This window comes from Humulus lupulus, chromosome 5 (assembly GCF_963169125.1).
Source record: "Humulus lupulus chromosome 5, drHumLupu1.1, whole genome shotgun sequence".
In the NCBI taxonomy this organism is placed as follows: Eukaryota; Viridiplantae; Streptophyta; class Magnoliopsida; order Rosales; family Cannabaceae; genus Humulus; species Humulus lupulus.
The window spans coordinates 206991950-207136128 of NC_084797.1; the positions used below are offsets into that span (position 1 = coordinate 206991950).

At 36.0% G+C, this 144179-nt stretch overlaps 5 protein-coding genes across 6 annotated transcripts; 1 reads left to right on the top strand and 4 right to left on the bottom strand.

The window, feature by feature from the left end:
* Window positions 1-75306: 75306 nt before the first annotated feature.
* Window positions 75307-78882, bottom strand: LOC133778086 (polynucleotide 3'-phosphatase ZDP-like). Of its 2 annotated transcripts, none has more exons than XM_062217909.1 (7): window positions 78444-78882; window positions 78274-78324; window positions 77464-77548; window positions 77196-77325; window positions 76034-76110; window positions 75652-75733; window positions 75307-75505 (listed from the first exon to the last, which is right to left on the bottom strand). In XM_062217909.1, exons 4-7 carry the CDS (start codon window positions 77313-77315, stop codon window positions 75446-75448), a joined length of 339 nt encoding a protein of 112 aa, XP_062073893.1. In that variant the 5' UTR covers window positions 77316-77325; window positions 77464-77548; window positions 78274-78324; window positions 78444-78882; the 3' UTR covers window positions 75307-75445. The 2 variants fall into 2 exon arrangements, with proteins under 2 accessions (XP_062073893.1, XP_062073892.1); XM_062217908.1 differs by having other exon boundaries at window positions 78440-78882.
* A 25081-nt stretch (window positions 78883-103963) lies between these two features.
* LOC133779899 (uncharacterized mitochondrial protein AtMg00810-like) lies at window positions 103964-104875 on the top strand. Its single transcript, XM_062219797.1, has one exon. It carries the CDS (start codon window positions 103964-103966, stop codon window positions 104873-104875), a length of 912 nt encoding a protein of 303 aa, XP_062075781.1.
* Window positions 104876-107577: 2702 nt separating this feature from the next.
* Window positions 107578-109179, bottom strand: LOC133833939 (uncharacterized). Its single transcript, XM_062263520.1, has 2 exons — window positions 108594-109179; window positions 107578-107845 (listed from the first exon to the last, which is right to left on the bottom strand). Exons 1-2 carry the CDS (start codon window positions 108778-108780, stop codon window positions 107718-107720), a joined length of 315 nt encoding a protein of 104 aa, XP_062119504.1. The 5' UTR covers window positions 108781-109179; the 3' UTR covers window positions 107578-107717.
* Window positions 109180-111266: 2087 nt separating this feature from the next.
* On the bottom strand, window positions 111267-111734 carry LOC133779900 (protein FAR-RED ELONGATED HYPOCOTYL 3-like). The gene has a single exon (XM_062219798.1). It carries the CDS (start codon window positions 111732-111734, stop codon window positions 111267-111269), a length of 468 nt encoding a protein of 155 aa, XP_062075782.1.
* Window positions 111735-111847: 113 nt separating this feature from the next.
* On the bottom strand, window positions 111848-112594 carry LOC133779901 (protein FAR1-RELATED SEQUENCE 5-like). The gene has a single exon (XM_062219799.1). The coding sequence runs from the start codon at window positions 112592-112594 to the stop codon at window positions 111848-111850; it is 747 nt and encodes a 248-aa protein (XP_062075783.1).
* Window positions 112595-144179: the final 31585 nt, after the last annotated feature.

Sequence of the window (144179 nt, forward strand, 5' to 3'; positions counted from 1 at the left end):
AGGGCGCTATAGCGCTACCTGCAGGGAGGTTGGGCGGTTTGTGTTTCTGCCTTGAGCGCTGGGGCGCTAGAAGGGCAGCGCTGTAGCGCTCCCCTGTTTCCTCTTAACCCTGTTTTGGGTGTTTTTAAGGGCTTTTGGCTTGGGGTTTCAATCCTTAAGGCCCGGGATCGAATCTACTCACTGTGTGGGCGTGTTTTGAGGTCCCGAGAGTGGGGTTTAGGTTAAGACTCTGTCTTTGGTAATTTTCATTAATTGGAGATTGTTTTGGTTATGACTAGGTGACCGTTAAAGGATTAAGGATCGATCGTTCTCAGGGGTCGTTCTTACTCTTACTCTCACTCGAACCGGAGGTAAGAAAACTGCACCCTGTGTATATGTGACATGCATGGCTATCATTGATGCATGATGGTTGATTATTGAGTATGACATGCATGGCTATTCTTGATGCATGTTGGTTGACTGTTAAACGTGACATGCATGGCTGCTATTGATGCATGTTGGATTGTTAAGTATGATGCGTGTGATGCATGAGAAACATGTGATTAGGACATGCTTTGTATATTGGGTATGATATTGTTCAAAGCTTGAGTCTTTGTGGTTGTGCATAGTCCTAATTGTACTGGTATCTGTTAGTAAGCATGCTAAATACCTTGTTTGTGGATATTGGTCATGTGATATATGTGTAGTGGCATGGCTTACCTGTGTATGGCGCTGACTTATTAGTCAGAATCGACAATGGTGTCAAATCCGTCTGTGAAGCTGTGACTTATTAGTTGAGTTCACCACGGGCTGAGCACTAGTCGTGTTTTACCGACCCAAGGGTCAGAAATGGCAGTGTGTTGTGAGCGCCAGGCCGATTAAAGATTGGATCTAATCAAGGTCGGCATTGAATGACTCATATGGGGTATTAATGCTAGACCGACCGGAAGGTCAATGAGAACTATAAGCGCTTGCCTGGTTTACAACCAGATGACTATAGCCAAGGTATAGAACCCCGGTGACTGTTTGTCACATGGCTAAGGGACGTTGTCCATAGTTTCGACTCTAGAGTCGTGAGGAAGGTTATGTTGGTGACTAATCACCATGCACCTATCCTAACCAATCTTATAAAGGGAACACTTATCAGTTGAGCCATGGTGACCCTATCGTCACGTGGCTAGAGGGAGCGATGCTCATTATTGTGACTTTTGGCTACTGTCACCTATCTGGATGGATCATTGGTTCCAAATGGCTACTATGGTTATAGTTGATATTATATCATGTTATATTGTGTTTTCTTGCTGGACTTCGGCTCACGGGTGCTACGTGGTGCAGGTAAAGATAGGAGGAAGCTGGACCATCCTTGAGTTGAAGAGCTTAGGTGATGATGTGTACATATGCAGCTGCTCGTCCGCCACGGCCAAGGTTTAAAGTGGAACTAGGGTTGAACCCTGTTTTGCCGCTTAGAACGGCCTGTTGTAAATATTTTCTGTAATAAACTCTGAAACTTTATTTTCGGGATTCCAATGTATAAATTAAACGTTCTAGTGAAACGTTACATCTTAACCAAAGTTTTAATCCCTAAACCGCTAATCATACTTAGTTCACGATTTTGGCCAAATGACTCGGTTAGCGAGTTTAGCACTGTTTACAAGGCACACCGTAACGGTCCCTGGGGTTTGGGGCGTTACACCCAGAGTCGTCAGAAGAGTTACTCGAATCTGAGACGCAGGAATGTGGAGTTTCAGGTCGGCGATCATGTATTCCTCAGGGTTTCACCCCTGAGAGGAGTGAAACAATTCGGTGTTCGGGGCAAGCTGAGTCCCAGGTTTGTTGGCCCCTTTGAGGTTCTGGAATGAGTTGGTGAGGTAGCTTACAGGTTAGCGATGCCTCCAGCTCTATCAGGGGTTCACGACGTGTTTCATGTGTCCATGCTCCAGAAATATGTATCAGATACTACTCATGTGTTGAGCTATGAGAACTTGGAGTTGGATCAGGATTTATCATACGAGAAGAAGCCTGTTCAAATCCTTGATAGGAAGGACAAAGTCTTGTGGAGCAAAACCATCACCTTGGTTAAAGTGCTGTGGAGAAACAGCAAGGTTGAAGAGGCGACGGGGAGCTTGAGTTCGATATGCGGGAGCGGCATCCCGAGTTGTTCAGGTAATTTCGAGGACGAAATTCTTGTAAGGAGGGGATAATTGTAACACCCTAAGTTGCTAATAAGGTTTAGGACCTTGATTAGCGTGCCTGGAGGGCAATAAATGAATTGATATGATGATATATGAATTTAAATGAGTATGTGATTAGAATGCATGTTTAGGTAGTATAAATATGCATGTGGACCCCGGTTGCATGATAGGGGTAAATTAGTAATTTTAGCCCGTTGAGGGCATAAATGTGATAATTATGTTATGTGATTTGTACCACGTGGGTGTGGTGATATTAATGTGATGCACGTGCCGAGACGGTCCTAGCGAGCTAGATAACTCAAAAGTCACAACGGGATTTTATACCCGGCTCGGGAGGAGCCTAAGGGGTATTTTGGGGATTTTGTAATTTAGCTCCTGTGAGATAATGGTAACTGGTAATATGGTAACTTGTGTAACTGTTAGTAACCACTGAGAGTAACATATTTTGATGGAGAAATGGTAGAATTGTAATGGATAAAAAGTGACAAAAGAGCCCTTGAGGTTTAGTTAGGAAAGGGATATTAAAGGAAGGGTAAAATGGTCAATTGGCTAGGGATAGATAAGCTTGAGCTGAAGGGAAAGGGTGGTTCACGTATAATACTTGGTGATAGTGGTTTATGCTGAATTTTGAGACCTAGAAATAGAGCAAAAGAAAAGCAGAAGAAGGAAGCTGAATTTGAGTCTTGGAAGGAGAATCAAGGGGTTTGAAGTAATCAAGATCAAGCTTAGGCCAAGGTTATTCAGAGGTAAGAGTTAGAACTTTGCTTTGTTGAATTTAAGTTTGAATTTTCAGAGAATGAATGTGGAAATTCAAGGATAGTTATGGTTGGTTTTGTGGGAATTCAGCTTGTGGGATTATAATGCTTGACTTGGAGCTGGAAGCAAGGAAGCTAAAGGTTGGAATCTTCATTCAAGGTAAGGATTCTGTGTAATTGTAAAGTTTATTTCTGTTATGAATTAGGGAATTTGAAGTGTGGTTTGGGTTTAGATTTAAGCTTTTAATTTTCTGGTTTGAATTACTAAGGCATGAAACTCAAGAGTGGATTTTTGGGTGTGATTGAGTAATTGAGCTAGGTTATAATGTTTATAGGTTGTTGAAGGGTCTATTTGGGGTTTTGAATTGGTTTTGGGGCTTAGGTGTGAGTTTGGGATGATTTGGGAGTGTTTTGGCTCGGGGAAATGCAGGGGAAAAATCCAGATTTCTGGGTTCGCGAAGGAGCGCCGCAGCCCTGTTCTTGGGCGCCGCGGCGTGAGGCTGTTTCTGGGCAGGGGAGGCTCTCTGACTTGCTGGGCGCCGCGGCCCTCTAGGGCAGCGCCGCGACGCTAGGCCATTTTCAGAACATAGGATTTTGTAATTTTGAGCCTTTGCTCCGGGGGTTCGGAGGATGTCTTCGATGTATTGTTTTAGGGATTTGGAGGTTCCGAGAGTGTGGGATTGGTCTCGGGAAGTGGTTTTGGGATTGATTAGTATTAAAGGATGTTTTATGTGTGTTGTGACTAGATCTTTGGAGAGGCTCGTGTTAGAGGACCGTGCTCGCGGCTTTGGGGCATCGAAAGCTTGGGATACAGGTAAGAAAACTGAGCACCCGTAGAGCAGGGCTTGGGCCCATAGAATTGTTGCAGGGCGCGGCCCTAAATTGTATCATTGCTAGGATATAGCTTAATATGAATGATTGTACATTTGATTGTTATTTGAGAATGCTAAATATGGTAAAAGCAGAATGAACGGCGAAGGGCCGGGAACGGCGAAGGGCCGAGAACGGCAGTGGGGCCGGGAATACCACTTAGCACATGGAGTGCTCGTGGCTAGGGTGAGACCCTAGTGGATACATGGGATATCCTTATGGTGTAGACCAAGATCCCAGGCTTTGGTAACGCTTTTGGGACGGCATGGCCGTATATGTGTTAGATTATATGGACTGTCTGACTAGATTTGAGATATCTGCTGTAATGACTGTATATTATGCGTATGTTATGTACTGTTTGAGTTTTCTTGTTGGGCTTCGGCTCACGGGTGCTCTGTGTTGCAGGTAAGGGCAAAGAGAAGGTCAACCAGCCATGAGTACGGAGAGCGTGGGGGCTGCGCGTACATGTTCGGCCTGCCCAACTGCTTTGGTTGGGAATATTTTTGAGAAATGACTGTATAAACCCTAGTTTTGATGGTTAATTACTTATAAACTTGTTTTGAGTTGTAAATATTTTGTAAACTGAATTATGGGATCCCGAATGTTAAACTCTTGAACTTTTAATGAAATAGAATACTTTTTAAAGATTACAGCCTAGACTTTCACTTAATCACACTTTTATTTTAAAAACCTAGTTTAGCGAGTTGATTGCACATTTTAACCTCACTTAGTAACGTCTCTAAGGTAGTAGGGCGTTACATCAGCCGCCACGGTTGAGGTTTAGGCAGGGACGTGAGACCCAGAGATTGTCTATTTTGCCTTAGTATGGCTAGCAGTTGTTTATGTATTTTTTGGAAGTCTGTAATCCAACTTTCAAACTCTGTTTCTTTTGGAATCCCGTGTTTATAACTGTTTAATTTTATAAAATGAAACTTTTGAGACCAAAACCTTTTTAACCCTAGCTCATACATGTTTAGTGACACGTTTTTAAATTAATGACTTGATTAGCAAGTCTTGCACCTTAATAAATACACAGTGTAGCGGTCTTGTCTATCCAGGGCGTTACATATCATGTGCTACAAACACCTCCAAACAGCCCAAGATACATATATGCATATATAAATGAGCATAATTAAACTTTGCATATATATATCAATATGTATATAAAGAAAAGTTTATCAAACATAACTTTATTAAACCATCACAATGACATGTTTGTTTCTTCTATTAAACTTCAAAAAGATAATCGAAACTAAAAGCGCCATTTAACAATATCTCACAATTATTGGTGTACACCCTCTTCAAAATATTACTTATTCATTAAAATAAAAACTAAGCAAATAAAAATACAATTGATTTCATAGCTATGAAACAATTTCAATGCAAGCAATATATATATTAATTTTGTTAGTATTGGTATTTATCTAGTGATCATGAAACAAGATCTAAACCATATCATATTATAACAAACAAATCCTAGTAACTTGCCTGTTTCTATTCTTGAAAAGAGACTAACAATAGCTTTGCTAAGTAGCTTATCATTCCCTATGTGCATTACACATACATATATATATATATATAGATAATATTATATTTAAAGCGATTGTATATACAAGATCATCTAAACCACACCACACTACTACTAGTTGGATTTCTGTGAGAAAGAATTTATTTCAAATTTTGAAATAAAATACACTTTTTACTTATTGATACTGAATATAATTAATCACTACTATTGTTATTGCACAAGTAAATTTGGTTTGAAGTAAAGGACCTTTCTTCAATTTATCTTTCACTATTTAATGTCTCACTTATTAAATTATGCCATGAAAACAGACTTAACAAACGACCCACTACAGTATAAGTGAGACCTTCCAAACTATGGTAGGACCCATATCTCAATTAATGCTTACAAAGATGCCCATGCTCAAAAAATAAAAATTCACTACCAACCATACACCTGTCTACCTTTTATGTTATTTTTGACCCAAAAAAAATGAAAATTAACAAAAAGGTGCATAATTCCTTTATCCTTTAAAACTAGTCTCCATTATGAGAATGCCTTTTTCTCTTGGTGCAAAGAAGGAAAAAAAAACTGCATATGTATATGTATATGCCATAACCAACCGTAGCTAATAAATACTCATATCCAAAGAAAAATATAATAAATCCAAAATAGAGGAAGTCGAATATCAGCAACACATTTCATGCAAAACTATTAATATGTATATATAACATTAAATATCTTTCACTAGTAAATATAATACAATCAATTCTTTATGCTTAAATTTCAAAACTTGGAATATAAAACTAAAGAAGAAACATATGAGGAAAGAGCATGTGTATTATACCATATTCAGCCGATGGTACATAACATCATTACTGGGGTGGTCCAACAGGGATTATATATATAACTAAGGGTAAAGTTTGTTATAACTGGTCACATTCAAGAAAAAAATTGGGCAAGAAAAAGCGAGAATTTAACTAAAAAGATAACGATGGAAAGAAAACAGGGGATACCATCGTTTTTTGGATTCACAGCAAAGGCAAACACAATATCACCATTCATTGGTGTAAATATATATTATAATATTTCAAGTATATATTAAGTTATATATATACTTGAATTAGTAGATCTAGACATTGAGTAAAGCTACTAAAAAAATCAAATGCCCATAATATATAACGTGTTCATTCAACCAGTAAGGAGAAATACAAGAACCTAGATTAAAACAGTAGAAAAAATAACATGCGAATGAGAAAACAAAAGAACAAAAACAAGAGGGAAAACCCTAAACAAAGTCTTACCATGATAGAGAGTCAGCAAACAGCAGACCCTATAGCAGACCCAAGAGATATAATAAGAGATGATGAGAGGACGTAAGAGTAGTTTAAACCTGAAAAATAGATAATGATTTAAATAAATTAGACAAACTTAAACATTCAAAAATACCTAACAATGAGAAAGATGATTTATCAAAGATGTACTAGTAGAGAATGTGCTCGCCAACCAAATCGAAAAAAAGAAAAGAAAAGAGTCTATGAGAATGGAAGTGGGAGGGGAACAAAATATCTAATAATAAAAGGGGAACGTAGAGGATTATTCTTTTTTTCTTTCTGCAAAACCAAGAGTATGTGATGAAGGGAAAGGTGATTGTCTAAAGACCAAAAACAAAGTGCCTTTTCAGCTTAAGCGGACTCTCTGAAAAAATTGCCGCCTTTTTTAGTATCGAAAACATATTATAATACATTTCCATTTCCTTTACATTTTTTTTTAATTTTCGGCTCATTAAATTATTTATTATAATACTTTTTCAGTGGAGTTATAATGATGTGTTGTGGAAAAGGGTCATTGGTGTAGTGCCAGTCAGCATCGCTGTATCCTTCAAGGACAACGCGAAACTTATGATAATGCAATCCAATGTTCATTGTTCTCTTAAGGCACCTCATGACCCTTTTTATAGCAAGCCAATGCTCAATACTAGGTCTACTAGTAGTCCTGTATAGTAATCCCACAACATAGGCAATTTCGGGTCTAGTACAATCAATGGCATACCTAAGGCTGCTAATGATGCTTGCATACTCAGTTTGTCTTACACCATCACCAATGTTCTTAAAAAGTTTTACACTGGGATCATAAGGTGTACACGCAGGTTTACAGTTAAAGTAATTGTATTTCTGTAAGATCTTCTCATTGTAATAAGATTGATCCAAAGAAATTCCCTTTTCAGACCTAGTGATCTTTATAACAAGGATCACATTCGCTTCTCCTAGATCTTTCATGTCAAAGTTTTCACATAGCACAAATTTCACATCATTCACGACATGCAAGTTTGAACAAAAAATAAGCAAGTCATCCACATATAAACATATGATATTGCTAATGTCATTCTCAAATTTATAATAAATGCATTTGTCACTTTCATTCACTTTAAAACCATGTGAGATAACTAGATTGTCAAACTTTTCATGCCAATGCTTAGGTGCCTATTTCAAACCATACAGAGATTTATCTAATTTGCACACTTTATGTTCTTGACCAGGGTTCACAAATCCCTCAGGTTGGTCCATGTAAATCTCTTCTTCTAATTCACCATTTAAAAAAGTAGTTTTAACATCCATTTGGTGCACAACAAGATCATGTAATGAAGCTAAAGCAATAAGCACACAAATAGATGTTATTCTGGTGACAGGTGAATATGTGTCAAAGAAATCTACATTTTCTCTCTTTCTAAAACCTTTGGCAACAAGACGTGTCTTGTACTTATCAACAGTACCATCAAGTTTCAATTTCTTTTTCAGAATCCATTTACATCCTATTGTCTTACAACATGGTGGAAAATCAACTAAATGTCAGGTTTTGTTAGACTCAAGAGAGTCCATTGCATCATTAATGGCTTCTTGCCACAGGTCAGCATCTAATGATGTCAAAGCTTCTTGTAGGTTTGAAGGATCCTCCTTTAATATTTAGGCACAGAAATCAGAACCAAAGTCTTTAGAGACTCTAGCTCTTTTACTTCTTCTAGGTTCAATTTCATTACCCTCATGATGCTCAATGTCCCTAATCACAGGCATGTTACTAGATGATGCACCCCCACTATTTCTCAATTTAAATGGAAATCTATGTTAATAAAAATCTGCATCATTTGATTCCAAAATAACATGGTCTTTCAATTCAAAAAATCGATATACTTTACTGTTAACAACATAGCCAACAAACACACATTCATATGCTCTACTAGCTAATTTTATCCTTTTAGGAACATGAATTCTAACATATGCCAAGCAACCTCAAGTTTTAAAATAAGAGATATTTGGTTGTTTATTTTTCAAGATTTCATAAGGAGAAATTTGTCTTTTAGATTTTGGAATTCTATTAAGCACATAGCAAACAGTCAATAATATTTCTCCCCACCAATAAGAGGCAGCACTAGAATTAAGCAAAATAACAACAACAGATTCAATAAATGTTCTATTCTTCCTTTTAGCTTTGGCATTCATTCAGGTGAGTATGGTGCAGTTTTTTCATGTATAATTCTATGTGAGTTATAAAAATCAATAAACATGCTAGAATCATATTCGGTGCCTTTATCACTACGAAATCTTTTTATCTTTCTATTAAATTAATTTTCAATTTCAGTCACAAAAGATTTAAACCTATCAAGAGCATCGCTTTTATTTTTCATTAAGTACACATATGTAAAATCAGAACAGTCATCAATAAAAGAGATAAAATAATGTTTTCCATTTTTGGTCAACGTTCTATGAAGTTCACAAATATCATAATGATTTAAATCTAGAGGCTCAGTTTCTCTAGTCACATATTTATGCGATTTTTTTGTGATCTTAGCTTGGCTACAATAGTCACATTTTTCAAAGTCATTTAAAGCTAATTTAGGAATTAAGCCTAAACTAATCATTCTTAATTATGTGCTTGTTAGCGTGACAAAGTCTAGCATGCCAAGTATTAAAAGTACACAACATATAAGCAGAAGCATTCACTTTATTAACATCAACATTCAATTTAAACATTCCTTCAGTTGCAAACCCTTTCCCTACAAATATCCCATTCTTAGTCAAAGTAAAAAAATCAGCCCCTATAGTCTGTGTAAACCTTGCCTTGTTGCGAAGGTAGCCCGAGACCAGATTCTTTCTCACAGCCCCTATACTCTGGAGTGTGCATGACATCCTTAAGAATCACAGTTCTTCCAGAGGTAAACTTTAGTTCCACATCTCCAATACCAACAACAATCGTAGTGTGTGAATCTCCCAACAACACTTTCTTATCCTCAGTAGCAGCAGTATATGTCTTAAACATAGTCCGATCATAGCAAACATGGCGAGAAGTGCCACTGTCTACCCACCACACTTTTGATCCACCAATAAGGTTGATCTCAGATATCATAGTCGTGAAAGGCTCTTCAGTTGTCAGGTTAGCCTGCGGTGCAGAGCTTGGCCTGTTCTTGCACTTATGTGCCATAGGACCTGGTCTGTTGCAAACAAAGCACAGAAATGGTGCAGGTTCATTCTTCTTCTTCTTCTTCTTCTTCCTCTTCTTCTTCTTCTTCTTCTTCTTCTTCTTCTTCTTCTTCTTCTTCTTATTATTATTATTATTATTATTATTATTATTAGGGGGTTGCTGTTGCTGTCTATTTTGGTTCCTTTGATGGATCCAATTCTGATTATTGTTCCGAGGTTGATTGTTGCGGTTTGAGTTCTACTTTCGATTCTGAGTCTTAAAGTTTTTCCCATTGGGTTTCAGAATAGCAGTGGACTTTTTGTTAGCATTGTTGTTGCTGGACACAACAAGGGCTTCCTCTTTCTAGTCTTGTTTATGAGCTTCCTCCTCAATGCAAAGGCGAGTGATCAGACTTTCCAGTGAAAATTCTTTTGTTTTGTGCCTGAGAAATTTTTTTAAAATCTTTCCACGCAGGGGCAATTTATCTTTAATTACAGCAACTTGAAATTGTTCATCTAAAGACATACCTTGAGAAATGATTTCATGAGCGATTTTCTGAAGTTCATGAGATTGGGCTTCCACTGACATGTCATCGGTCATCTGGAATTTGAGGTAGCGACTGACAACGTACTTCTTGTTTCCAGCCTCCTCAGTGTCATACTTCTTTTGCAGTGCGTCCCAGTTTTCCTTATCAATTTTGTCAGAATTGTAATAATCATAAAGGTCATTAGATAAACCATTGAGAATGAAATTTTTTGCACAGAAAATCATTTTCGACCCAAGCCTCTAATGCCTTAGTTTGTTTCTCTATTTCATTATTCTCAGCATTTTCAGAAACAGTAGGTTTATCAGTAGTCAGAGCAGTGTTAACCTTTTTCATTGTCACAAAAAATAATATCTTCTGTTTCCATATTTTAAAATGGTTACCCTAAAAAAATTGTTTATTAATGTCAACAAAACTAGAGTTATCATCGGTAGTCATGGCAAAAACTAATTGTCTTAAAATTGTTGGAGATAGTTGCTGCAGAAATTAAAACAGGAACAGAACTACCGAATTAATAATCTGGGTTGAGTCGCGGACTAGGTTGCTCTCTTTAAGACGTTCACGGCACTGCCTACAATTGTGCAAGCAGACTATCAGCCCCGTCCTCCCCAGGATAAAACAACCCAGTCGAACATTGTATCGGACCCCCGCTGCACTGTAGAGAGTCGTCGAATACAACACCCTAAAAACTACTGCTTGGAATCGATCATGGAAATAGAACCAGTGTTTTTCTGATGTGAAAATGAGATGAATTTTACCCGATGAAATCCATCGCACTATCTTGAAGAAGTGGAAAAAAAATAACGGGAATAAAAAACATTAATTAAATCGTGAAAGAGGAAGTTGGATCCCTAGAAAAATTGAAGAGAAAAGGTCTTCTGTTTACCAAAGAAAAAAAAGTAATCACGTTTGTAGGATGTTTTTATTAAATAAAATAATAATTTAATAAATGATTTTTTCTCCAAAAAATAAGGTGCACACCACACCAACTAGCCAGCCCGGGTCGGTTGGACAGACGGCAGTGGCGCCGCGCGCGTGTGGTGTTCAGGTGAGCCATTGTGTAACTCCTCCCTCTTCCACAAAAGTGGGTACCCCTTGGGGCACAACCCAAGGCACAAGTCCACTATATATATACCCTTACAAATAAGTATTCTAAAGCAATGTGGGACTCTTCCTCTAGGGAGTCAATAAAGCACATTTTCTATTTTTAACAACTCATATATATATAAATTCCAAGAGGAGGCATAGTTAAGAATTTAAGCTGAGGTAGAAATTGCTCTAGCCCAAATTTCTCGCACACGTACCTTAGCCTGAGCTAGAGGTAGTTGGCCTAGTGTCTAGACCTGTGGTTGTCGACCTGAAGAAGCTCGCATAAATAGTAAGCAATGCCATTAAGTAGAAGGATTTTTCCATGTTAAGAAAGTATAGCGACAGTGATCCTCCATTCACTAAAAAATAACATGGCCACCATCAAGCTGAAGGGCTTTAAAATGCCTATGATCTGACCATATGATGACACTAGTAACTGACATGGCACTCTTTGCAAAGGCTTTCTCAAACCAAACCAAACCTAGTATTGTACTCTCGGGCTTGATGAGTTCATCTTAAGCTTCAAACAATATAAGAAAAAAATCCTATAAAAGTTTGAAAACTTCTTGATGAAAATGGAAAGTTCTATCTTCAAAACATGAAGCAAAGAAATGGAGAGAGCTTGACAAATTACATAGCATGCTTCCTTAGAGATTGAAAGTTGGACGAATGATCAAATTTGTGAAACCTGCATCGCCAAGAGAACTTCTTCAAGGGCGAGTTCCTATACCTCTTGGTCCAAGTCCTACTAAACACTTAGAGCATCTCTAATTGAGTGCTAAAAATGTGGTTCATTGTTATATTTTGCACATTTTAACAAAAATATCACTCCAATGGTGTTTTAAAAAGTGTGCCGAATTTGGCACATGCTAAAAGTTGTGACAAATTTGGCACAAGATATAACATGGGCCAAATTTGGCCCAACAATAAATGTTACTTTTTTTATTTACTATATTGCTACTAATTTATTAGTTAACAATTAATGACTAACCATATTACTTTTTTATTAACTTTTTTTATAATAAAAAATTAAAAATAAAATAATTTTTGTATATTATCAATTAATATTAAATGAATTGTTGACTTTTTCTTGTTAATTTGCATCTTGTGCATTAGAGCACAATTGCAAATATTGAGCCAAATATAGTTTTGACTCATTTTTTGTGCCAAATTTAACACAATTTTTATCTCTTGCATTGGAGATGGTCTTACACAACTTTGATGGATGAGATTAATGAGGAAGTTGCACTGGAACAGTACAAAGGCTCGCTAAGCCATGAAAAATTCAGATGAGAGAAGAGGTTAGAGCAAATGGAAGTGGAACAACTCCTATACCAAGGACAAGAAGTTACGCTTCTTACATGCCAACTCGAAGGGCAAGTCCTCAACCTTTTACCCCTCAAAGTTCAAAACCTTCACCCTTTTGGTGAAACCCCCAATAACAAACCTTAATATATATCCTTGAAAAAGGTTAGCTTGACAAACCACCACCAATTATGGTTGACTCTGAAAAAATGGATTAGATAATGTACTGTGGTTTTTATTAGGATCACAAGCACACCATGACTGACTACTACAAAAGCTCCATGCTGAAATTGAGAAGTTGGTGCAAGATGGGTGTTTGTGCATGCCCATGCTTTTATAAATTAGTTAATTTAATAATATGCATAAAAAAATTAATAAATTATAGATTGATATAAAATTCATGAAATAATAAAAAAAATTATATTTTCATTAGTTAGAAACAAATATTTAAAACATCTAAAACAACTTTTTTTAATCAAATAAAAATATTTAACATAAGTTACATAAAAAATAAAGTTTAAAATTCAATATTTAATAAAAACCGAGGGTATTTTGTTCATATTGAAAAATATGTTGTCCAAAATTTTGTTTAGATGACTATTTTTAATTATTTGGCAAAACACGGGAACCAAAAAATATGTTTTTCAAAATAAAGGATCCAAATGGGTAATATTACAAAATACATAGGCCAAAATGGTGTAAGTAATTAATCATTTATAAAAATATCTTATTTCTATAAATTGACAGCAATATTAACATTAATATAAATAAGAACCAACTATTGTTTAGCAAACCTATTTCAAACAAATCTAAAATACCTTAATAAATACTCATTTGGTACCCTGTATTCTATTAAAATAAAAAGTTAGTACCCTATATTTTCAATAATGCTCATCTAGTACCATATAATTTGAAATCGTATGAATTTAGTACCCTAGACGCAAATTTGATAAATAAATTTTATCAATATGACCAAACTGCCATCAATTATATGTGTTTCAAATTCAAATTTAATTATTTAATTGCATATATCTGAGGGCAGTTTGATTATATTGATAAACTTTTATTGATCAAATTTTAGTACAGGGTACCAAATAAATACAATTTCAAATTAAGGGTACTAGGGCGTCAAGTTTGTATTTCGATAAAAACAGAATGTACCAAATAGTTATTTACCTCACATTAATTTATTAACTCCACTAATGGAGTTAGGATTATTATATAGAGGTGGCCAATTTTTTTTAAATAAAAAAATTAGAGGGCAGTTGAGAGAAAGAGAAGAATATTTAAATTTGATTTCATATTTTTATCATTCTCTTGTACTCTTTTCTTATAAATTTCTAGGGTTATGATGTCGTCAAACATGAAGTTTTATAGCTTTATGATTTCTTCTTCATATCTATATTTGATTTCTCTAATTTGTACTTAACTTTTGTGAGTGATTGACCAACCATGTACATGATTTATTATTTTTATTCGAGATCTGATAATTGAATATGCTACAGTTAGAGAATCATATATAGATTATTATAGGATGAAAATACCTATATATTTGTGTGGTGTGAAGTCTATGTTCTTAATAAATTTCTTTTAGGTTGAAATTGTCACAAAAATGTAGGGAACTACTTATTAGATTCACTTTCTATATCTTGAGATAGAATAAAGATTCATCTTTTTGGTCATTCAACTAGTCGCGGGGATTAGTATGATGACTTATCAATTTTTCTTCCATCTCGATTGAGTTGGTCACGTAGGTTTGGTTGGTTACTTGGCATCGGGTTTTCACCATAGAAGCTTACAGACTTACTTTGGAACATGTATCTTGTAAAGACAAAACTTACTCCCATTTAGTGATTAGGAGGTGGATTGCAGACATGGATCATTATTCCATTGTTCCAGTCCTCAATACATAGCTAGGCTTCTAGGGAGTCATTACACTTATCTTCCTCAAATCTCGTTTGGATTCGACTCGAGAACCAAGATATGGTTGGCTAACCATCTTTTGTGGTGGTGAATCTCTTGGAGGAAAAGAAGCTCACACACTTCCTTGTCGCTGATCCCGACCTGGTGGAACTTCTCACGTATTTCTTAGGCATGTACCTTGAGAATGTGGGACCCCCCGATCTTCTGCCAAAGGTGGGTCTCGAGTTAGGGGAATTTCATGGTCGTTCCTTGGAAGGTCCCAAACTTTTGGGACCTCTTTAATGTTTCCATTAGTATTGTGATCATGAATCCATCTTTCCCAATCATCTCACATTGCTTATGTGTTCTTGCGAGGTTTTCTAGCTCTTTTGGTAGGTTAAGTGGCAACATGTGGGTTTTAGTGTGCCACCCTAGGCAATTAATCTCCTTTTGAATCAATGGAATCATATTTTTAGCTAGACTTCTACTAGGTGGAGATTCAGAGCTCCCATGCTCATAATCTCATTGTTCATAATTGTCATGCTTGTATCCCTCCACCATATGCTGTTTGTCTAATCTCTGGGCAGTTTCTGCTTCATCATAATCTACAAGTAGGTCACTTATTTTCTAGTCCCCCGATAAGGACTTATCATCTTCTGGTAGGGTTGTTAAGCGTTTAGTGACCATGTTGGTATGGTAGAAAAAAAACATAAGAAAATGATGGAATGCTTAATGCTTCTCGATGAAAGCACAAAACTATTGACGCAAGATACTGTCAACTAAAAATTGGAGAACAATGAAGCAATTTGTAGAAAATGAAATGAAGATTTTTAATGTGGATTAGTTGCTAATGAGATTTAGTCCATGAGTTTCTGTTATTAACAAAATGAATCAAGTATTATAACTTAGAAAGGTATTTCATGTGAGCTCTAGTACAAATTATGCAAAGTTCCTAGTCAATCAAAAGAAAAGTGTTGTCAATCACTTGAAGGTTTGTTCTACTTATAATGGAAGCAACCCAACCACTTATCTAAAAAGTGAGGGGAAGTTGCTATATTTTAGCATACTTGAATTTACATATTTAATTCAAATATTAAATTACTAAGAACAATTTAGTTCCTAAAAACATGAAACTTATTCAAATTTAAATACAAGAATCAGCTATATATCAATCTCGAAAACCCCTTTGAGAACTAATTTAGACTTGAGTTGTTATACCTCTCAAGAAGAACTTGCTAGGTCATATCTGCTTATTTATTCCAAACTCGTTATTCCATCCTTGCAGAAGTGTCAACTCGGTTAAAACTGCTCGGCCTAGTTTCAAGACAAGAACTCTCGACGAGCTATAAACTACTCCTTCATTAGTTTCACCAAATATCTACTCGACTTGATTGTTGAGCTATTACTCAATTCTAATACTCAAATTGTTAACTAAAAAATTAAGTGTAACATTACTTATTTGTTAAAATAAATTCTTAAAATATAGATAAAAATAAGGGTGTAATTAGATATTATTGAAACTACAAAAATATAAGTGGGTATTTAACCCAAATACAAGAAAGTAAACTAATATATCCTTTAAAATTATATAAACTAAAAAAAATGTGAGAAGCTTATAAGTCATATTTGCCTTATGGATGTTTTTCTTGTTTATTTATAAATATTTTGCATAACTATTTATTTAGATCTTTTTCAGTTCAAAAATATCAAAATATAGATTACTACTCATTAGTATAAAATATTCTCTAAACTCAGTTTTGATCCAAGTTAATTGTTATGATAAAATAAAACACAATTTTTTAAAAATATTAATATTACTTTAGATTAAAATTATATTTAATTTTTTTAATAAACTAATTTTCTAAACAATTTTTATAAAATGATTATATTATTACCTTGTTAAAATCAATTTGAATTGAAATTGAGTTTTTTTTTATGTGTATACAATAAAAGCTATGATAATATATTGTATATATATAAAAAAAACTTAATTATAATATCATAAAATATATATCTCTTCTATATAAAAAATGTGTAGATAACGAAAATTATTGGTTTTAACGGTTTTTTTATTTATTTTTGGTTAATTTTAATGGAATATTCTTATATTTAGCAGAAAATTTTTATATTTAACGGTAGATTGTAAACATGACTTAAACTTAAATAAAATTAAATAAATTAAAATAAGATATTTTACAATTATAATTATTTAAAAATAATAAAACCATATATTTAATAACTTAAATAAAATTTTATTAAACTTAAACTTAATATTATATATAAAAATACATAAGTGTTTATTTATTGTGTCAGTCGATATCCATGAGTTATTAGAAAATAAACATGGCACAAATTTGATATATACACTTATGTGAATATTAATATTATGTTTATTTAAGTTGTATGTTTAATATAATGAAACATAAAATAATAAACATATATAATATAAATATAATCATGTAAGGTTTGATTTTTTTTAAATAAACATAGACACAAAGTTATTTATTTAATTGTTTTGTTATTTATAATTGTACACAGAATAGTCAATATATAAACTTATGTGTGTTATACCCAGATTTCGAGCCATAGTAAATATGACCTCGAAAGCTGAGTTCGCAACAAATGGTCTCGTGAGGATTAGAGTGATCTAGGATTGTAAGTCGAGCCTGCAGAGTATGATGTATGATCTCGAATGCGGTGATCTCGAAATGACCTCGATCTCGAAAGGTAGCTCCGAGAACACCTTCATCTTCAGGAACTTCGGAGCATGATTCTTGAGCTCGATGTCCCATCTCGAAATAAACGTTAGCTCGGGAGATGTCAGTGGCTCGCACAATGACATGAGACCAGAAATGCTGGAGCCTTGAATATACGCTATAACCACCTTGAATATCTACAAGTATAATAACTATGAGATGTAGCCCTCATTAATTGATGTAAATCCCCAAGAATTGTGGGATATTATTTAATACGGTTATACGCCCCCTGATCTTTGGGGGACGTTTCCTTTAATATCTGATTATTGGCATTTAAAGCCATTTATTTGTATTCACAAAAGAGTAACTACCCAAAATATGTGGGATAGTATTCTGCACCCTTCTCTATAAATAGAGAAGGCATGCACCATTGTAGAGGACCGAAATTCTGATCCTTGAGAGAAAACTCTGGAAAATTCTTGCTAAAGAATTGTTCAGAGATAATCTTGAGATTAATAACAGAGACTCGTGGACTAGGCAGATTTAACTACTGAACCACGTAAAAAACCGTGTCTGATTCGTTTGTTTATTTTTGGCCATTGTCTTAAATTGTTTACGTGCTCTCTTCTTTTATCTGCTGACGAAAAACGGCATCAACAATGTGTATATTAGTATTTTGTTTATTAATTTAATTATTTTATTATAATGAAGCATAAAATAATATTCATGTTAACTATATAAAATAAAAGTCTCATGGAATTTGTTTATTATTATTTTTTTTAATAAACATATACACATATTAGTCTGTTTTATATTTGTTTATTTTATTATTACACTTAAAAAAAAACATTCCTGTTCATTATTAAATTGCATGAAAAATCGTGTCTTTTGAAGAGAGAGAGAGAGAGAGAGAGATAATTTCGGATTCTTAAATGAGAGTGATGATTTTGAACAATAAAAAACTTATTTTAACATTGAATAATATATTTGCACCATAATTATGCACAAAAATATTGCACCAACTAATGTAATGCTGTTTTTTTAAAATAGTAGGTCCGGGCTAAAATAAATTTGATTGGTTAAATGAAACACCTATGTCATTTTTTTTTGCCAAAGTGAACCCCATCTAATCGTAAAACGCCCCCTAATTCTATTCTTTATAAAACGTCACTCAACTCATAGTTAATAAAAAATATTACTTTAAGGAAATTCTCAGTGGAACCTTGGTAAAACATGCATGTTGGACCCAATAATTGAAAAATAAGATAATGTATCTTTATGCAATATTCAAAAATAAAAAGTTTAAGTCACACTAACGTAATTGAAAATAAAATTTATAACTATGTTCTTTTATTCTTGGCGCTCATATTGATCATTGTACGTTCATAAGACACCCCACGACATACATACCCAGACATTGGAACTCTCCACATCACAGCGTGTGCCAATGAGAAACCCTATTGTTTACATAAAAGGGAGGAAAGTAAGGGGGTGAAGCTAAAAGTCGAGTAAGGAAATACAACAATACAACAATATCAAAGAAAACATAATAAGAATATGTATCGTAAATCAGGGAAAAACATAACATCTTCATACTCGTAGTTTATAATCATAAACGTAATCATAGTTGTTATACCCAGATTTCGAGCCATGAGAAGTGTGACCTCGAAAGCTGGATGCATAGTGAATGAACTTGTAAAGTCTGGAATAGGTTCGAAGTCTAAACCTCGGGCCTGCAAAGCTGAGACGACTTCGGAGATGGTGGCCTCGAAATCCCCACGAGCTCGAAAGGTAGGCCCCGAGGTGCATCTGTTCTCAAGGGTGACCTCGGATCATGGGCTCCGAGCCTGACGCGCGTACGATCTCGAAGTCATGTGGCCTCGGGAGATGTTATTAGCTCGAAAGTTGATAAGAGACCTTGGAGAATAAGGCCTTGGTGATATAAGATAATAACTTCGAATATCCTAATGAATCATCAATAGCAAGACGCGGTCTACATTTATTGCTGAAAATCCCCTACAATTATGGGATATTATTTGATCAGTTCTACGCCCCTTGTCTTCAGGGGACGTTTCCTTTTATATCGAATTACAGGCATTTAAGGCCATTTAATTTATTTGCATAGAAAGAGTAACTACCCAAAATATGTGGGATATTATTCTGCAATCTTCTCTATAAATAGAGAGGCCATGCACCATTGTAAATGACCGAATTTTTGTAATCTGGAGAGAAAACTCTGAAGAATTCATCTTTGAAGAATTTTCAGAGATCATCTTGAGTTTAATAACAAAGACTCGTGGACTAGGCAGAATTAACTGATGCACCACGTAAAAAATCGCGTTTTGTATTATCATATTTTTATTGGCCATTACTAGTTATTGTTTACGTGCTCTCCTTTCACTGTTGACAAAAAACGGCGTCAACAACAGTCATACATCACAATCACACATCATAAACATACTATTTGTGATCATGGCACATCTATTGTCCATGTCACATCTTGAGGTAACCAGTATAACATAGGCTGGTAAGACCTCCTCTATGAGGTAAGCAGAATCTCAGGTCCTTGAATAACCTCGGCGCGTCCGCTCTTTAAGTTGCATCATATCCTTAGTAACTCCTTTGTTGCCCCGCGTTCAACACGTTAGCAACCTTTTCTTTTCATTCATCATATAAGCACGTGTATCACAGTTCACATCAAAACATAGACATTACACATTCCATAGCACTTGTTTTATTATAACATATCAAACATAGGATTTTATTTTTCATAACACTTGGCTTATCATGGCATATCAAATCATAGAACTTACGGGGCTAATTGGTTCGCGATTAGAAAACTGTATTTTTGAAAAGTGGGATTCTGAAATGAAAATCTGAATTTAGTGACTAAAACCATGTTTCTAAAAATATGATTGATTCATTGTCAGTAAACTGTTTTTGAGTTTTAAAAAACTGAATCTGTGATTGGTATTAAATTTGAAAATATAACAGAAACTGAATATGTAATTGGTCCAGCTGAATCTGAATATTATTTTAATTTTATATATTTTATGTACATAGGTTGTATAATATTAAATTTTGATTTATAAATATATTTAATTAAGTAAAATTTAACTATATTGATAAATTAAAATTTAATAATAGTGCATTGATTAAATTTCGTTATCTACACACTTTTATATAAAAGAGATATACAATCAGCCATCATCATAGATTTTTTTTTTCAAAAATAAAAATATTTAAGACTGTTGAAACATAAAACCATAAGGAAGATAAGTGAAAGATGAGAAGCAGGAGTACATGAGGCTAATCTTGGGATATTGTATATATAAATTCAAATCCACAAAAAATGCTAAAATGACGTTTTGAAATTTTGGCTTAAAATTTGAGTTTGGATTTGGATTTTATTTTTGAATACATTCAACCAATCACATATTTTTATGGGACCCACTATTTTTATGTTTTTGGATTTGTAAATTTGTATCCAAATCAGCTACCAATCAACCCCTACGCTTTCCATAGCACTTTGTTTCTTACAATATAACAAGTCATACATTTCATAGCGTAAAACATATAAAATTAAGAAAATTACATTTTATATGAGATTTTTAATAGAGTGTGCAAAAATATGGCTTTTTTTTTTTCAAAATAAAAGTTAATCTATGACTTTTTTTTTAAGAATTTTCACTTCTATGGGTTTATTTTCCTATATTTTTTTTTTATAAAAGTTGGTTTATGTCATAGTTTTACTTTTAATCAAGTTTTATTAATTTGGAATGGTATGTTTGTAATTTGATTATTATTTTTTTTAGCTTATTTATTTCTTCATATTATTTTTATATCAAATTTTTATTTGGTTGTTTTGCATTTTTTTTAATATTATGAATTGTGTTTATTTTTTATTTATTATAAACATTTTTTTTCCTTTTTTTAGATTGTACATTTCTTTTTTCAAATCCTGGGTAAGGTAACCAGTTACTTGATTGATCTTTGACAATTATGTAAAAATAAAATCCTAGAGCTAGGTTAAATAACATGTATTAAGAGGGGTAACTAGTTACCTTGAGAGGAGTAACCTTCTCCCATAAGAGGGGTGACAGGTTACTCATATTAAATATGAAAAAAACACATCAACTTTGAAGGAACAAAAAGTAAGAACACTTCATTAAAAAAGGAAGAAGAAGTAACTATGATTTTAGTAACATAGGTAACTAGTTACCATATGATTTTTTTTTTAAATTTGGATGTTTCCATCAGGGTAACTAGGTACTCATTCACGTTTTCATATCAGTTTTTTTTTTTCTTTTCAAATTTGAATGTTTACATCAGAGTAACTAGTTACCCATTCATGTTTTTTATATCTCATTTTTTCTTTCCAAATTTGGGTATTCCTATTAGGGTTACTATTTATCCATTCAAGTTTTCTTATCTATTTTTTCTTTCCAAATTTGGATGTTCCCACTAGGGTAACTGGTTACCCATTCTCATTTTTCATTAGATTTTTTTTTCTTCGGATTTGAATGTTCCCGTCAGGGTAACTAGTTACCCATTCGCGTTTTCATATCTATTTTTTTTTCTTTCTGAATTTGGGTGTTTCTACCAGGGTTACTAGTTACAGTAGTATTACAACAAATCTTTCATGCTCATAATTAAATAAAACCAAGTAATCCCAAACCTAATATGCCATAGTTGAAACCCTATATACCATAACAACTCCATGAATCACAATTTCCACATAGATTATCATCTTACCCTAAACTCATACCCTAACATGCTTCTTAATGATACATATACAATATAAACATCATATTTCTCTTATTCCAAATTTACATAACATACTCCAAATCAATAAGCATGCTCATCAAAATTCAAAGAAACATATGAAATCCTAAAACAAACCCTATGCTGAAACATGCATCAAAATATTCTTGTTTCCATAATTTAATTAAAAACCTAATCATGTTTCTAATCAAGATCTCATAACCACACATGTATTCATCATACCAATATTGCAACAACATACACTAGAACATATATCCATCAAAACTACAATGATCAAATCATCATCATACATCATAAACATGCTTTCTCAAATCAAGAAACACCATAAGAATAGAAAACAAGAATATGACAACATAAAAACAACAAAAGGGTTAGGATTCTCCATTACCTCATTGATAGTGAATCAAAAACACAAAACTATGATCAATCCCCTTGGACACCTAGGGATTTTTGAAACCCACAAAAAAGAAAAGAACAATGCTCTTAGAATTAAGAAGAAGAAGGATAGCTTATAGGATTCAAAGCACTAATACAAGATCACATACCTAAGGATTTTCGATAAACCCTACTCCTTTTCCTCTTCTTTCTTTCTTTCTTCTCTTCTCTTTTCTCTTCTTTTCTCCTTCTTCTCTCTAGATGGAAGACTAGGGTTTCAAAGCTGATAGGAAGAGGCTTAAGGACCTATTTATAGGTGATAGCTAGGTTAAGGAAAAAAATGAAAATTCGAAGTGAATTTTTCGTAACCCAAATATCCTGTAACTTGATACCAATTTCTAACCTAGTTATACCACGATTTTGGAAAAAATAATATTTCTAAAAGTTGTAGATAATTTAATTAGATTTCTAAAGGTACTAAATTTTCCTAAATCAAACATCTACAATGCAAGTTAGGACTGTTTTACTGAGGTTGGGTCCAAAGTTACGGGAACTCAAAATAAAAAAAATAAAAAACTCTCTTCTTACCATTTGTTTCCCATTTCTCACTAGCATGAACACAAGCCTCCTAGAACATTCCCTATTTATTTCTCCAATTTTTTTTTTTTTTTAATTAATAAAATAATTAAATGGAGAATAAAAATTACCATGCATGGAAACTAATGCATACACACCATGCATACCATGCACATGCGCACACACAAGTGTAGAAGTACATCTCTACTAACCATGCACCTTGGTGCACACAACCAAACCTCAAGAATTTACAAATAAAATAATTAAATAAAACAATTAACATAATTTCTACTAAGCAATTCAAGCAATTAAAAATAAATTTCTAACAATTAACAATTAATAATAAAATAAAGCACACAAATTAATAAAATAAAAAAAATTGGTGCACTACAATATACCTTCCTGAAAAAGGAATTTCGTTCCGAAATTCTTTCTTACCAAATAACTAAGAGTATCTTTCTCTCATGTCTTCCTCTAGCTCCCATGTTGCCTCTCTCTGTACTGTTCTTCCACAAGACCTTAACTAATGGAATCTTTTTGGATCTCAGTTCCTTGACTCCATTTTCGATGATAAACTCTAGTTGTTCATCATAACTTAGGTCCTACTTCAGCTCTAACAGTTCATAGCTCAAAACATGAGAGGGATCTGACACGTACTTACGCAACATCAAGATATGAAAGACGTTATGCGTTTCGGCTAGTGCTGGGAGCAATGCCAAATGGTATGCAACCTGCCCAACTCTATCCAAAATATCAAATGTACCTATAAATATCAAGCTCAATTTCCCTTTCTTCCCAAAACGAATAACACCCTTCATTGGCGAGACTCTCAAGAACACAAACTTGCCTTCTGAAAACTCAATGTCCCTTCTCTTAAGGTATGTGTAGCTCTTTTGCCTACTTTAAGTGGTAAGCATCCTTTTGTGAATTTTCTCAATCGCTTCACTTGCTTCCCTAACAGCCTCGGGGCCTAAAATTTGCTTCTCCCCAAACTCATCTCAGTGCAAGGGAGATCTACCCTTGCACCCTTAAAGCATCTCATAGGGTGTCGTCCCAATAGTGGACTGATAACTATTGTTAAAGGAGAACTTCATAAGGGGCAGGTATCGGCTCCAAGAGTCCGAAAAGTCCAAAGCACAACATCTAAACATACCCTCTAAAATCTGAATAGTCCTCTCAGACTGCCCATCGGTCTGGGGGTGAAAAGTGGTACTGAATTTCAACTTTGTACCCATATCTTTCTAAAATCCTTTCCAAAAGTTCGATGTAAACACTGACCCTCTGTCAGAGATAGTCGACTTTGGAACCACAAGAAGTCTCACTATCTTTCTAACATACAATTTTGTGTATTGATCCGCCGAGTAGGTGGTCTTAACTGGCAGGAAATGGGCGGACTTAGTGAGCCTATCTACTATTACCCATGCATAATCATGTTGTTTTGTTTTCCTAGGTAATCCTACCACAAAATCCATTGCTTTGTCTCCCCACTTCCATTCCGGAACGTAAAGTGGTTGAAGGAGTCTGGCTGGCCTTTGGTGTTTCGATTTCACTTGCTGACATGTCAAACATCTAGTAACAAACTCAGCAACATCTTTATTCATCCAAGCCACTAATACAATGGTTTAAGGTCTTGGTACATCTTTGTCGACCTTGGATGTAAGGAATAGGGCGTTGTATGCGCCTCTTTCATAATAATGGCCTTAATCTCATCATCATTAGGTACAAAGATCCTATCCTTATATCGCAGCAATCCTCCGTTAGACATAGTGAAGTCACCACTACCACTTTCCTGTACCAAAGTCTCTTGCTTCATTAGGGCTTCATCCACCTTTTGCCCTTCTTTTATTTGTTCCAATAGGGAGGACTGTAGAGTGAGTTTTGCTAGACATCATGTTACTAACTCAATACCAGCGTTAATAATTTCTTTCTGCAGAGGTGTCTCTATTGTACTTAGAGCTGAGACACTTCCATATCGTCGCCTACTCAATGCATCTTCCACCACATTGGCCTTGCCTAAGTGGTATAGAACTTTGCAATCATAGTACTCTACTAATTCTAACCACCTCCGTTGTCCCATATTCAACTCTTTCTGAGTGAAGAAGTACTTCAGACTTTTATGATCAGTGTATATCTCACACTTATCTCCATAAGTTGGTGCCTCCATATTTTCAATGCAAACACCACTGCTGCTAATTCAAGATCATGGGTGGGGTATCTCTGCTCGTAGAGTTGTCTCGAGGCATAGGCTATCGATTTCCCATTCTGCATCAACACACCCCCAATCTATTCTTAGATGCATCACAATTCACCACAAACTTCCCTCCCTCTAAGGGAACACAAGGGATCGGTGCAGAGATCAACTTATCTTTCATAGTTTGAGAGCTTTCCTCACACTTCTCAGTCCATGTGAACTTTTGGTGTTTACGAGTTAGGTTGGTCAAGGTTGTGGCAATCTTAGAGAAACCCTCGAAAAACTTACGATGGTAATCTGATAACCCTAAGAAGCTTCAAACCTCTAAGGCATTCTTGGGTTGGGGCCAGTCTCTAATGGACTCGATCTTTGCTGGATCCACCGCTATTCCATTCTTGGACACTATGCCCTAGGAAAGTCACTTGTTCCAGCAAAAATTCTCACTAAGAGAACTTAGCATAAAGTTGGTGCTCTCATAGTCTATTGAGTGTCAACATCAGGTGCTCCTCATCCTCCTCCTTAGTCTTTGAGTAGATAAGGATATCGTCTATAAACACCACTACGAATTTATCTAAGTAGTCCTTAAACACTCTGTTCATCATGTCTATGAATGCCGATGGGGCATTAGTGAGTCCAAAAGACATCACTAGGAACTCATAGTGCTTGTAGCGGGTTCTGAATGTTGTTTTAGGAATATCTCATTCCTTCACCTTTAGCGGATGATACCCAGATCACAGATCAATCTTTGAGAACACTGCTGCCCTTTGCAGTTGATCAAAAAGGTCATCTATCCCACGCAAAGAATATTTGTTCTTAATCCTGACCTTATTGAGTTCTCGGTAGTCGATGCACATTCTCATACTTCCGTCTTTCTTTTTCAGAAACAGAACTGGTGCTCCTCATGGCGAATGAATAGGTCGTACGAACCCTTTGTCCAACAATTCCAACTAGAGTGCCTTCAACTCTATAGGTGCCATTCGATAGGGTGATTTGGATATTGGTGCTGTTTTTGGTGCAAATTTGATCACAATTCAATTTCTTTGTCTGGGGGTAAACCAGGTAAGTCCTCGAGAAACACCTCCGGAAACTCACAAACAATGTGAACATTCTCTGGTTTTAGCTCTGTCTCTCTAGAATTATCCTCCACATTTTCCAAAAATGTTGAACACCCATGTTGTATCATGTTCCAAGCTTCTAGTGTCGATATGATAGATGTGCGAAATCCCATCTATTTTCCCTTAAAAGAAAAGAATTCTCCTTCGTCAGGTCTAAACTCCACTGTCTTTCTCTGACAGTCTATCGTTGCTGCATATTTGGCTAAGTAGTCCATGCCAAGTATAAAATCATAATCTAGTATGTCTAGCTCTATGAGGTCAGCTGGGCACTCACTAACCTCAACTGCTATAGTAGTTGATTGTAACCACGTAGTTGACGACATAATGTCTCTTGTGACAACCGTGTTATTGTTGGCTGCCTCTCCCTGGGTCAAAGCAAACACTCTAGCTGGAACTAGATTGTCATTGTTCCCTTATCCAGTTCCTACCCTCCACTGTGGGCAATCCTCTTTCAAGTGGCCTACTTGATCGAACTCGTAGCATTTGTTTGAGCTTGCCTGACATTCTCCTAAATGTCTGTATGAACACTTGGGACAAGTAGGGAACTTGGTCTTGCAATTATGGTGGCTTCCATGATTATGATTGTTGTTGTGGTTATTATGACCTTGGGCCTTTTGTTAGTGCCACTGTTTTGACCATATTGGGCCTCCTCATGTTCCTCTCTTGAAAGGCTTTACTCTTGTTAGTCTTTCTCCTTGCAGCACCTTCCTTCCATACACAGTTCTTTATGTACTCAACATCTAAAGATTTGTCCAGAATCTCAACATAGCTAACTAGCTCTGTACTGGTCATTTTGACATCTCTGGCAATCATAGGCTTGAATTCTCTTATGAATCTTTGAACTCTCATGACCTTTGTTGGGACTATCTCAGATGCAAACCTTGTCAGTCTGTCAAACTTCTAGGCATACTCTGTGACTAGAATAATACTTTGTCTCAGTGCCACAAACTCATTAACTCTAGTTGCTAGTACTATAGCATGTAGTACTTTTTGCTAAAAACTTGTACAAAGCTAGCCCGAGTCATGGTGTCTAAAGTTTTTGTCTACTTAACCACGTCCCACCAAATTCTAGCATCCATCTTTAGGATTATTAATTATCTTGTTGTCCTTGGGAATCCTTAGCTTGTACTAGTAGCCTTTGTCTTATTTTGTCATGTCACAACTCATTACTTGTCCTCATTGTTGCATCGGTTCGTAGCTTGTCATTATCCTCTATGTTGAACTACATTATCATGGATTTACTCGCATCTCCGCCTCCTTAATCTCCATTTACTCCATCAAGGTTTTGTTGTTGTTTGCTACCAAATGGTGTGGTGTGTCTACTTTGTATGCTCCTCTGCTGAAGACTCCTCAACAACTATGCGTATCTATCTAGTTAACAACATCACCTCGCAAGATAATGTCATGGAGTAAACTCCCTAACCTATGTCTTTATTAACAACCGTGTCGTAAAGCTTATGTGTCCTTTGATCTTAATAGTGTCCAGTTATATTATCATAGTCATATTCCATTCTTAACTTTACTTGAAACTTGATAGTGTCATACTTGTGATTTCCTATGATGCATCTCATCCATTAAATATGTTCACTCACAACAAACATATTTTGGGGAGCTGATATCCACTCATCTCCGTCATTTACCTCATCTATATTAATCCTTGAGATCCCACTGATCTCTTCTAGAATTTTCTTTCTAGAAGTCCTTTTTACTAGAGGCATACTTTCTACACTGCAGTCACATAACTAATTACTTAAAAGAAAATAATACAAATAACAATTAAAGAAAATACTTACAAGACGATGTGGTGAGATTTTCCAGTCTTTAGCATGTATGCATAGGGTCCTTGGAAACATGAACGACTGTCTCTGATACCATTTGTAAAATGCGCCCTAATTCTATTTCTTATAAAACGTCACTCAACTCATATTTAATAGACAAACTAATTTCAGGAAAATCTCAGTTGGGCCTTGGTAAAACATGCATGTTGGGCCCAATAGTTGAAAAATAAAATAATGTGTCTTTATGTAATATTCAGAAATAAAATAAAAATAAAAAGTTTAAGTTCCATTGACGTAATTAAAAATAAATTTTATAACATAGGTTCTTTTATTCTTGGTGCTCATATTGATCGTTGTACATTCATAGGACACCCTACGCCACACATACTCAGACGTCGGAACTCCCCACATCGCAGCGCGTGCCAAGGAGAAATCCTATTGTTTACCTGATATGGGGGAAAGTAAGGGGGTGAGCTAAAAGCCAAGTAAGGAAGTATAATAATACAATAATATCAAAGAAAACACAAGAAGAACATGTATTGTAAATCAGGGCAGAACATAACTTCTTCATACTCATAGTTTATCATCATAAATGTAATCATAGTCATTCATCACAATCACACATCATAAACATACTCTTTGTGATCATAACACCTCCATTGTCCATGCCACATCTTGAGGTACCTAGTATAACATAGGCTGGTAAGACCTCCTCAATGAGGTATGCAAGATCTCAGATTCTTGAATAACCTCGGCACGTCCGCCCTTTGAGTTACGTCATATCCTTAGTAACTCATTTGTTGCGTCACGTTCACCACACTAGTAACCTTTTTTTTTTCATTCATCATATAAGCTCATGTGTCACAGTTCACATCAAAACATAGAAATTACACATTCCATAGCCCTTGTTTTATTATAACATATCAAACATAGAATTTCACTTTTCATAACACTTGGCTCATCATGGCATAGCAAATCATAGAACTTACACTTTTCATAGCACTTTATTTATTGCAACATAACAAGTCATACCTTTCGTAACATAAAACATATAAAATTCTATCTAACTTCCTAACCTCAAGTCCAAGAAAAATAAAGTGCGAGGTACTTCACAACGAGCCTAAAATCACAATCAAACGTTCGTCTTAAAATCATGGGCCATGCACACGTGGCACAAGTTACACCACACTACAAACATTCAATAATTTCTCATAAAATCATAAAGGAATAACTTCAAGTCTACTAGTGAATCCTTAATGTTTCCAAACCAGTAATCATACACTTAATTAAATGGTGGATATTTGAACATAAAACTTAGCTTGCATGTAACATGCATACGTGTGATGGTTCTTAAAACTTGCGTTGAAGTTGATAATATTTACTCATTTATTTTCTTGTCAACTTTACAAAAATTCAGCAAACATAAAATAAATTGTCAATTTGATTATTACTACTTTATTCCTTTAAGTCATACATTTGTCATTCATAAATTTTATTTCAAAAATTTAATTAACTAAAGTAACTCTTTAGTTTTAATTGTATATAATAACAATTTCATTTATTATTTACTAACAATTAGAAGAATGTGACAAAAAAAATTTGTAGTTACTTATAAAATAGTTAATTTGGCATGATTAATTTATTTCACAAAAATTCTTTTTATCTTGGCAAATAAAATCAATATTAAAACGTGAAATATTAATTTTTTTTAAATATAACATTTATAGATCACAAATTTTTTACATTTATGTCATGAATATATAAAAGTTGGAAAAGTCGAACTACATTCTCATTTATTAAATAAATTATTTGGTCACATTTTAAAAAAATAATTTTACATAATTATTAGTAAATAAATGAAAAACTGCATTAATATATATAAGAAAAATACCCATTTAGTAGAAAATATCACATCTATCATATGTAAATATTAAGACATATACTTGATATCTTTTAATTTAAAGAGATTTTTCCATGAATCTAAATAAAAATCAGCAAGTATGTCATCACATTAATTTAAGGCGTGAGTTTTCAAAACATATTTTTACTATCCCTTAAAAAAATACTAAAAAAAAATTCAGCAAGAAATATATATATATTCATAACTCACAAACTTTTGATTAAACCATTTTAACAAATTAATCTAGTATGCTTGTATACCTTCATGGATTTAACAACACCAAAATTAAGTTATTCTATACCACATAAAACACCCAATGTCGAATTTCTACATAACATAATACATAAAAGACTACAAACTTGACATGCTCATAATCAATAGTTTAAAAGAAAGAATACACAAACACCAATACAACCCTAATGTGCATTCTATCATTATCTTTGCATATTATTGCATAAATCATTAGAATCAAGATATCAATGACATTTCTAACGTGCTTCATATTACAATAGTATTACAACAAATCTTTCATTCTCACAATTAAATAAACCTAATATGCCATAGCTGAAACCTTATATACCATAACCACTCCATGAATCACAATTTCAACATAGCTTATCATCTTACCTCAAACTCATACCCTAGCATGCTTCTTAATGATAAATATACAATATAAACATCATATTTCTCATATTCCAAATTTACATAACATACTCCAAATCAATAAACATGCTCATCAAAATTCAAAGAAACATGTGAAATCCTAAAACATACCCTATGCCAAAACATGCATCGAAATATTCTTGTTTCCATAATTTAATTAAAAACCTATTCATGTTTCTAATCAAGATCTCATAACCACACATGTATTCATCATACCAATATTGCAACAACATACACTAGAACATATATCCATCAAAACTACAATGTTCAAATCATCATCATACATCATACATCATAAACATGCTTTCTCAAATAAACAAACAATAATCCAAAGCCATAAGCAAGAATATGACAACATCAAAACAAAAAACAATAATCCAAAGCCATAATCAAGAATATGACAACATAAAAACAACAAAAGGGTTAGGATTCTCCAATACCTCCTTGGTAGTGAATAAAAAACACAAAACTATGATCAATCCCCTTGGACACCTAGGGATTTTTGAAACCCACAACAAAGAAAAGAAAAATTCTCTTAGAATTAAGAAGAAGAAGGATAGCTTATAGGATTCAAAGCATTAATCCAAGATCACATACCTAAGGATTTTCGATAAACCCTATTCCTTTTCCTCTTCTTTCTTTCTTTCTTTCTTCTCTTTTCTCTTCTTTTCTCCTTCTTCTCTCTAGATGGACGACTAGGGTTTCAAAGTTGATAGGAAGAGGCTTAAGGACCTATTTATAGGTGATAACTAGGTTAAGGAAAAAAAATGAAAATTCAAAGTGGGTTTTTTGTTACCCAAATATCCTGTAACTTGATACTCATTTATGACCCAGTTACACCACAATTTTGCAAAAATACTATTTCTAAAAGGTTGTTGATAATTTAATTAGATTTCAAACTATACCAATTTTGCCTAAATCGAACATCTATTGCGCAAGTTATGACTATTTTACTGAGACTGGGTCCAAAGTTATGGGAACTAAAAAAAAAAGGCAACTCTCTTCTTACCATTTGTTTCTTATTTCTCACTAGTGTGAACACAAGCCTTCTAGAACATTTCCTCTTTATTTCTCCCATTTTCCTTTTTGTTAATTAATAAAATAAATAAATGGTGAATAAAAATTACTATGCATGGAAACTAATGCATGCACACCATGCTTACCATGCACATGCACACACATAAGTGTACAAGTGCATCTCTACTAACCATGCACCTTGGTGCACACAACCAAACCTCAAGAATTCACAAATAAAATAATTAACAAATTTAAATTCACACAATTTCTACTAAGAAATTCAAAAAACTAAAAATAAATTTATAACACTTAACAATTAATAATAAAATAAAGCACACAAATTAATAAAATTAAAAAAATATATATTGGTGTGCTACACTAACAAAAGAGATAGGGACACACAAATATTGAACAAACCATAATACAAAGTTCCAAAACAATAAAAACTGAAAACAAAGAGTTTAACACACACTACCAAACGAAACAACAACAAACAAAAAATAAATAAATCAAAGACAACTCCAAAGAGAGAATGAAACCGGCAACAATCACGGGGGATGCAGCAGCCGAAAGTAGGCTTGAAGCTGGACAATCAATGACTGCCAATGGATCACACTAGATAGATTGAGAAGATGCACCATATGGGCTGCATTATGGGCAAATCAGATGGTTCCTCCAAATGTGAACAATGTCCCAGTCAAGCAGGTGGCCGCAATTCTGAACAAAAACATTTTTGTGATCCGATAGAACAACATCTTGACATGGGTTTTCTCTTCTGAGAGCATTGCAAACCTGCAAGCAGGCACTATTAAAAATAACATGTCTACCTTCATAGAGATCGTCGTTGCAGCCGCCAACAAAAGAGCTTGAGCTTCCAGTGGACTAGCATTTTATGGCGAGACTTGTTTCGCAACCACTTTCCTTATCACTCCTTCATGAGCCCTACACACTGCAATGATAGTGGCACTAGTCGGTTTAATTGCTACATCCAAGGTGAAATTGTGAACCAGCCAGGGGGAAGGGCATCCACTTAGTCGGGGGGTCATGAAATGTATCCTTAAGAAACCTCACTCACGAGCTCTGTGATGGATGCAACAATACAAATCATGGAAAGTGCTTGGAACCGCACTGTCGACCAAGGCATTTCTCTTATTCCAAAGGACTTCAAGAATATTCGAAGATCTTAAGAATAGATCATCAAAAGAATGACCATGAGGTAGGTTGATATGATCCTTAAAAAATTGGAACCAAGCTTTCCAGCTATCAATTGGAGTTAACTCTGGTCTTAAACCCCATGTTGAAATAAACCATATCCTCCTAGCAAAAGAATAGTTCCAAAAGACATGAAGGGATGATTATTCCTCATCGAGGCACCAAACATAACTGGCACTAGGGAGAGGAAAACCCATACGGAGCTTCGACCTAGTGGGCAGTGAATCAAAATAGACTTGCCAACAAAGAAATTTCCAGCGTTGATGAACCCTGCTTTTCCAAATGAGGTGCCACATCAGATCAGGAGAGATGTTTTTGAACAGGATATTCAAGGTGGTTCTAATAGGAAAAAATTCAGTGGGGTCAGCGTCCCAAAGCCAGGAATTAGGCTGGCTGCTTCTAGGAGGCGGGATGGATTGGATCTGTTTAGCATCATCCGGGGAAAACCAGTCATGGAGCATACTAGTATTCCATTTCTTTTGGAGTATAAACTAGCTAACCCATCTAACACAATGTGTAGCATCCAAAAGAGGGGTTGGGGACATCACCCCACCTGGAACCCACTCATCAAACCAAATAGATGTCGAATGCCCATCCTTAATCTTACAACAAAGGCCTTTAAGCACATTTTCTCTGGATTTTAGAATAGCTTTCCACACTGGAAAATTTGAGTGCTTGAGAGAAACATCAAACAGAGAATCACCTTTCAAGTATTTTGCATCCAAAATTTGATGCCAAAAACTGCGAGTTCCAAGCACTAGTTCCCAAGCTCTCTTAGTGAGGAAAGCTCTGTTAATATCCTTAGTACACTTGAACCCATAACCACCATGTAGCGTTGGCTTACACAACTTCTTCCATGATACAGTTATAAGCCTCCTATTGTCCTCCGAATCCCCCATTAGAAGGCACTGAGCTCACGGTCAATACCATGGGCAATCGACAAGGGGATGGGCCCATAAGCTACAACATAGGACACAAGGTACAAGCCCACAACTTAGACAAGAGTTGCATGACCTGCTTTGGAAAGAAGATTTGAGTTCCATCCCTGGACTCGGTCTCTAACACGGCTTCGCAGGAAACGTAAGTCGCGGGAAGTAGCTCTAGTTCTAATCAACCGTAACCCCAAGTGGATACTATCGAGCTTGAGACGTTGCTTTTGAAGAATGTTGGAGATGACAATCGAGCAGGCCCACTAACCCCCTTGGAGAATTAAATAACTAATTTATATAGGCTAATCTCTTGCCCAGACCAAGCACAAAACTTATCAAGAGATTCCTTGAAAGCTAGATCCTTTTTTTCTGATGCCCTTCCAAATAGTATGATATCATGTGCAAACAGCAAATAAGACAGGGGCAGTGCGTGACACTCCACTTTGATGCCCTTAATATTTTTAAGCACTTCCTGATGACCCAACAATCTCGAAAGAACATCTTCTACAATGATGAACATGCCTAGTGATAGCGAGTGTAACGCCCTGCTAATCAAGGACCATTACACTCTGTATTTTAAATAGTGTTGGACTCGTTAAACGAGTCATTTGTCCATAACCGTGTAACTAAACATGATTAATGGTTAAGGGTTAAAAATTTTGGTCTAAAGATATAACCGTTTCACTAAGACGTTTACTTCCATACATGGAATCCCAAACTATATTTAAAAAGGTTAATTACAATTGAAAAGTTACAACTAGTCGACCTAAGCAGCAAAATAGGGTTTGACCCTAGTTCCTCTGAGAAACCCCAACCATGGTGGTTGAGCAGCCGCATATGTACACATCGTCACCGAAGCTGTCTGACTAAAGGATGGTCCAGCTTCCTTTTCCCCTTACCTGCACCATATAGAACCCGTGAGCCAAGGCTTAGCAAGAAAACTTAAACATGCTTATAAGCAGTTAATAACATGTTAACAAATCATAATAAGCATGCCTAGCAGCAATAACCCTACTCATGCATGCATACCATTCATATAAATGGCAACAACATCATATGGGGCCAGTTTCCCTAGATAAATGATTAACGAATCATATCGGGGCCCGTTGCCCAAAATACATGATTAATGAATCATACTGGGGCCCGTTGCACTAGGATATGGGAATAATGAGTTACCCCGGGGCCCTTTTCCCTACCCTCTATATAACCAGCCTTGGAGCTGGCCCAGCGTACCTGTTGCTTTAGTTTTCCACGACCAATAGGTCGGTCAAGCGTATGTCATGCTCCTGATTAGGCATAACCATATCGATTAGTGCTTAGCACACTATTGCCGCCCTTGACTTATAAGTCAATGCTTTCGACCAGCACTCAGCATTCTAATGTCGTTCTTGACATATAAATCAAGTCTAGGGCCCAACCCTAGGATATGAGACTAATAAGTCACCCTGGGGCCCATTGTTCTATCCTCTATATAACCAGCCTTGGAGCTAGCCCAATGTACTTGACGCTGAGTTTTCCACAACCATTGGGTTGGACAAGCATATGATGCGCTCCTGGTTAGACTTAACCATATCGACCAGTGCTCAATGCACTATTGCCACCCTTGACTTATAAGTCAATGATTTTCTCAATCAGATAATGCAGAAAAACATATATCATATATCAAATATACAGAGCATTTAGCATGCTTAATCAATGATCACAAGCATAATCAAAATCATGCACATTCTCAGAGGCCCAAGCTCTGATAAAATATATATTCGACATTCATGCCAAGCCCTAATCATGTACAATATGTATTGGGTGTATTTTTCTTACCTTAGGTCTGAGTGCAATGTAAAATAAGAACGACCCTCGAGCATGATCCTGATTCTGAGCCCCTAGCGATAACCTAGTCACAACCAAGTGTAGAATCCCATAAAAAATGAGTAAATAAAGGCTTCCAGACTGAGTCCTAGCCTCCGGGATGTCGAATCCTACTAAACCTTGTAGTAGAATCGATCCCGAGCCCTTAGGTTTGAGTTCCCGCACTCAAAACCCTTCTAAGGCTAAAAAACCCCTTAAATGCCACGGCCCAAACATTTGAGCTGCGGCCTTCCCCAAGTCAGAAAGCCCAAGGATCATCCCTGACTGTACCCGTGCCGCGGCTGAAAAGGCCCAAAGGCACTAGTTTCTCCATGTGTCCAAGAGAGCTGCGATGCCCTAAGAACAGGGCCGCGACTCAACCTGTAAACTTTGTTTTTTCTTTGTTTTTCTCAAGCCAAATCCCTCCAAAAACCTATCCAATATCCTTAAATATTCATTCCCATTACCCAATATCCCAGTAATGTACTAAGTACCCAAAATACCCCCTGACTCACTCCGAGTCAAGTATTGGTCCGGTTGTGACGTTCCCGCTAGCTTGCTCCCTAGGATCGCCTCGTGCCGAGTAACCCAAATATATCAACATAATGATGTGGTCTCACACATATATCACATATATGCCAAATATACCCATAACGAGCCAAATTACGAAAATATCCCTTTAATCAGAAATGGGCCCACATGCATATATAATACACCTAAACATGCATATCAAGTCATATTATAATATAACTCAAATAATCGTATAATGATACGCATATATATCACATAAACACATAATTTCCATAATTTTCCATCCTGACCCCCTAATCAAGGCCCCCCTAATCCATGATGGGGTAAGGCTAATCTGTAGGCCCCTGGCCTATCCTCAAAAGTCTATCAAAGCTAGAGTCAAAAATCCCTTTTCTTTCCCAAACTATCTTACCTTTTTTAGTCCACAATACTTGGAGAAATACAAAGTCTCCAATCCTGGAACTTCACGTTCCCATGTTTATATTTGCAAACTCTTATGTCCTTTTAATAACACAGACACTCCTGCCCTAACAATCCTTAATAATTTCATTCGTCCTCTGAGCAGTTTTTGAACTAGGATACTTTATGTCCCTGGTTTCATTTCTCATTCATTTATATTTTTTTCGGAATAAGTACTTCTCATTCCCTATCTCACAATATCTTACTCAGATCCACTCTAGCCATCGACCGATATTCATCACCGTGACCATGCACTCCAAGGACCGTATTCACCTCAAGGTCCCAAAACTCACATATTCAAAGTAAAACACTCAAAGTCAGAGTTATTCCTCCAAGTTATCAGTATGTCTGAAGGTAACCATTAATTCCAAATCCCAATCTTATACTCATTGCCCTCTATGACCCTTTTCCAGAACTTGGGAACCTAAGGGTCTCAATCTGACACTATCGACTTCAATGTCCAGTGGAGACGTACGGTCTCCTTTCGTACACACCCCCCTCGTTTGATATTTCACTCAAACAACCATAGTGTGTTAACCCAATAGGTCAAGTCATAACTTTTTGCATCCACTCACCTCATCTGCAATATGAGGTGATCCACCCTGAGGGTTCATAATTATATTCCTCCATCCTTTCTCAAGGATACCCTAGAGTCTTATTAGCCCTTCTGGCTTCTGATTATTAATTCTCACTTACTAAGAGAATAGGTAGTCCGCCTCCCAATATAAAGATTTTAGGTCTTAACGCCCATTCAGAAGTCTTGGATACAACAATCACAAGGGTTAGTATAAGATTCATCCAGAATCTCCACCTTGACGCCAGCTCCATCGAATCACTCATCTGATCCTCATATCTTAACCTATCTATGCTAAAATGGTAGGATCTTTAACCATTCCTACCAGATCTTCATCTTCTGTATTTCATTCCTCATAGAGGTATATCTGCCAGTTATCATTTATAGGTTCCACACCAATCTTGGTCATTACCTCACCTGGCTTTACCATAGTCTACTACTGTTAACTTAAAGTCTCATGTAGAGCATCCATGTTCTTATTCCTCCATCCACCGTGAAGCACAAACACCCCATTTTCAGTCTACACACGGGTGCACCCTAACTCTAAACGTACTGCACTACAATTCTACACTTTATACAAGGACAGTGTCCTTCACATCGTTCTCCTATACCAATCCATCATGTGAATATTCTAATACCATGGCGTGTGAATCAACCCTTACTTCATCTTCTAAAAATTTGGCATACAACTATCCATTCGGATAAACTTTAAGTTTCTACGTTGCTTCAGTCAAGATATGTTTGTCCTCGATGATGCTTCAAATAGTAGCCAATGTGTCTTACCAGTCTCACTGTACCTCTCACCCCTAAGGCGCTCCCTTATAAATTTCCATACATTTTCTATCTTATTTACGTCATACATGATCACATCACTTCCCATAATGTGGCCTTGAATAACATCTAGAGAAATCGAAACTTATCCCTTTCGGAACCTTACCGGAAATCCCCTGCTTCCTCAGCCTCAACAATTATCAACATAGGTATTACTCATATTTTGCTCCTAACAAGAAGTAGTCCAAAACATTCTCGATCAAGCTAGATATGACGTGTCCAAATCATCCTTGTATTCTCTAGCCGTTGAGTTTACGTGGGCCGCTAACGTATCGATTAGTTCAAGAGTCTTCGATGATAACCTGTCACATCATACTTGATGCGAGCGACAATTCTTGGAATGTCTCTTTCCTTGATCCTCAATTGGTAATAACTAGATCGAGGGTCAATTCCTAAGAGCACTATCCTGCTTTGCAACTGGGCAAATAAATCTTCATTCTTGGCAATGGATATTTGTTCTTAACAATTACTTCATTTGGTTATCCACATGCAATACACATTCTCACAGACTTGGCTTTCTTCTTAACAAATGGTGTTGACGTGTCCCATGATGAGGTGCTTCGTCTAATCAACCCTCAAGTCAAATAACCTTTCCAACTGAACCTTTAATTCTTTCTACTTAGCTAGTGTCATTCTTCATGATGTCCCTGATACTGGTTCTATCCTCGTCTTAATCTAGTTGCACACTCATTCTTTTGACGAGAAAGCTATCCCCACGAATTCTTGTAAACCCATCTAAAACCTCACTGGCCGATCCAATTTCTCATCTGGTCTAACTGACATACCCCTAGTGGTACCTACCACCATAGATAGGCATCTCTTGAACGCAACCGAATCCTTCCTTTTTAAACCTGGAAGTCACCATCCTTTCTTTTAGTCCATGGTCATCCCAAACTTGGCAAACTAATCCATACTTAGGATCATACCACGATCATCATATAACAATCTCAATCAATTATTACTACTAACTTCCCACCCATAATACTCTGATCAATTTCCTTTCAATTACCAACTTTCCTTAGCAGACACAAGATCTCAAGCCCCATAGCGTAATACCCATACGATATTGTCCACATATATATGTTTCCACTAAGAGATACATAGCACCATACTCAATCAGCCCAATATAAAAGTACAGGAACTAGAAAGCTGACCTGCCGGCTCTGAGGGACTAGCCCCAGGCTTTGACCACGTAGAGACGGACACTCGAGATGGGGTAGAGCTGTTTGTAATCTTTGGTTCTTCTGTCGTTATCTTTGGTTTATTCCTCTTGATGTGCCCTACTATTCCACTTAGAAAACATACCTTCGCTCGACATTCTCCCAGATGGCGACTCATGCACCTGCCACATACTGGATAACTCCTCCAGACCTCATCGATGTCCTAGCGGCCGCCCTATATACTATGACCCCTTCTGTCATGACCAAGAGTAGTAAAACTATCAATGGTCTTTCTTTCCTGGTTACTGGGCCTTCTCCCCAGCCTAATCCTGCAAATGGGGATACCATTGCCTCAACTGCCATTCACTACCCCACCATTAACAATGCCTGATCTAGTTGACTGCTTTGGATACAAAACTTCCAAATCAATCTGTAACCAATAACCTAACCTACCATCCCTGATATTCTTATCCAGAATTATACCATTAGCAAGGTCAAACAACAGAATAGCCATATACAATAGGCATATCAAGACGCAAGTCCATAATTCTCATGCATCAATTATCAAGTCTTATTCGCACAAAATACATACATATACATCATGCTCTCTGTTCTAGCAGATAAGGCGATTCTTATAAGCAGTTAAAAAAATTGCAATTAATACCAACCAACCCTGAGTCAAGCTTGTCTCTGGCAGCGAGCATACATGTTCAGTTAATCTCAGGAACCATAAACATTGGCTCACTCTGATACCAAGTTGTAATGCCCTACTACCCTAGAGTCGTTACCACGCGATTTTAAAATGTGTCAATATCTCGCAAATCGAGATTTTAGACTGAAAAGTGTTATTAAATCGGAATAAAAACTCATTTAATGAAAATTAAGTATAAAAGGTTTTGACATCCATTAAAGTTATAAAAATGGTACATTGGGATCCCAAAATAATGTTTCCAAATATATTTACAACTTAAAAGTTAGAGTACAGTCGACCTAAGCGACAAAATCAAATGTTCACAACGTGTCCCTGAAAACAACCATAGCCGTGGCAACCAGGTAGGCCAAACATGTACGCACCGCTCCATGCCCTCCAACTCATGGTTGATCGACCTTTTCCTTGCCCTTACTTGCACCACATAGTACTCGTGAGTTGAAACCCAGCAAGAAAAATTCACAGCAGAACATATAATAATTGACTTCAAAAAATGCATAATTACTCAGACACAATAGGCAATTAAATGCTTCTATCGGAATTCACAACAACACAATAGAACAACAGCACAACACCACAGCAACACAACCGCACAACAGCATAACAACACAACAGCACAACAACACAACCGAACAACAACACAACAGAGGCCTTTGCCGATCAGGGTGCGTTACCAGGCACCAAGTCCACGGTCTTAACTGAGCGGGTGAGTACAACACCCTTTGAGGGTCTCACCCTGGCGGCCTGCATTTAACATGCTTAATGCCGATCTCGGCCTTTGTCGCTCCCAGCCTTTGGCGTTCCCAGCCTTCGCTGTTTCGGTCTCAAACACAAGTATGGCATAATAGTTACACACAATTACACATAAAATGCGATACAATATAAGCACAGATAGCTCTATGAGCACAAACAATTTTCTTACTGTGTGTCCCGAGCTACCAGCACAAGGTGATCCCGAGCAGGATCCCTAATCCCGAGCCTTAGCAGTAAAACCTAGACACAACGTAATAATAAATAGTTATCATGGCCTAAATCAATTAGAAGCTTCAGAATAATATACTAGCCTCCAAGACCTCGAATTCCAATAAATCGGGTAGTAGAATCCTTCCCAAGCCCTTAAGTTTGGGTTCCCGATCTTAAAACCCCTCATGGCCAAAATTGCCTATGCGGGCCGCGACTTAACCCTAAGGGTCGCGATGCACCTCCTAGACAGAAAGCCCCCTATGTAGAAGTCAATACACGGGTTGGGACTTGCCCTAGAGATTCGCAGTGCACCTCCGAAACAGAACCACACCTAGTCCCTGGGTTCACGTGGGTCGCGAGGCCCCAAGAATAGTGTTGCGACGCGCCTCCTTCAAACCTAGATTTCCCTGTTTTTCCTCAGCCAAAACCTTACTAAAAATCATCCCAAACATAACCAAACATCAAAACTCAATCCCAGAACATTATCAATACAATAATACCATCAAAACCCAGCCCTAAACTCACTCAAAACTCTAACAAAATCTCAAAATCAACTTGAGCTTCAAGACTCAAGAACACCTCAAAAACATAAAAAAATTCTAGGGAAACACAGAGGATTCTTACCTTTAATCTATCAAGATGCAAACCCTAAGCTGCCTATGCCCAAGCTCTAACTTCAATCCTTCAAGTTTTGACCCTTTTCTCCTCAAAATTCCAAAACACCTCAATACAATGTGTGTGAGAGAGAGAGAAAAAAAAAACTGATTGCCTTTGTTTTTTTTAGGTTGCCTACTGTTGAAGGAAAGAGTGACTAAGTTACTACTTTTTGTATAAAATAACCTAAACGCCCCTAGGGATAAATCTCTCTCAGAGCCCCATAAGGGAAAATTTTCATTTGCCACATATCCCGTCATTCCTCAAGTAGTCCTATAAATTCCCAATTAATCTTGACATACCCAAATAATCGTTAAATAATTACCCATTACCCGTTCAACCTCGAATACATACTACATTTCCAAAATACCCTTAGGTTCATCCTGAGTCGGGTATTTGACCCCACTGTGACTATTTCACTAACCCACCCACTAGGATCGTCTCAGACCACACATCTCAAATATATCCCCATAACACTGGGGTCCACTCATAACACATACATAGTTAAATTTATGCCCTCTACCAGCCAAACTTACAAACATGTCCCAATTTACAAAAATGGGCTCACATGCATATTTAATACACATAAGCATGCATGTCTAGTCACATTACCATAAAAATCATTTATATCATATAATCACACGTATAATCCATTAATCGCTCATATAATCCAAATTAGGCCCTCCAGGCACTGTAGTGAAGGCACTTAGCCTTAATAACAAATTCAGGACGTTACACAGACATAACAAAGGAAGAGGCGTTCCCTGACAGAACCTGTCTTTTTAAACACCTGAAATCTTCCTCTTGCCTCTGCAATCTTACTTGCATATCTGTAAACACTTGTTGCCAATTCAGAGGTGCAGGCAGAGGGCTCTGGCTTTGGCTATTATTTCCAACCTCAACATAAACACTACTGGGTCCCATTAACTGCCTTTGGTACATAACCTCTGAGTTCGTCTGCAGTCAATAACTTGACCCATTAGGCATGATAAGCACACCAAAACTCCTTCCCACGGGAAAACCAAATAGCACCACATTCACATACAATTGTAGTGAAAAAATACATGCCCATAAAATTCATGCATCAGTCAATAAGCCCCACTCTTCCCAACATAAATATCATGCTTTCAACTCTAGCATTTAGATAAATCATTCATACATCAAATGAGTAGACAAGCACATAATCATATCAATAGTCAAGAGTCAGGCCCTATACGAATATATCATACTTCCTAATAAGGCATACAAGTAAAGCATTTATATCTTATTTAAGTAGTTAAACACATAACCACATAAACAGTTATCAAACCCTGAGTGGAGCTTGTCTTTAGTGACGAGTGTACATGCCCAGTTTGTCTTTAGGAACCCTTAACCTTTTCACGCTCTGATACCAAGTTGTAACGCCCTCATAATCAAGGACTGTTACAATGTGTATTTTAAATAGTGCTGGACTCGCAAAATGATTCATTTGTCCATAACCGTGTAACTAAACATGATTAATGGTTTAGGGTTAAATTTTTTGATCAAAATGTATAACTGTTTCACTAAAACGTTTACTTCCATACATTGGATCCCAAACTATATTTAAAAAGGTTAATTACAATTGAAAAGTTACAACATGCTGACCTAAGCGGTAAAATAGAGTTTGATCCTAGTTCCTCTGTGAAACCCCGACCGTGGTGGTTGAGCAGCCGCATATGTACACATCGTCACCGAAGCTCTCCAACTCAAGGATGGTCCAACTTCTTTTTCCCCTTACCTGCACCATATAGCACCCGTGAGCCAAGACTCAACAAGAAAACTTAAACATGCTTATAAATAGTTAATAACATGTTACCAAATCATAATAAGCATGCCTAGAAATAATAACCCTACTCATGCATGCATACCACTCATATAAATGACTACAACGTCATATGGGGCCAATTGCCCTAGATAAATGATTAACGAATTATATCATGGCCCGTTACCCAAAACACATGATTAATGAATCATACTGGGGCCTGTTGCCCTATGATATGAGACTAATGAGTCACCCCAAGGCCCTTTTCCCTATCCTCTATATAACCAACCTTGGCTGGCCCAACGTACCTGGCGATTTAGTTTTCCACGACCAATAGGTCGGTCAAGCATATGTCAATGCTTTCGACCAGAACTCAGCGTGCTATTGTCGTTCTTGACTTATAAGTCAAGTCTGGGGCCCAACCCTAGTATATGGGACTAATAAGTCACATTGGGACCCATTGCCCTATCCTCTATATAACAAGCATTGGAGCTAGCCCAACTTACCCTGCGCTGAGTCAAACAAGCGTAATCATAATCATGACTACGTAAGTTTCAAGTAAAGCTTATGAACACAAAAACTCAGAACTTAAAGTTTAGATTACCTCTGATTAAGTTGTTTCCCAACTAAATCCTCCAGCTATCAAGCATCTAATAATCCGTAGAATCGTTATGACTCTAAACTCATTTGATACTGAGCCCTAAAACTCGAGTTTCCTTCAAAAATGCTAACGAGCTTAAATGAGAGAATGAGCGAGAGAGCAAGAGAGTTTTATGAGTTTTATAGTTATGAGACTTTACTTTGAGTTTTATTAACCTTAAGCAAATTCCAAGGCTCGAGGTACCCAAAAACGTCTCCGAGAGCAAAGGTCAAAATCCTCATAATTCCCTCCTGATCTCACCAACTCCAAATATATCCTCAAATATTCATTCTCATTATCTAATATCCCGGTAATGTAATAAATACCAAAAATATTCATTTACTCACTCCGAGTCAAATATTGGTCCCATTGTGACTTTTCCGCTAACTTGCTCCCTAAAATCACCTTGTGTCGAGTAAGCCAGATATATCCACATAATGATGTGGTCTCACTATATATTACATATATGCCAAATATACCCATAACCGACCAAATTACAAAAATTTCCTTATAATTAAAAACAGGCTCACATGCATATTTAATACACTTAAACATGCATATCAAGTCATATTATAATATAACTCACATAATTATATAACGATACACATATATCATATAAACACATAATTTCCATATCCTTATTAGGTAATTTGGGTAATTTGGGACGTTACAGCAGGTCACCTTGCCTAAGCTCCCTGGAAAGCTTAATAGACTGAAAACTAGATCCATTCAGAGGAAAATATAGATGGGTAGAAGAGACATAAGTCATTACCCAATCAACAAACATTGATAGAAAACCCCAAGCCAGAAGCAAGTGCTTTAGAAATCCCCAATCCAATCTATTATGTGCCTTCTCCAAGTCCAACTTAATAAGTATATGCCCCACTTTACCTTTTTTTGTTTGCATAGAATGAATCATCCCTGCTACCACCATTGAATTCTCTTGGATAACCATCCCCATAATAAAAGTCGACTGTAAGGGAGAAATCAATTTTGGAAGTAGGGGCCGGAGACGATTGGCAAGGATTTTGAAATAATCTTATAAGCCACATTGCATAGGGAAATAGGATGGTAGTCATCGATAGAACATGCATTTTCCTTCTTTGGAAGAAGGACCAGATTAGTTGAGTTAATATCATTTCAAAGGCTGGATGTAGAGAAAAAAAATCTCACCATGCCAATAACATCCAAGCCAACTATGTCCCAATGGTCCCTGTAAAAGGAACCCGATATACCATCCGAGATATGGGATTTATCAGGATCAATCTGAGAGACAACCTCTATGATTTCGGCATCATCAGGGATCACATAGAGGGCCACTTTATCCCCATTTGAAAATCCTGGTGACAACAGGCACTCAAGGTTTGGAGGAAACTGAGTTGCATCTTCCACAAACATTTCTTCGAATTTCTTCATGTATCGATCGCCAATATCCTTCCTAAAATAAACCCAACCATTGTCTTCAGTCTTCAAAGACTGAATGATATTACGTCTTCTTCTAACGATTGTTGACGAATGGAAGAACTAGGTACAATTGTCCTCATCTTTTAGCCAAGGAATTTTTGACTTTGGTCTCGACATAATTTCCTCATGTCCGAGGGCCTCAAAATTTTTAAATCTAGCCTCAATCACTTTGAACTCATCACCATAGCCAGCACACTCAGCCTTATTGAGCTCATTCCGAGCTTGATGAATCTGCTGTCGAATAGATTGGAGCTGAAGTTTGTTCCACCTACTCAGCTCCTTAGTCATATTCCCAAGTTTCATACTAAGATTGGCCATCGGGTCTGAATGAGCCACAACCTTCCAAGCTCTCTTCACCACCCAAAAACTCCTCGGATACCTGGCCAGCTAAAAGGAATACAAAATTTGTCTCAGTCTCCTTGAGTGTTGAGAAGGATGGGATTATGGTCTGAAGATGAAGTCGGAATGTTTGTAACAGTTGCTCTAAAGAATTTAACCCTCCAATCAGGACTAGAGAGACAGTGGTCAAGTCTAGCTCGTATAAGTGCAGTCAGGCCACTATTCATAGTGCATCTCTTTCTCCAAGTAAAAGGAGCACCACTAGCTCCATGGTCCACAAGATCGGTAGCAGCCACCATTCTTCGGAGGTCATAGGAATATTAAGACGTGTTTCCTGGCTTAGAATAATTGAGACACTCAGAATTTTTTAGGGTACCATTAAGGTTTCTCATGATGCAACACAAAATGGATTGCTGGAGAACATCATTTTGCAAAGACACCCAAAAGGCCTCCCGACCAATGAGCGCAGGAGGACCATAGATAGCATAGAGCTTCCAAACAAAATCCTTCGGATCCAAACTCACAACAACGGGGATAACATTCTTATCACTTCGGCCAATAAAAACGGACACACCTTTCTTCCAATTAGGGCTGAGCATAAAATCCGAAAAACCGAAAAACCGAAAAAACCGTGTACACCGACCTACCAAACAACGAAAAAACCAAAACCATTTAAACCAAAACCCGAAAAAACTGCCGACGGTGCAAACCGCCACTGTTCGGTCGATTTTGAAATTTTGGGTGAACCGACCAATAAAACCGAAACCGACCGAACATAATAAAATAATAATATAATATTATACAATGATTAATTATTAAATTTTTTAAAATTTGTACTTTTAATTATGGATTTTTAATTATGTTTCAAAGTTTAAAATTTGTAAATGTAATTATGTTCTATATATTTATGTTTTAAAAACGCACAAAAATGGATTCCAACAATCCAAATTTTTAATTTTTAACTAAAACTTAAAAAAAAAACAATAATCAATTCGGTTTGGTCGGTTTAACCGACCAAACCGCAGTCCAAAACGGTCGGTTTTTTTAAACTGGTTTGGTTCGGTCGGTTTTTGGATTGCACCAATCCGGACCGAAAACCAAATTCTGGATTTTTTGTTGTGAAAAAACCGCCCAAACCGATCGATGCTCACCCCTACTTCCAATAGACCGCCAAACCACCAAAAAGACCATCGAAGGAATATAATGGAAATCATAGAAATACAACTTACCCATTGATTGGCTGAACTTGTTCGAAGTATTCCACATTTCATATTTAATGAGCATATCAGGATGATCACACCTGATGAGATCTGCTAACTCCCGAACTGTCAGGCCGCGGTTGAGCCCTTGGCAGTTCCAAGCTAAGATCCTCATGACTCTGTTTGAGACTTTTTCGGGTCAGTCTCCGAAGCCCCAAACCGAAAAGCCTGCTCTTCATTTTGAGTAGCAAAGCCAATCACCTCTTCTACCACCACCTCATTTTCTAGATCATGATCAACAACATCATAATCATTGACCTCCTTATTGACAGAAAAGCTTAACATTTCCTGCATGAATTCATTCTCCTTTAACGACTACTCTGTCTCAAGAGTAATTTTAATGTGGTCTTTCGAGGTAGTTTACCCAACTTCCTCGGGTGACCACGACTCCTTCCACTCAAAGAACCCACCCCTTGCCATTAGGAGACACCACAGAGGCAGGCTACTTACTCTTCCTCCGAGAGGATATGGATCCCCCCCTTAGAGTTACCCGAATCCTGAGCTGACGATACACCCACCTGAAACTAGGATTCATTTGCATAAGGCAGAGGAGGATCAGCTTTGGCATCAACAGATTGGGAGGAGAGTTGTTTCGGTGGCGCAAGGCAATAAACGAGAACCAAACTATCGAAGAAGACGAGGGGGCAAAGGGATCACGGGCAGGGACACCTTTCTCTTAGTAAGACGCTCCAGGGAATGGCCCACAAGATCATCAAAAGTGAGAAGGCGGATTCAGTAGTATATGGTTGGGCTTAAACTTATTAGCTGTTTCCTGGCCCAGATATAGACTAAAAGCCTAGGCCCAACACTCAGCACTGGGCCAGGGGATAGTAACGGAATCCAGCCCAAAGAAGGCCTTAAGGGAGTTAGCTTGCTGGTCTTGTGAGGTACGACTCGAACATGAACCTAGCCTATTGAAGTGGCCAAGCGAAAAATACAATGAAGGAGCATGAACAACCCGCCTTCCCATTCGAAAAGTTTTTATGGCATAAGACTGCTCCGCCATAACTAAGTGTGTGTAGGATCTTGGAATTTAAATCTAGATACATGCTTACTATTATTTTTCCAAAAATATAATAGAAACATATAATAATATGACATAAAACTGAACAGATTCGTAAATTAGAATAAACACAGATATATAGAAACCTACGAATACGCAGCGAAATTGGAACAACTCCTTCCTTCGATCTATCTAACCCTTAATTCATTTCTGTAGCAGAGTATTATCAATAGATTGAATTAGATCATCAACACAGTCTTCCTCACCAAGCCTTTGATCATCCTAGAACTAGTGTGGGCTAGTTCTCAATACATGAGATAGAGATCTAGAAAATAAGAAGAAGAGCGTGAGTGGCAAAGAAATGATTAGACTATCTAGATTTTCACTTACCCAATGTTACAACTAAGACTGACTTCTGAAAACCCTAGATATCACATTCCTTAAATAAGCAACTTAATGGTCTTTATTTAAATTTAAATTAATTAAAATAATAAATAAAAAATCAAAGCATTGGGCTCCCACAAATGAACTTGGACTCAATCTCTTTGTTTTGAATTTAAGCCCCAATTGGACCTAAAATCAAAACATTTTTATTTATTTATCTTTTAATTAATTAATTAAATGCCTATTCAAATTAACTATTTGTAATCTGAAACTTGATTTAATATTATTTATTTATATTGACACTAATTTATCAATATTAATAAATTTGTCCAAAGATTTTATTTTATTCTCTAAATCTCATATCTCTGTCAAATTTACCAAAATTGACCTGGTCAACTTTAAAAACCTAATTGATAATTAAATAAATTAATTGAGACATTCTAAATGATTTTTTAAAAGGTGATGCAGGGACCATTAATCCATGAATACAAGCTACAATAAATTTCTGTGAATTTATTTATTAAATAAATTATCTCACAATTTATTAATTCCCCTCGACCCCACTATAGATTCGGAATTAAACTCTTGAATTCATAGAACGTATTTTTCAAACCACAAATACGTTATCCACTATTATAACCACTACAATCAGTCAATCCTGCATCGATGACTTACTAATGAGTCGGGTGCAAATTACCGTTTTACCCCTCATTTGTATTTTATCCTTAACTCCCACTAAGTCCCTTGTAAATGATAAATTCATGAACTTAATCACAGATATGAGCGCTCAATCATTTACCCTTTTAGAATAAGCTATTAAGGAAGTCATATTTTCACCTCTCATACAAAAGTTATAGACTTCATATCTATTATTAATACTCCCACTCAATTACACTACTAAACCTCCAAGATGTAAGTATGGGCTAGACCGTAGAGTAAGCTGGTAACGAACAAGTCAAAAGATTTAAATAATATAATTAACAGAATATTATCACTCAGAATTAAGATCAACTTGACTTATGGTCAACGTTGTGACATTGATTAGATTCGATAACAACGATACTTATTTATCTATTAATAATCAATATCGATCCTAGTCCAATATACCCATATGCATTTGATCTAATCTACTTGGTCAATGCCTTGGATAAGACATCACTCTGAATGTGTAAGTAGATCATATTGTAGATAACCAGATCAGTGAAAATATAATGCACTGACTTAATCTTATGACTTGTTCTTTTGAACATATAATTACAATCATAATTCACTGTGACCTAGTCACTATAATTGTACCTATTTATATGTTCGAGATTTTATAAGTGTTTGTATTATTCCAATAATCATGTAATAAAACAAGCAAGCAACATGATTGTCAAACTAAATGATTTCTACTACTTTTAGTGAAAATATAAAATCGCGTTACATGTCCGTCATGGTTTTATAAGGGCATAAAACCCAACAAACTCCCACATTCCCTTTTAAAATAAATGGGACATGTTTCTCAAAACCAGTCATTCTACATGCTTCATAATTATGCTCTATGCTTATATCTTTATAAAGGGATATGAAAGATTGCTTTCCAATGCTATCTTCATTACCTTCACATCATGCCTTTTCCACACATCCCCGATAATGTGTTACTTTCTCTCTATATGCTTTGCTCTTTTGTGGCTTTAAGGTTCTTTCAAATTCGATATTGCCTCATTGTTGTCACTTGAAAAAATGAGTGGTTTATCCTTTTTTGGAATAACACCGAGATGTGAGTGGAACATCCTCAACCTGACTATTTTCTTAGCTGCCACATACGTGACTATGCACTCAACCTCCAAGGTGGAATCTGAAATGGCAGATAGCCTAACGCTTCTCCAAATCATAGCTCCACCCCCAAGAGTAAACACATTTTTCAGAAGTAGACTTCATGTCATCGACATCAATCTAAAATCTAAATCTGTGTAGATTAACGGGTTAAAAGATCCACCCGAATAGATTAAAATATACTCTCTAGCCCGTCTAAGATACTGACCGCTATCTAATGTTCGTTTCAATGGTTTCACTGGCACTTGCTCACCACTCCCATTGCATATCAGATCTCCAGTCACAAAACACAACATAGCATACATTAGACTTCTAATTGCAAATGCATAAGGAATTCGTTTCATCTTTTCTTTCTCTTGAGGAGTGTGTGGAGACTGCTGCTTAGAAAGATAAATTCCATGTCAAGACGCTAAACATTCTTTCTCAGAATATGTTATAGACTAACGCCCAAGCACCTCACCTAAGTAGGCCGCAATAGAGCCAAAATTCAGTTATTTCTATCCTTGATGATCTGGATACCAAGAACACGACTTGCTACAACGAAATCTGAAATTTCGTTTCCAGCCAGTTCTTTATGCCTAATAATTTCTTGACATTGTTTCCAATGAGTAAGATATCATCTATATAAAGGAATACGAACACCACAATGTCTTTTTCCCTGAGTTGGTTAAACACAATGCTCAACTACATTTTGTTCAAAACCATAGGTTTTAATGTTTCCATTAAACCTTAAGTTCCAGGAGTGTGAAACTTGTTTAAGTCCATAGATTGACCTACTCAGCTTGCTGACTTTCATGTCCAGCTACTTTAAATCCTTCTGATTGATCCGTGTTAATGGTCTCATCAAGATAGCCATTAAAAATTCTTATTTGATGTCCATTTGCCTTATTTATTAATCAAGAGTTGTGGCTAGTGATAAGAGTATACTAAATGAATTTTAACATGGCTACTAGAGAAAAAGTTTTCTCTAAGTCAACTTTCTCTCTTCGCCACGAGTTGAGCCTTAAATGTCTTGACCTTTCCATCAGCTCCTTTCTTCTTTTTATAGATTCACTTGCACCCCATGGGCTTAAAGTCCAATGGCGCATCTATAAGTTCTCATATACATTTAGATTACTTATACTCAATTTCCTGGTAATTGGCTTCAAGTCAAAGATCCCTTTCAGACCTACCCATTGCCTATTTAAAGGCGAACAGATCATTGTTACTTGTGTCCCCACCCAACTTATGGGTTTCCCTATCCATCTCATAAGTACCAAGTTTAGATAAACCCTCCCACTATGAAGATGCATGGTAACTTTCTGACTTGGATTAGTGGTTTCTAAATCTACCTTGTTTTCATCGACTTGCGTCAGTGAATATGGAACAATAGGTTATCCTTTTTCATCTAATATCTTTATATAGAAAAGTAGCATTTGTAGAGCAGACTTTCATGTCTACTAGACTATAAAACAGATCATCCTGGAGACCTTCAGGATAGCCAACAAATAAGCAAAACTCAGTTCGATGTTCTAGCTTTCCTACTTTTTCCCTTAGGACATGAGCAGGACACCCCCAAATTACATAATGACATAAACCAAGTTCATGACCATTCCATAATTCTAGTGGTGTCTTGGAGACAACTTTGAGACGACACAACATTTAAAAAATGTCACATACAGTCTTGGAAGTATGTCTCTGGAAAAGATCTGGGTAAGAAGTTGGTAGAGTTGAATAACTTATCATAGAACACACATTTTCATAAACGTGCGATTCACGCCGCTCAACAAGACCGTTCTGTTGTGAAGTCCTTGGGGAAGTTGCTTCAGACAATTTTCCAAGTTCAATTAAAAATATTGGTTTTGATTATCCAAATATCCTCCACCCCAATCAGATCACAAGATCTTTAGCGTTTTATCTAATTTGGTTTTAAATTCATAACAATGAATTCGTTGAACTTCTTAACAAATTCTCAGAATTCTTATGCTTTAGGTACTTACACGAGTCTCTAAAGCAATTGTCAATGAAGGTGTCGAAATACTCATAACCACCCCTCGCTTGAACATTCATTTGTCCCCAGACATCTGAATATTCTAGCCCTAGTAGTTCTCTGGCCCTTTCTTCTATAACAGAGAATGGACGCTTTGTCATTTTGCTCTGAAGACTAGATTCACAAACAGGTAGGTCACCCTAGGTGAGTTCCCTCCAAGGCCCAGCTTTTGTTAGTCTTTGAATCCAATCATAGCAAATATGACCTAAGCGAAGATGCCAAAAGTGTTAGGAACGAGTTTCCTAATACGCAACGGAATGGTGGTGGGTTGGCCCAGTGTACAATAAATTTTTTTGTAACATATTTAAATTACTTTTAAATATGCGGATCCATTAATATACATTAATCATAAACAAGAATAAAGAACATACATCTTGATGCATATCAAGTGTCATTGCTATCTTTTCGTAAAATAAACGAACTTCCTATCCAAGCTGCTCCTAGGTACTCACATCAAGATCTTCCACAACATTATCTACACCTCAAGAAGTGTGTGGGAACTTAGAGAATAAATGATGATATATTCTGATTCAACTTGATGTACTCAACACATGAGATCAAGATAATAGGCCTGAGATTGGTTCCGTATCTTTTTTCAGGGAGAGATCGAAAAGTATCGTTCTTTTCTTTAGAGCGAATAATTCAGTATCATTATTTTCTAATAAGTCTAACTTAAATAGAAATATTCAAATTTAAAAAATAAATATGTAACAAATTTACAATTTATCTTTTAATTAATAAATTAATTATCTTATTAATGAAAATATCAAAAGCTAACTTTTGAATTTTCTATTAATTAATTAATTAAATAAATAAAAGTGAAAAATCTATCCCTGAAATATATATGGCTCACGCCACACAGTCCAGGGACTGTGTGTGTCGTGCAGCACCCTATAAATTAGAGATATTTGATTTTTTTCACAATTATTTAATTATTTATTCAAACTACCTTATCGGATAAAATCCAACAACTTGATAATTAATTCAAATTCGAATTTATTATCTTTTTAACTAATTATCAAATATAATTAATTATTTGAATAAATATCAATATTTTAAATTCAAATCCAATTTAAACTTATCAGATTATTATCTCTTACTCAAATAAATATATTTAATTAATTCTACCAATTAATTAAAACCAATTTTAATTTATACTAATTTCAAAAATTAAATATTAATTTTATTATAATTTTGAAAATTACAGTAATTTAATTATTTATATATCGAAAATTACTTAATAATTAATTATTAATTAATTTTATTAATTACAGCTAATTTGTAATTAATTAATTAATCATTATTATCACATAATTACATATTTGGCCCGAAAAACAAATTTGTTCTTAAATATGTTTTTTTCACCAATTTACCATTTATATCAACTCTTGCATTGAATAGTGTTGATAGAGCCGCTGTGGGGGACCTATGGACCTATAATTCCAAGCTCCAATAAATTTGAGATTATTAATTAAACTGTTTAATTAAATAATCTTAATTTATTAATCTCATGATTACTCCACTATAAATATGAGACTGCACTCTTGTAATTATAGACATTTCATTTACTAAGTACTTTATAATAATAATAAAGCGTCCATTGACATAATCATTACATACAAATTAACCCTCTAATAATGGTTCATAATTAATCGAGAATAAAATTACTATTTTACCCTTTTAATTATATCTTGTTTCCTTAAGTACCATTGACTTTACTAGTGAAGGTTAATACATAACTAAATTATGAATTTGAGCTCAATAACCTTTCAGTCCCAAAAGTCAACCCTTAAGAGAACCATTATTCAATCTCTTATGAGAAGGTATAGATTCCATATCTGTATACTATGTCCCCAGCCATTTACATTAATGAGTTCCCAAAACAAAAGTTTCTAGCCTGATCATTCTGACAGACCCTAACGAGTGAATCAAAGAACTGATATAACATAAACATGAGTTCATAATAACTTCAGGATTAAGATCTATTTGTATATGATCATCAGTTAATATATTTAATTAATACTTCAAAACGGTATTTAACTAAGTATTAATAAACATATCTAGTCCAGTTCTATATATTCTATAATATATAAAGTACCTCCACTAAAGTGTCCTACTATACTAGTAATCCGGATCTAGATCACATGTATTCATAATACTAGTGGACCGTACTTACAGTAATTAATTTAAAGATTCCATAACTTTATGTTACTGCGAACTATTCAAGTTCATTTATCTCAAACATAATCCTCCCGTACCAATACGGGTTGAGATCACATATATGAACTTAGAATTTTTTCTGATATTTACTTAATATTATCACAGAATAATATAGTCTATAAAATATATGCATAACAAATTCAATTTATTTATTTATTTATTAAAATAATGTCTACTGCATATGCTTTCATGGCACAATTCCCAACAAAAGGTACCTCATTTTTAATGTTATTGACATTTTGTCGTTTAGTAGTCCTAGGTTTGGCTACCTTAAACAGCTCATTATTTAGTACATATGGTTCGTTTGGTTGCAATAGGTATAGCCCGTTTTCCACACATTCACTCCACTATTCACATCCATTTGTAGAAATATGATTTTATTACTTGTGAAAGTAACTACAAATTGTTGTTGATGCAATAAGGAAAACTAAAATTAAAATTTCCACTGAAAATCCGAATAAAATTGTTGTTGATACAATGCTTATTTTTGTCTTAAAGTAACTACAAATTGTTGTTGATGCAATGTTTATTTTTGTGTACATTGTCTTGCTCCAAGATGCTTTCCAGCATTTGGTGCCTTGCCAGTGAACATTTTATTATTTTTGTTTGAATTTCTTCCTCATTTGCTCTTCGAAGAAGAAGCTTAAGGCAACTTCTCCTAGAGATTGTTTAGTAGTATTAGCCTTCTTTCCTTTGCTCGAACCACCATCAACAATCCTCTTTGAAGGATTTGGTGATCATTGCATAGGAAAAATAGAAATATCTTTGATTATCACGAACTCGATGTTGTCCATAATCAATACCATGTTGATAATGGACAAACATTTCGTGAGGTTCTCACCAAAGAGTAACATTTTAGAGATTAGAGAGAGTATGGGGTGGGAAGCCTAAAGCTACGATTATCAACTAAGTAGAAATTAAAACATTGCTTGACAAACATTTATTTATCAAATTTTTAGAAATAGCATAACATACAAAATATTTTGAGAAAAGCAAAATACTAAAACACTTATCTTCTATTTCTTAGGTACTTTAACTAGCCATGAACCCATGTGTCCCAGTAGGCGAGAGTCATAAATATTCACTTAGTTAAATAGAGAAATACTCAATTAATAAAATGTCCTAGAATTTTATTAACTACCTATCCATTCGATCAAAGTAACAAAAACTCATGTGTCCCGGTAGGCGAGAGTCACAAATATTTCTTACTTTATGAGTTTGACCCACAATTTCGATTATTATAGACTTAATTCCTATAGTCACCATAGGGATGAGTCTATAGAAGGTCCATCTATAACCATCTACCCTAAGAAATTTAACCATGTTAAGAAGTCCAGTGAACACCTTCCGTAGGGAGATGAAATCAAATCGTCATGAGGCCTCACTGAACTCTAACCTTGTTAAATCAACGATGGAGATCGAATTCAGATTTTAAAAACTCATTATTTAACTTTTCTAGTATTTCTTTAGAAAATTACTAACTTAGGTTTGCCAAATTATTAAAATAATAATCAATAAACCAACTTAGGCTTGCCAAATTATTAAAATATTCAATAAACCAACTTAGATTTACCAAATTATTAATATAATCAATAAACCAACTCAGGTTTGCCAAATTATTAAAATACTTAATAAACCATAGTTTATAATTTTCTCATTATTTATAAAATTACCTATTGAAAAATAATCCAAAAAATTAGAATTAATTTGTTTCTAATCAATTATTAGGTCCAATTAAAAAGATAAACCTAATACACTTAAGTCCAACTTAGGTAAATGAGCCTTAAAAAATCGAGCTTGCATGGAGGAGAGTTGGGTTCAGTATGTCAGACCCACTACTAAGGCTCCCTAACTTCCATACAAAGTCCAAAAAGACAGGAATTTGAACATTCGTTTTATTAATTGTTATTCAATTGATTAGGCACAATTTAGTAATGCAAATCAAATGGGCCTTCACAAGTGGAACCACCCACAAGAGAGGAATTTAAACTTTACATGTTCAATTAGGCCCAAATTGTAGGCAACCTAGGCTCTTAAATTAAAAAGTGAACTCTTTGGTGCATAGTTTTGTGAGTAAATTGTAATATTTGTGAGGGTTCATAGTTTGTATTCAAGATCATTGTATTCACGTGGTCTTGTAGTAAAGTGACTGTTTAGTTTTATGGTGAGTCTATACCACATTCATGAGTGAATACATATTATAATTTGAACACAATTCCTATAGTTTTCGGGAGAAGATTTTTACAAGCCTTGTGTCGGGAGGATGCAATCACTTGCTGGCCATTGAGAGGAGTTCAAGTGGTTAGGGGTTTCAATCAAAATCAGATTAGTGAAGAGAAGTACAACAAAGTTGCGGCAAATCTCAAGATAGAGTCTTGTTTTGTTTAAGTCAATATTTTTTTTACTTGTGATTCTTTATTAATTGGTTTTATTCTTTGGGCGTGGCCCCAAGGAGTAGGTTATCCGAATTGGTTTCTGAACCTTGTAAAAATGTGTTGTGTTCTTTATTGTTTTGCACTGTCTTTTTATTGTGTTCAGTTTCTGTCATGACAAGTTCTTATTCTGTCGCGACAGATCTAAAATCAATTTCAACATTTAATTACCTTCCGCACCTGAATTAATTCACTTGGATTAATTAATTTGGTAATTACTAAAAATAGAATTTCACCCAATAATGAATAAATACCTAAAATCAATCAAAACATCATTATTGAAAATAAAGCAATAATCCATAAGTCCCATGAACACCATCGCATCGAGTCAAAATATCAAGAAATAGGGGATCAATAACCAACTAAACAAACCCCCGATCCAAATCTGAAATAGATCCAACTTAGAGTTGTCCAAACTAAGCACACTGAGTGGTGCTACTAAGCCAGCACAATGAAACATCGCCAATGTTTATCCCAAATATAGATGTAGTGATGTGTCATAACAAAATGACACGTGACACTCAAAAGCATTAATATTATCAGCCCTTGTCGATTAGACTCAACCAAAAGATGAAAAGATTGCCCCTCTCAAGCTCATCCAAAATCTTCAAAAGTTGTTAATCAAAGAAGTACAATCAAACTACAACCAAACTACACTTGCTCAAAGAAACGCTGGTCGTATGCAATCCCCAAAGCAGTTCAAACGACCAGATCAACTCGAATTTTACAAGATATTTGTTTAACTGTAATTTGAATTTATTTTTCATATTTAGGTGTGACTAACACGCATTATTCATGTGAAGCTCATTTCATACTTGTAAGGCCCTAGGCCCACTAGAGACTCTATAAATAGAGACATCTCACAATCATTATTTTTCATGTGCACTTTACATACAAAAATTCGGTCAAATTGTATTATCTCGGAGGATTAAGAAACTCAGTTGAATCTTGTTCTTCTGATCATGAGTTTGAGACCTCCATGATTAATAAAAGTGCAAGTGGATGTAGGTCATTACCAACTCTTGTGGCTAAACTACTATAAATTTATGTATCATTTACATAAGTTCAATTCTTTTATTACTTATCGTCATTTACTTGACTCAATGTCATTTAGCAAATATTTGTTCAACAACCATGAAAGTCACAAACCCCATCACTAAGGTAGTAGGATAGTGGGTGATAAACACCATTATTGAAAAAAACTAAACAAACGAAAACCAAACCAACAATAGAAAAACAAAGACAAAAAAACTAAAGGCAGGAACCAATCAGATGACTCCCAACATCCCAGCCTCTCGACATCCACCTACAAACCTGACCTAAACCCAACCACCCAAACAAATCAAACACCCCAGGAGCGTCGACTCTAGGACACCGCCGAAGAGGGAGACGACTCAACCACAACATGGCGCATCACCCCCGTTCCAGTAGCACTAAGAGAGGCCAAAGGCTATCAAGCATGCCACAACAACTGGAGACATGTCTGAACCACAAGTTGCTAGAGCCGGAGAAGAACAGATTACCAGGAGGAGGAAAACAGAGCCAATGGAGTTGAGAGCTTTAGAAGAGGGTCAAAGCAAACACTCAATAGCACCATTTTCAAAATCTCCTTATTTTGTTAAAATGGTAAAAAAAAAATACTTTTTTTTTATAAAAAAAATTGATCAAAATAATAAAATAAAATAAAAAAAGGTATTAAGATATGATGTGTTTCCGTAGGCAACCAAAAATAAAACATATGCTTCTAAAGATATATCCTTAATAGTGTGAGTAAGAAACGATCTCATATATAATGTCTAGTCTAGTTTTATAGTTAATGAACAAAGATGATAATTGAGTATATAACAAAACAACTTTAACAACTAAGAAACAATACAATGTAAAATATCAAAATAAATTAAACAAACAAATATTTGTGTAAGTCAACATCTACCACTAGACTTTTTCAACGGATCATTGATGTACACATTGGAAATATTTCTCTCTTTCACTACTACAAAACTGGGCTATCCCGACACCCAACCACGACAGTCAACTCTGTTGACTGTCGTAATTGCTTAGCGGGACTCTACGTCGACAGTTAAAAACTGTTGGCATAGAGACCAACGCTGACACCTAATAACTGTCACCGTTGCTTTTGACTGTCGCTATTGACCCCAATGCCAATAGTTAATTCAAGAGCAATGCCGACAGTTAAAATGTGTCGCTATTGACACCAATGCCGACAGTTAATTCGAGACCAATGCCGACAGGTAAAATGTGTCGCTATTGACCCCAACGCCGACAATTAATTCAAAACCAATGCCGACAGTTAAAAATTGTCGTTATTGATCTCAACGCCGACAGTTAATAAAAGCCAAATACCGACAGTTATAAAATGTCGTCGAAGTTCAAATAAGAAAATCTAAAAATATAATTATTAAATAATTTAATTTTGAAACTAAACTAAACTTTTTTTAAATATATATTTATGAAAATTATATATATTTATTAAAAACTTTTAAAACTATTTTCTTTTATAAATTTTTCATATTATTAACTTTTGTATTTATAATAATTTTTATATTAAAATTTAAATTTAATTATATAATGAGATAATAGATGGATTTATGTCTCAAATTATGTATTATTTATTGAAATGATTAATAAGTGACATTAAAATTTAGAAATGGAGAATAAATTGAATTTAAAAAATTTTACTTTTGTTAAATGAATAATTAAATTTAAAAAAAAAACTAAATTATGTAAATATATATTTATAAAAATTATGTATTTATTAAAAACTTTTAAAACTAGATTTTTTTTTGTTTCTAAATTTTTCATATTAATAACTTTTGTATTTATAATTAATAATTTTTATATTAGAATTTAAATTAACTATAATATAAATAATAATATACTTAAATTTAATTTAACTACATTATTCTTTATCATATTTATAAAATTAGTGTAATATTGAAAATGAGTTGTTCTATTTATTGGTTAAATATTGAAAATAATTTAAAATTTTTATATTATACAAATATATTCATAAAAAAGTATTAATTATTAATTTGCAACATAAAGTAGTTATTAGTTAAAAATAAGTTTTCATTAATTGTCTAATTTTTTAATTATTAATTCAATTAGTTATTATATATTTAATAAAAGAAGTTTTTTTAAATAAAATTTTATTAATAATACTTATTATGGTATAATCTTTTTCGTGTAAAAGTAATTAAAATTATTTTTTATATAATAATGGCCAATTTAATAATATATTTTAAAAAAATACAAAGATTATTCAAATCTCATTTAGTTGTTTACAACCAATATTATATCCCCACCCATAATTTATTTCACGCGAAACCAATAAAAAATCCCCTCCAAATTTTTTATTTCCCTCTATACAAGTCTCTCTCCCTTCACTTTCAGCAAACAAATTTCATTCCCAAACCTCAAAACCCCAAATGCATTTCAGACTCAAACCCCAAATGCATTTCAGATCGAAACCCGAACCGCAGAGACTAATACCAAATCGGAAACCCCAAACTCAGAAACCAAATCGAAAACCCTCTCTCAGCTAACGTATAAGGTATATTTCCCTCTTTCAGGTCTTGTCTTTATTTTGTTTTTTGCATTGTTTACCTCTTCTTCTTCTTCTTCCTTAGTCTATGCGTTTTTATTCTTGGGTAGCTAGGTCATTTGGTTCGACCATCTGTGGCTCCTCCAAGCTCCATCGGAGACGGTTCCTCCAAGCTCCATCGAAGACGGTTCTAGAAATTAGATGTGAAAAATCTTCCAAGCTATCTCTATCTGTAGGCTGTGTAGCAGCTTTCAGTTTCTAAAGGTTGCTTCAGGTATATGGTTTCATTTAACTTGATTACATTCAGGCCTTACATACAGAATTTATTCTACCCAATAAAAATAAATCAGGCCTAGTCAATCTATACAGAACGGTTTGTGCATATCTGATGCCCTATATCTCTTCCATCATATTTTTGTTGATTGACTCAACTCTGCCCATTTTGTTTTTTCATGTTAGGAAACAAAAGTTGTTAACAGGGTTTGTTCAGGGGTTGAATTTCTTTATGCAAAGTATATTTTACTGATTACAATATTTTCTTGCATCATTGGAACCTTTTGTATGTTATTTTCCAATAACATTGTCTCTGACTGATAGAATATTTATCATCCTAATTTTTTTCTTTACTGTGAAATGCTAGTCTCCACCCCACCATTTCTTTTCTCCATGTGTTTGAAATGGCAATGTATTAAGGCATTTAGTTGAGAGAATTACCTATCATTGGCATTAATCTTAAAAAATGTGTTGACTTTTGTTGGCAGGTTTTCCATTTCCTCTATACTTATTCTCTTGTCATTGATATTTTCCCATTCACCCTTGATGAGTTTGCTCAAGCATTTCATGACAAGGTTTTATTTCATCATTAATTTGACTTTACTTTCCATCTGTGTAACATTTTGTTTTCTCTTTTTGATCTTACCTCCTTTGATTTGAGTTCTTTCAGTGCTATAATATATTCTCTAACATGCCTTTCAGGATTCCTTGTTGCTTGGGAAAATTCATGTGGCCCTTTTGAAGCATCTTCAATCTGATATTGAAGTGGAGCTCAACAACGAATCTTTGCCTCATCAGAGTAAATCTTGCAATTATCTTGCATTGCTTCACATGGTAAGTTAAAAAAACACACACACTCACACTCATACTCACATTAGAGGGTTGTAAACTTTAGAAGTGAACTTTTTGCAGTGAGATTGGAAGCTTAGTGTTATTTGATTTGAGTGCTTGTTGACATTGTCAGCATTGGAATCTAAGTATTTACTTTGAAATCCATATGTATATATATGCTCAAATTATGTCCAACGGCAGCAGAACTTTACACTCTAAAAGATGTGGTGCATTGCCAAGACTACAAAAAACTTTTCATATGAATATTCATGCAAGTTTATTGTTTATCTTTGTTTATGATAAAACCAAATGGAAGCAATCAATATTTAGGCTTCTTGATCAATGATTTTGCAGGTGGAAAATCAAGATTTTTCTTTGGAGTTCTGGGGGAGATCAATAAATCCTCTAACCTGGACAGAAATACTACGCCAAATATTGGTTGCTTCTGGTTTTGGTTCAAAACAAAGTTCCATTTGAAGGGAAACCAATGACAAGGTATTCAAAAATTTAATGATAGTGGCACTAATAAAGCTTCATGATGGATCTAGTAGACTGATATGCATACTTCTATTATTTTTTTATGCTTGCAAATCGATTTTACATGGCATCCCTCATATGCATTACGTGGTATTTTCTCTGCTTATTTGCGTCATAAATGTGAATCTAATACTTTGAAAACATAAGTGTTCTCCAGTTGACCTAAAGTGTAACTGATTTAGAATCAGTTAATTCTACAATGTTTGATAGATTAATGTTAACTGATTTAGAATCTAATTCTACAATCTAATACTTTTTACATCTAACAATTGATGTAATGGTGTTTAGATGAGTTCGTTATCTGACTAGACATTTTTGTACATATAGCAATTGTTATAATTTCTTGGTCTAGTTAGAGAGGGAGTCTAGTTTGCTGAAAAGAAAACACTAACAAGTATCATATGACACCAACCGCAATCCAATTCGTATGTCAAAATGACAGAGGTAAAACCATTCGACAACAGAGGACTTCAATTCGAATCAAATATGGTGAGTAGTTTTATTGTAAGAGAAGTAAGTAAAGGGACAACAGAAAAAACTATTCAGACCAGCATTTTTTTTAGTAACATTTCAGCTAAAAGCCTAGAGCTTATGGTGGTCAAGTTCTCTTTTTTTTTTAAGCCTATGATGATGATGATGATTAAGTTAAACTTAACTATTTCAGTGAATAAATATATATAATTGACAAAAAAAAAGGGATTGAAACTCATTCTATTCGGAAATCCCACGAGAATATTGATAAGACTCTAAAGTCTGCAGAAGTTATATTGGCACAATTTGATCTTGCTCGTCAGGTTGGTACTTAAGTTTTATCTATGTTTTACTTTTCTGTACCTTTGATTATTAAGATCATTTTCTATACCTCTGTACTAACCTGAATCCATTGACTATATACAAATTTTTATTAATGATTTTGAGGTGTTTGCTTTTTGATTTATTCTGTGTTTGAAATTCAAGTCATGTTGTAGATGTATGGTACATATATACATAAATTTCCATAAAAAAACACACACACATATATGTACATATATTTTCTCCCATAATAACCAATTGAATTGGGTATATGAAGTTCATATATATGAGATCAAGAATTATTAGTTCGTCTTATAGAGATGGCAAGCTTATTAATATTGGGAAGGAATTTCTGAATTTTTAATTAATTGATGTTTTTGCATACAAATAGGATATTTGATGTTATTTAGAACTAAAAAAGAGTCGATAAAATTAAGTATTCACACTGTTAAATGTGTTGACTTTGGAGTTTAATCATATCAGACCACGATTAACTTATGCAACAGAATTTTAAGAATTTTGCGCAAGCTTCTACAGTACAAATAACAAAAAAACTCAAGAATTTTTGGGATATTAGTAAAGTGGCGATTGGTAGTGTGCTAGTTTACCAAGCAATTTTGGTGTATTAATTAGTAATGAAGTCTTTTTAATAGACATCTCCAACTAAACAATAAGCTCAATCAAATTTAAGTCTTGTTTAAACATGCATAGGACCATTGTAGGATAAATGCTTTACTTCCTCGTGTCTTATTAGGAAAGATGTCAAGTTTTAATTTATTTTTTTTGTGAAGTAAAATAGACAAATTAGTGCAAACATGAAATATGTTAATTAACTTGTTCAATAATGGAATGGAAAATGAACAAATCAGTGCTATATATTAATTTAGTATATTTATTCATGGATATGAAACACTTAAATGGAAAAATAAATCTTAATTTGTTCAATAGCAAAGGTATTCAAACACTTAATCTTAGTATAATATTATTTTAGCTCATATTTCCTCTTTATTCTCTACTGGTTTATTCTTCTCTTCTTCTCTGAATTCTTATCTCTATTTCTGATCATCGTGAAATTCTAGTAAGATTATTTCAGAGAAATAACACATAACTGAAGTAATGTGTACATGGTGACTACTTTTAATCCATTATATATTATTTGGATTGTCTTTTGACTACAGGACCTGTTACTTGCTTAATATACTATTTTTTTGTATATATATTTAAAGAGTTTGTACTCAAATATTAATTTTCTATTTTATTTAGTATGTGGACATGGTAAATCAAGTTGCAAAATGGTCTTCTGTGTAGGTACCAAGGCAAATGCAAAACCTTAATGTACGATGTTACAAAAATAATTTATGCATTCAAAGGGAAACGTGGAGACCATCGTGAATTTAGGTTGGCTGAAAACTTGTGCATGAACCTTATTTTGTCATTGAGGGAATTTTTCTGGGTGAAAAGGGAAGGGAAGGTGCTCTCTTTGAACTTGAACTCTCTGTTTCTGTTATGTTTTTGTTATTTATTTTTTCCCAATTAGATACACTGACAATAATGTTTTATTACCATTTGGCAGGGTCAAACTGAATTTACAGAAACATTGAAACGAATAACTGTCATTACTTATGCTATTATGATTAAAACACGTGGAATTGGTGATGTTGATCACCTGCTTTATCTTCAAGCCATGGTAGAACAAATAATGGGAGCTAGTCAGCATACATGGTCTGAGAAAACACTGCGCCATTTCTCATCTGTCCTACGTGATGTTGTGATTGGCCGCTTAGATAAGAGGATTCTTGCAATTCAAGCATGGCAACAGGTTCTTTCCCTTCCTTAAAACTCTTACCCACTTAAAAATTGTTCCCTTGTTGCTTGAAAAAGATGGTGTTTTTGTTTTCAAATCTATTTTAAGTTGTAATTTCCTTTTCCTCTAGCTACAATTATTTTCTATTTATAAAAAACTTGAAACTTGGTCATAGTGCTGGAGAGTGTTGATACATTGTTGTAATTTGAAAAGAAATTGGTAGAAGACTTTTAGTGAACTCAAGAGTACAACAAAGACCTAAGGAACCTAATCCAATCAATTTTTATCTGGTTGTTTTGTTAAAAAAAGAAATTCTAAACTAACTAGATAGCTAGGATAAAATCCTCACAGTGTCTATTCTTTATTTAAATATAAAATAACCAAATTTTGTTTTCCACTCCTTTCAAGCTAGTGCAAAGATGTCCATCAAATACTGTAATTCACAACATCTTTGGTCTCCCAACCATCTCAAACCTTGTCAATGTCAGTTTTTGTTTAATAATCTCTAAGAGGGATTAATCAACTAATTTTACATATTTATATTGTTGGTGTTCTCAATCATTCTTTAATATATTATGGTAAGATATACTATTTAATTATAATTTGAAGTCTTTAATTTATTGGTGCAGGGAACATGGAATATCACAGGACTGACTTTTAGGTCGATGTCTAGATTTATTATGAAGAATATTGAGAAAAGAAACATGATTGAGTTTGTAGTGATTTGGAGAAGAGAATTATGTTGTCTTGTTGAGATTTGTTGTATTATATATTTTGAAGTTTATGAATTTATAATATTATAATAAATTTGTATTGAGAATTATTTAGTCTCATGGTGATTTGATGTATTATTTACATTTCAATTGTATGAATAAATGTTGTATTTATATGAATTTTTATTATGATAAATATAATTTTTTTTACAAGTTATGGTAATAATAATTAATTATGCGAGTAATTTTTTATTTAAATTTATATCAAACTTCAATTGTTAAAATATAATTAAAAGTTTTAAAAAATATCTATCGAAAAATTATTTTATATATATATAAATTTAATGTTACGGTGACACGTATTAACAGTCGGCGTTGCTAGCAACGGTGACACCTATTAACTGTCGGCGTTGCCAGCAACAGCGACACGTATTAATTGTCGGCGTTGCCAGCAATAGCGACATGTATTAACTGTCGGCGTTGTCAGCAACGGCGACACTTATTAGCTGTCGGCGTAGCTAGCAACGACGACACTTATTAACTGTCGGCGTAGCTACCCCTACGCCAGCATAGGCAAATACGACAGTTAGTCGACTGTCGTCATTGCTCAATAGCGACAGTTTAAAACTGTCGGGAAAGCCCATTTTTGTAGTAGTGTTTTGTCACAATTAATTAGAAACCAAGTGATCTAATCAATCCTAACCACTGAATAACCCAAGAAAAATGTTCAAAGTTTCATTTATCAACATCATTAAAAGCTAGAGAGATCGATGAAATCAAACAATTCAACCACAAATGGTTGTATTTAATTTAGTCAATTGTTTTTGCTAAGTTCTAATAATTTATGATGCAACAAATCATTAAATCTTCTTTACTTCACAAATTAGAGAGATTAAATACTACATATTTGATTTCTAACTAAACAGCAAATTATAACGAATAACAAGCCTAACAATTAAATAATTAAATCATGAAAATATGAACTTGCGATACTCAAAGAAAAAATCAATAAGCGTCCTGAACGCGGGGCCGAAGGAAGATTAGATCTAATTGATATCAGCATTGAATGACTCATATGGGGTATTAATGCTGGACCGACCCTAAGGTCGATGAAACTTATAAGCGCTTGGCTAGTCTAGGACTAGTTACTCAGAGCCAGGGCCTAAGGCCTAGGTGACTGCTTGTCACATGGCTAGGGAACAAAGTTCCATGGTTATGACTCTATGGTCATGAGGAAGGTTATGTTGGTGACTAGTCATCATGCACCTATCCTATCTAAGCTAGTGACAGGATCACTTATTTACTCGGCAGGGTTATGCTGGTGACTATTTCACCAGATACCTATCTTGTTAAGCTAGTGAAAGGATCACTTATCTATAAGCTCCAGTGACCCTATCGTCACATTGCTATTGGGAACGGAACCCACCTCAGTGACTAGTACAATTGTCACTCTTCTATTGGGGCTAAAAGCTCTTAATGGCTTTTATGGTCATTGGTTGATGTGTTATAGTCAACATTACGTTGATCTATTTGCCTGCTGGAATAGGGCTATATCTACTAGGCGCGTGCCTTATGAGTTGATGACATGTTATTACTGTTCATGAGCATATTAAGTTTTCTTGCTGGGCTTCGGCTCATGGGTGCTATGTGGTGCAGGAAAAGGCAAAAGAAAGTTGGACCATCCTTGAGTTGGAGAGCTTAGGTGACGATGTGTACATATGCGGCTGCTCGACCGCCACGACTGAGGGTTGAAAGAGGAACTAGGGTTAAACCCTGTTTTGCCGCTTAGATCGGCCTGTTGTAAATATTTTCTTGTAGTAGACTCTGAAATTATATTTTTGGGATCCCAATGTATACAATAAACGTTCTAATGAAACGTTACATCTTAACCAAAAATTTTAATCCCTAAACCGCTAATCACACTTAGTTACATGATTTTGGCCAAATGACTCGATTAGCGAGTTTAGCACTGGTTACAAGGTACACTGTAACGGTCCCTGGAGTTTGGGGTGTTACAACTTTGGTATCAGAGAGAGCCAAGGTTTATGGTTCCTGAAGACAAGCCGGGCATGTACACTCGTCACTGAAGATAGCTTCACTCAAGGAATGGTAACTATTTCTGTAGTTATCTACTTAACTGCTTAAATAGAATGTAAATGCTTTACCTGCACATTGTATTAGGGAGCATGAGATTCTGATAGAGTCTAAACTCTTGATTATATGACTATATGCTTCGTGAATATATATGGATGTGATCATGTGATTATCTGCTCCATGAATATATAATTGTAATATTTGCATGCTGGAGTTGGAGGCATGGTGTGAATGTTGGAAGAGCAGGGAATATGATTGATGTATGAATGCCATGGGCATGTTTGTAGCACTGCAAGTGGTTTATGATTGTGGTGTGGTAAGATTTATCCCGTGGGGAAAAGCCCTTGATATGCTCATCATGATTAATGGGTCAAGTTATTGACTATAGATTCAATCAGCAGGTTTATATTCAAGGCAGATAATGAGGCTTGGTGGTGGTTATACAGAGGCTGGGAGTTACAGCCAGGGTTTCAGTTCTTCATTTGCTCCTATGAATTTTCAGCAGATGCTCACAGATTTGCAATTAAGATTGCAGAGGCAGGAGGAAGATATTAGGTGTTTGAAGCAACAGCAGAATCTGTTGGGAAGCACCTCTTCCTTTGTTGTGCCAGGAGTGGCACCAGCTTTGGCTCAGCCGAGGGTTGAGAGCAGATGGGAATTTCTTTGTGGAAGATTCAAGGAGTTTTATCCTCCAGTCTTTGAGGGATGCCTAGATCCATTCGGAGCTGAGCAATGGATGGGCATGATCAGTTCCATTCTTGATAGTATGGGGCTGGAGGGTCACGATAGGGTGATCTGTGCGACATATGTATTGTGGGATGATGCCCGTACGTGGTGGGAAATAGTATCCCAGACACGAGATACAACTGCGATGGACTGGAAAGAGTTTAGGCAGCTGTTCAATGAGAAGTATTACTGTGATGCAGCTAAGACTGCTAAGATGAATGAGTTTCTGAATCTCGTTCAAGGAAAGGAAACAATAGCCGAGTATGTTAGTAAATTTGATGGGTTGGCCAAGTTTGCTTTTGATATGGTACCCATAGACATAGCTCGGAAGGAAAAGTTTGTTCAGGGATTGAATCCTGGAATAACTCGGTGCATTAGAGTTGCGCCAGTGCATGAAGTCTCTACCTATGCTCAGGTGGTAGAGAAGGCTCTTGCTTTAGAAAGCATGAAAGATGAGAAGAAGAATGCTAGGGAGCATAGAGCTCAGATAGTGGTATCTCCACTTATTGGAGCAAGTAAGAGTGAAGGTTGGAAGACTCGTCCAATATGCATTCGATGCAAGAGGCGTCATCTGGGAGAATGCCGAGCAAGGGCATGTTTTGCATGCGGCATAGTTGGGCATTTCAAGAAGGATTGCCCAAGGCTAGGAGAGCATGAGAAAAAGGGGATAGACAACTCAATTCCAACTCGAGTGTTTATTCCGAGGCAGTCAGAGTCTGAGACAGAGACTAGTTCCTCGGGGGTGGCAGGTCAGTTTTTGGTTCTGATCTTTATTTTGTGCTGATTGATTTGGTGCCATGCTGTTCTTTATTTGTTACATATAGAGAAGCATAAAGATGATATACAGGCCATATGGTTATGTTATGATGGAAAAGTGATACCGTATTGGTAATTTAAGAGACCAGGTGAATTATTATGGGAAGACTTATTAGTGACTTTGATAAAGCTGGTTATGACTGGCTTTGGTTGATCCAGGGTATGGATTGATTAAGTATTTATGGAGCAATTTTAAATGGCAAGGAAGGAATAGTATTTCTTGAGCTTAAAAGTGGGAAGCCTTGTGACAGTTGGCACTGTGCAAGGATTTGATAAGTTTAAAACATCTGTATTAAGAGCTAGAGTTTTATGGCAGAGAGATGCATGAAACTCTTAGCTAGTGTGGTGGACACCACTTGGTTTGTGCCAGTGGGGTCGAGACAGATTGAATTAATCTGTGAGTTCTGGATGTGTTTCCAGGGGATTTGCTTGGGTCTCCTTTATTTGGAGAGATAGAATGGTAAATGAATTGGTGCCAGGAGTGGATTCAGGTTTTAGGGCGCTGTTTTGAATAGCTTAAACAGAGTTGTAAGAATTAAAGGTTCAGTTATTGAGTAAGATGGAATTCTCTAAGGTAAATCTTGGATCTGGTTAGTACCAGTTAGAGATCAGGGAAATGATTGTTTGTTTAGATAAGGGCACTGGGAGTGCTGAGTTATGTTTTGAGGAAAATTGTTTAATGCTAAGTGTTTATGAATCAGGTGAACAGAGCATTCAAAGGTTTATTTGAATGGGAATTGTGATAGTTTTGGACGATGGTATAGTGGTATTTTCTCTGCGGAGATTTGCCAAGGTTAAAGAACGCCTTAGGGGCAGGAGTGTCCCTGGGTGGTAAAGATATTTCAGGTTCCTTGGGAATTAATTCTAAGTCTTCTTACAGATCAGAGTTAGTTTGGAGGTTGTTATGACATCTCGGTAACAGAGAAAAGTGATTGCCTATGCAATATGTTGGTTAAAGGATCTGACCAGAGTTAGGGTAGAGCTTCTGGTGGGCCAAGTGGCCAGATTTATGTTTGAGATTATTATCCCAGGGAAGATCAAAAGGAAAGGTGATTAAGTGAACCGCAGATAGAAAAGATTGAGGAGAATGTCTTAGCTGGATTAGCTAAGGGTTATACAGTGTTAGACATGAATTTATTGAGGTATGGAGATCGGATTTGGGATCCAATGGACACTAAGATTAAAATGGGAGATTATGTATGAATCTTGTGTTATTCTCCTATTCTCTTCATTCAGGCATCCTGGAAATGTAACAAGATATGAAAGTTTTGTAGTGATGGTCTGAGATGGAGAGGGATGTAATGGATGCGTGGTAAAGTTCTTAGTCTGTTAGCAGGTCAGGACAGAGTATCAGGATTCAGCAAGGCCATTGTAGCCTTTGAGTATTTTATAATGGAAATAAGGAAAGCATCGTGATGGGTTTCGCGGTGGGATTGCCCAGGTTAGTGGATCCGTGTGAATTGGTTTGGGTCATCGTGGACCAGTATTTTAAGTAAGTTTATTTTGTCAGAAAGGATAAGTAATGCAACTGATTAGTATTCAGATCCTTGTGTGAGAAAGGAATAGAGCTCCTTCTTGAGAACTCAAGGTCTATCTTATTAGATGAAGACTCTAGTGCGACTTCCAGGTGTTGGAAGGGTTAAGAAGGCAATGAGTATATAGATGGAATTTAGTACAGTTTATTACTCTCAGACTGATGGTAAATCAGAGAGAGAGGGTTATCCAATTATTATTGGAAGAGCATCTTATAAGATGAATGAGTTAATATATATATCTGGATCTTGAGCTGGTTCAGGGGACTATTGAGGTTAGTAGAGGTTGAAGCTTGGATGCTCACTTCTCAGAATAAATGGAAAAGTTTTACTGAATTGAAAAGCAGGAACATGAAGTTCCAAGAAGGGGAAAATGTATCTTCCTTAAAGTATCACCATGGAAAGGGGTGAGGAATTTAGAGCAAGCTAAGCCCTAGATTATTTCGGCAGTTAAATCGTGGATAGGTCTGGTTAGGTTGATTTTGGATCAGCCTTATCTTTGGCACTATCGGATGTAGGGAGTGTGTTATGTATTGCCATGCAGGGGACATGGGTCAAAGGGACTCGTGAGTTGAGTAATAAGAATTTGAAGGTTAAGGTTAAGTATTCTGGTAAGGAATAGCCAGTTCAGATTGTAGCAGAAGAAATAAGGTTCTGAGGAACAAAGTGTACCCTGAGTTAAGGTAATGTTGCAGAATCAGTGAGGTTGAAAGAACGACCTGGGAAATTGGAGTCAATTGTGCGGAATTCTTATTCCGGGCTGTATAGATAAATTTCGAGGACGAAATTTCTATAAGGAGGGGATAGTTGTAATGCCCCGAATTTCCTAATAAGGGTTCGAACTTTGATTAGGAGGCCGGGAGGGCCATAATGGATTTATTGTGTTATTTAGTGATCATATGCATGTTTATGTGAATTATATTATTATATGTTGATGAATGCATGCATATGGGTGTATTTATAAGTATAAGGGCATTTTGGTCATTTGGCCCGTTGAGGGTGTAATTATGAATTTTCGTGCATGTGGGTGAGTTATGATTGGTACCACATTACATGTGGATTTGTTCGAGCCTTTCGGCATGAGACGATCATGATATGCAAGTGTTCGGTCTAGTCATAACAGGTTTAAGTTCGAGGCTCGGGGTGAGTCTCGGGGTGATTTTAATGATTAGAGCATTACCGGGAATTAAAGGGTAATGGGATATGGATTATTGGTGTTTGAGGTTATTGAGAATAATGGGAATTGGAGGGTGTTAATTATGATTAATGAAATAGGTGCAAAAGGACGGTTTTGCCCTTGGTGGCTATTAAGGCTTTATTTTAGACTTGAGGGCATTTAGGTCTTTTCACCCTTAGAGATTGATATAAGCCATTAAGGCTGTAGAAAGAAGAGGAAAACAGAGTGTTGCCTTCCTTCTCTCCCGATGGTCTTTTTCCTCCATTTTCTCTTTGGATTTTCAAGCTTTGTTTGAGGAATCAAGCCAAGGAACCAAGCTGGGATAAGCTAGGGTTATGCTCCACCATTGAAGAGGGTGTGTTGTTGAGATTGAGGTGAGTTTTTAGCCATTAGAACTCTTGGTTTTGCTCTGTTTTCATAGTTGAGTTCCAGCTGGTTTTTTTAGTTGAAAAGTTGGGAATTGGTTGGAGTTTTAGCTAGGGTTCTTGGGGTTGTGATGCTTAGGGCATGTGAGGATGGTATTTGGGTTCATTTGGGACTTAATTTGATGTTTGGAAGCTTTTGGTTTGGGTTAGAAATGGTGGAATTGAAGGAAGAGCTTTCTGGGTAGATGCTGGCTGAAGGTAGCGCTACAACGCCCAGTGTAGGGTGCTACAGTGCTACCTGCAGAGGAGGCTAGGGTGGTTTGGCTCTGTCTTGAGCGCTGGGGCGCTAGGAGGGAAGCGCTGTAGCGCTACCCTATTTCTTCGGAACCCTGTTTTGGGTGTTTTTAAGGGTTTTTGGGTCGGGGTTTCAATCCTTAAGGCCCGGAATCGAATCTACTCACCGTGTGGACATGTTTCGAGGTCCCGAGAGTGGGGTTTAGGTCAAGACCCTATCTTTGATGATTTTCATTAATCGAAGATTGTATTTGGTTATGACTTGTTGACCGCTAAAGGATTAAGGATCGATTGTTCTCAAGGGTTGTTCTTGTTCTAATTCTCGCTTGGACCGGAGGTAAGAAAACTGCACCCTGTGTATATGTGATATGCATGGTTATTCTTGATGCATGTTGGACGTTTAAATGCAATGCACGACAAACATGTGATTAGGACATGCTATGTATACTAAGTATGATATTGTTCAGAGCTTGAGCCTTTGTGTTTATGCATGATCCTAATTGTGCTAGTATTTGTTAAGTAAGCATGTTGAATGCCCTGTATTCGAATATTGGATATATGTGATATATGTTTGGTGGCATTGCTTACTTGTATATGGCACTGACAAGTCAGGGACACTGACCTAGGAGTCAAAAACAGCATAAGCGTCCTGAACGCGGGGCCGAAGGAAGATTAGATCTAATCGATATCAGCATTGAATGACTCATATGGGGTATTAATGCTGGACCGACCCTAAGGTCGATGAAACTTATAAGCGCTTGGCAAGTCTAGGACTAGTTACTCAGAGCCAAGGCCTAAGGCCTAGGTGACTGCTTGTCACATGGCTAGGGAACAAAGTTCTATGGTTATGACTCTATGGTCATGAGGAAGGTTATGTTGGTGACTAGTCATCATGCACCTATCCTATCTAAGCTAGTGAAAGGATCACTTATTTACTCGACAGGGTTATGCTGGTGACTATTTCACCAGATACCTATCTTGTTAAGCTAGTGAAATGATCACTTATCTATAAGCTCCGGTGACCCTATCGTCACATGGCTATTGGGAACGGAACCCACCTCAGTGACTAGTACAATTGTCACTCTTATATTGGGGCTAAAAGCTCTGAATGGCTATAATGGTCATTGGTTGATGTGTTATACTCAACATTACGCGGATTTGTTTGCCTGCTGGAATAGGGCTATATCTGCTAAGCGTTTGCCTTATGAGTTGATGACATGTTATTACTGTTCATGAGCATATTAAGTTTTCTTGCTGGGCTTCGGCTCATGGGTGTTATGTGGTGCAAGAAAAGGCAAAAGAAAGCTGAACCATCCTTGAGTTGGAGAGCTTAGGTGACAATGTGTACATATGCGGCTGCTCGACCTCCACGACCGAGGGTTGAAAGAGGAACTAGGGTTAAACCCTGTTTTGCCGCTTAGATCGGCCTGTTGTAAATATTTTCTTGTAGTAGACTCTGAAATTATATTTTTGGGATCCCAATGTATACAGTAAATGTTCTAATGAAACGTTACATCTTAACCAAAAAATTTAATCCCTAAACCGCTAATCACACTTAGTTACACGATTTTGGCCAAATGACTCGATTAGCGAGTTTAGCACTGGTTACAAGGTACACTGTAACGGTCCCTGGAGTTTGGGGCGTTACAGCAGTAGAAGTAGGAGCAGTAGCAGTGGCAGTAGCAGTAGAAGTAGCAGCAGCAGCAGCAACAACAGTAATAGTAGCAGAAGCAGGAGCAGTAGCAGCAGCAGTAGCAGCAGCAGTAGCAGTAGCAGCAGCAGCAGCAGCGGGAGTAGCAGTAGCAGTAGCAGTGCAGTAGTAGTAGCAGCAGCAGTAGCAGTAGCAGTAACAGTAGCAGTAGCAGTAGTAGCAGCAGGAGCAACAACAGCAGTAGCAGTAGCAGCAGCAGTAAAAGTAGCAGGAGCAACAGCAGCAGCAGTAGTAGTAGTAGCAGCAGCAGCAGTAGAAGTAGCAGTAGCAGCAGGAGGAAGTAGTAGTAGTAGTAGCAGCAGCAGCAGTAGAAGCAGCAGCAGCAGCAGTAGCAGTAGCGGTCACTACTACAAAAAAGGTTTTTTAGGACTAGCATTGCGAGTCCTAAAAAAGTTTTTAGGACTCGCGGGGCGCGAGTCCTCTATTTGAGAGCCTTAAAAACTAAGATTTTTTAAGACTCGCAAAGGGAGTCCTAAAAAAATGTTTTTAGGACTCGCAATGAGAGTCCTAAAAAATCTGGTTGAGTGTCTTTAATTAAGTTTTTAGGACTCGCTTTGCGAGTCCTAAAAGAATGTTTTTAGGACTCGCAATGCGAGTCCTAAAAAATCTAGTTGAGTGCCTTTAAGTAATTTTTTAGGACTCTCAACGCGAGTCCTAAAAAAATGTTTTTAGGACTCGCAACGCAAGTCCTAAAAAATCGGGTTGAGTGCCTTTAAGTAATTTTTTAGGACTCGCAATGCGAGTCCTAAAAGATCATGTTGAGTATCTTTAAATTAAGATTTTAGGACTCGCTTTGCATGCCTTTAAAAGTAAACTTTTTTTTTAAAAAAAATGCAGCTACAATTTTCATTTTGATTTAAAAAAAATATATCCCTTTTCCAAAATGTAATGTATTATATATGTTAAATTTCTAAAATTTTCAAAAGAAAATACAACAAAATAATTTTTTTATTAATTACTCAAAAATATAATTTTAATATTTAATACTTACAAAATCATATTACATGATAGTTATATAGTTATAGTTGCATATGGATATTTTGGTCAAAGTAATGTTAGTCCATGCCATTCCAAACAAAATTTCAACCAAACAAAAGAATTGATATTTCTTTCCCATTCTATTTCTATTCTCACATAAACACTATCATTTCAATCCCAACCAAACAAGATTGTATTAAAAAAAGATGATAAGAAATCGTATGTACTGTATTATAGTCTAGACAGCCTCAGACTAAGATAGTACATATAAGACATAAAACTACAAACAGAGAACAACAAAGACAGCCTCAGAAAATATGTGATATACAAAGACAGCGCTCAATGTTTGATTCATTGGTAAAGATAACCTGACAATGATTACAAATGGAATCAGGTGAATAATGTAAATAATTAGAAGTTCACGAAGCATTGACCAGGTGTACAATGTCAAACTAGGAGAAATCATAAGACAAATACATTACATTTGAGATAGATTATATGGAAAGAAAATAACCAGTTTATAGCCATCATTGTACAGGCTCTGTAGCTTAGCAAGTATTGAAGGATACATCAGAGACCAAGCATCCGGACCTACCCTGCAATAAGTGCATCAACTCTAGTTGTTAGTGAGCCAAATTTGTGTAAAGCTTCCAACAAATGAAGCATTCTGTAAGTGTACACATTGAAAATGTCTCGGGCATCTTAGTTCACAAGAACCTTAAGTGAGCTTGAACATTAGAATCAATATAATAAGATTTAAAAACTATGTATTGGAATGAAATGTATTTTAGTTCGATTTTGTTTAATTTCTTCTGGTAATTATAGTTCAATATACTATACTAATATTGCACTTCAATGAAATGTAATTAATCAGTGCTTAATGAATATTATACAACCTTCTAACAGAAGTGTTTGCAAGACATCCATCAAAATCGAAAGCAGCAATTTTACTTGAATCGTGAAGGCCTTCATCCTGTTAGAAGTAAAACACAAAAAAAACCATGTTAATAATGTTGAGGTACGAAATTCCCTTCACTATAACTATAGTAGTGTAAGACAACTTGAGCCATATGTAACTCATGCAAATACAATGAAAGAATCTCTAAGAAACACACCAATAAGACAAACTATCTCACCAGTTATATTTATCATAATAAAAATTCATATACATATAATCATTATGAGCTCTAGCTTTTCTTTTTTATTTTGATAAAAGGGTAATTCATCAAACTTCAGCAGATTCGTCATCAAAGTAGACATCCTGCCCAAAAATTACCAAAAATCCTCTACTGAATATACACTTGAAAGAAAAAACTAATATTCAAGCTCAAGTCAGTAAAACATGTCTCCAAGACTTTATATTCTGTCTATGGCTCACAAAAATTATTTTACTTGTAATCATTATTATTTTTCAGGGAAAAGAATGAACTCGGTTACGTATGTATATCTATCATGCAAGCACTCTAATAAAAGTTCTACTGATTTTATGACAAACCATCTATGCATCACAAATATAGATCATATTACATATTAGCAACAGTAATAGAAATAACATTGGATAATCAGTTTGTCAATATAGAAACTGCATAAATTTCTAATTAAAATAACAGGCTATAGCTTTTGCTAGTAATGCAGGAAAATAAAGCAATGCAGCTTATAGGGCCAAAGATTTATAGTTGTCAGGTGAAGCAAAGTAGTACATGTTATAGAAGACATACATAATAGTATCCTCAATCAGTACATAGAAGAACTAGTTAGATCAAACATTAACTTCTGTATAGCAACTTTCTATGAAATTCAAGGTTCAATCAAGTATTTATCAATGCATGAGAATATTTAGGCAGGGGGAACTAAAATGAACAATATTTAGAGCCTATTGTTATGAACTTTCTTTCTTTAACTGTATGATATAAACGCCTTTCTATGTGCGTTCCAGTTTCTACCAATTATGCTTTTACTTATACATCATGATAGTTCATTCATTATTATTGCAGCGACAAATTTAGAACATTTTATAATGGTTCAAATGCTTTTTTTAAAGGAGAAGTAAGATTTTACCTTCGGGGATAAACATAATGAATCTGCAGATGAAGAATCAAGTCCATGAAACCCAATGTCATATGAAATGATGCCATCAACCTTGAATAGTCCATAATTTCTCTCAGAAAATAGCAACATGGATTCATTCCTTGAAAGAGTAAAAAGCAGAGAAGAGAATTTGGTTAACTTGAAATTGTTAATAGCTAGAACAAACAAAAAACAAAATATCCATTTTCCATTTTTCACAAGGCTCCCAAATGCTTCCCCTGGTGTAATAGAACCATACCCTCTCTGAGTTGTGCTTGTTGCTCCATAGCCTGTAACTGCATTTTGAGCTCCTTATTCTCAGCAGTTAACCCAGTAGTATCCCTCTGCATCACATGAAAATACCAAGTATGAATAAAGTGTGTTCTATGACCTTTGTATTGGTTCACTTTAAATTTGGTTTTTTGTTTACTCTTCTAACAGTCATTAAGGTGGTGAGCAGACACACCCCAGTACAAAAGTTAGTATAAAAAAGCAGTGATCACTGGTTAATACTGTCCTAGAAAAATAATCAATATCTTAAACAAAGAATACAGTAATCTCTAATTTAGTTAGCAAAACAACCAATGAACCGATAACTTTTAAAGGCTCACTAATACGAAGGTTCTAATTAAAATAAAAATACATATCAAATAACCAAAAACTCTGGTGTATGGTGACCAATAAAACTGCACAAATCATACAAAAAACAATTGGAGTGCACACCTAAGCTGTTAGGTACAACCATACAATTGGCTTAATCAAAAAAGAAAACTGGTATTTGTCTTGATAAAACATGTCCATATGGTACAGTCATTGGTGCTCTCTAAATCAGCCAACAGATCGATTAGTGTAAACACATGTTGTGTCTACCAAGTAAACAAGTATCCCAAGCATCAATTAGTATAAAGAATACATATCCACAATTAAACAGTAATTTATATAAAGAATATATATTACAAACAAAAAAAAATTACGAATGCAGAAAGAATAGACTTGGCACCAAACATTCATAATTGATTACACCTCATAATTCTCCATAACTAAGAAAAAGTCAAGGTCATAATCTTACCTGGAGCAATGCAACCTGCGCAGAATGGGTGGTGGCTTCAGTTTGAAGGATCTGAAATCAAACCGAAAAAATCAGATATGATAAGAAATCAAACCGAAAAAATCCCAGAAGCCCACTTCATATAAGCTTGAACAATTTCCAAACAGTTAAAGAACAAATCCCAAACCTACACTAGCCCCTCCCTGCACAGCCACCGTCCCTGCCGAGCCCAGCCACCGTCCCTGCACAGTCAACCCAGACCCAGCTCAGCTCAACCTAAACCCCTCCCTGCGCCGTCCTTGCACGATCTATCCCACCCCCTGAGACCCCCGCGCCGTCGAGCCCAGCCAGCCCGGAGAACCCCACTCGCGCGTCGAGCCCTTGAACCCCCAGCCGCTGTCGAGCCCTTGAACCCCTAGGCGACATCGATCCCAGGCAGAGTGAGAGATGGGAGGACGAGGGAGTGAGAGAGCCGAGTCCCCTGCCTCTGCATCGAGCCCGCCGCCGTGATCCGGCCACCAGCCGTGACCCATGCACGCCGTCGAAGAGTATGGTTGAGGGCTGGTTTTTGAGTTGAGGAAAAGAACAGAGAGAGAGAGTGAGATTGAGATTGAGGTTGAGGGATAGGATTTAGTTATTATTATTATTATTTGTTAAAAATATATAGTTATTATTATAAAAATATATAAATAAAAAGTATAATAATATTAAGAAAAAATAATATTAGTTTTTATTTTTTAAGTATATTTAAAAACTAACAACTTATAATTTTTTTTAAGAAATTATTAAAATATTTAACCATAAATAAAGAATTTACTTTTAACTATTACTTTCAGTCCAGTTGTTTTTAGGACTCGCAAAATTGTTTTTAGGACTCGCAAAGTGAGTCCTTAAAGAGTATTAAGGACTCCCAAAGCAAGTCCTTAAAATTGTTAAGTAAAACACTCATTTTTTAGCCCAGATTTTTTTAGGACTCACATATTTTTTTAGGACACTCATTGCGAGTCCTAAATTGTGTTTTTTCAGGACTCTCAATGAGTGTCCTAAAAACTTCATAAATATTTTTAAGGACTTGCATTTATGTGCGAGTCCTAAAAAAGTGTCCCGTAAAGGGTATTTTGTAGTAGTGGGTAGCAGGAGTAGTAGCAGGAGCAGGAGCAGTAGCAGGAGCAGTAGTAGTAGTAGTAGCAGTAGCAGTAGTAGTAGGAGGAAGTAGTAGTAGTAGTAGTAGCAGTAGCAGCAGTAGAAGCAGCAGCAGCAGCAGTAGCAGTAGCAGTAGCAGGAGTAGTAGCAGGAGCAGTAGTAGTAGCAGTAGCAGCAGTAGTAGTAGTAGTAGCAGTAGTAGTAGCAGTAGTAGCAGTAGTAGTAGTAGCAGGAGGAAGTAGCAGCAGCAGCAGCAGCAGCAGCAGCAGCAGCAGGAGTAGTAGTAGTAGTAGTAGTAGTAGTAGTAGTAGTAGGAGGAAGCAGTAGCAGTAGTAGTAGTAGTAGTAGTAGTAGCAGGAGGAAGTAGCAGCAGCAGCAGCAGCAGTAGCGGGAAAATGAGATTTGAAGGTAGGATGAATTCTTGGCAGTTTGGCATGTGTATTGGTAATGGATTAATTGAATGGACTGCTGGAAGATCGAGGATGAAGTTGTTTCAAGTCTTTTAATTTATGTTTTTTGTATGTATTTCTGCACTTAGTATTTAAACAATTAATTAAAGTTTATATTTTATGTTTTATGTATTAAACAATGGGATCGCGTACCGTATTTTGGATTTTTAATGAAGTTCTATTATTTTTTGTATGTATGTATTCCAAAATAGTAGTTATGTTTTAGTAATTTTTAATGGTCCGAGGTCTAGAATTAGTCGGGGCATTGCACTCCTTCCACTTGGTTGGCACCTAGTGACGAACCCAACATTCTTCAATAGGGACTTAAAATAAAATTTTAGTCGGGGCCTAGCCCTAGGCCCCCATATGCACCCATTGTTATGTGCGACAAACTTGCAAGCTCTTGGTATGATATGGAGTTCCCATAAATTAAGCTTTTTTTTATGGTATTGTGAAACAAATATTGGAATAGATGTTGAAGCATGGTATTCACACTTAAAATTTTAGTAGAAGAGAATGCAGGCACAATATGGCTTGACTTGTTAGTTGTGTGAAAATAGTGGTGGAGATTATTTTCTTCGAATAATATCAATGATGTTCTTTTACTCTTACCAGTATGAGTGTTTGTGGTGCGGCCAATGTGATTTTTTACCAATTTATTAGACCACACCGCACATGGGGTTTGAGCAATTTTCCATACCACACCTACACTGCATAGACCTCAAACCGCAACATAAAAATGTAGTGTTCACTGTTTACACCTATCGCCAAATAAATTAACGATTAAACATTATAATATAATTCATAACTAAAGAGTGTTCAATAAAATAATAAAAATACAACAAACTAATGTAGTGATCCAATTTTTTATTTTTTATTTGTTATGTTTTATTTAATTGTTTGTTTATTATAAAATAATCAGAATTGAATATTTTATGTGAATTAGGATTTAATTGATTTATTTGGAATAATTGTGTAACTTGTTTGTTTTATTATTAATGTACATTTTAGTGTGACAAATTATGTGGTTTATATAGGTTGCATTTTTTTATTTTATTTATTTAAATGCGTGTGCCGAAAATTGTGTGTGTGTGTGTGTGTAAATGTGCTTTAATTTTTATTTGTTTATTTCTTTTCATTTAAGAAGAATAAAAAAAGGAAAGGGTAGTATGAACCTAGAGTTAAGGTGAGTCTTGAACGTTTTCCTTTTATTAACAAAAGAAAATAGAAAATAAAAGAAAAATAAAGTTGTCATCTTTTAGGATAAAATAACAAGGCTTATCTTATGATTTGGTTCACATTGGGATAAGGGTTATGTGATGTGTAAGGAGAGGAACCTGTGAGATTTAGCGTTAATTGGTGGGATTTAACTTATTTTGTGGGATATGTTTTGAGCTTTTCACACTTGGGTGCTCTTCTTAGGGTTAGGTTACTAAAGGGTTATAAATAGAAGACATATGAGCCTTGGATACCATTGTTGTGTGGCTGCCGAAATTGAGAGAGAAAGAAAGAGGAAAGTGCACGAAAAAGAGAGAAAGAAGGAGAAGAAGGGTGGGGTTCAAACTCAATACGTATGTGCTCTTGTTTTTGTTTTGGTTTTGAATCCCTAAGTCTAAGGTTCTTCTTCTCAATTCTAAGAAATTGTTTCTCTTTTCTTTTGGTGGTGTGTAACTTCCTACTACCTTAGAGCCATTACCATGTGATTTTAAAATGTGCAATTAACTCGCTAATCGAGGTATTAGACCAAAAAGTGTGATTTATTAAACTAAAGACTCATTTAAATAAGAATTAAGTATAAAATTTTGGACATTCATTTAAATCATAAACGTGTTACATTGGGATCCAAAAAATATTGTTTTAAAACATATTTACAACTCAAAAGCTAGTGTACATTCGACCTAGGCGACAAAATCAAATGTTTATAGAATGTTCCTCAAAACTACTCTTAGCCGTGGCGGCTAGGTAGGCCAAACATGTACGCGCCGCTCCATGCCTTCCAACTCATGCCTGGTCGGCCTTTCCCTTGCCCTTACCTGTACCATAGACCACTTGTGAGCCAAGGCCCATCAAGAAAAGTTCACAAACATAGCACATAACAATTTATTTCAGTAAATGCATAACTAAACGCAAACATAACAGACAATTCACAACAGCGGCCTGAGCCGATCAGGGTGCATTACCAGGCACCGAGTTCACGGTCCTAACAGAGTGGGTGAACACAACATCCTAGATGGCCATGCCATGGCGGCCTGCATTCAACATGCTTAACGTCGATTCCAGCCCTTGCCGATCTTGGCCTTTGACGATCCCAGCCCTTGTCGTTCAATCTCAACATACATACATGGCATAATAAATAAGAACATACACATATAACACTAAGTAAAGATAATCTGGTCATGCCTTGCTCTATGGGCACAAATAGTTTTCTTACCTTGAGTCTCGCAAGCCCTGAGCAAACGTCCTAGATACGATCCTCGTCAACCACTCGGATTAGCCCCAAGTCACAAAAATATGGGACCTCCATCAATCTTAAGTAAGTAAAGACTTCTAAACCTAGTTTTAGTCCCCGGGGCCTTGAATTCTACTAAACTGGGTAGTAAGATCCTTCCCAAGCCCCCTAAGTTGAGTTCACGAGACTAAAAACCCTAATTGGCCTATATTTTCTATTTGAGCCGCGACCCTCCTCAGAGGTACCACGACCCTATACAAGTTAGAGAGCAACCTAGGCATTTTCCTGGACACGCGCCGCATTGCGCTCTACCCAGTGTCGTGGTGCCAAGACGGTCCAGCAAGCCCCCTTAGCTCTTCTGGGTTCATCCGGGCTGCGGCGCCCAAGAATAGCGCCACAATGCGACCCCTGAACCCATAAACTTCAGCATTTTCCCTGCGTTTTCCCAAGCTAGACTCACTAGAATTCAATATGAACACACACTAAATTTAGAATTGCGTCTAGGTCCCTCAATAACACATCATAGACAGCACAAACAACTTGAAATCGAGATCAAAACCCTAACCCCACTCAAAACCAAAACTAGAATAAAACTCAGTCAAATCCTAAACTAATAAGAGAATTCATAGAAAAACCAAGTTGTAAAGCTTACCTTAGAAAGGATTTTGACCCTTGAGCTAAATCCCCAATCAACTTAGCCTCAATCTTCAATTTCCTAAGCCTAACTTCTCAAGAACTCCAACTATCTCCCAAGGCTCAAGAGAGAGGGAGAGAGAGAGAGAGAGAGAGAGAGAGAGAGAGAACGAGAGTGATGGAGAAAGATAGCAGCTCAGTGTTCGTTTTCCCCTTCTGATTGTTTCCCAAGGCTGCCCAAGTCTATCCCATAACATCAAAAAGACTAGAGTGTCCCTAGGTCAAGACCTTTCCTTTCAATGCCCTCAAGGGCAAAACAGTCATTTGCCACATTCCCACTAATTCCTCGAGTAGTCCTATAAATCCCCAATTAGTCCTGGCATACCCAAATAATAGCTAAATATCTACCTGTTATCCGATAAATTATGAACACACACTAACTCCCCATAATACCCTTAGGCTCGCCTTGAGCCGGGCATCTAACCGAGTTGTGACTATTTCGCTAATCTGCTCCCTAGGAACGCCTCGGACTACACATCTCAAACATATCTCCACAATAATGTAGTCTTACTCATATCGCATACATAACACATAATTACATTTATGCCCTCACCAGGCCAAAAATTACAAATATGCCCTTGCTAACCAGAACGAGCCCACACGCACATATAATTCACCTAAACATGCATATCTAGTGTATTATATCATAACCCAAGAAATCACATAATGGTACACATATATCATAATTAATTACGTAAATATAATTAAATTAATTATTGCCCTCCCAGCACACTAACCAAGGCACCAAGCCTTATTAGCAGATTTGAGACGTTACAACTATCCCCTCTTTACAAAAATTTTGTCCTCGAAATTTACCTGAATAGTTTGGGATGCCGATGCCACATATCTAACTCAAGCTCCCACATTGCCTCCTATACTTTGTTGTTTCTCCATAGCACTTTCACTAAGGCAATGGTCTTGTTCCGTAAGACTTTTTCTTTTCTGTCTAGGATCTTAACTGGTTTATCTTCATAATACAAATCTCGATCCAATTCCATGTGTTTCATAACTCAGCACATGTGCAGGATCTTATACATATTTCCAGAGCATAGACACATGGAATACGTTGTGAACCCCTGATAAATCTAGAGGCATAACAAACTTGTATGCCACCTCACCAACTCATTCCAGAATCTCAAAGGGGCCAACAAATCTAAGAATTAACTTGTCTTTCACTCCATATCATTTTACTCCTCTTAAAGGAGGAACTCTTAGAAACACATGATCACCGACATGAAACTCTACACTTCTACATTTCAAGTCTGAGTAACTCTTCTATCTACTCTGGGAGGCGAGCATCCGAGATCTAATCTTCTCAATTGCCTCATTAGTCCTCTGAACTACTTCAGGACGTAAGTACTTCCTCTCACCCAATGAATGGGCGATCTGCACTTCCACCCATACAACATTTCATACAGAGCCACTCCGATAGTTGCCTGATAACTGTTAGTATAAGAAAAATCAATCAAAGGGAGATACTTACTCCAAGATCCCCCAAAGTCCAGCACATAGGCCCGCAACATATCCTCTAGTATTTGAATCATCCTCTTAGACTGTCCATTTGTTTGAGGATGATAAGCTATATTGAATCTCAACTGCGTGCCCATAGCCTTCTGCAGGCTCTCCCAAAATTTATAGGTGATATTGGGGTCCCTGTCTAATACTATCGATCTTGGAGCCCCGTGGAGACGCACAATCTCCTTTACATATAGCTTAGCATACTACTCCACTGTATATGTTAATCTTACAGGAAAAAAGTAGGCTGATTTGGTGTACCTATCCACAATCACCCACACAGAGTCATGTTGTCCCACTGTTCTCAGCAATCCACCACAAAGTCCATAGTAATATTGTCCCACTTCCACTCTGGAATCCATAAAGGTTGCAGCAACCCTGCTGGCCTTTGATGTTACGCCTTCACTCGTTGACAGGTTAAACACTTGGTCACATAATCCACCATGTCCTTCTTCATTCCTGGCCACCAATACAGAGTCTTTAGATCTTGGTACATATTTGTCGTACCCAGATCTAGAGAATAAGGAGTGGTATGAGACTCATCCAGAATCTCTCGCCTTATACCATAATCAATCGGAACACAAATCCAATTTTTATGTCTCAATAGATCTACCTCTGAAATAGAAAAGTCTCTAGGCAGTCCAGCTAAGACATTCTCCCTGTGTTTCCTCAACTGAGGATCCTCCTTCTACGCTTCTCTAATTATCTTAAGGAGTGTGGACTGAAGAGTAATGTTGGCTAGCTGACCAACTACCAGTTCAATTCCCGCTCTTGTCATTTCTTCATTTAGCTTTACTGACATCTGTCTCGAATTGAACAACTGCCCTGGACCCCTCCGACTCAATGCGTCGGCCACTGATGGACCCAAAACGGGTATGTTTTAAAAATTTATACTCGCAAGCGCATGAATCGTATATGAAATATAGTGTTCGTGTAAGCACGAGATCGAACCCAAAGGAGTTGTCTAAAATAAAAAATAAAACTATTTAAAACCAAAATTAATAAATTCTAACCTACCTCCAAAGATTGATAGGTTTTAATGTTATGAACATAGAATAAAATATAATAATAAAGATATTAAAGCAATAAAAATAAATAAGATAGGAATTGTAAACAAGTTGGTAAAAGAAGATTATTAAGGTATTAGAATCCACAAAATATAAGTTCAATAATATTTATAAGTACATTGATTTCCAAGTTTTAGTAATAGTAGAAATTAATCAAACCATCACTTATTCAAATTAGATATTCTATTTAAACACAAGTTTTTATAAAAATATAGGATTTATCTTCACTTTTAAAATTATAATTTCAAAGTATTTAATGTAAATTAATCTAATGAAATAACAAATAAATCAATGAATATTATTTATAAGGCAAAACATAATATTTTTGTTCTAAGCATTTGATGTGCACAATTTAATGGCGCACCTTAATAAAAGAATATTATGATTTTGCACTAATGAAGAACAAAGTGTAAATATGTTCTAACAATAAAAAATACAAGATATTTAAGATGAAAGAAAGTATTTCAAGAAGAAAATCCATAAAATTTAATTGCACAAAATGGGAAATCAACATACAACATAAATACTATATAGTTACATATTGTTTCATCATCACCTTAATAATCTTAAAAAGATTAGAAACTCATAACTAGAATAGAAATTACAAACATAAATAGGAAAATTTGGAGGAGAAACCCCCAAATTTTTCCTCTAAAAACTCATAGAAAAAAATGAGCAAAAAGATGAATAGAATGGAGTGGTCTTCCAAGTGTAGGAATTTTGTGGTATGACCTCTCCCTAAAATAAGCACCCCCAAATGGTCTTGAAAATTCTCTATTTATAGCCAAAATGAGAGTATTAAAATAATCAATTTAAATTAATTAAATTGATTAAATTAATTAAATTAATAATAGTATGGCAAATATGAGTAAATTTTAGGGTGTAATAATGATTTTGGGGTAAAATTTGTGAAAAAGTTTGGGTAAAAATTGACATTTTTGGGCAAAGGGGACAAATGAGCTATGTTGGGCTCAAGAAGGGGCTGTGGTGGCTGGTTTTAGGCGGCAAGAGGTAGTTGGGCAGAGGCGGGCTGGGCTTGTGGGCTTCGGTCTGGCAGGTGACTGGCGGCCCAGATGGCTAGGCAGGAGGGCCTTCGACTGGGCAGAGGCGGGCCCAAGAGAGCTGGCAGGGGACTTCGGGCCTTCACTGGCAGTTGGGCCTTGACAAAATCTGGGCTTCTTTACTCTTAAAAATACCAAATTTTTCTTCATTTCTTTTAGTTATACTCCTTTTCCTTTCCTTCATTTGAATCAACCAAACATACAATTTCAATTCATATAAACTATCATAAATTAAATTAAAATTAAATATTTTCAATAATAAAATATACAATATTAATCTCATAAAAATATTAATTAAAGCTTAATCTACTTTGACATTTAAGTTCAATAAAATGACATTTTTGACCTATAACTAAATAACAATAATTCAAATAACTAAACAACAACAAAATAACTATAAAAATACACAAAAATGTATAAAATTCAAATAAACCTAATAAATTCAAAATTACTTTAAAACTTAATAAATCAATTAAAAACACAAGAACTAAGCAACAATTAGCATATAAAATATGATAAAATAACTTTATTTTGTGGAGTTATCAGCCACCACATTGGTCTTCCCTAGATGATACAAAATCTCACAATCGTAGTCCTTTATCAACTCCAGCCAACTTCTTTGACGCATATTCAAATTCTTTTGAGTAAAGAAATACTTCAAACTTTTATGGCCAGTGTATATTTCACACTTTTCTCCATACAAGTAATGCATCCATATCTTCGGTGCAAATAACACCGCTACCAGTTCCAGATCATGAGTAGGATACCTCTATTCATACTCCTTCAGCTGTCTAGACATGTAGGCTATCACCTTCTCGGCTTTCATCAGTACACAACCCAAACCCTACCTCGAAGAACCACAGTAGACCAAAAACTTTTCCTTGTCTAATGGAAGACTACATACCAGAGTGTTGATCAGTCACCACTTCAACTCCTTGAAACTGTTCTCGCATCTATCTGTCCAGACATACTTGGTCTTCTTACGCGTTAGCTCAATCAATGGTGTTGCTATTCTGGAGAATCCCTCAATGAATCGCCGATAGTATTCTGCTAATCCCAGGAAGCTTCTAACCTCTGGTAGACTGCTTGGTCTCGACCAATCTCTCACTGCCTCTATCTTGGTTGGGTCCACCGAAATCCCCTCCTTACTCACAATATGGCCTAGAAACACTACTTGGGGTAACCATAATTCACACTAACTAAACTTAGCGTACAACTTGTGCTCCCTTAACCTTTGTAGTACCAAACGAAGATGTTGCTCGTGTTCTGCCTTTGATTTGGAGTATACCATTATATCATCAATGAATACGATCACAAACTTATCCAAGTATTCCCTGAAGACCATATTCATCAAATCCATGAAGGTTGTTGGGGCATTGATTAACCCAAAAGACATGACTAGGAATTCATAGTGTCCATACCTCGTATGGAACGCGGTCTTTGGTATGCCCTCCTTCTTAATCCTCAGGTAGCCAGACCAGAGGTCGATCTTAGAAATACTGTATAAACAAGTCATCGATACTGAGGAGTGGGTACTTATTCTTAATAATCAACTTATTCAACCCTCGGTAATCGATGCACATTCTTAAGGACCCATCCTTCTTCTTGATAAACAACACTAGAGCACCCCACGGTGAAAATTTGGGTCTAATAGATCCTAGATCCAGTAATTCCTTCAACTGAATCTTCAGTTCCTTTAACTTCGCTGGAGCCATTCTATAAGGTGTCCTCGATATTGGTTCTATTCCGAGTGCCAATTCTATGACAAATTCGATCTCTCGATGTGGTGGCAACCCCGGTAGGTCAATTGGAAATACATCAGGAACACTACAACAATCTAACTATTTAATGACTCTTTTTAATGACCTACACTTGTGGTGAAGGTCATGAAAATTTGTAGAGCATATTTCATGTCCGTTAATGAGGGTCATGAAATATTATATATCATGTCCCCCTTTACAAGAGATATAATGTAATGTGGGTCATTATATATAATTTTAAAATTTTATATTTTATATTTTAAATTTCTGTGTATCATGTCCCCCAATGTGGGTCATTATATATAATTTTTAAATTTTTTATATTTTATATTTTACATTTCTGTATACTTTTTTTTTAAAAAAAAAAAGGCCAAGCGACATGAAATAATCCCTGTGCCCGCGCGCCCTTTCCCCTACCATTTTCTGAAATTTTTGTTCTTCTTTCCCGCTACACCATATTGCTCTTTTTCTCTATCTTTGAAATGGCAAAGAGCCATTTTTTTCTGGCTTTGAAATCTCCATAGATACCTCTTCCTGTCCTCATCTTTGTACCCTCTTCGCCTCTACAATAGAAGTCCCCACGATCACCATTCGAAGACCTCCAGTTTTCGGATTCAACGACATCTTCGTCTCCCCACGCGAAGCACAACATTCCTTCATCGGAAGCAAAAGAAAAACGTAAGTCCGAACATACCTTTGCTTTGATTTTTCTCTTAGATTCTGAGTACCAAATTCATGTAAAATGGTTTTGTTGTGTTCATAATGTTGTGTAATAAGTTAAGGAAAAGAAAGAACACACCAAGAACCGGCCAAAGTAAGAGTTATATATTCATATATTTACTTCGTAGTTTACGGTTTCGATTTTATATTTTCATTTCCTAGGATGGCTATGAATTTGTGGGGCATTTTATATGGATTTAATCTGTGTTTTGGAACTAGAAACAGTCATTAAGGGGTTAGAAATGGTTTAATATGATAAGGCTTGAAGTTTGTGATGTTTTGGTGATGGGTGATGAATGGTAGAGGCGGACATGGAAGTTGGCTCAGTTATTAGAGCTTGGTTGTGAGGGGGTGCCATGTTTATCTCATTTTGCTTCAGCCATGTTAGAACTTGAAAGGGAATCCGAGAGAGAAACAAACGAAGAACACTTGGTGTTCTTGAGGGTACGATCGGGTCCAAGGAGTTAAGAGCAAGGTGAGTGTTTTTTCTTGGGTTTCCATTGAAGATACAGACCTTGAACACGTTTATATAGTCTCTTAATCCCTTGTAGAAGAAAGCAAAGGAAAGGAGAGAATGATCTTGGGAGTTCGGTACAAGAATAGTCAAAAGAAAAACGTAAGTTCGAACATACCTTTGCGTTGATTTTTCTCTTAGATTCTGAGTACAAAACTCATGTAAAATAGTTTTGTTATGTTCATAGTGTTGTGTAATAAGTTGCGGAAAAGAAAGAACACACCATGAACCGGCCACAGTAAGAGTTATATATTCATAGATTTCCTTCATAGTTTACGGTTCCGATTTTATATTTTCATTTCCTAGGATGGCTATGAATTTGTGGGGCATTTTATATGGATTTAATCTGTGTTTTGGGACTAGAAACAGTCATTAAGGGGTTAGAAATGGTTTAATATGATAAGGCTTGAAGTTTGTGATGTTTTGGTGATGGGTGATGAATGGTAGAGGCAGACATGGAAGTTGGCTCCATGGTTGACGTGGAAGAAGAGTTAAGGTTGGTGGTGGTGATGGGTTGGTTGTGGTGGCTGAGAAGATGGTTGTGGTGGTGTAGAGGAGAAGCCATGATTGCCTTGATGTTGAACTATGGGGTCGGGCAAGGCGTGAGAGAGAGAGGCTAAAGGTGTGTGTGAAGATGGTGGTCACGTGTGCATGCATGTACCTTTTAGTTATGGCTCAATCCCTATTTGTATATTCATATATACATATATGTATGTTAAATTTATATTTTACATATTTATTGATTTGATGATTTAGTGGCTGATAATGGTTGGAGAATTTTGAATGAACAAGCTATTTGATATCTATTAATATGTGTGCAACTTGAATGGTTATTTAACTTGTCATTTTCATCATGAGTTCCTTTTGTGTTTTTTTTTTTTTGCTAAAACATACTGATGATTTTAGTTGCAAACTGATGATTTTTAGTGCATATGATGCAACAACTTGAATGGTTTAGTCATATCCATATAACATCATCATTTTCATCATGAGCTTCTTTTTTGTGTTTTTTGCTCAAACTGATAATTTTAGTTGCAAAAGCATCTGTTTCGGTCTCTGCTCAATGAAAGTGCTATCAACCATATTCTTTTGTTTAATACAATGCATCTATATATTTATATATTAATTAACAAATAATAATAATAATTGTATTTTTGGATCTCAAAACTAGTTCAAAAACTAGTTGTAAAGCCTGGTATATGCTCTCTAGAAATGAACGAATTGTTGAAATTAAGGATGTGTGTCTCTCTTTAATATTTGTTCTTCTTCTTTTCTCTTCAGGTGAATTACTTGCACAGCCATGGACTTGCCCATATAGAATTGAAGCTGGAAAATGTGCACATATGCCCAGTGGATAGACATATTAAAGTAAGCACCATATTTTTACTGTAGAATTGAAGAATGCATTTTCTTCTACACTTTATGATCTTTTTAATAAATGGATTACCAACATCCAGGGGAATTCCAGCTTTTTTCTTTTTTTTACTAGTTTGGAGCTTCTTTCACCTCGTGTCTCTGTAAAAAAAAAATTATCAAAAGGCACAGAATGGTCGCTACCAAAGGGTGGGGAAAAAAAGATATACAGAGTACCACAAAAATTAAGAAAAAAAGTTAAGAAGAATTGTAGATATGTGAGTGTGCTGATTTAAAATTAAAGGGAAAAAAAAGTAAAAAACGCATTTTCTCCTTAATTTATCATCTCCAATTTTGTTGGTCATTAAAAATGCACATATAATGTCTCCTGCTATAATGACCAACATTGTAGGGACATTAAAAATATTTCATCACCAACAAAAAATGTCATTAATGAGCCTTTTTGTAGTAGTGGAAACTCACACACCAACCTAGTCTCACCCAGTCCAACTGAAACGACCCTAGAGGTATCCACTATGTTCGCTAGGAATCCTATGTAACCTTCTTGAAATAGGTCTCTATCCTTGAATGTAGAGATCATAGGTACTCGTGGTCCACTCACTATCCCTACAAACACAAAAGGTTCCTCTCCTTCTGGCTCAAAAGTTATCATCCTTCGCTTACAATCTATCATCGCCCCATACTTTTCCACCTAGTCCATCATGAAGATCTTATTAAAATCATCCATCACCAGTTCAATCAAATCCACAGACAACTCCCTACTGTCTATCTCTATTGGTAACACTCGAATCCACCTCTTAGACACCACAAGTTCCCCAGTTAGCAACAAAGTTCTAAATCCCCTATCATACAAATCACAAGGTCTATACACATGGTATATCACTCTAGCAGATACAAACGAATGAGTAGCTCCTGAATCAATCAATGCAGTAAATGAAGAACCGGCACTAGAAATCTGACCTACCATGACTGAGGGACTAACCTTAGCCTCGGTCTGGGTCAAGGTGTACACCCTGGCTAGAGTGAGGTTGTCGGTCCTCTTTGGTTCCCCTTTCTTGACTTGAGGACAGTCTTTCCTCCACCCTGATGGCCACCAAAGGCACCTCATGCCCTCCTATCTGAACCAGGAGAAACAAAAGAATCTGGGGTCTTTCTCTTCTTCTCACTGGGGCCACTACCTCGGCTAGAACCAATGAAGGGAGGCACCATCCTCCAAGCATCGTGCCTTGCAGTGCCTTCTTTCCAGATCTGGTCTTCAACACCCTCGGCAATAAGGAATTTTTCCACTACCTGAGCATAAGTGGTAGTCCTTGGATCCAATGTTATCTTGAAATCCCAGGCTATCATGACATTCAACCCCCGTACAAAGCGGTCTCTCCTCGCCATATTAGTAGGCACCAGATCAGGTGGAACTTAGCTAACCGGTACAACTTCAAAGCATACTCGGTTACAATCATTATGTTCTGAGTTAGGTTGGTGAATTCACCCACCTTTGCAGCTCGAACTGCCACACTGTAGTACTTTTCATTAAAAACATCCTTGAATTCATTCCAAGTCCTAGTAGTCACATCTTTTCTCTGAGACACAACCTCCCACCAGATGTGGGTGTCATCCCTTAACATATAGCTGGCATAAGCCACCCTCTCATTTCCTTGGACCCTCATAAAATCCAATATGGAAGAAATCATATCCATCCACTGCTCTACCCGCAGTGGGTCTGGACCGCCCTCAAAGGTGGGAGGGTGTTTCTTTCTGAACCACTCATACAGAGGCTCCCACCAATTCTCCATCACAGGCTAGGATGGCACTGGTGCCACAACCTGTGGGACCTGTAATCCAACATCTCGAGGAGGCTCTCAGAGTTCATCTTCACACCTCTAAACTCAGGCTTACATTTCTACAAACATCTATTGCCAATTCTACGGGACAAGTGGAGGGTCTAGACCCTGGTTTTTATCTTCGGCCATATTGTCGCGGAATATATTTGATCGCCGAGGCATAACTTCAATATGCCCGCAATCAATAAAGTTGGACATCAGGCACTATACCAACATCCAAAGAAACCACCACCCAGTTCAACCAATCAAACACCAATATAAAACCAATACAAGTCACACATAGAATAATCATATAGAAATCAAAGGGGGCATGCCCTAGCATTATATATACTCATCATACTCTACATATATAAATCAGGCAAGCAGGGAAATTCATATAAGCAATTAAACATATATTTCACTTAATACCGACCAACCCTGAGTCAAACTTGTCTTTGGCAGCGATCGTACATGTTCGGTCAATCTCTAGGAACCATAAACCTTGGCACACTCTAATACCAAGTTGTAACGCCCTGCTACCTTAGAGTCGTTACCATGTGATTTTAAAACGTGCAATCAACTCGCTAATTGAGCTATTAGACCAAAAAGTGTGATTAATTAAAGTAAAGACTAATTTAAATAATAATTCAATATAAAAGTTTGGACATTCATTTAAATCATAAACGTGTTACATTGGGATCCAAAAATATTGTTTTAAAACATATTTACAACTCAAAAGCTAGTGTACAGTCAACCTAGGCGAAAAAATCAAATGTTTATAGTACATTCCTCAAAACTACCCCCAGCCGTGATGGCCAGGTAGGCCAGACATGTACATGCTGCTCCATGCCCTCCAACTCATGCCTGGTCAGCCTTTCCCTTGCCCTTACTTGCACCATAGAGCACCCGTGAGCCAAAGCCTAGCAAGAAAACTCCACAAACATAGCACATAACAATTCATTTCAGTAAATGCATAACTAAACGCAAACATAACAAAGAATTCACAACAACGGCTTGAGCCGATCAAGGTGCATTACCAGGCACCAAGTTAACGGTCCTAACTGAGTGGGTGAACACAACACCCTAGATGGCCATGCCATGGCGGCCTGCATTCAGCATGCTTAACGCCGATTCCGGCCCTTGTTGTTCCCGACCTTTCCCAATCCCAACCCTTTCCGTTCAATCTCAACATACATTCATGGCATAATAATAACAAACATTCACATAGTACAGATAATCGGGCCATGCCCTGCTCTACGAAACTATTTTCTTACCTTGAGTCTTGCAAGCCCTGAGTAAGCGGCCTAGATATGATCCCCGTCAACTGCTCAGATTAGCCCTAAGTCACAAAAATATGGAACCTCCGTCAATCTCAAGCGAGTAAAGATTTCTGAACCTAGTTTTAGTCCCTGGGGCCTTGAATTCTACTAAACCGAGTAGTAGGATCCTTCCCGAGACCCCTAAGTTGAGTTCCCGAGCCTAAAAACCCTAATTGGCCTATATTTTCTATTTGAGTTGTGGCCCTCCTCAGAGGTGCTGCGACCCTTTACAAGTCAGGGAGCAGCCTAGGAATTTTCCTAGACACGCGCCGCAGCTCGCCCTGCCTAGCGCTACGGCGCCAAGATGGTTCAACAAGCCCCCTTAGCCTTTCTGGGTTCATCTGGGTCGTGGGCCCAAGAATATCTTCACAATGTGACCTTCGAACCCAGAAACTTCAGCATTTTCCCTATGTTTTCCCAAGATAAAATCACCATAATTCAATATGAACACACACTAAATTCATAATTGCATCTAGGTCCCTCAATAACACATCCTTGACAGCACAAACAACTCAAAATCGAGATCAAAACCCTAACCCTAATCAAAACAAAAACTAGAATAAAGCTCAGTCAAGTCCTATACTAATAAGAGAATTCATAGAAAAACCAAGTTGTAAAGCTTACCTTAGAAAGGATTTCGACCCCTGAGCTAAATCCCCAATCAACTTAGCCTCAATTTTCAATTTCCTAAGCCCAACTTCTCAAGAACTCCAACTATCTCCCAAGGCTTAAGAGAGAGAGAGAGGGTGGGATAGAGAACGAGAGTAATGGAGAGAAAGAGTAGTTGAGTGTTTGTTTTCCCCTTCTGATTGTTTCCCAAGGTTGCCCAAGTCTATCCCCTAACATCAAAAAGACTAAAGTGCCCCTAGGTTAAGACCTTTCCTTTCAATGCCCTCAAGGGAAAAACTGTCATTTGCTACATTCCTGCTAATTCATCGAGTAGTCCTATAAATCCCCAATTAGTCCTGGCATACCCCAATAACCGTTAAATATCTACTTGTTACCCAGTAAATCCCGAACGCGCACAACTCCCAAAAATACCCCTAGGCTCACCTCGAGTCGGGTATCTAATCATGTTGTGACTATTCTGCTAATTTGCTCCCTACGACCGCCTCGGATCACACATTTTAAATATATCTCCACAATACTGTGGTCTTACTCATATCTCATACATAGCACATAATTACATTTATGCCCTCAACGGGCCAAGAATTACAAATATGCCCTTGTTAACCAGAATGGGCTCACACACACATTTGATTCACCTAAACATGCATATCTAGTCGTATCATATCATAACCCAAGCAATCACATAACAGTACACATATATCATAATTAATTACGTAAATATAATTAAATCAATTATTGCCCTCTCGACACGCTAATCAAGGCACCAAGCCTTATTAGTAAATTTGGGACGTTACATGGTGTATTTTGAAATCCCTAGGTGCCTAAGGATTGATTTTCTTTGTGTTCTTGAACACAATCATGAAGGTAATGGGATTCCCTACCCTTTTTGTTGATTTGATTCTTGTTTATGGTCATGAATTAGTATTTTATATTTTGAGAAAATATGTCTAGGTTCTTTGATGATTGTGTGTAGGGTGATGATCTATTGGTTAGAAGCATGATTAGGTTTGTCATTATTCTTATTGTTGTTCATGATCTATGTGCTTCAAAGTTTGGACTATGTTATGAATAAATCTAAGGTGAAGATTTGATACCATGTTTTTTTTTATTTTGGTCCCTGTAAGTTTTGGCTAAGGTAGTATATTAAGTGGTATATTTTGTGAATATATGAGTAAGCATGATATTGGTTGACGAAGTTGGCATTGGGATTCAAGTTGTCATTGTTTTGATGTTTTAAGCTTGATTAATTGTATATATATATATATTATTACTTGGTAAATAAATGTATGTTCATAAAATGTTAATAGGAAACGTTATATATAAATTTCTTGGCCATGACTAAATTCTAAGATGTTAGATTGTTTATTTCCTTTGAATTATAAAATTCAAGTATATATGTTATAATGAGATTTAGGGTCTCGGTTGGGCATATATTTTAGTATTTCATGTGTATATTCTCTATTATTGTGAGCATGGAACTTGATTATGTGCTAGTGTATTAATAGGAAAATGATGCCAAACTATTTCACATGTATGTTTCGGGTATGTTGTATCATTGTTGGTTATCTTGTGATTTTTTTTGTGAGCATCTTAAACCTTGTAACTAATATTGCTATCTGGAAAGCATGCTAGGTTATTTCTTTGAGCTAGGAATTTATGTGTTATAACTTTTGCAAGAAATAAATAAGAATGCATGCTATAGGTTTCGGCCCTACTTGTTCAAGGGTTCGAAGTCTTGTTTGATAAATTAACTGCTATGGTTAACTACTATGAGAATTATGTAGTGAGTTCTTTCATTTTTTTTATATGAGAAAATGCATGATGTAGGATTACTAGGGTATTCTGCCTAAGGGATATTGTGTGCATTCATGCCATATGTAAAAGTGTTTCTATATAAAAGTTCGCATGGTATTCAACGTATTATTAAGACAAGTGCCTTGTATGAATTCTAAGCTCTTTGTGAAGTGTTCCTGCTCTATTTAAATTTGCTTGGACTTGAGGTAAGGAAGTTAGTTAGAATTTTGTATTGTTTCTAAATGAGCTCTAGTTATGATGATATGTATGGAGCCAGAATTTAGTATTTGTTTATGAATAATCTCTAATTATGATGATATGTATGGATTTGTTTGTGTTTGCTTAACCTAGTGCTGCAACACTATTAAAGGCACACGTGCCTAGATTTTAGCTAAGAGGGTGCCAAGAAAATCATGGTCAAGAGAGTTTCAGATGAGTTATGGCCAAGATGGTGCCATGTTCTTATTTTGTGTGTTTATGAATCTTATGCTAAGTTGCTTAAGCGTATGTTGCAAATGATCTTATGTTATGATTATGATATGAAAATACACTATTATGCTCATATTGCAAGAATCTTATGATTATAATTATGACTTATGTTGACAATTGTTGCTATAGGAATAGCATGTTATGGATTTATAAGATATGTCGCTTATGCTTGTATGTTATGTACGTACTTTCTTCCTGGGCTTTTAGCTCACCCTTTTACTTTTACCCCTTACAGGTAGAAAATAGATAGACTTGTTTGGCATGGATGGTGAGCTAAGTTAGTTTCCCATAAATATGTATGTATGTTGTGGGGAGCCAATGAACGAGGAAACAATCCGGAACGTCGTAGTTCCTTAGAGTCCTTCTTATGTTAAATTATCAGTGAGATGTATTTTTAGTTATTTTTAAGACTGCATCAAACTCTCTTTTGTTTTGAACATCCAAACTCTCCATGTATTTCCAATACAGTCACATTGTGTTTTCAGACAAAATTATGAAATCTTTTGAACTATTATTTTAATAAAGATACGCAATTAAGGGTATTATAACTAATGATAGAGAGAAAATGTGATATAAAAGTAAAGGTTTTGATTAAGCAACAAAAATTTTAGGTTGAAGTAATGTATGTGTAAGCATCTTATGAAACATAATAATTTTTCTAAATATTGTGTATATTATACTATATAAATATGGGATGGGATATATGGGCACCTTTTTTTACATTACTTTTTATACCAATTATAAACCATTAGATTAAATGAAATCTAATGGTCAAAATTAAAACACATCTTTAATCAAGTTTGTAATATAATAAAACCTAAAATAATAAAATCCCAATTAACCGATCTTTCTTACCTTCTTCCTCTGTTTTCATCCTCCTTCATCACCATCAAGGCTGGCCTCATTAACACTCATCGCTGTCGTCACCACCTCTCTTTTTTCTCACTGTCGCAATTTCTTTCTCCTCTAATCAAGGTGTGTCGATTTATTTATAATCCACTCTTAGTTCACTATAAATGATTTGTAATAATTAAGGTGATGAAACTTTTGCTGGGCTTTGGTTTGAAGGATTTTGTTAAATGAGTCAATACTCATCTATTACTTTTGGGCCATATAGAACATGTATATACGACTAAATCTTTGTAAAAATTTTTGAGATATTGAACATATTTTCAACCATCATACTTACCCTTAAAGAGAAAGTACGTAACACTTAGAGCCAATAATTCTTTAAATTCAATACTTTTGTTAATCAGCATGCTTTTGTTGGGCTTTGGTTTGAATGATTTTGTTAAATAAGTTGATTTAATATACATATGTATATATAAATTACGGTGAATTGCAATCTGGGTGTAATTGTAACACAACTTTGATATTAATATTCTTTTATTTCCTTTGTCATAAGGTTGTGCATGATCATTCATAATGAAACAAGCTTTAATATAAAGATTTTATTATTCATTGTGTACGAATTACTATTATGCTTTATAAGCGTTGGTATGGGTTAGCTTTTATTTTTATATAGCTACAGATTTTTGGCATTCTACATTACCTAATCAAATGTATGCACTAAATAATTTTTAATTTTGAATAAACACTAAATATGTTTTTGTTAGGAAATTCACCTTCCTCGCATGAGCTTCATCTACAAACACAAAATCAACAAATCAGTAGACACAGCATGCACAAATTCAATAGAAAAATAAACACCAAGAATTATAGAGGTTCAACCCAAATAAACTTGAGCCTACATCTTCTTTGAACTCCCATTTGGATGTTCTTCTCTACACTATGAAACAGCAATGGAGATTACAACTTGTCACTACTAGAGAACTTCTACACTTGATGGATTGAACCCAAGCAAAACCTCAAGTACACTTGACCATGTACAAAGAAATCTCTCACCAAGACCCAAGTGTTTCTCTCTCAAGCTCTCTCTCTGAAATATCTCCTATTATTTTCAAATGAAATATGTTCTCTTCTTATCCTTAAACAAGTGAGATAATAAGACCTATTTATAGTGGGTTTTACAACTGTCATCAAACTTAAAAATACCAGAAATAAACGTAGACTCATCTAGCGAAATGATAGACAAGACTAGAAGAAAAAACGTAACTTTACTGATGTGTTCTGATGTTTAATGTAGACAAAATATTCTAACAGTTTTAATTTTGTAATTTTGTTAAATCTTATTCAAGTGATGGAGGAAATTGAAGAGCAAAGAAATGAGTCGAATCTTGTAATTGAAGATTTAGGTGAATTAAAAACACCATATGTGGGAATGATTTTTGAGACAATGGAAGAGGCAAAAACAAATTACAAAGATTATGGTCGAAAAAAGGTTTTTGCACTCGTATTCAGAGTACAATGAAGACAACACGATCTAATGATATTACTAGCATAGTATTGAGATGCTCGCATCATGGAAAATATTCTGGTACAGGTAGGGTAGATGATGTTTTGGAAGAGACTGTTATGGATGTAGCAAATGATGACAAAGATTGTGAAAAGAAAACTCGAAATTGTTCCACTTTTAAGTGTGATTGCAAAGCTTAGATGCGAGTTACATATGAAAAATGGAGTGGAAAATGGAATGTTGTGTTTAGTGACATTCATAATCACAAATTTGTTAGCCCAAGTAAAAGGATGAAAATGAAAAAAAATCGTCACATGCTGAAAGCGGTGATGGATTTTGACTGAGGCATTTCAAAAGGAGAACTTAGAGATTGGAAAATTTTCATCAATTTTTGGTGGTGACCACATTAGCATTGGTAGTAGAGGTTGTTAAAACTACTTGAAAAATGTACGACATAAACAGTTGGATGGTGGAGATGCACACTCTGTCCTTACATACTTTCAGAGAAAACAAGCAGAAAATCCCCAATTTTTTTTATGCAATTCAATGTGATGAAAATGGCTGGGCATCAAATGTCTTTTGGGTAGACTCTCGATCTCGTATATCATATCAATATTTTGGAGATGTAGTCACTTTCTACACAACATATCGAACAAACAAATAGAATATGTCTTTTGCACCATTCAGAGGAGTAAACCATTACATGCAATCAATACAATTTGGGTGTGCACTTTTACAAGATGAAAGTGAAGTTACATTCTTATAGTTATTTGAGACATGGCTTAAATCTATGGGAGGGTGTGCTCTGATTTCAATCATCACTGACCAAGACAAAGCAATGACAGGTGCAATTGCTACAATTTTTCCCAACACTCGTCACCGTTTATGTATTTGGCATATTAAGAAAAAAATTGTTGAGAAGTTATCACATGTGTATTATAAAAATTCAAATTTCAAGATTGGAATGAAACAATATATTTGGTCAACTTATATAAGAAAGAAGATTTTGATGAAAAATGGAATACCTTTGTTAGAAAATGAAATGAGTCAGCAGTCATGATTTCCACCCTTGCTCCAGTGTTCTGCCAGCAGCTGATAACTCTTGATTTTGTGGTCCCGTCATATAACAAATTTTCTGTCATTACCGTTAGAATATTCCTTGGGATTGTTAATTGTAATGATTGATATGAGCTGTAATTATCTAGAATATTCTTTGTATTCATTCTCTCTATATAATGAAAAAGGCAGCCAGCCTCAATGTTGAGCTGAGCATTTTATTCATTGAGCATTCCTCTGTTTTTCTTTTAAGTTTTTCTTTATTTTTCAAACTTGGTATCAGAGAGCCAGGTTCGTTCCATGGCCGATCAAACTCCTTCTCATGGTGGTCAAGATGAGTCTGCTGCAAAGACTACGTCCAGTACCATTGCTCAATCCTCAGCTCCATCCATGGTTGCTCATGGACCACAGGTTGCAAGCACTCTAACTCAGCCGTTTGCTCTGAAGTTAGATCGAAACAACTATACGCTCTGGAAAACTATGGTTTCTGCTATAGTTCGTGGCCATCATTTAGATGGATATCTTAGTGGAACAAAGGTAAAGCCGACTGAGTTTCTCCCACCTAATGAAGCTTCAGATGGAAGCACTGTTACTGTCAACCCAGAGTTTGAAACCTGGATTGTACATGACCAACTTCTCCTTGGTTGGCTATATGGATCCATGACCGAAAGCATTGCCACAGAAGTCATGGGGTGTGACTCGTCTTCAAGTCTGTGGCAAGCTCTGGAAACTCTGTTTGGTGCACACTCTCGTGTGAAGATGGATGAGTATCGCACGAAGATTCAAACTGCCAGGAAAGGAGCGATGTCAATGGCAGACTACTTGCGTCAAAAACGACAGTGGGCTGATGTACTAGCTCTTGCAGGTGACCCGTATCCAGAAAAAACAACTCATCTCTAATGTTTTATCTGGTCTTGATATTGAATACTTACCAATTATTGTGCAAGTTGAAGCTCGGTCCTCCACAACTTGGCAAGAATTGCAGGACATCTTGCTGAGTTTCGATAGCAAGATTGAAAGGCTAAGCACTCTCTCTGGTACTAACAAGAATGTACAAACTAATGCTGTGAATCCTAGTGCTAACATAGCAACAACAAGATCTCATGGTTTCTCTAGTGGAGGAAATCGACAAGGTGGTGGAAATCGTGGAGGAAACTCAGGACAGTTCAGAGGAGGCAGAGGTTCTGGTGGAAGGTTTCGAGGTCGAGGAGGTGGTAGACACAGCAGTAACTCAAAGCCAACATGCCAAGTCTGTGGTCGCTATGGTCATTCAGCAGCCTACTGCTATAATCGCTATGATGAGTCCTATATGGGCACAGATCCAGCTGGTGTTAACAATCTCAACAAAAGTGGTCAGAATGGTGCTACTGCCTTCATTGCAACTCCTGAGATGGTAGATGACACAGCTTGGTATGCGGACAGTGGTGCAAATAACCACATCACAGCTGATGCAAACCAGATGACCCAAAAGAATGAGTATAATGGTAAGGAGACTTTAACAGTGGGTAATGGCTCTAAACTCAGCATTAATCATGTTGGCTCTCTCTCTTTACCCTCTTATACCTCCAATCCTTTATTTCTCAAAGATATTCTTCATGTACCAGAAATCACTAAAAATTTGATTAGCATATCAAAACTAACCTGTGATAATAACATCTCTGTGGAATTTTTCTCTGATTTCTTTGTTGTGAAGGACATGGTAACAAAGAAGGTGCTCCTCCAAGGGAAGCTTAAAGAAGGACTGTACCAGTTTGAGGAGCTGAAGTCATTATCCACCAAAATCCCTCCAGAAAAGAAAGCCTCCTGTGTCATCAACTCAGCTTTAATTTCCACTGTTAAGTCTATTTCAATCAAGGACAAGTGGCACAAGAGACTTGGCCACCCATCCAATAGAGTCTTAAATGTTGTTTTGAGTCTAGTTAACGTTAGAACCAGTATGAATGAAAAACATAACTTCTGTGAAGCATGCCAATTTGGCAAATCTCATGCTCTCCCTTTCACTCTTAACAATGAACGAGCTAAATTTCCTTTAGACTTGATACATACAGATCTTTGGGGGCCTGCACCAGTGTTGTCTAATGAAAATTACCAATTTTATATACACTTTGTTGATGATTATAGCAGATTTACTTGGATTTATCCACTTAAAAACAAATCTGAAGCTATCTTAGCCTTCATTAAATTCAAAGCTTTGGTTGAAAATCAATTTGAAAGGAAAATCAAAGCTTTAAAAACCGACTGGGGTGGGGAATTTCAAACTTTCACTAAAATTGTCACTGAAAATGGAATTAATTTCCAGCACTCATGTCTTCACACCTCAGCCCAAAATGGAAGGGCTAAGAGAAAACATAGGCACATTGTAGAGATGGGATTGACACTTTTAGCCCAAGCCTACATGCCACTAAAATATTGGTGGGATGCTTTCCAAACAGCAGTATATTTGATAAATAGGCTGCCAACACCCATACTCAATGATCAATCTCCCTTTCAGATTGTCTATTCCAAGCAGCCTGACTAAAAATTCCTTAAGGTCTTTGGGACAGCCTGTTATCCATGTATTAGACCTTATCAATCTCACAAATTTCAATTCCACTCCACTAAATGTGTAAATCTTGGCTATAGTGATGCTCATAAAGGATACAAATGTCTTAGCTCCACTGGAAGATTATATATCTCTCGGAATGTCATTTTTAATGAGTCAGATTTTCCCTTTAAAGATGGTTTCTTAAACACATATCAATCTGAACAACAAGTTCAAGTTCATGTCCCATCTTGGTCTGCCTCATTTAATCCTGTCAACTCTGCATCAGATGCTCAAAGACTCAATCAGACTGGTACAAGACAAGGAGAAGGTTCCCTTGGAGATGCATCAAGCCCTCTGTCCACTTCACACAGTGAAAGTCAGGTTAGAGAACCATCTTCATCATCTTCTCTGAATATTGAATCCCCCATTATTCAACCTGCTATTGACAGTACCACAGATCAAATTGAAGAGTCTTCTCTGCCATCACTAAACATTGACAAGATTTCTCCCTTAGCTCCAACTCATACCATGATTACTCGAGCAAAAGCAGGAATCTTCAAGCCAAAGACTTATTTTGGTCAGTCTGCCTGGCCTCATGAAAATGAAGAACCCGTAACAGTCGAGGAAGCTCTCAAACATCATGGTTGGAACAATGCAATGCAAGTTGAGATGGCTGCCTTGAGGAAAAACAGAACTTGGATTCTGGTACCAAAAATCTCTGGGATGAATATAGTTGGAAATAAATGGGTTTATAGAGTAAAAAGGAACCCGGATGGCACTGTTCAAAGGCTTAAAGCCAGACTTGTGGCCAAAGGATTTCACCAAAGGCCAGGAATAGATTTTGGGGAAACATTTAGCCCCGTTATGAAGGCATCTACTGTCCGAATTGTTTTAACAATTGCAGTAGCAAAATCGTGGGAAATTAGATAGCTGGACATTAACAATGCCTTCCTCAATGGCAAGCTTGAAGAAGATGTGTCTATGGAACAGCCACAGGGATTCATTGATCAAGACAAACCAGACTTTGTGTGCAAATTGTCAAAGTCTCTTTACGTTTTGAAGCAGGCACCTAGGGCCTGGTTTGACAGCTTGAAAGCAACACTACTGCGATGGAAATTTCAGAACTCTAAGGCAGACTCCTCATTGTTCTTTTACAAAACTCCTCAAGTTGTAATCCTGGTATTAATCTACGTGGATGACATCATTGTCACTGGAAATAGCAGCTCTGATCTCAAGAAATTCACCACCAGATTGAATGATCATTTTGCCTTAAAGGATCTCGGCCCTCTCAGTTTCTTTCTGGGTATTGAAGTTCACAGGGATGACACTGGAATTTATCTCAATCAAGCCAGATATATAAAAGAGCTTCTAATCAAGACAGGAATGAAGCATCTCAAGCCTTGTTCTACTCCCATGATAGTTGGAAAAATGCTGTCGAAATCTGATGGAGAGCCACTTGATAATCCAACTGCATATCGAAGTGTGATTGGAGGCTTGCAGTACTTAACACACACACGACCTGACTTGTCCTTTGCTATAAACAAGTTGAGTCAATTCTTGCAAGTTCCCACTACTGCTCACTGGAGTGCCATGAAACGAGTGCTTAGATATCTAAAAGGTACTCTTCACCATGGGTTACACATCAAGTACTCAGAGAAATTGCCTCTGACAGGTTACTCAGATGCTGATTGGGCATGCTGTCCAGATGATCGAAGAAGTGTAGCAGGATATTGTGTGTATTTGGGTGATACCTTGGTATCTTGGCTATCAAAGAAGCAGGCTGTTGTTTCTCGGTCCAGCACAGAATCCGAATACAGAGCATTGGCACATGTGGCTGCTGAGATATCCTGGACTCAAAGTTTGTTAAAAGAATTTGGCTTCCCTCTGCCTTAAACACCTGTGACTTGGTGTGATAATATGAGTGCTAGTGCCCTTGCAACAAATCCTGTTTATCATGCCAGGACCAAGCATATTGAATTAGATGTTCACTTTGTAAGAGACAAGGTTCTGAGCAAAAGCCTTGACATTCCATATATACCTTCATATGACCAAACAGCTGATTGTCTAACAAAAAGCCTCACTCATCATCGATTTCATTTTTTGATCAACAAGCTTGGTGTGGTGGAAACCCCTTCCAGCTTGAGAGGGGCTGTTAGAAAATGAAATGATTCAGCAGTCATGATTTCCACCCTTGCTCCAGTGTTCTGCCAGCAGCTGATAACTCTTGATTTTGTGGTCCCATCATATAAGAAATTCTCTGTCATTACCGTTAGAATATTCCTTGGGATTGTTAATTGTAATGATTGATATGAGCTGTAATTATCTAGAATATTCTTTGTATTCATTCTCTCTATATAATGAAAAAGGCAGCCAGCCTCAATGTTGAGCTGAGCATTTTATTCATTGAGCATTCCTCTGTTTTTCTTTTAAGTTTTTCTTTATTTTTCAAACTACCTTAATGAAGGAAAATGGGTTGGAAAGTAATGAATGGCTTCAACAACTTTTTGCTATTCGTGCTTCATGGGCACCGACGTTATAATCGTGACACTTTTTTTGCCGGTATGAACTCAACTGGTTGTAGTGAGGAAATCAATGCTTTTTTTGATAGTTTTGTGACATCTACAAAAAATCTTAAAGAGTTTGTTGTCAAGTATGAACAAGCATTGAAGAAGATTATAACAAGAGAAACTGATGAAGATTTTGAATCTGAGCACAAATTTCGTATTGATGAGGATAATGAGTTTCTCTTGAAACATGCAGCAAAGTTGTATACAAGAAAAGTATTTAATAAGTCCAAGGATCAAATGGATGAGGTGATTTGATATAAGGTCGAGCATATTAAAAGTGATGAGCAATATAAGTCTCGCGTTGTTAAAACAAAAGCAGGTGTGCCTGAAGAGTTTGTGGTCAACCTGAATCTACACAAATTTTCATGGTATATGCGAATGCCAACATTTTGAGTTCGTTGGAATATTGTGCAGACATATGCTGAAAGTTTTTGTTCGTTTTGACATTGATTCAATACCAGATCATTTTATTCTCACAAGGTGGAAACAAGAGGCAAATAAATTTAGGATCATTGATTCAAATGAATTAGTGAACGATGATGACAAAGAAAAATCAGAGGCATTGAGACTCAGTCATATGTGTCAACAAGCTACTAAATTGGCTTTGTATTGCAGCACCTTCTAATGAAGCATTATATAGCTTAAATGGACGCTTTAAATGAATTATCAAGTAAGCTTTCCCAGCTTTCTACGTGTGTGCCTCCCATAAACATTCCTAAAGAAGAAGACAATGTGTGTGATAAAAAAGTCTCTCACAAATATCTCACAAACCAAAGGTAGAAAAAAGGATGTGAAAGAAAAAAAAAAAGTGCTAGCAGCTCAGGAAGAATTAAAAGTGCTATTGAGTTGGCTCTAAGCAAGAAAAAAAAGAAAGTGTTCTTTATGCCACAACTTTGGACACAATAAGCAAATTTGTCCAAAGAACCCTAGAGACAAAAAATAGATGCACCATAAAATTTTGGTCAACAAGGAGAATGTTACCAGTGTTGCTGTCATTTTCTAATATATTTGTCTTCTCTTTTGATTTATTGTCTTGTTTTCATTGTCATAGTTTTTAATTTTCACAATGTGGTATTTTAATTTTGCATTCTTCTAATGTACTATCTTGTGTTCTCTGGTCTTAGTTTATCATATTCTAAAAAAAAACTGATATTTTTTTATCGTGGCATATATAGTAACAAATGATGCTCCTTTTTTTTAAGTAGGATTCTACGTAGTCTACATCATTCCATTGCAATGCAAAAAACAAAACAGAGAAGATGAGTTTTCGAACAGACCAAATGGTCTCAGTTTTGATGGGTTTATGTTGAAAGGAAGAGGGGATTCCATTGCAATGCAAAAAACAAAACAGAGAAGATGAGTTTTCGAACAGACCAAATGGTCTCAGTTTTGATGAGTTTATGTTGAAAGGAAGAAGGGGGGGGGGGGGGGGGGGCGGTGATGGCAGTGCATTTGTTTTTATATTTCTTTTGTTGTCGGCAGATTAGTGCTTCTTTCTCTCCTTAGTCCTATATGCTAGTGGAGTGGAGTGTTTGTGTTGCTGTATCTGTCTTCCTTTGTTTGTATTGGTTTATTTGTTTTGTTTTGTTTGTGTAATTGTGGCTCAGTTTACTTTGTTACTTGTATCCTATCCTTTACCCAATTATATAAAAGTTCCCCTGCTCCTCAATCTGAGAGGCGTACGTTCAGTACCCAATAAAGAAAAAAAATTGTAACACAATCAAGACTTGAATTGAATATTCAAATTCTTCTAAAATTTTGAGTTGGAGATTTGAGATTGTAATCTCTTTGTTATATCATGTTAATTACAATATAATTGCAATCTCATTGAGCTAGTAATTATTTGACTATATTTGTGCAAACTCAAAACACTTTACAACAATCACAATCACAAGAACACAAAATAAATTAATCCAAAAATAGCATGAATTATTATTATTATTTTTGTATAAAATAATTTTCTATTCAGAAGTTAGAAAAATATATTCAAAGTTACAACTTCCTCCATTTCAAGAAGGCGTTTCCAAATTGTGGTTCATGATATATCTTTTCATAAAGAATAATAATAGTAATAATACATTGAAGGGTAATAAATGTGGCTGAGAATACAATGTGAAGGCTGCTCATTTAAGAAGCTCACAAGTGGTGTTGGTCATTTCCTAAAATTGTCATATGGGAAGGAAAAACAACTCCTCAAGTCTTTCGGCAGTATCAACATCTATTATCACAGCTATATTATCGTTCCTCTCCCTCCGCAACTGGTTCCACACACCTTCCACAACCAGTAAAGCTTGACCTGAACAACAAACACAAACACAGTCGATGCAAAATAATAGCATGAATTATCAATACAAAGGGGATTCATAGCAATTCATCTCTTCAACCTATTTTCTAGAGCACAAAAATTCAACAACACTGTCATCTCTCAAATATTAGGCATGCCTACTCTTCTTTTTGCACCATAAATCTTCCTTCTTCATTCCCAGTAATTTTCAGGTCCAAGGCAAAATGTTTGTACAAGTCATAAATTAAGATTGTTGTAATTTATACAACAATAGAACTCTTTTCTTTCCTAAAATCACAAACAAATAAACCAGTACCAAAAAAACAAAGAGAATGATGAAGAAAATGTATGAAAACAGAGGAAAGAGACAACCCATATCTTTTACTGGTTCGACCAATATATATTGGCTTACATCCAGTCAAGAGATTTACACCCTCAATAGAGAAATTTACAGCCTCAATAGTCAAGAGCAACACTTCAAACAGTCCCTCAAGTACAATCTTTTTTCTCAAAGAACTCAATTTCACTCTTTCCCAATGCCCCAGTACACCCGATTCTCACACAAAAGGCTATCTCACTAGTTTCTCTATTTCAGAATGTAAAATGAAAGAACCACAAAAAAAAAAAATTTCTCAAAGAATTAAGCAATCGTAAAAGAAGAATATAAAGTTCTTAATTCTAAGAAAATATCAACGATATATGTACTACAAAATATTTATAAAATATCTTATTTTAAAAAGAAACAGAAGGCTAAAATGACCTCTAGTTGCAGCAGAAGCCACCGGCGCAATGGCGGTAACAGTAAGCGATGATGATCGGTAATGGCTGGCGGTGACGATGGACTGTGGTAGCCAGCGTCGACGACGGAAAACGCTAAAGAAAGAAAAAACCCAAGTAAATGAAATGAAGGAGAAGGCAAGTTTTGTTTTACATGTTTTTTCTTTCATTATTTTTTGTTTTAATTTTAACCTTTGGATTCAAAATAATGTCAAAATTGATGCCCATTGAACATGTCTCTAAATATTTATATATATGGTCTTGGATTATATTCCGTTCACGGAATGGTTCAGTCATAAAATAGTTAAAGGGGGCCCCAATTTGTACTACTATTCGACTGACATTGTACCACTATTTTTGATAAAAAGTGAGGTTAAATAGTGTAGTTTGTCCCATCGAACAATTAATGCAACTGTCCAAGCCACCGGAGATAACCGCTTTTATATTATTTTATGTGAATAGTTACATGTTGGGGTGGTTTTCTGGTAATTGTACTTCTTGAACTTTTGGTCTTTTGGTAATTTGTAGCTTCATAACATATTTGTTGTTTTTTTACATTGACTGTACATTTAGTACATTGTTCTTACTATTTTGCACATTGTTTATGAACACATACTGTTTAACACAGGTAGATGGGCTAGTCCGAGTCCATGAGCACGGCCCAAACGAAAAGGGTCTATTACAGTGAAATAAACTTTAAAATTGAGACTTTTTTTTATTAGGCCCAAAGTTATGAATGGGGCACGTAAGATAATTTTTTGTAATGAAGATGTTTTATTTAATATATCTTCCCCTTTTGTTATCTCACCAGCAGACAAAGTAGTGATCAATTAATATATCAGAAGACGTAGTATTGAATATTGTAGTGAAAAGTTAGTAAAACAATGAGGACTGCTAAAATCAAAACTAATTAACACTATTTTTTTTATCCTAATTAACGATAAAGATAACAATATTATTAGTTTACTTAATAGAATAATATTAGTAAATTTGTAATAGTAATAAACAAGTTTGGTGAGTTGCATTAACGATGAATTTTTTTTTGTTTTTTTATCCTAATTAATTACCTAATTCATATTAATATTATGCTTTAAACATGGTTTTAATGATTTTATGCCTATTTGGTGAGAAGCATATATACTTTAAGCAATCAATTAAAAAAGCTAACAAAGTTACTTACTATTAAAATCTCGTAAGTATAGATAGTAGGCTCGAATCTACACGATATGATTAAGTAAGTGTAATTATGTCATATTTTGTAATCCTTCATTTTAATTGTGAAGATGAATATTTTTACTAATTTACTCTTTAATGTACAATTAATGAAAGTTCAATAATAGTGATACGCATGGTATATAATGAAGAGAAAGAAAAGAAACGATTACAGTCAATTTGTTATCTAATTTTATCAATTAGAGTGAAGCGTCACTAAAAAAGGAACGTATATTTAGGATTGGTCATTTGATTATCATTAATCTACGTTTCTAAAACATTACAAATATTATTGAACTGCCATAATCAATAATTTTTTACCATTGAAACAAATATACTATTTAGCTACAATTTGAATTCACTTACATTAATGCAATTGTTATACTAATTTAGCCACCTAAACCATTACAAAACACTTTAATTGTTAAGTAGGACAGAAAGCCTATGAAAATAGACACTTAATCAATTTGCACTATCATTCTGTCATAAAGTTCGATGGTCATCTAGATTCGTCGAATTTAGCCGAATGCTAAGCTCTCTTACTTGGTGAGGGTTGTTGATTGTGAGGAAGCGGTAGACTGACCAGCTGAGGGCATGTTCTTCGATTGTGGTATGCAGAATAACAGTTCGAACACTTTCTTTTAGTTTTAACGGCTCCATCCGACATATCTATCGTAACATTGTCCCTATTGTTTCTTGCATAGGCGGATCCTTTAGTTCTACAAGGTGTTGGGCCCTGGTAATGTTTTCATTTTCTTGATAGGTTTGATATCGTCCCGAGTCATTGTCACCGGTGTTTGATTCCAATGGAACTACATCCTTGAACATTGCAATTAGTGTTGCCACTTCTTGTTTCGCTTTGGTGTAAGATTGCTCATACTTGGAAGCGTAATAGCTCAACAAGTTTGTATCCAAAGTAAGGGATGCCTGCCTAGCCATTTCAAATAACTGTTGCTTTTCTGTGGAGTGTTGCTTTAGTTCAAGGGGGAGGTCTGCTTTTGCATTCTTACTCCACCGTTTCAGCAGGAGAGACTGTGGTACTATCTTCATATGACGGTATTTCATTACGGCCCAAAAATGTCTACACGGATAGCCATCTGTCTCAAAAAGCAAGCAGTGACAGGTGAATGTCTCCTCTTGTGGGTGGTAATGAACGTTGTACACTCTATCCTCGTGTTGGAACTTTGACAAAATGTAGGAGAATGATTCACCGTTGTCTTCACAATTGTTGACAAAGTACGCATGTTCCGCTTTAATTTGATCAGCCACTTTATAGTACATATTTCTAGTGTATAATTTGGCACACTGCTCATGGTACGTCTTAAGAGCATTTTTGGGACCTGGTATTGGAGGACTACTGTGTCGACTATCGTAATCATCTTCTCTCTCGACGTGCCTCAACTTTGTCATAGCAACGTCAATCTAGGTAACGAATTCACGGAGACTATAACTTGCATGTAGGAATTTTTTTAATACTTGAATTCATGGACTCACATCTTTGGTTGGTCTGCATTCCGGCGACAAATTTCCCTCTTAGGTATGTCTCTGCCCATGAACGACGATTCTGATAAGTGTTGGTGCACCATTGGCTAGAATGGAGGTCAAAATTGTGTATTAATTCCCCCCATTTTTGCATGAATTCCTCTATTGTGTAATAGTTGTACATGACATCTTGAAATCCTTGTAAGAATCGGGGGTCTTTTGAAAATTTTAAAGCGTTGGTACACATGTGCCACGCACACAACCGATGAGTTGCATTTGGGAAGTACTTCAAGACAACATTTTTGATAGCTCCATCTCCATCTGTCACCACAACCTTTGGTGTTACATGATTATGGCATTCAATAAATTTGCCAAGCAACCAAAAGTAAGTTTTCTCATCCTCGGAGTTAAGCAGTGCCATTCCAAACATGTAGGTCTTGAAATGATGATTGACGCCCAAAATAATTGTCAAGGTTTATTATATTTGTTTGTCATATATGTTGTGTCAAATCCAATAACCTCACCGAATGCGACGAAATCCCGTCAAGAATATCCGTCCGCCCAGAATAGGTTCCCCAATCTGTTGTCCACGTCACATTGATATTGAATGAAGAAATTTGGATCCCTCTTTGACAAACAATCCAAATATCCCAAAGCACCATCTGAATCTGTACATCTTTTCTCTTTTCTTTTGACATGGGCGACCTTGTTGTAAACGTCTCGTAGCTGGCAAGGCATCCTTTCGTACCCACCAGACTGCATTGCCAAGTGGGAGATGATGTGTGAAGTTCTTATCCCAACTTGGTTCATTGACCTCACTTGAGCAACTAGGGTTTCTGACATGGAACGGTTTGATCTCAGAAATCGCAACTCATCTAATGCTGCCTTGACATGGTTGTGCAGAGGTTGGAATTCCTTGCAAATCCACGGACCCTCATCGCCCATCATTACTACTCGAAAACTAGCTTGGAAACCAGTCCTAGTAATAGATATTTTTCGTTTGCTCCCACCGACCTTGTCAATTTCCATGTGTTTGCAGAAACCTTCTTTTGAACATACCCATTTTCTCATGGTGATGTTCCCATTTTTTTTCCGTACATCTGCTTTGCAGACACTGAAGCCTACCCACAAAGAGTATGTGTAATAAAAATCCTCCCACTCTTCAAGGGACTCCAAGACCTTTCCCTTGACATCCTCCGTCTCAATATCATTTGCGAGTTTCTCAATCCCCAAAGATTGTAGTATATTATCCCAATTTGATGTTTCTTGCAAACTTCCTACCTCGTCCATATTTAAGTTAAATCTGGGAAAGAAAATCCAAGTTTTAGGCAATATATTATGAATAGAGTTATTATATGTTTTACATAGCCCATTATACATACAATTTGACCTGTAAACTCAGTCGATATTGGTGAAAAGCTTGATATTGCAAAGGTGTGTAAAAACATGGCACAAATGTGAAACTAGATTTTCAAAATAGAAGAAAATTCCTATTATTATAATTTTTCCTTATTTGGTTCCCATAGAAAATGGGAGACATACCCAAATTAAAGGAAATGTGAACGTAAATAATAAAGGCCAATGCATTTTCAAGTGTAAGATTTATTTGGGCCTTCCATTGATATTGAGGAGATTGAACAATAGGCCCAGTAAAATGAGCTAGTCAATATATTGGAAGAATTTCTAATGATGAGGGAATGTGGGCATTAATAGACTTAAGACAAGTTTCCTTTGAAAATAAAAAAGAATTTAAATTAATAATAAAACGATTTTTTTAACTAAATTAAAATTTGACATCTAAACTAAGTGGTTGTTTATGACAACCTTGAAAGTTACATATGTGCATGTGTACAAACTATGAGTCATGAAATTGCTGTTTAAAAATATGGTCAGTTTCTATTACTTTAATTATAGCCCCTATTTGGTTCCCACATAAAATAGGAGACATACTCAAATTAAAATAGTGTCAACATAAATTTAGTAATGGTCATGGAGAATAAAATAAAGATTATGCTCACCTTGTTCAAGGAGATTCGTGCACTGAAACTTTTGAAGGTGAACTTGACATATCCTCCAGATTTTGTTATATTCTATTCAATTGTGAACATAAAATGTGCTGTTGGTTAAATTTTAAAGTTGGGGGATAAAGGTTTTTATCCAAGCAAGTTATTAGGTAGACATATTTATTGGGACATTTAATGTTGAATAAAGTGTACACCTTTTTTAACGAGGCCCAGTTGATGTTTTGGGCCACCTGAAATATATGTTTTTAATGAAAATATTTTATTAAACAATTGACCCTTATTTTGCCATGTATGTTTATCCTCTAATTTTGGTTGTTACTTGATTTAATTTGTAAACTTTGTGTTGTCGACTAGTGGTTTCTTGTGACTTACAATAGTTAAAACAATAAATCCATTCAACATATTTTATAATGTAAAATAGTCAACATTTACTAAAATCTATAAACTAACCACATCACCACAAAGTTTGTCATAATGACATTTTCGTACAAGTACACACAATCATTTAATATCCATACTACATGGTATTTTTAATTCAACCACAACATATTGAAACACTAAATAACCTAAGAGACCAAGTAAGGTTATCTGAGTTAAGACTCCAGCAAATACAAATTAAAAATACTTAACATAGTGAAAATGGGTTGATGTGGGCTTCATTGTTTGGTAATAGTTGTCGGATCAATCAACATTGTCCAAGTTCAAACATGCGGCCATACTCAATTGATTGTTCATATTATCGACCACCGTTTCAATACCTTTCATGTGCTCATTTGCAAGATTGGTTGTCTTTGTTAATTTGTAGATCAAATCTGACAAATCAAGCAGGAGGTCTCTTGCTTCCTTAGAAAGTCTATAGGCCTTATTCCTCAGCTTCCTCTCTTCATACAACTTATCCTTAAGAGTAGTGCAATTAGAACAATTAACACACTTAACAGAAACACGTTTGTATTTAGTCGAGATTGATGAAGCCTTCATCCTTGACGATCCCGGGCTTCCGCAATGCATCGGGCATGCACTGTTTGGAGTACCACATTCTCCGGACGACATAATTAATTTCAGGGGGAAAAGTTGTCTTCTTGGTGGTTTATGCATAAATCTCTAACCAATAAATGCACTATACCAACCATCCATTATATAGGTGTTCATTTCGTGTAGTCTGATTTTTATTAGTCACCAAGTATTATTCACATACTATTTGACCCATACTTTCAATAGTAAAATGTGTCTATGCCATGCCACATTAAATTAAGTGGACCCTAAAAATGTAAGGCCACGGCATGGGAAGTACTGTTCACATACTATTCTGTCAATAGTTTCAATAGTAAATTAGGTGGCATGACAGTCCATTATACATTGAATTCTGTGGACCCACCAAATATAAGAACCACCAAACTAAAAGATTTTGTCCTCATTCATTGACATGACAATCTGAATTAACATTTTATTTTTAGATACATTCATAACAAGTTTTAATAAAAATAATTATTTTCTATTGTGGTCCTTATTATTCACTACTAATAATTAAAAATTATTTTATAACGGCTAAAATTTTGATATATTCTAATTTATAAAATATAATTTTTAGTCACATTTTCAATAAATTAAATGATATATTTATTGCCAAAGAGTTATTAAATATTTATGCTTAATTATATATTCAATCACTAATTATTTTTTTCCTATGATGGTATTATGGTTGAAATTAACAATTATATAAATGTTTAACTATAATTTAGAAGTTTATGCAATCTTATTTGTAACCTGTTGCAAGGCCCAATGAGAAGGAAGGAGACGTTGGCCCTTGAAAGAGCTAAGCCGATTTGGTGGGGCCATGATTTTATTTTTCTATAGTGGGATTGGGATTGTGATTGTGAGTGAGACCCGAGGCAGAGCAAGAAGCAGTCAGAAGAGGAAGAAGAGAAGGTGCTGGGGCAGTGGATCCCACCATACGCATACGCAGTGGTCTTGGGTCGTTGGCCCCACCTCGTCACCCAACTTTAGGGTAGGTGACAGACATAAATGGGCCACTACCAATGTAAATGGGAGAATTCATACTTTTATGGAATGTTACAATTTATGTGTCTTTCCCACAACTGGTACACCTTAAAAGTACACATATCGTGTCTGGTACAACCCAAAAAAAATTTGTTTAATCATCGTTTAGGTATTTTAAGAAGTGTCAATGTACACGTGGAAATTTTTCACAAAAAAAAAAAAAAAAATTCAATACAAAACTCTTAATATTATTTTAATTTTTTTTAGGTCCATTAATATGATTGCTTCATGGAACTATCATACATTCTAAAAAGGGGAAATAGTAGGATCACACGGATAACCAACAAATGAGATTAAGAAGTAAATATCATTAGGCCAACTCCAATGGGGGGAGATTGCTTAAATGGTCACATCAAAGCTTAACCAATCAAAAAAAAGAAAATATATATATATATATATATATATATGAAGGCAACGTTGCCAAATTTCTTTTGAAATAATCTCTCCACCTCAACTTTCAATCTCCACCTTTGACCACCTCTGACAAATATTTAGGCATAGCAACTCCTATTGGAGTTGGCCTTAAGAAACAAAATATGTAAATAGTAACTACTACAGTACCGTTAGAAATAGCATTTAATATTTTAAAAATTATCTAATAGTTACAAAAGAGATTGTCACCCACCTGGATAGTACAAACATTATAAACATATTGAAATATAGTTAATAATAACCATACTATTAAAAGTGGTGTACCACCAACTTAAAATTGTACTTGTTCGAATAACATTAATAAAGTTTTGTGTACTTAAAAACTAATTATATATGGAATAGTAAAAAATCAAGTCAAGGCATTGCACACTGCCTTGGCGGCACTCCTCTCAGCCAGTTTTTTGGAGCACTCTTCCACTCCTTCAAATATTCTACCTTCTACCTCCACATGTGAGATAAATGTAGGACAATGATCCGGGCCAGATTTTTTTGTATAATATCTTGGCAAGCTCCAATTCATTTTTTGGAGACGCTCTTGCAAGATATTTTTCCACGACACGTCTTTTTCAAAAGATGTGTAAGGAGACCTACTACCATGGGAACTTGATGATGACCCTTAGTTTAATAAAGTGGGATTTAAACATTAGGGTTGAGAAGTAAATAATATGAAAAACGTAATAATTAGTATAAGAAATCATAGATAATACTAATCTCTTCTTGTTCTTTCATTTTTTTTAGTATACTAAATATGAGTTTGAATAATAAATGACTAATTGTGTTTTTTGATGTTTATTAAAGTGGTATGTCGTAATGTTTTTTTTAAAAAAATAAACACATGAAAAAATTAATAATATAAAAAATAAATGTGTAGGAATTTTGGGTTCAATATCAGCTAAATGCGTAGGATTTATTGGTCTGTCAAATATCTGAAACAATGTCCATAACATACGATCAACCCATTCTTAATTTATATTCTATATGGACAACATGTGGAGCATAACAACATCCTACAATAAAGATAATAAATAGTCAATATACCAAGCTCACACTTACACACTCGTTAAATTCTTAAAAAAAAAAAACAAGAGTAAAACTGCTTTTACTTGTCCCCGCATGTAAAAGGAAATGCTACACAATTATAATTTTTAGATTTAGTCCAATTATTATATTTTGTTTGTATATAAGTGATAAGACAACTCACTAAAAGTCCATGAACATGTGAAATTACTATAAGATGAATTAAATGAATAGTACTTAATCTTGCAGTGTAGAAGAATGTAAAGTGCACGGTCCCCATGATATATGATAACTATTCACTAAATCAACCACTTTGTACAGATATCCAACCCATAACATCATATTTTCATATGTGGTGTTACATAAAAAGGGTAAAATTATCATATTTTAAAATGTTATTCTAACACTATTTTCCTATTATCTTTCTAAATTGTTTTTCTTTTTAATTTTCTCAGTTTATGTTTTAAATATTCGATTAGCTACTATTTGTTTTTTGGAAGTAATCTTAATTAAAGTATAATTATATTATAACTTGTATATTATATATGAATAAAATCATAAGTTTTATATGAATAAATATACATTTTTTTTTTTTGGGAATTGGTTGGAATGTGTTCGTATTCATTAATAAGTTTTTGTTGGAATGCACATAATGAATCAGAGCACGTGGATCCATTTTTTGTTCTTTCTTTTACAACTCTAAAACATTTCTTTTTCTTTATAATAACTCCAATGTTGTAGCTAGAAGGGTTGTCATAGTCATTTGTGGGTCCCAAGTAAAAAAAATGGGTCCCAAGATCAGATTATTGGCAAGAGAGAGTGCCAAAAGTTGGCAACGTTGCCCAACTTGTTTTTTATTTTAATAAAAATATTTTTGATTATGTGGATGAAAGAGAATACAAAAGTATTAATATTTTCTTTTTTTTTTGGCAACATGGGAGAGTGCTAGCATTGTAGATGCTATTGTCAAATGTCTTTGCACTGTTGAAGTTGCGCATTAAACTTCACTTGTGACTTGTCTTGTCAAATGTCACATCAATCCATTTCACAGGTGGAGTCACCTCACACGCATGACCACTATACTTTTACACATAGAAGTGCTACTAATTTTTTTTCAAATAATTTAACAGACACATGCTTACAACTTGACAATTAGTTTTGTTTGTTACTCAACTAATATATAAGTAAGTATTATAATAGTTAATTTAAAAAAATAGTGTCATTTACTTTATTTATATTATCAAGTCATCTTTTTTAAAAAAAAAAGAAAGGAATTACCTATAATTGAAATAATTGTAGAAGTATGAAGACGAATTTTTTTTGCTTCAATTGTTATGTTTGTATTTAATTTTTTTAATCTCATTCATATGTGCATGTACATATTTATATCAATTATGGGCAAGTCCTTTTTTAAAAAAAAAAGTAACTCACTTCGTAACTAATAGCATACATCATTGGAAAAAAATATTAGAAAAAAAAACCCTGATAATAGCACTTCTCTTTTACACGTGTTTCTTAAAACAAAGTTACCACCCACGTCACAAGCATGGCCTAAATCTATGGATACATCAACTCATTTCACAGCCTAGGTCCCACGTCACAAGCATGGCCTGCATAGTTGTGGATTAGACTATTTTAACTAGTTTTGCTAACCCTCCACAAACAAGTGCGAAAAACTCTCCATCAAATTTTGTTATGTACTAAAAGCTCAAGTGAAAAGGATTCAATCAATGAACATGAAAATGAAGAGAGTTCAACAAGTCGCCAAGGCAAACGATAGTCATATTGGAACTGGTAATAGTGCTTATCAAAATTACACTGACATTGTCGTTGTTGACTCCAACACGGCCATTGATGAGTTCGATAATCCAGTGTGCAAATGCGGGAAACCAGCAGCTTTGAAAGTTTGCTGGAGTCCAGTAAATCCTGGAAGAAGATTATTTGGATGCACAAACTATGTATGTAATAAGGTCAACTTCTTTTCTTGATTTCTCATATAAGAATGATCACATTTCTGCTTGTACGTTTTATAATGAGTTGTTCTACTGATTCATAGCTCAACACTTCACCATATCCATGCTGCAGGTTTCTTAGATGAAAAGATCCACCGATGTGCCCAAGGTCAAAAGAAATTATACCTGCTATGCTGGAGAAAATTGAAAGGTTGGAAACTGACAAACTTAACACAAACAACAACACAGTAAAGAATGATAAGATATTTCTACTATTCTTAATCTTGGGGTTGAGTTCTATCTTCATAATGTTTGTGTTTGTTGTAACTAATGACTTCTCCACAAAGAAATAGAATTATGATTACTTGATATGTTCCAAATTTAGTATAATGAATGTTTTAATATCTATAATTTACATGGAACTCTATGATAAATTTCCGGTGATAGTACTTTGATGTGTCGAATTTTTGTTGGTTTTCAATGAGTCACATGTAAATTATATTGGGGTAAAGTGTAGCATCCAAATGTATATGAAAATTTTAATTGAATCTCTACAAAGGCATAATTTCAAACATTATTCCATAGGGGTTGCCTAAATGAAAATTAATTTTAAATCGTTGAGTTTTATTCATTTGTTCACCTTCTAATGATATTATTACATGGTTTCATTTTTTTAACCTACAATAATTCAAATTTCATTTTCCCATAAATAAGACAGAAAAGTTGGTTTGGTAAAATTTAAGTTTGTTTAAATTTAATGCAAACTCAGTGTGCTTGTTATATACTAAAATCGGCTACTAAGGGCTACATAGTAATATAGAAAACCACTCTGCTTAAAAAATTGTGTGCTATCTTGTCACGTTGATATTGGTTGAATTTTCAAGTAAGATATTATGTTATCTGCCAAATATTTCGATGGAAAACTAGATCCATCGGCATTGGTCGAAATATGAAACATATCTTATGCAATCTGCCATAATTTTCGACGACTCTAGATGATTGGAGATTGGACGAAATTGTAAATTGCACAATTTGCAACAATTTCATAGTTTTAGAAAATTGGAATTAAATATTCAGAAGACATTCTCTGTTACGTTCATTGTACCAGTAAAGAAAATATTGTAATATTATATACCTAGCAGTGGTAATAAATTATAGTCACTACTACAAAATACCCTTTACGGGAGACTATTTTAGGACACACACAAATGCAAGTTCTTAAAAATATTTATCGAGTTTTTAGAACACTCATTGAAAGTCCTAAAAAAATAAGCGCGTCCTAACAAAATCTGGGCTAAAAAATTAGTGTTTTATTTAACCATTTTAAGGACTTACTTTGTGACTCATTAATACTCTTTAAGGACTCGCTTTTCGAGTCCTTAAAATACCTGGGCAGAAAAATTGTTAAAAAAATAAATAATATCATAAGTTTAAAAATAAACTAAATTATGGCCGGGGCCAATTATGTAAATATATATTTATAAAAATTATATAATTATTAAAAAACCTTAAAACTAGATTTTTTGTGTTTTTAAAATTTTTAAATTATTAACTTTTGTATTTATAATAATTTTGAAATCAAAATTTAAATTTATGCTAGCCATAAAATCAGTTAATTAAAAAAAGAGACACAATTGTTTTGGAATTGGGCTGTGTTTTTAAATGAAAATTCGAATTGAGGCTTTTTAGTTTAAATCCCATACAGTTATGTTTTGTGAAAATTAGATGCAATACCCAATTTTAAGTAACTCCTTCCATTTTTACCCACAGTTTTTAAGTGTTAGAATAATACCCACTATTTTAATCTATATCCCTATTATACCCCTCTAGTTGTACGATTCAAACACTCACACATTCTGCAATTTGGTTCTCCTCTCTTCTCAAACATACTCTCTCACTCCCGTTGCTCCTCAAACTCAAGCTATATCCCACAGAATCTTCTTCCCCCAAGACATAGCCGAACTCCAGCCCATTTTGAAGCTCTCTTCCCCTCTCCACCCCTTGCTCTCCTCAAACTCAAGTCATATCCCTTTCATCTTCTTCCGCCACGTCTTTGATTTTATTGCAATCTTCGACACCTCGCAAAGATTTCGGCGGTGCTACACTGTTCTAGTGCCTATTCGAACCACCTATTTAGTGAGGTATGTTAATTTTGATTGTTTAATATATTGCATTCCATCTGTTTGATGAAATCCCTCATTAAACATCAAATGAAAAATTTCCATTTCTTATCTAGTATTTTTATTATTGCTTGTGTTTGTTTTGATGAAAGTACTCATTGATGTTCATTTTTTTTCTTTAAATTTGTCTCTTAGTTTAGTATTATGTATACACATTTATGTGTATGGGAATGTATAGTAGTTCTACTCATTGTGTCTTTCATTTGAGCTAGATATCACATTCTTTCCAATCAACAAACGTTTGAGTAGCAAAATAAATAAAGTATTCTCAAAATGTCTAGGAAGTAGTTTTAGAGTTAACTATGCTAGAAATGTGTAGCATCTTCTAATAGTGGCTTTAGTTTTGCTCTAAGATTTATTGACAATGCAGCTCATTCTATTGCCAGATATATGATACATTTGAGTAATGAAGCTGAATATTCTCTTCCATGAATTCCCATGACAGCAACTAAGTGTGTGGAAAAATATCAATAGGATTTTTAATGATCATAATCTTATATGGATGTGAAGCTGAGAATTACAACCACATGTTTTTAGATGTCTCATTATTATGCTCAGCAACCTGTACAACCCAAATATTTTAATGCAGTTATTGAATGCAGCTGATAAAGACAACAAACTTGTTAATTATTATCATCTTTGCCATGCTATAATAACACATTTATATGCTATTTTCCATCAATACTGCCACTCCTAATAGCGAAAATTTGCACTATCAATCCAATTAAGCATCAATATCTTTGTTCGTTTGCATTTAGACATTAATGATTTTACCATAATGAAAACTAGGAGCTTAAACCCTACTTTGCCTGATTCAACAAGGCACTTCTAATTTGCATAGGTACCTAATTTTGGTTAAAAAAAACTAAATATCATAATATTTTGCTCAATATCTTGCAATGTAATTTATTGTTGTAGTTGCAGATTATAACTAAACTAACTTATTTAAATTAGATTGAGTAAAAGGGAAAGGGCAAAATGAAACTAATATACTATAATGTAATATTTTGTTGTTCTGTTATCTAAAAAAGATGACATAATTAAAGTCACAAACTACAAACATTTTATAATTCTGATAGTGGTGAAACATGCAAAAAGATGAAACCCAAGTCATATACTCATATATGTCTGTGTGTGTGTATATTATATTCATATAGTTTCCTTACCAAACATTTGTAGTGAGAATATTAAGTACTAAGATAACAAACCATGAGAAAAAAAAAGTGAAAAGTGAGATGGATTATTCTTCTTTATGCCATCATAGATTATAGATAGCATAGACAAAATCCAATCTGGAATATAGTTATAATAAGTCAAAACCAGAAAACAAGGGAGAACATTCATCAAATCTGAAAATGACATGGACGTATAAGCACAAAACATAAATAAGCAAAATATGAAAGAAGTCAAAGCATATAACGTCAGGACAAGGCTTTCTAGTTTTAATTTTTTATTATTAATTTTGTTGTTGAGCCAGTATGTTGATATCTTTCATTTCAAGTCTGTCTCTCCCAAGTTCATTGCATACCCACCCTATTTTTTTAACAACCAGTTGCAGTTTCTCCCAAACTAGATGAAAATTCAGTCACTGCATTTTTGGCTTCTTTATAACAGCTTAAAGCAGCAGACTAGTGGTATTAAACATCTCCAACTATAGGACCTCGGAGGTACTTAAATATGACCCCATTTTTCCTTTAGGTGTTTCAGTTGAAGGAGTTTCTGATTGAGAATTCACAGATGATTCCATGTCATGCATTTTCAAAGCGTCATTTGATCTTTTAGAATTGGTAGTTTCCACTCCTTTTACCACAAATTTATTTGTATTAGAAACACCTGTTAACTTGCAACATCTCTATTGTGGTGCAATTGTCCACCATCAGCAGTTTTTCTGTTTTCCAATTTGCAACTAGTATTGTCATCTTTATGATCTGCCAAAAGTAAATAGATATTATTCTTTGCATAAGATGTTTTGTTATGTGATACATCTTTCTTAGGTAAGAATAATTCTATCTTAGTTTCCAAATCCAATAATGAAATTTCTCAAGAACAACTTTATTAATAACAATGAAAGATTTACAAATGAGCATTAGAGTGGCTCAAACTCTATGGAATGGAATCTAGACCTAGCCACACACCCAATCTCCTGCTGCTTCTTGCTTTGCCAGTGTAAAAAAAAAACTCTCCCAATCTCATGAAAAATAAAATAAAACCCCTAAAAACTCTTCCCTCAATACTGTCTAATAGATGGATCCATACTTGAATGAAACCAACAGAATAAGAAGAAGAAAATGAAAAGGGAGAGGCATATATTAAGTTATTAGAACAAATATTAATACTGTACTCAAATTGATTGTTCAGTTTTTAGTGATCATGCTCATGATTTGGTGGTTAATCTCCACAACAAGATAGAGACTTCATTTTGGATGTTTTGTTATTCCATTATTTTTATTGGATATCATTTTACATTAGAAAATCTGCACCTTTTACCTATTCCAAAATCAAATCCCTCTTGCTGTTCAAATGAATATCAGCTTTTGTTTTCCTTTTTACTAATGGTCATAAACTAGTCACATATTCACATCAAATGTATCAGCCTATGTTGAAAGGGATTCTGTCTGAGAAAGTTACTAGAATTCTTCAACCAAGCTTCTACTTAATATGATCATGTGATACAATGAGATTTATTGCACCAAGACTTGGCTTGCCCTACTTTTAATATACTATACTCATTTCCTTTTCTTTGGTTCTCAATTTTAATATTCTTTGGTGCACAATCTCAACTCCATGCTACACAAAAGTTGCACATGTACACAGGAGATTAACTACTTACAACTGATTATTGTCAATCAATGACAATGTATGAGATAAACATCTATGAAAAGAATGCTTTCTTGATTGTTTTGATAGGCAGTACATAAAGAGCTTACAAACATAGTATTAGTAACTTTTCTCTAACTCAGTGTCCACAGATAGAGTAGTTCTACTTCTTAGTATGTACAAAATAAACATTCTTCAACCATTTAGGGCAATCTGAGTAGCAAACCAGGCTCCTTGACTGAGAACACAGCAGCAGCGGTTTTCGAATGCATATGACTAAAAGAAAAAAGTAAGCAATTCTACCTAAGCCAATGGTTCCCTCCTTGGTTGTTTCTGCTTATTTTTCTAATTCATTTAATTGTTCCAAGCACATCTTGAAGACTGATTTCACATCTTCACATGTAGCTGGTACTGATCGAAGTAGAATCACTGCTTCGGTTTGTTAAAAGAATCTAAATTTTCATGTAAATATAAATATGGAACCATCTTAAAACCATACAATATCTCTAAAATATTAAGTTTGTTAGTTAATGTAGGCTAGGCATAAATTTCTTCAAGTTTCTTCCATATATGTTTTGCAGTGTTCAACCCTAGAACTTTCCTTGTCACATTATTCGATAGATACATTTTCTGATTGATATGGTTGTTGGTTATTTCGCAGATGTCAGACCTCATAATTCCCGTGGAGGACCAGTTTCCGGGCCGGATCACCTACCGAGGAACGCCGGCGCTGCAGAAGTTGAAAGATAAGTTTAATGAACATAATCTTCTTGAGAGGGCTAACAAGTCAGTATTTAAGCAGTTCTTCAGAGCGCCACAATTCAAATTTTCAGGGACACTCGTACATGGGCTGCTTATGAGAAAGATACCCTCAAACAAGGTGCATGAGGTACAATTCCGTATCGGTTGTGAGCGGCTCCGGTTTGGGACAATGGAGTTTGCAATGATCACTGGGTTGTCTTTCGAAGCACCAGACACTAAGAAATATGAGAAGCTTACTTTGAAAAGTGGAAGATTAGTGGAGCTGTACTTCGAAGGTGCTAACAGAATTTTGTCAAGCAAGTTGGAGGAGGTCTTTTAGGCTTGCAAAGATGTAGAAGACACCTGGAAACTCAGACTATGTTTTCTAGTTGACAGCATCCTATATGGAAATGAGCCTGTCGCCGCAATCGAAAAGGACTTGTTGCTAGTCGTTAAAGATCTTGATTTTTTCTATAACTACCCTTGGGGCCATAAATCGTTTGAAAAGACTTTAGGTTCATATCGCAAGGACATGAGAAAACAAAGAGCTAAGTATTTGGAGAAGGTTGTGGAAAGTACAATGAATTCAAAGCAATGTAAAGGCCAACAAATTCATGCTCAGTACACATTATACAGATTTGCTCCAGCAATTCAGTATTGGGCTTATGAGGCAATACGCGAGGTAGGATTGGAATGTGCAACATTTACTAGAAAGGATATTCCAAGAATGGTGCGATGGAAAAGCGTGAAGATTTTCACTGCCGTAGATGTGGCCAACATGCTGAACAAAGATAAGGTAAGGGTTCTGTTGCGGTCTTTCCACTTTCTAAGACTAATTATTTTTTTAATTGAAATTCCACTAATCGTAGTCTTTTTGTGCTTGTTCCACATTTAGTACCACTGTTGTTCTACTTTGAAGCCTACACTGGAGGAGATACCATAGTTGGCGAAGGTAACAGGAGACCAACACATGGACACCTCCCACCTACGTAAGCTCGGGGGAATAGATCACTGTGTGGGTCGAACACTCACGGAGCACGAGATAATGGAGGATGCTTGGTTTGATCGCATTGCTGGGGATGATGAAATGATGGAGGATGATTTCACACAACAAAACCAGGAATCTCAAACATACTTTCATGGCTTATCGAAAATGGTGAAAGACTTGGCCAAGGTTAAGGCAATGCAATTGGACTTAAAGGCTCAAGTTTCCAACATATTAAGTGGACAGAGGGATATGCAGAATCGCCAAAAAGAGACAATGGATAAGCTCGACAATCTACTTTTATTGGTGCGGCAGTCTGTTGGGGCGCGATCGGATAGGGAAGATAGCTTGCCTGACAGTATTCTTGGACCATATCAAGGTGATGATGTGGCGATAAATAGTGAGACTCGTGCCAAAAGCCATGCTGAACACGATGATGATGTCCCTAATGTTAATTTTAGAAGGCCATCACAGCGACGAAGGAACAATTAAGACACATGTTCCATCTAGTGAAATCATGTTCGAACTAATAATTTTCCATATTAACGTTTGAGTTCTCTCCTTAAATTCATATCTTATTGGAAAATAAACTTTCAAATTTCTAAAACAATCACCCCCTCACAATTTCCGTGTGGTTTGGATGAAACAAAATTAGATTTCTAAATTTAAATATCAATTCAACAGAGAAATACAAACTGCTAATAAATTCGACTGCCATCTAGATCCATCTAGATTACCCAAAAGTAAAAAAGAAATGTCAAATAACTTCCAATTTTGAAGATATTTTTTTTTTTCATTAATTGTTATAATCAAAAGATTACCGCATAATTTATTTATTATATTTTCACCAAATACAAATTGAATGGTGTAGTTTAGGGCCACAATTGTGGTGGCTTTTCCTACTAAATTTAAATCTGTACACAATAGTTTGAATAGAAATAAATTATTGGATATATATATAGTAAGTTTGAATATTAAAATGGAATTATAATTTTTTTAGACAAGTTAACTTAGTACTTAATTATTACACATTAACTCAGTATACAAACATATCTACTTCGTACTGGCCAAATTTAGAGGTTACGATCTACAATGTCGATTGTAGACAAATGTATCTCGACCTAATAAATCAAAATGCCTATTAAAAAACTGAAACTAGTTCTCCTTTACAATTCCTCAACCCTTTCTAACTTGATTTAATACATCCGGGAGAAGGAAAAGTGGGCATGGCTAATACCAAAAAACATAGATGGTTTGATTAACTATTCCTCATACTTAATTCTCTTCAGTCTACCACTAGTCCTTGTTGGTACTGGACGTGTGGGAATGGAGTTCTTCGACTTCAGCTTCTTCGTTGAAAATCTGGGGTCCGAATGGGTCTTCACAGGGCTACCTATGGGTAGAGGAGTCTGTTGCATGTAGTATTTTGCCTTGTCAGCGAAAACAACCACTCTCACCTCGTTTCGATCATGTGTTACAAGCCAACATGCTATCTTCAGCCGCTCATCCACTGGAGCAAACTGCAAGGACACATTGATTAAAATGGTTAATTTCAGTGTTAACACACAGGTAGACGAATAATTAATTTTAACAACTACATACCAGAGACATGGATTCCTCCCGTTTGAAGAAGGACTCCATAAACTTCATGACATATACTCCACAATCGTGCCTATTTTCCTGCTAGGGTGTACCGCTCTTTATTGAAACCTTGAAGTTGGAGAACTGGAAGTCATTTTGTTTATGTTGCTTTATCTCGGACTTGAAAAGGCGATCAAGAGTACTTAGCTGACGTGCAAAATGTTTAGTACTCATGAAAAATTAAAAAATAAAACTTTTAAAAGGAATAACAATGACAAGGGTGTTTGGGCATATTCTCACCATCTCTTTTGTGGCTTTCGTGCTTACGGTTTTGCTTCTGGCAGCAACAAGGGGGTCCCAAATATCAACACACCTATTGATTATATTCACCGCGACTAGGAACCAATGATTGAAAATCTCAGTGACGAACACGGGTACAAGCATCTAAGAATACATCAAAATTAGATGATAGTCAGGCGTTCATTAGATTATCACCATTTCAGTAGAGGGGATATTGTTAACTTTAACAAATACATTTTATGAAAGGATTAGGCTTAATACAAACCAGTTCACATAGGGAAAACTTCCCAAAGTGGAAAGCAGTCCATTGTTGGCTTACGACGTAATCTTCCACTGGCCTCCCTTTCCCCAAGTATGCCTCCTATTATATTCACGACGTTTGTCAAATTGCGTCATACAGCACAAAATAGTAAACATAAAAAGTGGGTTGAATTTTCAGTTATGGACTTTAGGTGAATTACCGATATTTGAGTGGGCATATACCAAATGGAAGTCGTTTGAGGAACCTCTTGTCGCTGCCTTTCCTCGTGTGTCAACACCCGGGAAAAGCAAGTAATGATCTAAAATCAAGAAACCACAATGTAAATGTTAATGATCAAAGTAATCACGTCGGAAATATAAAATCCACATGCAGTAACGACTTACATCACCAGAAATGTCTCTTTCGGGAGCCAAGGTCCACATGGAGCTCTTGAATAGTTCCATCTTCCCAAACTTCACCAGAGTGTAGCTGAAATGAAGGAGACAGAAAAAATAAAGGCACATTATTAATACACCGCTAGAAGGTATTTAAATTTTATTTAATCAACTGAAATGGTATAACACTTAATTGCACGATTCCATACCTCCACTCCAAGTATGGGCTGAACATCCATTTCGCAAGCTTCATCACCTCAAGTAGGACTGGCACATCTAGGTGAAAAGAGCCCACCACCTTTCCCCCCGAACTAGAGAAAACTTCAATGGCTTTCTCACCATAAGGACCTATTTGCGCTAGTAATTTTTGTTTTGGGGACTTTGATTTTGTGGGGCTACTATCCCCGTCAAAATCCATGTGCGTAAGATCATGCATTACCCTCTCAGCCGCAGGTTCGGTGTTCTCTGTATAACTTTTTTTCTCACTAAATCCCTTCTCTTTTTTATAAACTCAAAATTCTTTCGTCTTTTTCCAACACTCTCCACCTCGCACTCCATTGTCGACTCTGAATCTTTAACCGCAGCAGCCCTAATGATATCCTCAATGGTCTCTTTTTTAGTACGTTCTTCAACCAGGCTGGTTGTAATGGATAAAGCTATTTCACTCAACTTTTGGTCTAAATGCTTCTGCATTGCATCCAAACCCACTTGGACTTTCGCATATGTTTCTTGTGGTAAAGTGAGTATGATTTTTCTCACTTCTGTCAACTCACTCATGAATGTGCCAAAGTCTTGCTTCAGAGCGCCCACATCCTGCCTTACACCATCTACAACCTGCCTTAGACTTTCAACATACTGCTTTGTCCCGTCATCAGCTACAGCAACAGGGGGGGACTTAGAGGTACCAACAGCTACAGCCCTCACCCCCTTAGCAAGCGGAATCTGCAAAAATAAAACATAAAGAAAATGATCTTCAGCAATAACTACATAATTTTTTGGCATTATCAAGAATAGCACATCAAACAAACATTTCGCTGAAATAAAGAAAGGAAAAAAAAAACAATTACATTGTTCGATTGGAATCCTCCAGATTGTTGAAGCCACTTCTTCACTCACTTCACTTGGATGTCCGTCCAGAAATCTATGCAAGGAATGGTTCGATCAACGTAACTGGAGTCAACGTGATCCAAATAGAAGAGCTACACCATAAAATAGTAAACAAAAAATGTAAGTTTCTATACACTGGCTTTGATTATATTTAGTCATAACTTGAACAATTAAAAGAAAAATAAGATACCTAGAGAAAGATTAAGCATCCGGACAAGTATTTGTACCCACCCACTTAGAACTTCCTGATGGACTCCATAAGGAACCGCACACATAATGTGGCTCAGTCTTTCAATGCTATGGAATTAACATCGTGCAACACCTTCATGTAGGAAGCACTGACTTTATTTCTGGCCATTGGACACAGGATACTTCCGATGCATGCCAGGGAAAATCTTGCAATGAAGAGGTCGTTGGCGTCTTGTGACTCCCTCAGGTATTTCTCCAGCTTCCTCAGGCAAACGCTACATTCTTTTCCCACAACAACATTCACCAAATCTGTTTTAGGAAGTGGGCCGGTCATTTTAATCTTTGTTCCCCCATCTTTTATATTCATCACCCTTTCAAAGGCAGCAGCGTTGATGTAGAACTCCTTTCCATATATGCACAACTTGTTATCGGTTGTGTCAACGTTCTTAACCAACCATTGAATTAAGCTACTATTAGTGCTCGGACCATCAATCCTCATTAGAGAACCGAATCTTGTGATTGCAGCCACCTCCTTTTGGTTTGGCGACATGACTGATAAGATTCGGCCAATTCTCTCGAACGAGCACCGGGTGATGATGTCCCCAGCCTTTGATATTCCCTCATCCCCTGATGCTGCATCAGGACTTTTTTCTATTACTTTTTCGACCCGATCAGTCTTCGAGGTGGTTGTTTTTTGGGGGGGTAACGGGGCATCTTTCTCAGTTGGATACAATAGGTGGAACATGCCTCTGTAGAAACTTGTTCAATCTTATTTAATGGTGTAGAGTCTGCTTGGATGCGGTCCCAAAGTAGTAGCTATCAAAATACAAATCAATTTATGATGTTAATATTCTTCACAACAACCTATAAACAACGTACATAATCAGTTTTAACAAATTGAACACTTATCAAATTCAAAATTAAATTACAAGTTCGAATATTAATGAAAAAAATTGGTCTTTAAATTAAAAAAATGCTTCACAACCCGATTTAAACCACAAATCTAGATGACCATCTAGAATAATCGACTACGATCTAGATAGTGCATTACAAAAAATTAAATAAATCGGGCTGACTAATAGCTGCCCTAGATAAAAAATGTATATAAAAAATGGTACATAAAACTTTTCCCTCACAAATAATTCTCCATCTGAGAATATGATCCAATATCGAAATCTATATTCCAACTGCACCAATTAAAAAAATTATAAGTCTCATCTCTTACTATGATTATTCCCATGAAAAATACATTTTTAACCTCCAAGTTTTCAGACAAAATCTAAAATTAACAATAATTCTACTCTTACTAGTTCAAAAGATAAAATATTAAGTTTGAAAGTGGTTTATTTCCATGTCTGGGACAGTTAATGGAACTTAACTCGTGGATTTCTCTACCACTCAACATGTACACTCTAAAGTAGCATGGAAAAATAAAAGTGACATTCACTGATCTTACAATATTGATCTCCGGAAAATAACAACAACTGCTTAATTAAATATTGGGTAACTTTGGCTTCCTATAAGTGTCCATCATATGAGTTTCAAGTCTTAGCTATAATTTTCCATGTATAGCTATTAGTTTATTCAATAGTTGTTTCATTGTTTCATGGCAAGAAATTAAGGTTCATATTGCACTAGGATACCAACTTCGAAAGACATTGATAGCTACTGATCATGGGTTACAAGGGCTTAACCAAGTTTAGGTGAAGTGTTTTAATGTAGTAAATTAGCAACCAACAAAAGGTTGTCAAGAGTGGCTTTACTTGTTACTAATAGCACTAAGTTCAAGTTTTAATACTATTTGAATTTTTATGGTCGATGAAAGAAGACAACTATATTTGCAACTTAAGAGAGAAAATTAAAGTGAAAATGTTTATATTTGTTTTGAAAGTCTTATTGTTCTTTATCTATGTTTACTTTTGGTTCGATTGGTAGTTAGTATATGATTTGGATTTTGGTGCTTTTACATATATATTCATGATTTCTTGTTCTAAGGCATCATCTTACTCAATTTCTTTATGTACATATATCTCGTTTCATTGCCTCTACAAGGAAACAGAGACATTCATTCTTTCTTGTCAGGGTAAATAGTTTTTTGTTTGCAGGGATTTCAAGAGGGGACATGGCTTTTTCATCATTCTTCATTTGAGATCATTTTTTCTTGGTTTGATTGTAACTAGCAACTACACATATTAATATTGGTTTTCAGTCCCTTGGTTGTAATGGGGATTTGATAAATGAGTTTTAAATGAATGTTTTTATGCTCATAATTTAGCTTCTTCGACTAACATTTTAATCTCCTAATTCTATATTCAACAAAAATGTATCACAAATTCTAAAATGCTTCCCTCGGCAATGTCCTAGATTAATCCTAAAAATGTGTCTCTCTCAAAAAAACAATTGATCATCACTATCATAAACAAAAATATGAAACACTAAATCTTTACAATCAACCAATATTCAGCAACAGCCAGCATGCATTTCCCACTAATTTTTTTTTAAAAAAACAAATCAAATTAAAGGAGGCCTTGAAAACTAACTCTATCAATAAATTAACTCAACTGCTCCATGCTCTCCTCTGCACTCTCCGAGACAAATTAAATTTTTTTATCCATCTTACCTTCGAAAATAGCAATGGCTCTCCTAGAGTTCAGGTACAGAGTTCGCTTCTTGTTTTAAGCTTCAATGAGGAGAGAATGAGTGACCGAGTTAACACAAAAATTGAGTTTTGAAGAAGCAAAACATAACATAATAACTGATCATGATAAACAACTATACCTGCTCAAACCTTGAAACCGCAAAACCTTGATCTACACCAGAGGAATCCATTAAACCATACTAAACCATACCCAAAAATTTAATTACTAAAGAGACTGTGTTTTTTTTTTAAAGAAACAGTGGGTTTTTCTTCAAGAAAGAGGTCGAGTAAGGCTGAGAGGAGAGAGACGAAACTGGTTGATTGAAGACTGAGTGAACAGTGAAAACACTGTTTGCCCCTGCTGACAAAAGGCTGCCATTGTCAGCTAAACCTTTTAATCACCAATTGAACCCCAGCCCTTGGATTTGATCCAACGGCTAAATGATTTTCACGGAATGGTTCCTTCCACGGAATAGAATCGGTCCCCTATATATATATACAAGGGGAAGACTTATCAATGGATACTACCTATAGATGGGTACTAACAATTATGATGATTTGGCAACATAGTGACTTGGCATATGTAATGACCCACTAATCTAGACTTATTTGGACCATTAACGAAACTATACATAAAACTTACATTTTTATGAAAATACCATAATTTTATTGAGTAACTTGTAAAATAAGAGTTACTTACAAATAAATAGAATACTAAGAAGGATATGGGATCCCATTGTCTTTAAAAACAAAACATGGTTTAAAATAAAAGACATTACATAAATGGTGCGGAAAATACATGTAAAAAGACATAAAACAGAAACTACATCCTCGAATCGAAATAACGCTCGGCCCCTTGACTCCATTCACCATCGATACACATCCTCTAAGCGTCACGAATCTTACCGCCTCTAAAGCTTATTTTCCTGCACATAAAACAAAAAGGAATGAGCCTAATGCCCAGCAAGGAAAATCTAACACATAGTCATAAACATAACTTTATAAGAAACATAAAGACTTAACATAATGCATATAACATACACTTATTATAATGGCCATTATTACTTGGGGTCCCATAGACTAAACAAGCATATGCCCATGGGATTAGTGGGGTCCTACTAGCTAAGTAGGTCATATGCCCATAACCCATTTGGGGTCTTGTTAGTCATATGGGTCATATGCCCAAGCCTACAAACATACATGCATACATATCATAACACATTTAACAACATAAAACATAAGATAACATAAGCATATAACATATTGATTCTAGCCTATTTTCCTTACCAAAGTTACCGGGATATGTGGACTGAGTTGGGACTTTTGGAACACCTAATAACCATAATGAACAAGAGTGAGTTGAAAGAAGAAAAGAGATGAAAAGGAAAATGGGAAGACTAAACCATTTGAGAATCATGCTTACCGAAACTTATGTGCTCAAGAACTTAGATTCCCTAACCAAAATGAAGATTAAGGTTAGAGATTGAGTAGAAGACTATGAGAAAGAAAATAACATAATACAGAAATGAACTGGAGTTTTGGTTACCTCAAAGACTTGAAAGACCAATCTACACCTCAACCGAAATATTATAGAACCTCACTTCCCAAAGTGTTTGATAAGCTTATGATGTTTAAGCTTATGTTTTTCCCAAACCAGGTGTTTATACTCTCACACTCACTTAACACTAGCAGCTTCTGAACTTAGAGCAAAAGGTGAATAATGGCTGGGTACTAGGTCCTATTTATAGAGTTTGGGAAAGAAAGTATCTTGATTTTACTTGAATAAAAATAATGGCTTTTTAGGTGAAAATCATTTGAATAATCGTTCAGCAGAGGCTGAAGACTCGTTCAAAAGATGCTGGACTTATGGAGGAGTTTGAATGGCTGAAAGGAAAAGAATTCAAAAGTATTTGAATTTATGCTGGAGGAGGCGATATATCGCCCCTATAGGCGATATATCGCCTGGACCATTGTTCTCGAGGCGATCGTGCATCGATTCGTGTTTTCCGTATCTACGTGCTGCGATATATTGCCCCCTATAGCTGCGATATATCGGCACACACTGAATATTCAAACACGAAATTACTCATTTTTAGCTAAGTTTGAATGGAGTAAACAGCCTTGACTATGCCTTCAACGTAATCAAAGCTGCTGACTGACCCTATAACATTCAAACTTTACTCATTAAATTTAATCCTAAAAAATACTTAATCCTTAATCACCATTCATAACATGTGCTTAAAATCCTATTGGTTGATGTCTAAACCTTATAATATAATAAATATAATCCTTAATATCAGTCACATTAATCAAACCTTAGGTTATACTAAATATTCTTAAACTATAGGTTAAACTTAGAAAATCTATAAGTACTACTATGAGTGTCCAAATAATTCCCGGTCTGAACCAAAAATCCATAGTAACAAAGATAATACTATACATACTATAATACTACCAAACAATTAGCTAAGTAAAGTTCTTGGACTCTACAGCATAGCAAGTCACCAACAAGTAAATATTTTTTTCTACATTAATTTTGAATTTAATTAATATTTTTGCTATAATTAATGGTGTTTCGAACCAATGAGAAACAATAGATATATTTTGAAATTGATATGCATTTGAAAAATGAAAAGCTTACAATATTATATTTTCATAATAAATACACGTTTTTCATCTGGTAATCTTTCCAAAAATTTGAAAAAAATCAAAATTTACTTATAGAAATATTAATTAACAACTATAAATATGGACTATTGATCTTAATCCAATGGTTAACATTAAAGTAACCATCCATGGGTAGTAACCATTAAGAGGGCACCCATATATATATATATAAATTAAGTTTAAGGACCATGATGATGTCTCGCCTAGTATGGAGGCGGGATTCGTATCATCCACTAATCGTAACCGTTGAACCATTTATAAAATAAATCAATGGCCAAAGAGCTTCACGTGAAGGAGAATACAATCTGTAACATCCTGGATAGCCAAGACAGTTACACTGTATGTTTACAAAAGTGCAAGACTTGCTAATCTAGTTATCTAATTAGAAACATGTTACTGAAACTATAGTTGAACTAGGGTTAAAAGATTTTGGTCACAAAAGTTTCATTTCTTATAAACAAGCACTTTTATATGGGATCCCAAAAGTAATAACGTTAAAAGACAATTTACAAAATTTCAAGTAAAAGTACAGCTACTAGCCACTCTAAGGGCAAAACAGACAATTAGGCTTTTCCCGTCTTGTACCACTCCTCGGCCGTGGCGGCGGATCAGCTAACTATGTACATTCAGCCCCAAAGCTCTCCATCTTAGGACTGGTCCACTTTGCCCTTGCCTTTACCTGCACCACGTAGCACCCGTGAGCCAAGGCCCAACATGAAAACACAATAGTAGAGCATAATCATCAATCAAACAATCAGATAACCCATACGGCATAATCATATACTCAACAATCCAAATATTAACAATAATCAAGTATTCAGCATACCAAGATTATTAATTAACATTAATAATCAATTCACATGTAATAACCAGGGTCAGCGCCCTTAGGTCGCACCCCCTACTTATCCCACTGACTCCGGCCTGCTTAAACCGAGCTCAGTGAATATTAAGCTGTCCTCAGCTACCAGTGGCCGAGCCGCGCCCTGTGCGCAAATATTGATTTCGGCAACCTTAGACCGTTTATCACATGTCCCATGGCGTAATACCATCTATGACATCATACAGATACAGGGAGCTCTTAGTCCCAACATAATCACATAACCGGATGCAGTTTTCTTACCTTTGATTCTGCTAGCTTTGTTCAATGAGATCAACCCTCAAGCACGGTCCCTTCTGAGCCCTAGGATACACCTAGTCACAGCCACAATTTAGAATCATCACCAAACCTCAATTTCAAAACCTAACCTCGGGACCCATCCCGAGCCCTCGGCAAGCCCTAGTTCCACCAAATGGGGTGGTGGAATCAAACCCCGAGCCCCCGAGCGAAAACCCGAAGAAATAACCCAAAAACACTCTTCTGAAACACAGGGTAGCGCTACAGCGCCATAAAGAGGGTGCTATAGTGCTACAAAAAGAGCCAAAATGCCCTCTAACCACAAGGCCTAGTGCTGTAGCGCCCAAAGGATAGCGCTACAGCACTAGTCACAGCCAGACAACACCCTGATTTTCCCCCCTTTGAAGTTCCTCGAGCCAAAACTCTCCAAAACTCTTCCAAACCACAACTATACTCCAAAATGAGCCTACCATCATCTATATCTCACCCTAGAAAACCCAACCATATAGAACTTAGCCACATGCACCCCAAAACAAAGAAAAATCCATGTTTGAGCATGAAGCTCAAAAACCCAACAAAAGAGAACCAGAACAGTCCTGAATTCAAGTGTTCAAACTCATAATTTCTTACCTCAATTGGGAATTTGACCTTATGCTATCTTTAGTATCCCTCCAGACCTAAGCTCATCAGTTCCTCAAGTTATCTCCCTTAATTTCTATCAAAACCAAGTTTCAGAAATCCATTTCAACATCAGAAACCAGAAACTAAAAAATAACCTTAAAGCTTACCTTAAATGGGACTGAATTCCAGTAGAACTCCTAGTTTCACCAAGAACCTCAAGTGCTAAACTTGACCTAATCCTCCTCTGAACCACAACTCCAAGAATTCACAAGACATGGTGCTAGAAAATGATAAACCGATAGAGAGAAAAGGGTAAGTCCCAAGGGTTCAGTTTTTCCTTCTTTCTCTCTTTTGTCTTTTCCCCTTTTCTTTCAGTTTCTCCCAGTTTCTAAGCATTCCACTAAGTGTATAAAGGCTTAAATAAATCTTATCCCTTATAACCAAATGACCATAATACCCTCCCATTAAATCTAAGCCTTAAAATCATTCCAAGGGCATTTTGGCCATTACTCCCAATTCTCGCTAATTCCTCGAGTGTCTCTAATATTTACCGCTTACTTCCCGACACCTAACTAATCACTAATTATAGTCCTCAATATCAAATAGACTCCAATATATTTCCTAAATTCCCATAAATACCCCCAGGCTCACCCCGAGCCGGGTATAAGTACCCGCCGTGACTTTTCTGCTAAACCGCTCACTAGGATCGCCTTGAGTCACAAGCTACAAATATATCCACATAATAAGGTGGTCTCAACAATTTATCACAAATATTTACATTTATGCCCTTAACGGGCCAAAATTACGAATGTGCCCTTATAACCTAATTAGGGCCTACATGCATTCTAATACACATAGTCATGCATCACATTTATCCAAATAATCATATAAGCATGCTTATCACATAATCATGCATTTTCATCATTAATTCACATAACTTCCAATTGTGCCCTCCCGGCACACTAATCAAGGCCCTTAAGCCTTATTAGTAATTTTGGGTCGTTACAGCTATCCCCTCCTTATAATAATTTCGTCCTCGAAATTTATTCAAACACATCGGATAGTAAACCTCGTTCCTTTGACCATAAATCCCAAGGTTCAACGCCTTTACTTTACTCCTCGATAATACTCTTACGAGAGTAACAATCTTGTTCCACAAGATCTTGTCTAATAGCCATACTTTTGTTAACCCCCGCTTGCACCACAAACCTGCTGAAACTTCAAGGTCCGCTTAGTTCACAATGATTACTTCATTGTCTCATTCTTGATACCAGAAATACCTAAGAGTCATCACCCTTACCAGGGTGAAATCAATTTATAGGCCCCCGACCTAACCCTTGGTATAAATTCAGAATTTCTGTCGAATTGGAGTCAGAGCTCCCTTTTTCTTTCTCTGAATATCATACTTTTCCTTGTCTACACTTACTTAGAGAGATACCAATCTCTCATTCCGGAACTTTATATTCCAAAACTAACAATTTTCAAGTTCTTATGTCCTTTTAGATAGGCAGACACTCCTGCCTTAAGAATTCCAACAACCTCTTTGGTTTTCCCCATGAGCCAATACTAAACCTTAGTATCTACTATCTTTCACTTCTTTACTTTGCATAGTACTCCTTTTTTTTTTTTTTTTTTTATCTTACCATGTCCTATGCCATGTCACCTTAGTTGTACTCCAGTATTCATCACTGTGACTATCTCATCAAGGACTACACTTTCTTGAATATCTCAAGTATTCACATACTCAACGCTTAATTCCTTAAAATAATTGTTAAGCTTTCAGATTGCTATTCCATCTGTAATCAACTGATAATTCTAGGTTCCCACTCTGTTCTCTTTGTTCTCTAGTTCCTTTCCAAAACTCAGAAAACTATAGGATCTTAACTCAGCACCATCTATGTTCTGCCCCATTACCAGTTCACTTGAACCAATTACATTAACTCATTCGGCTGAGTTAAAATTTTCCTTGTCCAAACACCTTACTTATAACTTAATGTGGTCCATTCCAATGATCCACCACCATATCACTTTACCTTCCAATATCCAGATATACTAGATTCCGTTATTCGCTCAAACTTCCCGGTACAACATACCCTAGGGGGTGGAACGATTTCCATTTAGAATTCCCACCTCCTTGCCAAGTTTCCATCGGACCTCTTATCCGATCCTGGTGCTCTAACTTGTGTTACCTTGATAGGGTTCTTCCCTGTCTCCACCAATACCACCACTTTGGATTCCATTGTCCAAAGAATACATGCCTGTTCATCACCACACACTAAATCTATACCAATCTCAGTCGTTACCTTGTCCACTCCATTGTAATCTATGGTGTTATTTTAATTGACACACATCTCTCAAGTAAGAGATATGCCTCCATTTAGATCTTTTCCTCGCACAGTCGAGGATTCCTAACACCAACCATCCACCCAATCATTACGTTTCACCAAATCTTGGTCGCAAGATTATCTTTCTTACAAATGATCAAACGCTCAAATACCTTGCACTATGCATACACTGCCAATTCAACGTACTATGTATATCGACTATGTTCCCATTCTTTCACCTCCTGCGAGGTTTAACCCATTCTCTCGTCAGTCTTTGCCTGGGCGTGCCCCAACCTGTGATGCAACCTTCATAGTTCCATGTCTTTATCAAAGGTTAGGTCCTTTATGCCATCCTTCTGTGTTCAACCATACACGCATATTCCTACCTCACCAAGCGCTAATCAATTCTTACTCTGTCTTCCGAGCTTCCAATTTGACACTATCCATTCGGTCTAACTTCAAATTTTACTGTCTTTCTAATCTCTGGTGTAGCTGCCTGCAAAGATACTTATGTAGTAGATGACACGTTTACCGGTCTTGTTGTGCTCCCTATCCTTCAGACGTTCTTCAGTAGCTTCTCTGTGGCTTCAGACCAAACCTCTTCATACCTAATCCCATTCTTCTTGTAGCATTATTCTGAATACCTCTGGCAAGACCAAACTGACACTTCATGGAGCTTTACCTGTAACCCTGCTTCCTTAGCGCTAACATCATTAGCATGGTAGTTGTTCGCATTCCACTTCTAACTGGAGAGTAGCCCAATATTCCGCCAATAAACCCTGAAGGAGACTTGTTCATACTGTTCCTATATCTTCTGCTTGTCAAGCTTACCCGAGTTGCTAATGTTTGAACCAATTAAGAACCTTTGTTACCAATTCATCACACCCTACTCGGTACAAGTTGTGATTCCTGAAATGTCTATTTCCTTGATCCTCAGCCGGTAATAACCAGATCGTAGATCAATTCCTGAAGACATTGTCCTGTCTTGTAACCGGGCATTTAAACTCTTTATTCTTAACAGGCGATGCTAATAATTCCCGCAATACGATGCTCTATCTGATCCACCCTGAGTTCAAACTTATTTGACAACTCCAGTAATTCTTCCTCTCAAACCATTATCATCTTCCATAATATCCTTGATACCGAACCTATCTGTAGCCGAGTTTTGAAGCGTACTCAATCCTTCCTTGTATACCTATCTGAATCCCTACTGGTCAGCTTAGTTTCCATTCAGTCCAACTAAAGTACTCCAAATGATATTCCCTACTGTCCATGGTTGTTTCTTAACAAACTAACTCTCACTCTGACTCATGTCAAGGCTTCCGTATGACGAGCTCTATTGCTCTCACCACGAACCTCTCTATTACTTGTGTCCCAATTCCTCTCCCAACAGTTTCTAATTCTTCTCAGTATTTCCAGCCCCTCGCAAAGTACTTTGAGGCATATTCTCTATGTCTGAATCTTTCTTGGGACATTCTCAACACCGAAGTCTTCCAGCTCATTATATAACCAAAAACGTGAACTATCCAGTTAACTAATCAGCTCCGAGGAACTAGCCTCGGCTTCAAATGTAACAAGGCATTCCAGACTTCCATCCCCTAACCATGGGAAATCCATCCTAACATATCAAATCATTCCATGTAGAAGTCGTGCCCTCAGCTGACATTTCCCCCAGGTGACATCTCCTGTCTCTGGTGCATAATAAATAACCTCACTGGTTCCCAACACTATCTTGACAGTTATCTTGCAAATCAGATTCCCCTTCCTGACAAAACCAGGAGCCATAGAATTGTCTGGGGTTCTTCTGCTTCGATTACTGAGAATTTGTCCCTACTAAACTCCACCAATGGAGATACTATCATTTGCATCTCCGGAACTCATGCTCTATACCTCATTTCCCAAATCTTAAATAACATGGCCCTCTTTGCTACCTAGATACAGATGATGATTTCTTACATCGGAGCGACCCAACTGCTCTGGTCTATTCCAGAGTTTAATCGTTAAATGGGTCACCATTTCCAACTACATCCGCCTGTAACAATTTCCCAAAACGAGTTACCCAACTCACAAAACTTATTAACATACACTACTGTTACCTTATCATTACAAATCAAGCTTATAAGCCTACTAGTCTTCGTAGCTCAAACTATGTCTTTATAACCTTTTTCATCAATTCACCATCTGAGTTCTTTCCAACCCATCATGCCAATGTCTCAGCCCGGGTACCATTTCCAGGCATCCTTCTGCCACCAATACTTAACACAACCCCTTAGACATGACCTCTCATTTTCATATAACCAAGGATGGGGTTAACTTTGCCCATCCACCGACAAATTCTTAGGCAATCCAACTTTCCTCAAAACCAGAGAATAACGGCTTTTAGGCCTTCCATATAATACCCTTATCTGTCTATACCCTCACATTAAACCAACACTGGTAACCTCACTATCAAAGCATACAAAGCAGCTCTTTCCCCAGAGAAGTCCGCTGTTTTTCCATCTAGTCTCAACTATTATACCCCACAGTTTACTCACATACTAGTGAACATCTGTTGCGGCTTCCAGGGGCAGATGGAGGTTTCCAACTCCAACTATCATCTGCAACCCCCCTATAAAACAACGCCAAGTCCACTTAACCATTCTAGGCGCAAACAATTTGAGTTCATCCGCCACTACTGACTAAACTCCTCAGCCCTGAGGTTCACACTCCGAACCATTCCACAGCCAGGTCCAAATAACCACATTTATTATGCACACATACAACATATTAAACACAGATCCACAATACTATACATTTAGCTACCAAATTTTTTTATTACAACCAAGTATACTCACACTTTATCATGCTCCCTACAAGCCAATAAACAGAGATGACATATACATCAAATTTAGGCAGTTAACCACATATACTCAGTATGCAAACCATTATCCAAATATTCATTCACATGCAATAGCAATGCTAATCAGCACGCTTCAATCTCATCACACAATAGTCAAGGGCCAAGCCCTATCAGTATCTCATGCTTCCTATTAATCATACAGAAATAAACATTCATATTCCTTTCCAATCATTTAAACATATAATCATGTATACACAATTACCAAACCCTAAGTTGAGCTTGTCTTTCGCGGCGAATGTACATGTCCAGCCAGTCTTCAGAAACCCTTAAACCTAGGACGCTCTGATACCAAGTTGTAACACCCTGGATATCCAAGACTGTTACACTGTGTGTTTACAAAAGTGCAAGACTTGTTAATCAAGTCATTTAGTTAGAAACGTGTTACTGAAACTATAGTTGAACTAGGGTTAAAAGATTTTGGTCACAAAAGTTTCATTTCTTTATAGACAAGCACTTTTACATGGGATCCCAAAAGTAATAACGTTAAAAGACAATTTACAAAATTTCAGGTAAAAGTACAGCAACTAGCCACTCTAAGGGCAAAACAGACAATTAGGCTTTTCCCGTCCTGTACCACTCCTCGGCCGTCGCAGCCAATCAGTTGACTATGTACATTCAGCCCCAAAGCTCTCCATCTCAGGACTGGTCCACTTTGCCCTTGCCTTTACCTGCACCATGTAGCACCTGTGAGCCAAGGCCCAGCAAGAAAACACAATAGTAGAGCATAATCATCAATCAAACAATCAAATAACCCATATGGCATAATCATATACTCAACAGTCCAAATATTAACAATAATCAAGTATTCAGCATACCAAGCTTATCAATTAACATTAATAATCAATTCACATGTAATAACCAGGGTCAGCGCCCTTAGGTCGCACCCCCTACTTATCCCACTGACTCCGGCCTGTTTAAACCGAGCTCAGTGAATATTAAGCTGTCCTCAGCTACCAGTGGCCGAGCCGCGCCCTGTGCGCAAATATTGATTTCGGCAACCTTAGACCGTTTATCACATGTCCCATGCGTAATACCATCTATGACATCATACAGATATAGGGAGCTCTTAGTCCCAACATAATCACATAAACCGGATGCAGTTTTCTTACCTTTAATTCTGCTAGCTTTGTTCAATGAGATCAACACTCAAGCACGGTCCCTTCCGAGCCCTAGCGTACACCTAATCACAGCCACAAATTAGAATCATCACCAAACCTCAATTTCAAAACCTAACCTCGGGACCCATCCCGAGCCCTCAGGAAGCCCTAATTCCACCAAACGGGGTGGTGGAATCAAACCCCGAGCCCTCGGGCGAAAATCCTAAGAAATAACCCAAAAACCCTATTCTGGAAATAGGGCAGCGCTACAGCGCCATAAAGAGGACGCTATAGCGCTACAAATAGAGCCAAAATGCCCTCTGACCACAAGGCCTAGCACTGTAGCGCCCAAAGGATAGCGCTACATCGCTAGTCACAGCCAGACAGCACCCTGATTTTCCCCCCTTCGAACTTCCTCGAGCCAAAACTCTCCAAAACTCTTCCAAACCACAACTATACTCCAAAAATGAGCCTACCATCATCTATATCTCACCCTAGACAACCCAACCATATAGAACTTAGCCACATGCACCCAAAACAAAGAAAAAGCCATGTTTGAGCATGAAGCTCAAAAACCCAACAAAAGAGAACCAAAACTGTCCTGAATTCAAGTGTTGAAACTCATAATTTCTTACCTCAATTGGGGAATTCGACCTTATGCTATCTTTAGTATCCCTCCAGCCCTAAGCTCATCAGTTCCTCAAGTTATCTCACTTAATTTCCATCAAAACCAAGTTTCAGAAATCCATTTCAACATCTGAGACCAAAAATTGAAAAATAACCTTAAAGCTTACCTTAAATGGGACTGAATTTCAGTAGAACTCCTAGTTTCACCAAGAACCTCAAATGCTAAACTTGAACTAATCATCCTCTGAACAACAGTTCCAAGAATTCACAAGACATGGTGCTAGAAAATGATAAACCGATAGAGAGAAAAGGGTAAGTCCCAAGGGTTCTGTTTTTCCTTCTTTCTCTCTTTTGTCTTTTCCCTTTTTCTTTTAGTTTCTCCCAGTTTCTAATCATTCCACTAAGTGTATAAAGGCTGAAATAACTCTTATCCCTTATAACCAAATGACCATAATACCCTCCCATTAAATCTAAGCCTTTAAATCATTCCAAGGGCATTTTGGTCATTACTCCCAATTCTCGCTAATTCCTCGAGTGTCTCTATTATTTACCGCTTACTTCCCGACACCTAACTAATCACCAATTATAGTCCTCAATATCAAATTGACTCCAATGTATTTCCTAAATTCCCAGAAATACCCCCAGGCTCGCCCCGAGCCGGGTATAAATCCCCGCTGTGACTTTTCCGCTAAACCGTTCACTAGGATCGCTTCGAGTCACAAGCTACAAATATATCCACATAATAATGTGGTCTCAACAATTTATCACAAATATTTACATTTATGTCCTCAACGGGCCAAAATTACGAATGTGCCCTTATAACCTAATCAGGGCCTACATGCATACTAATACACATAGTCATGCATCAC

Bases quoted from the DNA above. Each gene is read 5' to 3' on its own strand.
- LOC133778086 (XM_062217909.1), bottom strand. From the start codon at position 77,315: ATGTTGCTATTTTCTGAGAGAAATTATGGACTATTCAAGGTTGATGGC. The intron at 76,111-77,195 runs GTAAAATCTTAC...TACTTCTAACAG, and splicing joins CATTATGTTTATCCCCGAAG to GATGAAGGCCTTCACGATTC. The intron at 75,734-76,033 runs GTTGTATAATAT...CACTTATTGCAG, and splicing joins GCAAACACTTCTGTTAGAAG to GGTAGGTCCGGATGCTTGGT.
- LOC133779899 (XM_062219797.1), top strand. From the start codon at position 103,964: ATGGAACAGCCACAGGGATTCATTGATCAAGACAAACCAGACTTTGTG.
- LOC133833939 (XM_062263520.1), bottom strand. From the start codon at position 108,780: ATGAAAGAAAAAACATGTAAAACAAAACTTGCCTTCTCCTTCATTTCA. The intron at 107,846-108,593 runs GTCATTTTAGCC...TTTGTTGTTCAG, and splicing joins GGCTTCTGCTGCAACTAGAG to GTCAAGCTTTACTGGTTGTG.
- LOC133779900 (XM_062219798.1), bottom strand. From the start codon at position 111,734: ATGTTTGGAATGGCACTGCTTAACTCCGAGGATGAGAAAACTTACTTT.
- LOC133779901 (XM_062219799.1), bottom strand. From the start codon at position 112,594: ATGGACGAGGTAGGAAGTTTGCAAGAAACATCAAATTGGGATAATATA.